The following is a 121896-nucleotide window of genomic DNA, read 5'->3' on the forward strand; positions in this document are numbered from 1 at the left end:
AGGTCCGACGTAATCCAGAGGTCCCGCAACACATCCAGCTCTGCTACATGAAGCTGACAGGAGCGGCAGTAGAACGCCGCGCCTGTGAGTTCCACGCAGCAGCTGAAGTGAATGGCGCTGTCAGCGGGGACGTCACTGAGGTAATGCCGGTGTGTGTGTGCGGTGATGATGGGTGCGGTAGTGTCAGGATGTGTGCAGGAATGATGAGGGCTGTAGTGTCGGGCTGTGTGCGGGGATGTCGGGCTGTGTGCGGTGATGTGTGCGGGGGTGTCGGGCTGTGTGCGGGGATGTCGGGCTGTGTGCGGGGATGTGTGCGGGGGTGTCGGGCTGTGTGCGGGGATGTCGGGCTGTGTGCGGGGATGTCGGGCTGTGTGCGGGGATGTCGGGCTGTGTGCGGGGATGTCAGGCTGTGTGCGGGGATGTGTGCGGGGGTGTCGGGCTGTGTGCGGTGATGTCGGGCTGTGTGCGGGGATGTCGGGCTGTGCGCGGGGATGATGGGTGCTCTCTCTCTCTCGGCCCAAAGAAAACTTAACGCAATGCGTTATTTCACTGGAATCCGTGGCCTTTATTATCACACTTTTTCAAAGGCATCCGTCACATGCGTTACACAACGCAATGTGACGGATGCCGTTCAATACAAGTGTGAAACTAGCCTAATTGTATTATTACAGCAGATTCTCTATGATGTTACATTGTCTTCTTCTCCCCATTCAGGTCCCTACAATATCGGATCCTCTCAGTGGAGATCTTCTATAGAAGAGAATTCTCCTGATTGCCCCGTGAAGGATGGATATGGACAGGGACAAGATGGTGGAGAGGATATTACACCTCACCCTAGAGATCCTCTTCCGACTTACTGGAGAGGTGAGAGATTCTGATGATGTCACATTACACCATTCTTATCTATGGGAATAACAGATGGACAGAACTGGAGAGGTGAGGACTCTGGAAATGTCTGGAGTGAGATTTCTTACTGTGTCTCTCCATAACCAGGATTACACAGTAGTGAAGAAGACCTCTAGTGAGCGCTGTCAGGCCCCTGTGTCTGAGGGATGGGGAAGACCCCTGAGCCCAATCACGGGGCCTCCACCTCACCCCCTGATACATGAGGACATCAATAACCAGAAGATCCTAGAACTCACCTACAAGATGATTGAGCTGCTGACTGGGGAGGTGGCACTGCTGGGAATGCTGGGACATTATACAGTAACGCTATGAAGGGATCGGGGTGACGGTATCATTGTATGTGTCAGGTTCCTATAAGGTGTCAGGACGTCACCGTCTATTTCTCCATGGAGGAGTGGGAGTATTTAGAAGGACACAAAGATCTGTACAAGGTCGTCATGATGGAGGTTCCCCAGCCCCTCACACCACCAGGTAATAAACAGGACAAAATACACACGGCCTATAATTATCTGTATGTAAGGAATGAAATCAGTCCCTGTATGTGTCTCCTCCAGTTCTATCCAGTAAGAGGACAACACCAGAGAGATGTCCCCGTCCTCTTCTTCCACAGGACTGTAAACAAGAAGATCCTGATGTTCCTCAGGATCATCAGGTAGATGGAGAGAAGGTGCCATGAAATCTCCCTATGATGTGTATGTAACGGGGTGCCAGGGGTGCCTCGGGGATTGTAGTCGTGGCCCCTTCTGCTAGGCTTACCCCTGGCTCCGTCGTCACTTTTGGGACGGGAGGTGACTTGGTGGGGCAGAGTGTGGTGGTGCATATGTCGCTGTCAGTTGCACAAAGACTCTGTAGACGTGGATCAATTGAACCAACAGGCTTATTTATTGAGCACTTCTCCATCACAAAGGCAAAACACGGCAGATGACTTCACACTTCCTTCGCTGGGGGGAAAAACCTGTTCCTGACGTCTCCTCCAGTGGGGATGTGCCCGGCTAATCCACTTCACCTGGCTCCCACTACGGCTACCACAGACCGGACCCACACCAGTACTGCTTCACACTTGAGGCTACACCTTCTCCTCTTCTCTCCGGCTTTCCTATTCACCCAGCTCCCACACTCTGCCCCTTCTGCTTCTTCTCTCCCGTCCCGGATTCGACTCCTCCTGGTTCTAACTTTTTCTAACCACTCTCCTTCTCCCTCCCCTTTCTGCTGCCGGCTCCTCCTTTCCTCTACCCTGTTCCTATGGGGACAGCCGTCCCACCCGGCCACCAGGGGATCCCACTAAAACAGTGTAATAACAATAAAACATTTTTATTAAATAACATCAACATTTCGGGGAAACTGTACCTCATTGTAAGGGGTCTGCCCACCCCTTACATACCTCCCCTCTTTAAGCCTAAGCCTCCCGGCAAGGCACAAACCTAAAAACCACATTTATGTAATAAAGTCGTTGTAAAAAACTATAAATATGTCCACCTTAGGGCACACGCAAGGGGCGCACCAGTCCGGTACCCGGAGTCCCTCCTGGGAGGTCTTGTGCTCAGTCTTGTTTTATCCACCAGTATTATATGTTTTATACTTGTGTAATGAGAACGGTGGAGATGGCAGGATTAGAGCTGATCATAGATGTGACTTCTCCATCTGTCTGTGACTTTTACAATATTTGTTTCAGGGTGAAGATCTGACCCATATTAATACTACAGAGACATACAGTTAGGTCCAGAAGTATTTGGACAGTGACACAATTTTCGCGAGTTGGGCTCTGCATGCCACCACATTGGATTTGAAATGAAACCTCTACAACAGAATTCAAGTGCAGATTGTAACGTTTAATTTGAAGGTTTGAACAAAAATATCTGATAGAAATTGTAGGAATTGTACACATTTCTTTACAAACACTCCACATTTTAGGAGGTCAAAAGTAATTGGACAAATAAACCAAACCCAAACAAAATATTTTTATTTTCAATATTTTGTTGCGAATCCTTTGGAGGCAATCACTGCCTTAAGTCTGGAACCCATGGACATCACCAAACGCTGGGTTTCCTCCTTCTTAATGTTTTGCCAAGCCTTTACAGCCGCAGCCTTCAGGTCTTGCTTGTTTGTGGGTCTTTCCGTCTTAAGTCTGGATTTGAGCAAGTGAAATGCATGCTCAATTGGGTTAAGATCTGGTGATTGACTTGGCCATTGCAGAATGTTCCACTTTTTTGCACTCATGAACTCCTGGGTAGCTTTGGCTGTATGCTTGGGGTCATTGTCCATCTGTACTATGAAGCGCCGTCCGATCAACTTTGCGGCATTTGGCTGAATCTGGGCTGAAAGTATATCCCTGTACACTTCAGAATTCATCCGGCTACTCTTGTCTGCTGTTATGTCATCAATAAACACAAGTGACCCAGTGCCATTGAAAGCCATGCATGCCCATGCCATCACATTGCCTCCACCATGTTTTACAGAGGATGTGGTGTGTCTTGGATCATGTGCCGTTCGCTTTCTTCTCCAAACTTTTTTCTTCCCATCATTCTGGTACAGGTTGATCTTTGTCTCATCTGTCCATAGAATACTTTTCCAAAACTGAGCTGGCTTCATGAGGTGTTTTTCAGCAAATTTAACTCTGGCCTGTCTATTTTTGGAATTGATGAATGGTTTGCATTTAGATGTGAACCCTTTGTATTTACTTTCATGGAGTCTTCTCTTTACTGTTGACTGAGAGACAGATACACTTACTTCACTGAGAGTGTTCTGGACTTCAGTTGATGTTGTGAACGGGTTCTTCTTCACCAAAGAAAGTATGCGGCGATCATCCACCACTGTTGTCATCCGTGGACGCCCAGGCCTTTTTGAGTTCCCAAGCTCACCAGTCAATTCCTTTTTTCTCAGAATGTACCCGACTGTTGATTTTGCTACTCCAAGCATGTCTGCTATCTCTCTGATGGATTTTTTCTTTTTTTCAGCCTCAGGATGTTCTGCTTCACCTCAATTGAGAGTTCCTTAGACCGCATTTTGTCTGGTCACAGCAACAGCTTCCAAATGCAAAACCACACACCTGTAATCAACCCCAGACCTTTTAACTACTTCATTGATTACAGGTTAACGAGGGAGACGCCTTCAGAGTTAATTGCAGCCCTTAGAGTCCCTTGTCCAATTACTTTTAGTCCCTTGAAAAAGAGGAGGCTATGCATTACAGAGCTATGATTACAAAACCCTTTCTCCGATTTGGATGTGAAAACTCTCATATTGCAGCTGGGAGTGTGCACTTTCAGCCCATATTATATATATAATTGTATTTCTGAACATGTTTTTGTAAACAGCAAAAATAACAAAACTTGTGTCACTGTTCAAATATTTCTGGCCCTGACTGTATGTGAGGGGTGATGAGCGGAGTAAAGGGGAGATTCCTACAGATAACCGCCCAGGTAAGTAGTGATCACTAAATGCAGAGAAGTCACAGATTCTTCTCCGTCACCGGCTGTGGCTGCTTTATCAGGGTTGTAGTCCGGCAACATATCAAATGGTCACCATTCTGCTGCTAGACCACCACATGCTCCTCCACCCAATACTGTCCCCATTATTTTGGGCATTGGATGTCGTTAGCTGCCCAGATCTCTAATCTGCAAAGCCAAATGACAGCGTACGTAGAATGTGCAGACAACTTAGAAAATCATGGGGAGCATAATCTAATCTGTATGGTGGACCTCTAAGAGAAAGCGGAGGGTGATGATGCTGGTGACCGCCTAGATTCTTAGTTTGGTGCCGTGTTCACCAGGTGAATAAAGATTGATTGCTCTCAGTATGAGTAACAGAATAATAATCTTGTAGTTGATGAAAAGACCTTAGTAGTCTGGAAAGCTTGCTTTGTAACATTTTTTTTTTGTTAGCCATTGTTTACTGTATTTTCCAGATTATAATGTGGCGCCCTGGACAAGGCCAGGTCGTCACAGGTACTGCAACAACACACCCCCACCCCCAGCAGTTCACAGCAGACATCCCCAGTGAGACCTGATTTCCTCCCTCGGGTTCAGACAGACACACCAGGTGGGCGGAGTCAGGCAGATGGAGACGCCCACCCAGGAGTCTAGCTGGTCTGAGGCAGGAAACAAGGCAGTGAAGTCCAGGCAGAGGAAGAGAGAGGAGGTCTGCACAGAGGCAGACGCAGACTGGGGCCTAGGTTGTAGCCTAGGGCCCTCGTTTAGAGAGTCAGGCAGACGGTAGTGGCCGTCTGCGGGAGCCGGGAAGACAGTCTTGGTGGAACCGTAGGTAGCCGGGGCTGGGCGGTGGCCCACCGGTACTGAACCGGGGAGCCAGCTGGAAACCGGAGTGCAAGAGGAGCGTACACGAAGGTGAAGGAAAGGACTTACACTACCAACCTGGGGTCAGGGGAAAAACACCGCAGCCGTCTGTGGGACCCGTCCAGCCGTTTGTTTTACCGGAGATTTTGCATTCATCATTGGCTGAGTGAGTGCCCCCGCGACCCTGCACCTCACCAGGTCCTGTAACCCACCTGCCATCCCTACCCTCACCGGGCCCCGGGACAACCAACCCCCCTACCCACGGAGGGGAAAAACAACATCCAAGCTGCTCCCTGTCATCGCTCCCGGGATCCCCGTCCAGAGCAGCGGTGGTGTCACGACCTCACCACAACCGTGGGTGGCGTCACGGACAATAAATCCCCAAAACCATTACCCTTTTCACTCACGGGCGAGGAGCGCCGCTCGAGTCCCCGGGATCCGGCCCACCGCTCGAGCCACCGAGCAGCAGCAGCAGCGCCGGACCCAAGCATTAGCGAGAGCGCAGCAGCGACGGCGTCCTCCCCGCCCGCGACAATAAGATGCACTTTTTTACCCCAAAAAACTGGGGGGGAAATGGGGGTGCATCATATAATACGGATATGGCTTACTGGGGCAGCGGTGGTGGAGCGGGGTCACAGGAGGCAGGTTTGGTGACACTGAAGGCTTGGAGGAGGGGATGTCACTGCAGTGGAGCGGCTTAGGACAGTCAGTGAACGGAGGGGCAGCAATGCTGCGGGCTTCATCTGGCTGTGGGCTCCATTGAACTGCCAGCAGTTAACACGTTTTACTTCAAGAAAACCTCCACGTAGGCCAATCTGTGTACGTGCCGCCTCTGCGGCCATTTTCTTGAAGTCCATTGTGTCAACTGCCTGCAGTTCAATAGAGTCTAGAGCCCGCCGGCAGATTAGTGCCGCCCGCCACCGTGACACCCCCAAGCCTGAAGTATCGCCGACCCTCCATCCACTGACCATCCTGAGCCATGACACCCCCTCCTCCAAGCCTGTAGCATTGCCGACCTTGCCTCCTATGACCCTCCTGAGCCGCTACACCACCCCATTTCCTCTTGGTGATCTAAAATTAACACATACTAGAAATAAGACATACCCTCACTTTAACATTAAAAATTATTTTTTCCTATTTTCCTCCTCTAAATTTGGGGTGCATCTTATAAAACGAAAAATAAGGTAAGTATAACTACAAGATTCTTATTGTTTCTCCCACTGAGAGCAATGAATCCATCTTCCTAGAATCTCGGCATCTTATTGATGGATCTTCCTTCTCTCCCTTCTCCTGAATGTGCTGATAGGGGAGTTTATATCCAAAGTTCGGCACAGGGTAACTGTAACATATGAGGGAGGTTAGAATTATCCCACAGTGGGTACATGGAGGCCAGGAAGCCCACCCACATGATTTCTAAAATGTAATTAGAAAAATAAAGAATAGTAATTTACACATAAAGTTCTGATATTTTTATCTTCAAGAGCTGAAAGATATTTTCTCTGAATTGTACAAATGTCCATTATATAAGAACTTGTACTTATATCGTCCATTGTGGAGTCCGAGAGGCAGAAAATGATGTCTAATATTTCTTTAAGAAACTCATCTGACAGGAAATATTGGCCCCTACAATAGTTTGGATTGCCGAGAGCCCCCGAGCCATATACTGTAATTACTCCAGATGTGTCACCTCTAGTTACTAAATCACTGACGGTGAAGGCTGTCGGGGTGGAGGGCGATCATTTTAGTAGATGTGTTATTGTCTATAGTCACAGTTTTCTCTATAGTAGTTGGTACCAAACTCGCTCTTATTTCATGGCCTTCAACTGCAGCCAGTTTTCTGCTCCTATCCAGGCCCCATTTCTCCAATCTGACATCTGTCACTTTACATGATAACACCTTTGTAAAGCTTAATCTGAACCCAGTGTTTTTGAGATTTTTTTCTGTCATATTCTACTTTATCTTGGCTGTCATATTAGGTTCATTTGTTTTCCATTTATTTAAAATAAAAAAAAAAAGCCTGAAATTCGCCAAAAATGTAAAAGAATTAGAAAGGATAAAACATTGGATTTGGATAAAACAAATAGTGATACCACAACAGATAGTCAGTAAATAGCATTTACCGTATTCTGCTTTAGTCTAAATGACTATTCTGACTCTACAGAAGCCATATCTCTTTATAATCAAGAATCTTTCAGCTACAACCATTGTGGAAACCATCCATTTTCCCACTGAACCAGAAGCAGTTTGTTATAATTTTGTCCTACAAAATATTATTTGATGGCTTATTATTAGAGCTGGGCAAACTACCAGATAGCCGGGACCAGCAGGTGCCTGCTAATTTTTAAAAAAACAAACAAACCTGGATCAAGTCCGGAATCTGGTACCCTATATAAGTCTATGGGAACCAGAATCTAAAAATTAAAAATGTTGGTAGAAGGGATATGGGGGTAGGCGCGCGCACGGTGTACTCACCAAAGATCCGCCATTTCGGCACTCTCCTTCCCGGGCACACATTCCCGACAATTAACCCTCATTGAATATTCACTGCTTTCCCCACTCATTGGCGCGTGTAATTGGTTGCAGTTAGACGCGCCTCCACCCTGAGTGTCAGCGTGTCAGCTGACTGCAACTAATCACAAGTGCCAGGATGGCCGGTGGACGGAGAAAGCAGTGCAAATGTCTGCGGGTCAGTATCGTGATATAAAAATAAATGAGTAAATAAAACAATCAGCGCCGGGTCCCCATATTCTGTGTTTAGGACAGATAAATCCCACAGCTGCAGCCCCCAGCTGTCGGGCTTTATCTTGGCTGTGTATCAAAATAAGGGTGCGCTCACACGAGCCATAAGGCTATGTACCCACGGGGAAAGTGTCCTGCAGATATATCTGCAGGACATTCCGCAGGAGCTCCCAGAAAACCGCAGCACAACTTTGTCTGTTTCCATGCTGCGGTTTATTTGCGGAATGTCCTGCGGATATGCTGCGGTATTCTGCATTGAGCATACAGTACCATGGCTTCGGCACTGCATCCTCAATGCCAAACAAATGCTCAGTGATCGGGGAGTTCATACTTACCTCCATCACGCAGCACCTCAATTTCCAGCTGTGTCTGTCAGCGTCTCTACACTGTGCAGGAGAAGGTGGGCGGGCCTGAACTAGCTCTGGCTGTCACATGACCGGAGCTCGTGCAGGCCCCGCCCACCTCCTCCTTCCTGCTCCTGTGCACAGAGGGAAAGTGACTCAGGTGTCTGCTATCAAGACAGGTAAGTATGGGACCAAGGCAGATTTCCGCAGGTCAATCCGCAGGAATAATTGACATGCAGTTATGTGCAGCTGCGGGACATCCACAACATATTCCGCAACCGCACATACCGCAGCATGGACACAGCACTCCCCATGTCCCATAGGATAACATGGGGAGTGTCTGTACTTGCTGAAACCTGTAGATTTATCTTGAAAATCCAGATAAATCCGCAGGTTTTCCGCTGCAAAATCCGCAGAAGCAAGCTCCCGTGGGCACATAGCCTTAGACTCGCATTAGTATCGCATCACATCACCCAGCACAGCCGCCCGCTCTCCTGACAGGAGTGTGTCGACTGCATGTATTTCTATGTAGCTGCACACTCGTGTCCGGTAGTGTCGGGTGATGCTATCCAATAATCGTGCGAGTCATACGGCTCATGTGAGCGAACCCTAAGGCTGGAGTCACACATGCCAGTGACTCTCGTTAGTCTCGCATCACATTCCCTGGCATGGCCTGACGCTCTCCAGACATGAGCATGCAGCCAACCCGCTCCTGTCAGGAGAGTGTGTGATTGTGCTGGGTGATGCGATGCGAGACGCATGTGAGTCCCTCACAAGTGTGACTCTGGCCTAAGAGGAACCGCATGCGGTGCTTTTTTTTTAATTATTATCATTTTTTATTATTATTTAACTAATTAAAAAAAGATGTGCGGTCTTCCCAATTTTGATGCCCAGCAAAGATAAAGCCGAACAGCTGGGGCTGGTATTCTCTGGCATGGGGAAGGTACAGCCTTAAAATATAGCCGTCCGGAATTGTCGCATTCATTATATGCAACAATCCTAGCACTTTACCTAGCTCTTCCAGATTGCCCTGGTGCGGTGGCAGTCGGGGTAATGGGGAGTTAATAACAGCCCACAGCTGTCACTAAGCCCTAGGTTAGTGATGGAAGCGTCTATGACACCCCATCACTATTCTGTAAGTGAAAATAAACAGACACTGAAAAAATCCTTTATTTGAAATAAAAAAAATCCACCCTCTTTCATCACTTTATTAACCCCAACACACCCCTGCAGGTCTGACGTAATCCACGTGAAGTCCCACATTGATTCCAGCTCTGTCTGCTACATCTGTCACAGCGAGCAGCTATAGAGCATGACTGCTCGCTGTGACTGCAGAGAATGAATCACGATGACTGATTGCAATCACAGAGGCCACGCCAGCTGGTGGGCGGGGAATGTCGTGCATATGTATGAGCAATGATGAGCGGCTCAGGGAGTGTTACGGTTGCTGTGGCTCTGGAGACTATCTTCGGAGTTCTTGCTACTGCACATGTGCAAGCGCTGGAGACTAAGTCCTATCTTGGAGCCATTGCACATGTGCGGGTGACATCATCGCTGACACGAGGTCACATGTCTCTGACACCTTCTAAGCTGATTGGCCACTGGTCATGTGCTTGTGACACTTTGCTCGGTGATAGGCCAGCGTGATGTCATTCCTGTCGTTCTGGCAGCGGATTGGCTCTGGTGTCCTCCATTTTGGATGAGGCACAAAGTCTATATAAGACCCTGACGCACGCCGCCCGGTGCTCAGTCCTCTTGGTTCATGCATGAGGGTAGACGCCCTGTGCACGTCCCTCTAGGCATCTCTCTGTCTATGTTAGGTGAGCGCTACCGGTAGGGTAGCGTTCTTATACCTTACAGCTTCGGCTGGAGTCCGTATCCTTACCTTTTAGAGGAGCGGACATAGGCAGGTGCCTGAGGCACATGGTCCGGCTGGGCCTTGTGATTCTACTCGTAGGTGGACGTTGCCGCTAGGGTAACGTTCCTTTTACTGCGTCTGGCAGTTGTTCATATCCTCGCACACTAGGGGAGCGAACAGAGGTAGGAGCTTTGTGCGGCTTATGCTGCTGTCCGTCTCTTTTGCACCACTAGAAGAGCGGACCTAGGCAGGTGCCATATCTAGTGGTTCGTGTCCTCGCACACTAGTGGAGCAAACGCAGGTAGGAGCTTTGTGCGGCTTACGCTGCTGTCCGTCTCTTTTGCACCACTAGAAGAGCGGACCTAGGTAGGTGCCATTTCACACTCACTGCTTTTGTCTCTGTGATCATTAACAGAGATCATTCCACACACCCTCCAAGTAAGGGAGGAATTGCCTTATTTACTAATTATATTCCTCTGTGAGTTTAACAGAGGTATTGCACTCTGCCATAGTCTGCAGCAGAGTCTGTGCACGGTGGACCCTGACTGTCTGATATTCCTTTAGGTTTTAATATCAGACAGCTCCCCGTAACATTAGGACTGAGCCAAGGGTCTGGCAGTTATGGCAGAATATCAGCAGTTACACCGTTACATACAAGTACTTGAGTCGCGGCTCAAGAGTATAGAGGATAAACCTCAGACCATGGTGACATCTGCACATGATCCTCGACTTGCTCTGCCAAACAGATATTCTGGCGATGCCAGATCATGTCGTGGTTTCATTAGTCAGTGTCAGATACACCTAGAGGTCAACTCTTCTCGCTTCTCTACGGAGAGGTCCAGAGTAGGCTTTATCATCTCCTTACTTCAGGACAAAGCCTTAGAATGGGCGACTCCCCTATGGGAGCGCTCTGATGTGGTTACTCTGAGACATCAAGACTTTCTTGATGCTCTTAAGGCGGTATTCATGGGTCCGCAGGTTACCCATAATGCGGTCCTGAGACTGTTAGATCTATCTCAGGGTTCGTTATCCACTAGTTCTTATGCCATTGCTTTTAGAACTCTGGTGGCAGAACTAGATTGGCCAGAGAAAGTGTTGATTCCTATCTTCTGGAGAGGGTTGGCAGGCTATGTCAAGGATGCTCTTGCTACTCGTGAGGTCCCTGCTTCTCTGGAGGACTTGATCACAGTAGCAACGAGGATCGACGTACGCCATAGGGAACATAGACTCGAGGTCTCTTCCTCACGCCCTAAGCATCGGGCTATTCCAGTTGTTGAGGGTCAACTACCATCTTCCTCAGCATCTGAACCATCTCCCACTCCTATGGAGTTAGGTCATACGTCCCCCAGACTACGCAAGTCTGGTCCTCCTATATGTTACGTATGTCGTCAGGCTGGGCACTATGCTAACAAGTGTCCTAACCGTCAGGGAAACTCCCAGGCCTAGTAACCATTAGAGGGGGGTTACTAGAGACGCCTTCCGCACCCTCTAAGTGTAGTATCCCAGGTCAGCTCTCATTCTCTGAGAATACATGGCCTATTATGGCTTTTGTGGATTCCAGAGCTGACGGGACTTTTGTGTCTTCAGGATTTGTAAAGAGACATTCCCTCTATCATGTTAGAGGCGCCTATTCCTGTCCGTGTTGTTAATGGGACTATGTTGTCTGAATCCATTACATTGAGGACAGTTCCATTGCGCCTTTCCCTGTCTCAGGGTCACATAGAGGAGATTTCTTTTCTTGTTTTGCCTGAGGGTATAGACGACGTACTTCTGGGTCTCCCATGGCTTCGGACTCATGCTCCTCTAATTGACTGGGAGTCCGACAGCATTATTAGTTGGGGTTCGAAATGTCAATCCCGATGTCTTCCCTTACCACCTAAGGTCGTTGCGGTTGCATCAACTGATCTCTCTCCCATACCTACACCCTATTTGGATTTCGCTGACGTGTTCTCCAAACAGGGTGCTGAGGTTCTTCCACCCCATAGGCCATATGACTGCGCTATAGACCTTATCCCAGGTTCAGTTCCACCTAAGGGCAGGGTTTACCCCCTGTCAATACCTGAGTCAGAGGCCATGTCGACCTATATAAGAAAGAGTTTAGAGAAGGGGTTCATACGGAAGTCTGTCTCTCCCGCGGGAGCTGGGTTTTTCTTTGTTCGGAAGAAAGAGGGTGATTTGCGTCCCTGCATAGATTACAGGGGTCTCAACGCAATCACAATAAAGAACAAATACCCGTTAACTTTAATTTCGGAGCTCTTTCACAGACTGAGGGGAGTTCAGGTTTTTACGAAGTTAGATCTGCGGGGTGCATATAACTTGGTACGAATTCCAGAGGGTGACGAATGGAAGACCGCTTTTAACACCCGAGACGGTCACTATGAATACCTCGTCATGCCTTTTGGTTTATGTAATGCACCCGCAGTATTTCAGGACTTCGTAAACGATGTGTTCAGGGATTTACTGTTATCCTCTGTCGTAGTGTATCTGGACGACATCCTGATTTTTTCTCCTGATCTGGAGACTCATCGTCAGGATGTCGTTCGTGTCCTTTCCCGTTTAAGGGAGCACTCAGTGTTTGCTAAACTCGAAAAAATGTGTATTCAAGCAGTCATCCTTGCCTTTTTTGGGTTACATTATCTCACAAGAGGGTCTGGCTATGGATCCTGCGAAGCTCTCTGCTGTCCTGGAATGGTCCGAACCTCATTCCTTGAAGGCGGTGCAACGCTTCCAAGGATTCATAAATTATTACAGGCAGTTCATACCCCATTTCTCTACTTTGGTGGCACCTTTGGTGGCCTTGACTAAGAAAGGTGCTAATCCAAAAGTCTGGTCTACTGAGACATCCCAGGCTTTTGAGGCAGTAAAAAGACACTTTTCAACTGCTCCCGTTCTTCAAAGACCCGATGAGAATAAGTCCTTCCTCTTGGAGGTTGATGCCTCTTCAGTGGGTGCTGGTGCGGTCTTGTATCAAAAGAACGGTGCAGGTAGAAAAAGGCCGTGTTTCTTCTTTGCTAAAACCTTTTCAACGGCAGAGAGAAACTATACTATTGGGGATAGGGAACTGTTCGCCCTGAGATTAGCCTTGGAGGAGTGGCGTCACTTGCTGGAAGGAGCGAAACATCCTTTCCAGGTCTATACAGACCATAAGAATCTGACGTACTTACAAACCGCTCAGCGTCTGAATCCTCGCCAAGCCCGCTGGTCCTTGTTTTTCTCCCACTTTCACTTCTCCATCAACTATCTGTCTGGGAGTAAGAATAACAAGGCAGACGCTCTGTCTCGCTCTATGGTTTCTACCCAGGAAGAGATTAACGAACCTCGTCTTATTCTTCCCTCCAGGGTTTTTCATACGCTCTCCCCTGTGACGTTAGACCAAATCCCACCGGGCAAGACCTTTGTTCCGCCGGAGCGACAGAATGATATACTGTCGTGGGCCCACACCTCAAAGGTGGGTGGGCATTTTGGTATTGAACGGACACGTGAGTTACTCGAGAGGTGGTATTGGTGGCCACACTTAGCCAGCCACGTCAAGAGATATGTCAGTTCCTGCTACTCGTGTGCTCGCAACCGCCCGTTACGGCAGAGACCGGCTGGGCTGTTGCATCCTTTACCAGTGCCAGATAGACCATGGGAGGTGGTAGGCATGGACTTTGTGGGTGATCTTCCGTGTTCACAGGGACATAGATTTGTGTGGGTCATTACGGACCATTTCTCCCGCATGGTTCATCTCGTACCGTTATCGAGAATCCCATCTTCCAGGGTACTAGCCAAACTATTCCTCAAGCATGTCTTTAGGCTTCACGGGATGCCAGATCGTATCATTTGTGATAGAGGCCCGCAATTTGCTTCCCGTTTCTGGCGAGATCTTTGTAGCCTTCTGCAAACTGAGTTGAATCTCTCTTCGGCATACCATTCGGAGACCAATGGTTTGGTTGAGCGTACCAATCAATCGATGATTATATACCTTCGACACTTTGTTGCTGAGAACCACGACAACTGGTCCTCCCTCATACCCTGGGCAGAATTTGCCCTTAACAATTCGCTGGCTGAGGCCACTCGGCAGACACCGTTCGTACTCAATAATGGGCAACACCCTAGGGTACCGGTACCGTTTCCCGCTGCTGCACCTCCTCCTCTTGTGGCCGACTGGGCAACTAATGCCAGAGAGGTTTGGGATCGGACTCAAGAGTCGATCCAAGCAGCTAAGGATCGTATGAAGACGGTGTCCGATCGGTTTCGTCGCCCGGCTCCTGTCTTTTCTCCAGGGGACTTTGTGTGGCTCTCTGCAAAACACGTGAAACTTAGAGTGAGCTCTGTCAAATTTGCTCCTCGCTTCCTGGGTCCTTATGAGGTTCTTCGACAGGTAAATCCTGTAGTCTACCAATTGAAGTTACCCGTCCATCTTAGGATCCATGACAAATTCCATGTTTCACTGCTAAAGCCGGCTATTTTACCTCACGCTCGTGAAGTGCACTGTCCTGCCTCTGATTCCTCTCCCTCTAGCTATGAGGTACGAGCCATAGTTGGTTCTAAGATGGTTAGAGGGCGCAGGTTCTTCTTGATAGATTGGGAGGGCTACGGCCCGGAACATCGCTCTTGGGAGCCTGAGGAGGCTGTCCATGCTCCCGACTTAGTTGCCGATTACCTGCGTCGCCGGGAGGGGGGCCCTTGAGGGGGAGGTACTGTTACGGTTGCTGTGGCTCTGGAGACTATCTTCGGATTTCTTGCTACTGCACATGTGCAAGCGCTGGAGACTAAGTCCTATCTTGGAGCCATTGCACATGTGCGGGTGACATCATCGCTGACACGAGGTCACATGTCTCTGACACCTTCTAAGCTTATTGGCCGCTGGTCATGTGCTTGTGACACGTGGTCACATGTCTCTGACACCTTTTATGCCGATTGGTCGCTGGTCATGTGCTTGTGACGCTTTGCTCGGTGATAGGCCAGCGTCATGTCATTCCTGTCGTTCTGGCAGCGGATTGGCTCTGGTGTCCTCCATCTTGGATGAGGCACAAAGTCTATATAAGACCCTGACGCACGCCGCCCGGTGCTCAGTCCTCTTGGTTCATGCATGAGGGTAGACGCCCTGTGCAGGTCCCTCTAGGCATCTCTCTGTCTATGTTAGGTGAGCGCTACCGGCAGGGTAGCGTTCTTATACCTTACAGCTTCGGCTGGAGTCTGTATCCTTACCTTTTAGTGGAGCGGACATAGGCAGGTGCCTGAGGCACATGGTCCGGCTGGGCCTTGTGATTCTACTCGTAGGTGGACGTTGCCGCTAGGGTAACGTTCCTTTTACTGTGTCTGGCAGTTGTTCGTATCCTCACACACTAGGGGAGCGAACAGAGGTAGGAGCTTTGTGCGGCTTATGCTGCTGTCCGTCTCTTTTGCCCCACTAGAAGAGCGGACCTAGGCAGGTGCCATATCTAGTGGTTCGTGTCCTCGCACACTAGTGGAGCGAACGCAGGTAGGAGCTTTGTGCGGCTTACGCTGCTGTCCATCTCTTTTGCACCACTAGAAGAGCGGACCTAGGTAGGTGCCATTTCACACTCACTGCTTTTGTCTCTGTGATCATTAACAGAGATCATTCCACACACCCTCCAAGTAAGGGAGGAATTGCCTTATTTACTAATTATATTCCTCTGTGAGTTTAACAGAGGTATTGCACTCTGCTATAGTCTGCAGCAGAGTCTGTGCACGGTGGACCCTGACTGTCTGATATTCCTTTAGGTTTTAATATCAGACAGCCCCCCGTAACAGGGAGGCTGCAGGAGCATTGTACAGATGCGACAGAGCCTTAGTAAGTATGAAGAGCTTGCTTCATTTTTATTTTCTTTATTTTTCCTATTCATTTACCTTATTTTTCGGATTATAAAATGCACTTTTCCTCCCAAAAATTTGGGAGGAAAATGAGGGGTGCGTCTTAAAATCCGAATATAGCTTACTGGGGGGATGTCTGTGCGCGCAAGTGCGTGCGGGCGGCCAGGTGCCTGTGGCTGTGTGCAGGCAGCCTGGTGCCTGTGGCTGCGTGCGGGTAGCCAGATGCCTGCCGGTGCCGGCTGCCTCTCTGTGCGGGCGGTCAGCCTGCTCGCTGTCACTCTGTGCGTGCGTGCTTCGGGCGGGTGGCTGTGCGGCAGGTGTCCCAGTGTGTCCGCGGTTCCAGTTTCAATTGATGGAGCCGGGAGTCAGTGTGTGCGCAGATGGAGCTCTTGGATGAGAGCCCCATCTGCGCATGTGCCGCTCCAGGCGCCATCATTTGAACCAGACCGCGGACACACTGAGGCACTCACTGCACCGGCTTGCTCCACCACTCACCTGCCGCCACGGTCGCCGCCGTACCTGCCGCCATGGACGCCGCCGCGCCTGCCGCCACTGACTGCCGCTGCCACCACGGACCCACCGTAGCTGCCAGCACAACCTCTGCCTCCTGTGACACCGCTTCACCACCACTGCTGCCCCCCTCGGGTAAGACAACACCCGATTATAAGATGGACCCCATTTTTATTTTTTTTACCTTTTTTTTTTAGCTCTAAATTTGGGATGCATTTTATAATCCGCTGCGTCTTATAAAACGAAAAATACGGTATTTATTTTTTTTAATTTCTCAAGTGCCAGATCCAGGTCAAATAGGCAGAATTCCGGGCCTGACACCCAGGAAACTTCTAAACCGCGTGGATCCGAACTTTTACAGTCCAAGCCCACCCATGTCTTCTTATTATTCAAATATACGGGAGGCAAAATTAACTAAGAGGGTTGAACATCATGGTGTACTGGGTCCTGTTCTGAGGTCTACTGTTAGATTGTAAATATTTTCTGTAGTAGTATTAAATTACAATTTATATAACTTAAGTTAACAAAATGTACCCTTTCATACCAATATAGGGGGTCATAAACTAATTCATATCAAACAACAAAAAAACCCCAAAAGTATAACAACTAAAATAATTAATTTTTATTTAGATACAATTAAAATGTAAGATAAGGTAAAAAAACGTATACTATGGTGATATACCGTGTGTTTCCAAAAATAAGACACTGTCTTATATTTTTTTTGCTTCCCAAAAAAGCACTAGGGCTTATTTTTGGAGGAGGTCTTATTCTTGGAGAAACACGGTTGGGGGGTAAGTTTACCCCCCAGAAAAGCATAACCCACCCCCCCCACTTCCCAGGAGACTCATACTCACCAGACCCAGACGTCTGCGTGGCTCCCAGGTCCATCCTGTGATCTCCGGTGGGTGCTGCACACCGTCCTCTATTGCTGCTAGCTGACATACTGACACATACAGCGGATCGCAGACGCACACAGCGGATGGCAGGCGCACACAGCGGATGGCAGATGCACACAACGAATGACGCGCGCACACAGCCGATGGCGCGCGCACAGCCGATGACGCTCGCGCACAGCCGATGGCACGCGCACACAGCCGATCGCATGCGCACACATCACATCCAGCGCTTCTGGCCGCAGGGAATGATGAGAGCAAGTCACGTGTCCCGCCACATGTCCTGTTCTGCAGGTCGTTGCACTCCACCACACTGCCTCTCAGGATTCTGCCGGCGAGAAGAGATCGGTGTAGCTGGATGTGGTGAGTATGTATGCGATCCGATGTTTGTGTGTGTGATTTGATGTTTGCATGTGATCCGATGTTTGTGTGTGCGATCCGATGTGTGTGTGTGTGTGAGATCTGATGTGTGCGGGTGTGCGATAGCTACAGTTTCTGCCGCTCAGCGTCGGGTGAGTGTAATTGCGGGGTGCCGCTGTCTATAATGAAGTGTCCTGCAGTATCTGTAACCTTTTTAGCTGCACGGACACTTCCCGGAGCAGCGCTTGCGCAGATGGAGCTCTCATCCAAGAGCTCCATCTGCGCACGGCGCCATCATTTGAAAGTGGGACCGCGGACAAACTGGGTAACCGCCCGCACACAGCACCCGGCTGCCGCCCGCACACAGCCACAGGCACCCGGCCGCCCAATCGCCGCACAGACAGGACACCCAGGTACCGCTATATTCGGATTATAAGACGTACCCCCCATTTTCCTCCCAAATTTTTGGGAGAAAAAGTGCGTCTTATAAAGCGAAAAATACGGTATATAGGAATGGTTAAACAGAAAAAATGGACTGTTTTAAAATTGCCAGCCATGAGTCCTGACCTCAATCCCATTAAAAATCTTTGGAGTGAGCTGAAAATTGCCATTGCGATAAAGATCCCTGCAAATGTTCAAGTGTTTAACCAAAATACAAAGGGAGATTGGGAGAAAATACCAGAGAAGTGCAAGAAGCTTATAGATGGCGACAAGAAACGCTTGGAGGCTCATCAATGACAAATGGTGTGCAACCAAGTGTTAATTTATTAATTAGGGGGGCAACTAAGTATTAATTAGAGGTTCAACCAAGTATTAATTAGAGCTGCAACCTAGTATTAGGCGTTCAACCAAGTATTAATTAGAGGGGCCTTTATTGCTGCATATGTTTATTCTGTTTTTTCTTTGAAATTACAACATGTAAGTGACAATGTTTTATTGTTAGTCACAAAAAAAGGGGAAAAACTGGACCTCATTATTTATTCATCGGGTCACTCCCCAATAAACACTGAAAACCTGAAACAGAAACCTCTGGGAGTTTTTCTGACCCATACATATACATAGAACAATTATCAAAAGTGCTCCAACCGTTTTATAAATAAATTTATTTTATTGTCACAATAGTACAAAAACAGTTTATAGCATTATAATTAATCCTGAACAAAAATTCAGCAAAACATATTAAGGTAAAAATCCAAAAGAGAAACCAGGGCAAGAAGTGTGGACACGAATAAAAAGCCCAGGAATGGGAGAGGACACGGGACGATAGAGCAATCACTGACCCAATCAAATAATGGGCAGGAAAATATCCACGTATAATATCGTTGCTGGAGTGCAAACTAAGGTGACTATGTGCATATAAAGAGAAAATCAGAGCTATTCAGCGAGTGGACACTAGATGGCGCTCAAGCATAAATAACACGTTAATGTGTCCGGCGCTGAATATTTTATTGCAGCAAAGTACTCCAGGCTTACCCATGTCAGTATGTTGTGAGGCTCACGTACCGGGTCCCCTCCCTCGCCCAACGTAACGTCCGTTTCGAGATGAATCTTCTTCGGGGGCCATGAAGAAGATTATTTCTGAAGATATTGTTCAGTCTATGAAAAAATAAAGGGGTGTCAATAATGGTGAGTAGCACTGTATATGGCAAACTGAAGAAGAAAACACAAAAGAGACAAAGTAAAGGCAAGAAAGTAAAGAAGAAAAGGAAAGTACATTAGAAGTTACATAAGAATTATAATATATACAGTAACTAATAGACGTCTGTTTTGTAAAAATCAAATAAAAAGCAATATTCCATGTGCATTGAGCATTTCACATTGTTATATATTCACTATATGGAGAAGAGTATTGCAACCCTCCTCCCCAAAATACCCCAAATATCTCCTCCCTCTTCTTCCTAACTCCCAATCTCAGCGATCTGCCATTCATTACAGTTAGGCGGGCTTTGCACACTATGACATCGCAGGTGCGATGTCGGTGGGGTCAAATTGAAAGTGACGCACATCCGGCATCGTATGCGACATTGTAGTGTGTAAAGCCTAGATGATGCGATTAACAAGCGCAAAATCGTCGTAACCGTAACATCGGTGTAGCATCGGCGTAATCCATAATTACGGTGACGCAACGGTCCGATGTTGTTCCTCGCTCCTGCGGCAGCACACATCGCTGTGTGTGAAGTCGCAGGAGCGAGGAACATCTCCTACCGGCGTCACCGCGGCTTCCGTAGGATATGCGGAAGGGAGGTGGGCGGGATGTTTACATACTGGTCATCTCCGCCCCTCCGCCGCTATTGGCCGCCTGCCGTGTGACGTCGCTATGACGCCGCACGACCCGCCCCCTTAGGAAGGAGGCGGGTCGCCGGCCAGAGCGACGGTCGCAGGGCAGGTGAGTGCATGTGAAGCTGGCGTAGCAATAATTTTCGCTACGCCAGCTATCACATGATATCGTACCTGCGACGGGGGCGGGGACTATCGCGTGCGACATCGCAGCATCGGCTTGCGATGTCGCAACGTGCAAAGCCCGCCTTACTTTCAGCGCACAATCTCCATGTCTAAGCAATGTCTGTAACTTCTCTATACTAGAATAATAAACATGTTCATATTACAAATTACTATTTCCATCTATGATCCATTCCTTCTTTGTGGAAATATCTGGTGTGATCGAGGTTTTATAATCACTTTCCGCAAAGTTTTTTTTCATCATCATTGGGAACTAACTCCATTCTCTATTCTCCAATCCACAGATTATAGGTTCTAAAGCCTGTTTTACACCTTTCAATTACGATATCGTATGCGATGTAACATGCCCCCATCGTATGTGCGGCACGTTCAATTTGTTGACCGTGTCGCACAATCGATTAAAAGCTGTCACACGTACTTACCCTTCCATACGACCTCGACGTGGGCGGCAAACATCCACTTCCTGGAGTGGGAGGGACGTTCGGCGTCACAGCGACATCACGCGGCAGCCGGCCAATAGAAGCGGAGGGGCGGAGATGAGCGGGACGCAGGTAAGGCTGCTTTCACACTACGTTTTTTTTAGCATGCGTCATGAACGTTTTTTTAACGCAAAAACGGATCCAGTGCAAATGCGTTTTCATTTCAATGCATTTGCAATGGACTCGCGTCAACATGCGTTCACCTGCGTTTGCGTGTGTTATAGTAAGGATCCAGCGAGTTGCAGTTTTTTAACTTTTTTCAAAAATGCTACTTGAAGCGTTTTTGAGCTGCGTCCAAATACTGCAAATTGCTGGATCCTGACTATACTGCACGCAAACGCATGTGAACGCTGGCATGCTGATAGACAGGATCCTGCTTGCTCTACTGAGCATGCACAGAAACCAGCCTAGCATGATCAGTCTTTCTCTCCCCCTCCCTCTCTCTCCACCTCCCTCTCTCCACCTCCCTCCCTCCTTCTCTCTCCACCTCCCTCCCGCACCCTCTCTCTCCACCTCCCTCCCGCTCCCTCTCTCTCCACCTCCCTCTCTCTCCACCTCCCTCCCTCCCCCTACCTCTCTCTCCAGTCTCCCCCGCCTGAGGGCGGAGGACGCTCGTAACCAAGGTAAACATCGGGTAACCGCGGTCTTAGTTACCCGATGTTTATCTTGGTTACGTGTGCAGGGAGCTCCTAGCAGCTGCAGACGCTCGCAACCAATGTAATTATCGGGTATCCAAGCAGGTTACCCGATGTTTACCTTGGTTACGAGCCTCCACAGCTGTCAGATGCCGGCTCCCAGTCTCTCACGTTCAGTTCCACTGACTCCCGATCACATGACTCCAATGCCCGCCCATAAACTTAAAGTGACAGGATCCTGCAAAATAACACATGTGTTTGCATGCGTTTTTTTGCTGTAAAAGCAGAATCCGCTTTTACAGCAAAAAAATGTTCATGATGCATGTTAAAAAAACGTAGTGTGAAAGCAGCCTAAGATCTGTTCATCGTTCTCGGGGTGTCACACACTGCGATGTGTGCTGCCTCAGGAACATTGAACAACCCGACTTGACTAGGAAATGAACGACATGTATGCGATGAAAGGTTTTATGTTCAATCGCAATCGCACGTAGCTGTCACACGCTACAACACCACTAACGATACCGGATGTGCGTCACTTACGACGTGACCCCGCCGACACATCGTTAGATATGTTGTAGTGTGTAAAGCGGCCTTAAGAGTACTTTGCTTGTAAATACTTACTAAATTGTCCCAATAACCTGACAACCAAAACATTTTTTTCTAATAGAGTCTGAGTATCTAAACTAATGTTCTTCATTTCTTCTTCCTCCATTTCCTTTTTGCTGGAGCAGAGGTTTAAGCCTATACTCTTGGCCTTTTTTTTTTATGAACTTCTAGTCCTTTTCCTTTCTTTAACCGGCTGTTTACTTCTCCACATGAGGAGCTTGATTCAACCTTATATAATGTTACATTTTTAATCCAAATTTATGTTTGAGTGCCCATACAAAATGGTGGGAAGACATATGATATATTTTTTTCAATTAGATAATTCTATTATTTCTTTTTTTTTAAAGCGAAATGGCAATAAAATGCCTCCCCCTTCTCTTCCCCCTTCCACTTTCACCTTTTCCCTATCCGGAATGCTGGGATAAAATTATACAGAGATGTTGTGTACAGAAATAGAAGGATTTTTGTGTACTCACCGTAAAATCTCTTTCTCTGAGTCTTCATTGGGGGACACAGGACCATGGGTTATGCTGCTGTCACTAGGAGGCTGACACTAAGTAAACAGAAAAAGTTAGCTCCTCCCCAGCAGTATAACCCCTGAGCCGGAGGCGGGCTCAATCAGTTTAGTGCACAAGCAGTAGGAGGAGAATCAAACAATCCTGGATAAAACAAGATAAAAACTATGAACAGTAGTCGTGTGACCAGTGGTCTGGGGAAATGGCCACTGGGGCAACCGACAGGTAATATATAACAAATAACACAAGCAGGGTGGGTGCTGTGTCCCCCAATGAAGACTCAGAGAAAGAGATTTTACGGTGAGTACACAAAAATCCTTCTTTCTCTATCGTTTCATTGGGGGACACAGGACCATGGGACGTCCAAAAGCAGTCCCTGGGTGGGAAGAAAAACCATCACCGGAGATAGGAAGGCAACCGCTTCCCCCTGTCAGGCTTGCGCCAGACCTACAAGCACCTACGTTGTTACAGGTGTGCCACTGCCACCCGCAAACCTTACTCCAAGACTGGCCGCTGCCGAAGCTTGGGTGTGACCCTGGTAGAAACTAGTAAAGGTATGCCGACTAGATCGGGTGGCGGCCCAGGGAACCTGGACGGTCGACGTCTGGAGTCCAATCGTCCAAAGGGTACCCCTTGCTCGGTAGACCGCGGCAGAAGTCCGCCCTTCATGCGATAGTCTTCACATATGGAGTAATGGATCCATGCGAAAATTCTGGCCCCTGGCGCCGGCATGCGCCCCTTGGGGCGTTCCCTAAAGTCGGAAGGGAAGTCAGTGACCTCCTAGATGTCGAATCTGCGTTCCTGATCCCGAGTCAGAGGTCTCGACGGGTGGACACACTGATGGTAGAGGCTCAGGCCGAGCAGCAGGCAGGCCCCAGGTATGTGAAGAGAGGGTACTCACTGAAGATGATAACCAGTCCTGGGACGGCATAGGTGTAACTTGGTCCGCTGCGTATGGTGTTCGCTGATTCTCTGAGGGACGCCACGTTCGGGACGAGAAAACCAGAGGAACACAGGCGGGTCGACTACAGGGTGGGGTGCCCCTTCCTTTCGGAGCCCCTTTCTAGAAGGGGTAATGACAATAAAAGGACTTACCACTGGTAAAAATCGAGGCCTGGGATTATCCGTGATAACACAGTCACACGGCGAACTGGATTCCACTGAAACCGCAGGGGCCTGCCCTCTTCGTCTCTGCAAGGTGAACTGCCCCCTCTCTCTAGAGCCCTTCGGGGGAATGATAATGACAAAAACACACGACTTACCGCTGGTAAACGCCGTGTCTGGTAGATGTCTGTGATCAATCAAACAATAACGAATAACGTTTGGAACACCATTCTAAGTCTGAACTGGGTGCAAAAAACCTAAAAACCTGGCCATTCTCTCCGAAAACCCCTTTGGAGAAGGGAATAATGACAATGACATGGCTTACCGCTGGTAAACGTCGTGTCTGGTGGTTGTCTGTGAACACGCGGTAACTCGGCGAACTCTGGATGTCCCCCGAGCACATCAAGAGTTTGCTCCAAACGCCCTAAAGGAGACCTGGGTGCACGGAGAGAAGAGGGGCTGTCCGTAGCCTTACGGCTTGACTCACCGTTTCTAGCATGCTATTCGTCCTGCGCCCAAACATCCAGGTCCTGCTCGGAGTCCAGCGGAGATGGAAAGCCTGGGCCAACACCCGAGAGGTCGTAAGACTACCATAGGAAGGGCAGTCTGGACCTGGGGAATAAGGTGGAAAACTGGGGGGCCACGAAAGACGAGACCTGGCGGGTCCGCTTCTAGCCTAGGAAAAAGGTCCCTGGAACGGGACTTGTCTCCCCGAGGGAATGGCGCCGTTCTGTGGATGGTATGACCAAGCGTCGGCGGGGGACGCAGCGCATGCGCACGAACCCGAGGGACGTCAGCGAGGGAATATATGGCCTGAGACAGGGCGTTAACCAGCCGGCAGGGGCGAGATACAGGGGAGTGCGGTGCCAGGGGCTGCGGTAGCTGTCAACACTAATCTGCCATTATGTGTGGGAAATTACCATTAAGGGAACCGCAAACTTGAGCTACCGGTCCCAAATAACTAAAAAACTCAGCTCTGAGAGCTCTATAGACTAACCCTATTGGGATGTGCCCTGATGCAAAGCCCGAAAAAAGTACCTGAAGGGGTTAATATATAATGTACAAAACGCAAGCCCTGATAAAAAACCCCACTGTATTTAATAATCATGGAAGACTTGGGTCTATTTTCCCCTGATAGACGGGCTGCTGCAGCGTCAGCAAACCGCATACCGGGAGTCTGCCATAATCCCTTTTTTTTTTTTTTTTTTTTTTTTTTTTATAATGAACGCTGAGGAGGCTGGAGGCGGGCCCAGGAGAGCGGGAAAAGGCATCCACCGCCCCCACTGTGATGCCTGGGGCTGAGGGAAGGGCGGGGACGGAGCGGCCGGCGGCCAATAGCGATGCGGCGGGGGGCGGGCCTGGGACGCCGGAGACAGGGCCGAAGCCGGGGCCTAAATTTTGAAGCAGCCGGCGCAGGGGCAGATAGAGACCGGCGGTTCTACCTGCGGGAGCGGCGGCGCGGCAGCGATGTCCGGGTACCGACCGAGCACTGCAGGTGTGGTGAAGGACTCCAGCGCCGGATGGGGACGTGGCCGGGGTGCCCGGTGAGTAGGCCCGGACCGGGGCCTAAATTTGAAGCAGCCGGCGCAAGGGAAGGTAGAGACCGGCAGTCCTACCTGTGGGAGCGGCGGCGCGTGTGTGGACTCCAGCGCCGGATGGGGGCGAGGCCGGGGCGCTCGGTGAGTAGGCCCGGACCGGGGCCTATATTTTGTAACCGCCCGGGAGAAGGTAGGGGGAGTGTCCTACCTGGTCGGCGGCGTCGCATTGGCAGTGTGCAGGCGTGGAGCTCTGCACCAGTGTCCGTGTGCTCCGCACACCGGAGGACTGGCTGCGGGCCGCAGGAGAAGAATGAGGCAGGCAGGCAGGCAGGCAGGGAGGTGGACGCTGGTGAGGGCAGGTAGCCCCTCTGTAGTGAAGCAGCGCTGCGGGCCCCATCATCAATCCGGACGCGCTGCGAGGTCCAGTCCCTGCTGTATGCCCCTTGCACCCTTTGGGGTGATACCGCAGGGTGAATAGTGGGTGCCCAGGAAGGATTAGCCCCGCGTGCCAACCCGGGAGTGGTACCGTGGAATTGGACGGGGGAGAGGGCCCGACGACTCAAGCTTCTGCGACCCAGGGGAGTGGTACCCACACGGGCTGCGAGAGCTGAGGTAGAGAAAACGATACCTGCAGAAAAAAAGAATTACCACAGATGAGAGCGGCGAGCGGCGCCGAGAAAAAAATGAAAAAATATACGCAAAAAATCAAGTGGCTGAAGGGGGCCCAGTCAGCCCACATCAGCCTCCTACGACACTAAGCAAAAAACTGATTGAGCCCGCCTCCGGCTCAGGGGGTTATACTGCTGGGGAGGAGCTAACTTTTTCTGTTTACTTAGTGTCAGCCTCCTAGTGACAGCAGCATAACCCATGGTCCTGTGTCCCCCAATGAAACGATAGAGAAATTAGGGCTACAGCAACATCACATATTTTATACAGAAGAATAGCGCTATCTCCATAGTTCTTTATACAATGATTTATAGATCAGACAAGCTCCTCATATTTAGGCAGTTTCTATGTTACTCAGACACTTTTTATATGAATAAGATCAGTGAGTCTCATTATACCGAGTAGAGAAGCTCCAGGGACAAAGACCCCGTCTCTTACTGACACGCTGGAAGCCCGAAGTCTCCAGCCCCGGGGCCCAGATCCTCTCATTTTTTTGCTCCAGCGTTTCTTTTAGAATAAATCCGCCTCGCATACTGTCCTGTCGTAATGACTTTGTTAATCACGTTTTGTCGATGGTCGTCTGTATCATCTAAATGTTATCAATTTATGTGTAAGAAACAATAAACACCCTACCGCAGATTTCCCACGTGTGTCCAGTGTCAGTTCTTCTATATTCCCTTATGTAAAACCTTGATGTCTCCGACCAAACCTGCTGATTTATGATTTTACAATTGTAATAACTTTACTCCAAAAAGTATTTATAATCCGCAGCCTGTGTATAAGATGAGCAGCTTCCGCTAAGCACTTTCCACCTTTGGCCTCTGTACGTATGCCGACCTTGTGGAGAGACAGAGGGTCATATATCACCTATGGATGATTTATAGTTCTGACAATCTACAATGTCCACTAGGGATATACACTGAAGATCAAAATTAGAGAACAACACACAATTTCCTAAATGTTACGGTCATTGTGTCGTCCTATGTGATTATATACTAACATGAGGAAACTCGCAGTATTTTAAGCTCATTTCATAATTTGAATTTATTCCAAAGCACATAATAAAAATGTAAATAAGATAAATGAAAAAGAACACTTCAAAATTAGAGAACACTTTCAGATACCTGCAAGTTATTAAATATCAATTGAATGACATGATCCATATTTCGTTAAAAAGCTGACAGAAGTCCGTCAAATTGCATATGAACCTAAAAATGACTTGAGTCTATCCATAATGCTGAATAAAGTCTAAATGCACAATTGTATTCAAACCTTGTGTATACTTTTATTGTAGACTCTAAGGCTGGGTTCACACATAGCGACAATGACGCCGCTGTTACGTCACCATTTTCTGTGACGTAACAGCGACCTTGTATGTCGCTGTTATGATCGCTGCTTAGCTGTCAAACACAGCAACGCAGCAGCGATCATAACGTCGTTACATGTGCAGAGAGCAGGGAGCCGCGCACACTGCTTAGCGCTGGCTCCCTGCTCTCCTAGCTACAGTACACATCGGGTTAATTAACCCGATGTGTCCTGCAGCTATATGTGCAGAGAGCAGGAGCCGGCAGCACAGGCAGCGTGAGAGCGGCGGAGGCTGGTAACGAAGGTAAATATCGGGTAACCACCTTGGTTACCCGATGTTTACCCTGGTTACAGCTTTCCGCAGCTGCCAGATGCCGGCTCCTGCTCCCTGCTCACTTCATTTCGTCGCTCTCTCGCTGTCACACACAGCGATCTGTGCGTCACAGCGGGAGAGCAACAATAAAAAAAGCGAACCAGGGCTGTGTGTAACGAGCAGAGATCTCACAGCAGGGGCCAGATCGCTGCTCAGTATCACACACAGCGAGATCGCTAATGACGTCACTGCTGCGTCACAAAAACCGTGACTCAGCAGCGATCTCAGCAGCGATCTCGCTGTGTGTGAAGCTCCTAAAACACACAGAATGAAGGGATATTTTATATATGTATATACATATATGAGAAAAACGGGTTTAAGCCGCGCTAAAGAAACGATATTTCCAAGATGTTAAATTTAAGATCTCTTTTTTATTACAGTTCCAACGCGTTTCAGAGACATAAACCGTCTCCTTCTTCAGGGAAAAGAGAAAATGTACACCCAGTATGCAGACCAGTTGGTTATATAGGAGTCCATTAAAAGCCACGTTGATCACAGTGACGTCAATGCTCTCATGGTAACAGAATGACTCATGAGCACGTGAAGACTACAACGAAATCGTGTTAGTTTTTTTTAAAAAATATATATATATACATGTATACAAGCATCTGACTTTTTCACATCATAAAAATGACTGCAAAATAAAAGATAATGATGAATAAAAGTGTAAAAATAAAAATTATTGAAACTATTTGGTTTTTTTCTAAGCGCGTAAATGTGATGGTAGACATAAAAGACCACTGTTAAATGTGGTACTAGAACCCCAAAGAAGGAGTATTTCCCTGAGTCCTAACTCCAAATAGCTCGTAACTATCCATTACTCTATGGCTGACTGCTTGTTGAAGGGGAAAGAAACAAACAACTATTGAATAACCCCGTAGTAAGGGGTTAAAGGTGTAACAGCATAACGTGCAAATACGCTGTGTATATGGATGTCAAAAACACCAAAACTACAGGTGTTAATGTGTAGTATAAATGTGTCGGTTTGAAAAAGAAATGTGCATTTGGAATTTGTGCAAAAAATGACTATTTGTGTCAGTTTAATAAAAAGAATGGGCATTTGAATATCATAAACTAATGATTTAGAAAGAACGTGTGTATATAGATACTGATAAATCAGAAACAAAACTTCCGAGGGATTCCTAGAAAGCAAAGGCTATGAACTTATAAAAAAGAGATCTTAAATTTAACATCTTGGAAATATCGTTTCTTTAGCGCGGCTTAAACCCGTTTTTCTCATATATGTATATACATATATAAAATATCCCTTCAGCATGATCATTACGGGGCCGCTGCTTGGAACCACGCTTACACTCACATGCTTTACAAGGAGTTGTGACTGGCACAACTTCATCAGGTGAGTGTTTCATCTTTACTTTCTAAACGGTTATTGCCGGGTAAGACCCTATTTGCGCCTTTTGTCTCCTCATTTCTAGCAAAACACACAGAATAGCACACAGAGTGCTATAAAAACACAAAGGAAAAAAAACAGGGCAATGTGGTAACAATGGGGTCAGAGAAACTTGATACAGGTGCATCTCAATAAATCAGAATATTATCAAAAAGTTATTTTATTTCAGTAATTCAATACAAAAAGTGAAACGCACATATTATATAGAGTCATTACACACAGAGTGATCTAGTTTAAATGTTTATTTCTGTTAATGTTGATGATTATGGCTTACAGCCAATGAAAACCCATATTTCATTATCTCAGAAAATTAGAGTAATTACCACAAAACACGTGCAAAGGCTTCCTAAGCGTTTAAAATGGTCCCTTAGGGGTGCTTCACACATAGCGAGATCGCTACTGAAATCGCTGCTACGTCACGGTTTTGGTGACGCAACAGTGACCTCATTAGCGATCTCGCTGTGTGTGACACTGAGCAGCGATCTGGCCCCTGCTGTGAGATCGCTGCTCGTTACACACAGCCCTGGTTCGTTTTCTTCAAAGGCGCTCTCCCGCTGTGACGCACAGATCACTGTGTGTGACAGCGAGAGAGCGATGAAATGAAGCGAGCATGGAGCAGGAGCTGGCATCTGGCAGCTGCGGTAAGCTGTAACCAGGGTAAACATCGGGTAACCAAGGTGGTTACTCGATATTTACCTTCGTTACTAGCCTCCGCCGCTCTCACGCTGACTGTGCTGCCGGCTCCTGCTCTCTGCACATGTAGCTGCAGTACACATCGGGTTAATTAACCCGATGTGTACTGTAGCTAGGAGAGTAGGGAGCCAGCGCTAAGCAGTGTGCGTAGCTCCCTGCTCTCAGCACATGTAGCGACGTTATGATCGCTGCTGCGTCGCTGTGTTTGACAGCTAAGCAGCGATCATAACAGCGACTTACTAGGTCGCTGTTACGTCACAGAAAATGGTGACGTAACAGCGACGTCGTTATTGCTATTGCTATGTGTGAACCCAGCCTTAGTCTGGTTTAGTAGGTTACACAATCATGGGAAGACTGCTGACTAAACAGATGTCCAAAAATCAGTCACTGACACGCTCCACAAGGAGGGTAAGCCACAAAAGGTCATTGCTAAAGAAGCTGGCTGTTCACAGACTGCTGTGTTGTGAATGTCGTCTGTGTGGGTGCTGTGGATTTTGGAGCTCCCTCTGGTGGCCAGGAATGGTAGTAAAGCTGAGTCTGTGACTCAGACAGGTGTCGGCGTTAATTGGGAATTAAGGAAGTCCTATTGCAGACAAGCCTGGTGTATATAGGAGATCACTTTTTGCCTTGCTAGTCCCGGTAATAGTTGAATTTTCTTCAGTCTCTGAACCTGGCTTGGAGTTTTTCCTTCCCTGTTTTCTTGTGCAAGACCTCAGCAGATAAGTTTGCAAGCTTTTGCTTTGCTTCCTGGTTTACACCTTAGAGTGTTTTTTTTTCTTTTTGTTTTGTTTGGAATCTGTTTTCCTGCAGGTGAAGATTTGCTTTTCTAGTCTGGTGTGCATGAGGGGGTTCCCCCTTTGCTAGCTCTTCTGCAAGAAAAGGGAGATTCTCCCTGTCGAACTTGATTATTTGCACTTTTGTATTTTTGTGTTCTTTTTAGTATTTTGTTCTCCCATTATTTACAAGAGTACCTGATATAGTGGGGGTGAGGTCGTTCGACCTCCAGGCCCATTTTTACTATCAGGAGATTGGTATTTTTCTGCAGGTGTTGTACTGACCGCAATCAGTTTCTTTTTCTGCCCCTTTGTTTCTAGGTAGTCGGGCCTCGCCTTTGCTAAATGTATTTTTCTTGTGTATCGTGTTTTCCTACATCACTGTAATCTTTATATGTCGAAGGCTGGCTATTCCTTTGGGGACGTTTCTGAGGCAAGTAAGATTTCCTCATTTCTATCTGTGAGGTGTAGTTAGTTTCTCCGGCTGTGACGTGGCATCTAGGTGTTTAGGAACGCTCCATGGCTACTTCTAGTGTGGTCTGATAGGGGATTGCGGTCAGCTCAGGTTTTTCTTGGTGTTTTTCTACTAATGGATTTTTTTTGTAATTTTTCATGGCTGCCGGATCACTACAGTGCTGTATCCAAGCAAATCAATGGAAAGTTGAGTGGAAGGAAAAAAAGTGTGGTAGAAAAAGGTGTACAAGTACCCGGGATAAAAGCAGCCTTGATTGGATTGTTAAAAAAGGCCACTCAAATATTTGGGGGAGATTCACAAGGACTGGACTGCTACTGGAGTCAGTGCTTCAAGAGTCACCACACAGACGTATCCAAGACCTGGGCTACAACTGTCACATTTCTTGTGTCAAGCTACTCATGACAAATAGACAACGCCAGAACGGTCTTACCTTTGTCAAGGAGGAAAAGAACTGGACTGTTGCTCAGTGGTCCAAGGTGTTCTTTTCAGATGAAAGTAAATTTTGGATTTCATTTAGAAATCAAGGTCCCAGAGTCTGGAGAGGCCACAATCCAAGCTGCTTGAGATCTATTGTGAAGTTTTCACGATCGGTGATGGTTTGGGGAGCCATGTCATTTGTTGGTATAGATCCACTGTGTTTTATCAAGACCAAAGTCAGAGCAGCCGTCTGCCGACAAGCTTTTTGGAGATGTAAATTTCATTTTCCAGGAGGCCTGGCACCTGTCAACACTTTAAAAGTACCAATACCTGGTTTAATAACCACAGTATCACTCTGCTTGATTGGCCAGTAAACTCGCCTGACCTAAACCCTATAGAGAATCTATGGAGTATTGTCAAGAGGAAGATGATAGACATCAGATCCAACAATGCAGATGAGCTGAAGACTGCTATCAAAGCAACCTGGGCTTCCACAACACCTCAGCAGTGCCACAGGCTGATCACCACTGTGCCACACTGCATTGATGCAATAATTCAAGCAAAAGGAGCCCGACCAAGTATTGAGTGCATTTACTATACAGACTTTTCAGCAGACGCCAACATTTCTGAGTTTAAAATGATTTTTTCAGTTGGTCTTATATAATATTCTAATTTTTTGAGATAATGACTTTTGGCATGTCACTTGGCAAGTCATCACGGAGCAAACCCAGCTTTTCCCCTGTAGATAATGGATAGGCCGAGTTAGGCTGGAGTCACACTTGCGAATGACATAATACGTGCGACTCTCGCATCACAGCATCTGGCACGGGCGCACACTCTCCAACAGGAGCATCTCAGCTGCTTATAAATACATGCAGCCGACCCGCTTCTATCAGGAGAGTGTCAGGCCATGCCAAGTGATGCGATACGAGAGTCGCATGAGTCACTCATAAGTGTGACTCCGGCCTTTGTGTGTAGTTGTTTCTCCTTCGATCACCTGGACAGGTGGCTTGCAGATGGCCTGGCTGACCACATCCATAATGCGGAACTGGTTCCTGTAAGTGTCTAAGGTTATCGCATTATGTTCCAAAATGGTTTGTTTAATGTCCTCATAGTCACGGTTCCACCAAGGGTCCATAACTTGATACGCCTCTGCAGCTCCACCCTCTAAGAGCCCCACCATATGGCAGACCCGCTCCATTTCTAGAACTTCCATTAATTGAAATTAATGTTCAACGTCTTGGAAGAATCCCTCAATGTCTCCTGTGGCTTCACCCTGTAAACGACGTACACACGCAGCTCCTCTCTGTACACATCATACACACAAGGCTCCGCTCCATACATGTTGTACACACACGGGTTCGCTCCGTGAAGGACATACATATGCAGCTCTGCTCTGTACACATGCAGCTCCACTCTATACATGTTGTACATACACGGCTCAGCTTTGTACACGTCGTACACATGGGGCTCCGCTCCGTACACATCGTACACATGTGGCTCCGCTATGTACATGTCATACACACACAGCTCCGCTACATACACGTTGTACACACGCAGCTACGCTCCGTACATGTCGTACACATGCAGCTCTGCTCCGTACACGTCGTACACACTGTCGTGGAAACCCCTTTCTTGGGAGAGCTAATTTAGGGTGAGATGCAAGGGATCTCCAGATCTGCCAATGTTGGTCCAATTAATAGCGATGCATCGGAGACAAACACAAGAACACAGTCAATGAACGTGTACCAGGCTTTGTCTGAAACTCAGATGCCCAAACAGTAGTTTATTACAACCACAAAAGAAAAGGGGACGGCTTAGTACATGACCAAAAATGGAATGAAAGTTGGAAATAACAAAATCGTAAATTATGGATCCTGCTGAATTCCTTAAAACCAGATCTGTCCAGTTTTCTGGACCTTCAGTAACAAAGAAACTTTAGACAAAGGCCTCTTTAAAGCAACTACGCTCAGTGCTATTGCTTTTATGAATAACACTTATAAAGCTAATACAAAAATACAAAATTATTAAACATATATAAATTGCTTAAATGATAATCAAAACTTAATATAAAATATTAACCATAACAATTCCTCCCTTTTTATTATTTACAGACAATTTATCCATCAGCTATATCCCCATGCTACGACAGCATGGAGGGGCCAACCCCGTTCACCGATAGATATCTTGTTTGTAAATTTCATCATATATATTTACTAAGGGAGCACTGAGGTATTTTTCCCATGTTGTAACTGACGGCCTGTGATACTTGATCTTACATGTCTCTTTTCATAGTGTTGTCATTACAAATATACCAATTCTAGCAGCTACATACACTAATAGTACCAACATTCCCATCTGTAGAATGCCCATCAGCCACCCAGTGATACCTGAGAACCAAATTGTCGGAGACATTTGTCTGCAGCTCGGTTATATAGGGAACGTTTGGGTAAAGCACTTATATCTAGAACACCATGAGGAAATATAAAGGTAGCGGCATAAGGCGTGCAGAGGTGTCGATCCCCTCTGCGCCCCGGGGAAGTCATTTATAGGCCTGGTGACCACACACTAGATATAAATCCTTAGGAATTGTGCAGTGTATTATGTCAGTGGTTCTCCCAACACAACACATATCAGTCAAACGTCCTTTGCTTCAAAGGTTTGGTACACAAATTTCAGCAGTTTTTGAGACAGACCTCATTCCTTCAGGATGTCTTAGACTCAAAATGTTAGTTAAATTGGTAAAGTTGTTCACAAGTCTACACAGAATGTGTAAACCACAGTTCACTATTGCTCAAAACATCCATGGTCACTTTTCTGGAAACAACTATCATTACAAATAATCACGAGTAATTGAAGTACTCTCACAGTTTTTCCAGTCCTAAGAGTGTGAGCATCACAGGCGTAACTTATAGTCCTCATATAGGATCAGGGGATCTGCAAGATATGGCATAGAATTAGAAGATATTGGGCTCGGAGTGCATATCCAACAGTTCTTAGTGCTTTAGAGTCCATATCTTGGAACAGAACTTGGTGATGCTTTATCAGTTTGTTATCACAGTCCTCTTTTAGTGCCTCATTGATAGGACAAGAGGTACAGTTGCCATCAGCATAATCCAAAAGGCAGAGTGGTTATCTTTGTATCTTTGCCTTGGATCTTGACAGAAGTGGCAGTGGTTAGCATCACTTAGAATGGCTCCCTGGATCTAGGCTCCAATGGTCTCCTTATGTGTCTCTTGACCACGACCCAGTCACCTGGTGCCGGTGTGTGTGTGCCGCTTATAAACTTGGGGTCTGGGATGGAGGAAAGAACACAGTTATGAGTACCAGTCAGATGTTTGTGCAACTCAGCGACATATTCAGTGAGAAAAGCATACGAGGCCTGCAATTGCTGTGGGAAATATAATTCTGTCTAAGGAACACTACCAAACATTAATTCATATGGGGACAGCTTCTTTATACCTCTTCGGGCAGTTCTCACTGAAAGCAATGCGATGGGCAAGCAATCTACCCAGGACAAGTGTGTTTCCTCCATGCACTTTAATTTAAGAGTACCGTTAAAGCGTTCCACCTTCCCACTACTTTGTGGGTCAAAGGGAACGTGGAAAGCATGTTCTAATCCCAAAGTAGCCATGATCTGTTTCATTTAATTCTCCATTGAAGTAAGCACCTCTGTTACTTTCTATAGTTTTGGGAAACCCATATCTGCAAACCACCTTACTTATTACTTTCTTGATGGTAATTGTGGTCTTTGTGTTATCTTTCATCACGGTCTAAGCTTCAGACATACCAGGACATATTCATAAGTACCCACCTTAGGTAGCAGTATGTAGTCCACCTGCAGTCTCTGAAATGAGTAATCTGGTTTTGGTGCTGAATTTCTGCGGAAGTCAAATAGGCCTACCGGGGCTGTGTTTTGCACAAACAAGACATACTTTGCAGCCATATTTGGGAACCCTGGGGCACATCAGTTTTGCAGTACTACCGCACACGTCACACCTTTGCACCGGGGAATGTGCCAGGGCAGCCATCATGGGGAACAGGCAGCGAGGGAGGCAAATCCGGGTGTTTACCTGCCATACCACTGACTCTGACCGTACAGCGCATTGCATTCTGTTCGTTTGAGGGGGCCTGGGTCTGGAAGACCTGAAACAGTTCACGATCAACGGCCACTGGGGCCGGTACGGTGCCAGCCTCCTTTGCTGAAAGGTGGCGCCCCGCACTCTCGGTCACTAAGCTCCCTTAGAGGGCTATGTCTGTTATGGCCAGTATTCCTGTCAGAGGTAGTCTTGCTGCTTCTTTAGCCGGCTTATCGGCCAGTGCATTCCCTACTGCAAGGGGAGTTTGTTCCCGTGCGTGTGCCGATACTTTGACTATGGCTGCCCTTTGGGAAATGGTGAGTGCTGCGAGTAACTGCTCTACCGCCTGCGCATACTTCAGGAAATTACGGCTCCGCCAAATGACGCCAAAGTCGTGTGCTACCCCAAAAGCGTATTGTGAGTCAGAAAATACATTACTCTTCTTACCGTTTCCCAGACTGCACATTACAGCGAATGCCTTCAGCTCAACCTCTTGCGCTGAGTAGCTCGAAGGGAATGGTTCTTACTGCCTTACCATTGTGGACTACTGCATACCCGGTGATGAACAGTCCTTGATCATTGTCCAAAGCTATGGAACCATCTATAAAATACTCAGCAGAGGGGTTAGTGAGTGGTACATCAGTGATATTTGTCAAGTCCTCTGTTTCTGCCGCCACCAATGCCTGACAGTCATGTGTCATATCAAACTGAACTTCATCTGCTAGTTTGAAAAACAGGGGCAAGTCTTGTCTCACGGTCTCTCCCACAGGGACATGTCTTGTCTCATGGTCCCTCCCTCAGGGGCAGGTCTTGGCTCACGGTCCCTCCCACTTCCCCATCCAAATATTCTCCTCCCTTTTCTACAATCCACTGTTAATCATGCAGCTGGATTTAGACCATTACAGTTTGAGAGCATTATGGGGGAATGTAAAGAGGGAAAAGCTTAATATTTGTCCGGCCTTTATACTGAAAGATGGTGGGTCTGAGCCTGTTGGAGTCTTTCAGATACAGCATGAGGAGCTTGGAGTGAGGGGGCAGCTTAACACTATGTCCTCTGTCTTTCTAATAGAGTCCTGAAACAGCTGCCCAGCTCTTACACAAGCAGGGGTCACTGTAATAACTGAATGTAGTATCCCAGAGTAATACTCTGGAGGGTGCTGTCTGCCACCGTGTTCTTGGGTGAGGACGCCGGCTATATATCCAACCTGCTTGTGGCGGTAAAAGGGTTAAAGGTTTTTCCCACGTCTATTTTGCTTATGTGACCACAACTGTCTGGGTTTATTCTCGAGTCAAACAACTAGCTTTGGGAATTGTCAGTCAGGATTCGGAGACTACACAGGGCGCCTTCTTTTAAGGGGGGTGGTCACCTTGGGCCCAATTAGGGTAAATTCTATGCAGGTCCCAATTTTCTGCAACACGTCTGTCCTTAAATTAATAAGTGAATATGAGAAAACTAAAACCTGGGTCACAAAATAGGAACAGTGAATGTAGTCCCCGGGGGATGACAATGGGGTTGTGGGAGACATCTGAATTGTCAGTTTCCTATGGTGGTGGGGGTCACGATAGTAGTTGTTGCATTTTTGGGACATTTGTCCCCTCAAAAAAACAAAAAAAAAAAAACCTTTTTGTCCACAAGCCCAACCTTTTACATTGCTGTAGTCTAAGCCTTTAAAGCCTCTAGGGCTGCGACAACCCCACACCCTGATGAAGGTGACACTAATCACAAAACCACACATTGGTTCTGGACATCACACATCAACAAGATGTCCGTAGCGAGGCACCATCCTCTCACACATTGTGTTATCTTCCTATGCAGCATGGCTGACATACCTTCAGTCTTTTTAGCTGACACATTTACCATTGCTACTGCTTGCACATTTTCTCTTTTTTTTTTTAGCACCTTACATTTACACCATGTACTTTTGTATGGTTCTTCATACATTGCTGCTGTAATATACTTCACCATCATTCCATTCTGTTCTATAAACTCATTGCCTTACATACACACGCAGCATGTTACTTTTTATAACGCATACTGTTTTTTTGTATCATTATAGGTCAATACGGGTCTATTCACATTGCTGCTTGTGGTCATCATTATAAACATTCCTTTATAATACAACATTATAAATATTCCTTTTACATATTTTGATTGTTGTGATGCTGCCCTTTCTCGGTTGTACCCACTGCACCATTTTACTTGTTATCAATAAACATTATTGTGTTATTTCTCCTCTATAATGGTTACATATAGGCTATTTTTTTTTCCCTCCTCACTCTTTTGTGTATTCCTGTAGTTTAGTCTCTTATCTCCTTCTTGTGGTGGATTCCCCCTCTACCCCTCCCTTTTCTTCTACTTGGCTGCAGGGGGGCCAAATTAACGCTTTCCTTTCTAGTTCAGCTCCCCAGGAGATATTTCCCTCAAATACATCCATTTCATATTGCTCCACTTTGGGAGACTGGTACAGCGCCCTGGACTGTAGGTCTATGGGCATTTAGAACACACCGCAGCAATAGTCCATGATTCTTATCATTATGTTCATACCCAAAACTGAGTATGGTCCTATGCTACAATCTGCAACAGATCTTGTCGCTTATTCTGCCTAAAACCAGTGTCTAATCCTCTGTTAAACTCCATTCTCTGGAAAGTTACCAAGATTAGGTTTTCCTATGTGGCCAGATATACCTCCTGAATACCCTGGAGATATGTTCTAAATGTAAGGGTAATTTTACAGGAGATTCAGGATCTAGGTAGCAAGGGCAATATGCCTGGGCATGGGGAAACACAGGACACGCAATATTAGCTCCAGAGGGACTGTGTTGGCCACAGTGTCTGCAGGTCTATCCCAATGATCCTGCATATGGCAGGGGTGCTGAAGGGGGGAGGCAGCGCAGGTTTTACATCAGTTATAGAGACTGCAGCGTTCCCTGGGCCTTTATACTATCATAGATTACATATACACCACCATGAATGGTTTAATCTGATTTATGGTCACTCAGTGAGAGACGCTTGGATACTTTACCACATTCTAACCTGTTTGTTTTATCTTTCAAACAGTCTTCACATTTGCAGAAAAACGTCTCCCAAAACAAAAAAAAATTCCAATAACATGTTGCATCAATCCAATCCAATGCTTCATTCCCTTTTCGTCTTTCTTCTATATCCTTTGTAGGGACATGGGTGGTACCTCTGAGGCTGATTACGTCCTATATCTGCCAGTCCTCTGACTGCAACTTCAATGCCCGCAGTTAACCGTAGAACTGAAATGGGCCATAGAGTCTTAACCGCAGAAGACTCTACTCTTCTCCCAGCACCAATTTGCTCGCAAGAGAAGGATTTCTACTCCCAGAACCACTGTTCTCGCAAGAGAAGAATTTCTAGGAAGCATCAGGTTACCAGCCCTTTGTACCCGTACAATTCTGAGACAGAACCAAACAAATAACAATTCATAAACTCTACTACCAACAGTTATTGGGATTACTTCTACTTCTCAATATAATATATCATGGGAGACTAAGCTAATTTCCTACAAAATCTCCATCTACCTCTGACTCAAACAGATTACATCAAACACAAAAGAGACAGCGTATCCAGACCAGAGCATATCAGATTTCAACTACTCAAACAAGTTCCCTTTTTTGTCCTGTAGAGGGCGCAGCTCCAAAAATAAAATCTACAATAAGTTTTCCCTCTCTGGCTATATGTTTCTTTGTCTGGATAAACTGGATGATTACAAACTACAACTCCTATTAAGCCAATTCCTATCTTAAATGCAAATGCAAGAGAACATAAACGCCAGCACAATGGTTTATCAGATTTTTACAATACATCCGTCACTCAAAGATCAATCAGTCCCACATTAAAGGATCCTCATAGCTTAAAATATAATTCCAGACATAACAGTCATATAGAAAACACAGGACAACATATAATCTTTCAACTGCTGAGATGATATACTCTTCATTCAATTTCCTTCAACAATCATTCGCACATTTAAAAACACATTGATACATATAACAGATCACAGATGGCATATCTCCATTATTTCAATCATACACACAAAATCCAAACACTGGCAGAGGTTTGATAAGAATGGTCTTGTTAGACCACTACGTACCCGTCTCGGACCTCCAGAAAGCACTGAAACATTTGTAACACAATGGGTTACTCACCGCGGATTTTGTTCAGTGGTTCCTGGGAAGGTCTTTGTAGTCGGGTCACAGAGAGGTCCAATTAACCATCCCGGGTTTCAGGCACCATGTTCTGTCGTGGAAACCCTTTTCCTGGGAGAGCTAATTTAGGGTGAGATGCAAAGTGATCTCCAGATCTGCCAATGTTGGTCCAATTAATAGCGATGCATCGGAGACAAACACAAGAACACACAGTCAATGTCCGTGTACCAGGCTTTGTCTGAATCTCAGATGCCCAAACAGTAGTTTATTAAAACCACAAAAGATAAGGGGACGGCTTAGTACATGACCAAAAATGGAATGAAAGTTGAAAATAACAAAATCGTAAATTATGGATCCTGCTGAATTCCTTAAAACCAGATCTGTCCAGTTTTCTGGACCTTCAGTAACAAAGAAACTTTAGACAAAGACCTTTTTAAAGAGACTACACCCAGTGCTATTGCTTTTATGAATAACACTTATAAAGCTAATACAAAAATACAAAATTATTAAACCTAAATAAATTGCTTAAATGATAATCAAAACTTAATATAAAATATTAACCATAACACGTTGTACACAAGCGGCTCTGCTCCATACATGTCATACATATGCAGCTCCACTTCACACACGCGGCTCTGCACCGCAAAAGTCGTACACTCATTGCTCTGCTTCATACACACGTGGCTCCACAAACATCGTACACAAGCGGCTCCGCTCCATACACGTCATACACACGGCTCCACTTCGTACATAAGCAGCTCCGCATTGTACACTTCATACACCCTGTTCTGCATTGTACAAGTTGTACACACACGGCTCCGCTTCATACACGTCGTGCAGACATGGTTCAGCTCCGCACACGTTGTACACACACGGCTCAGCTCCGTACACCTCATACACACGTGGCTCTGCTTAGTACATGTCATACACACGGCTCTGCATTGTACACGTTAATCACACAGAGCTCCACTCTGTACATGTCATACACAAGCGGCACCACGTTGTAGACGTACACACACGGCTCCGCTCCGTAGACACGAGGCTCAGCTCCGTACACGTTGTACACACGCAGCTCAGCTCCACATACATTGTACACACGCGGCTCAGCTCCGTAAACCTTGTACACATGCGCCTGTGCTCCATACGCCTCATACACACGCGCCTGCACTCCGTACACCTTGTACACACGCGGCTCCACTTAGTACAGATCATACACATGCAGCTTCGCTCCACACACATGGCTCTGCATAGTAAATGTTGTACACATATGCCTTTGCGCCGTACAAGTTGTGCACACGCGACTCCGCTCCGTGCATGAGCGGCTCCGCTCTATATACGCACACGTCATACACACGGCTCCGCATTGTACTCGTTAAACACACAGTGCTCCACTCCGCACACGTCATACACACGCGGCTCAGCTCTGTACTTGTCGTGCATACGCAGCTCTGCTCTACACACACTGCTCCACATTGTAAACATCATACACGCGCGGCTCTGTATTGTACACATTAAACACACAGAGCTCCACTTCGTACATGTCATACACAAGCGGCTCAGCTCTGTACACGTTGTACACACGTGGCTCAGTTCCACATATGTTGTATACACGCGGCTCAGCTCTGCACACGATGTACACAAGCGGTTCAGCTCCTTACACCTCGTACACATGCGAGTGCGCTTCGTACACACGTGGCTTTGCTTAGTACACATCGCACAAATACGGCTCCGCTCCATACATGTCGTACACATGCAGCTCTGCTCCGTACACATCATACAGATGCGGCTGCGCTCTACACACTTGGCTCCGCATTGTAAACGTCGTACACTCACAGTTACACTCTGTAACCATCGTACACACATGGCTCAGCTCCGTACATGTCGTACACACGCAGCTCTGCTCTACACACATTGCTCCGCATTGTAAACGTCATACACGTGCTGCTCTGTATTGTACATGTTAAACACACAGAGCTCCACTTCGTACATGTCATACACAAGCGGCTCAGCTCTGTACACGTACAAACCACACGCGGCTCAGTTTCACATATGTTGTATACACGCGGCTCAGCTTTGCACATGATGTACACAAGCGGCTCAGCTCCTTACACCTCGTACACATGCGCCTGCACTTTGTACACACGTGGCTTTGCTTAGTACACGTCGCACACATACGGCTCCGCTCCATACATGTCATACACCTCGTACACACACGACTCCGCTCCGTACACCTCGTACACACACGGCTCCGCTCCGTACACCTCGTACACACGCGGCTCCGCTCCGTACACCTCGTACACACACGGCTCTGCTCCGTACATCTCGTACACACACGGCTCCGCTCCGTACACCTCGTACACACACGGCTCTGCTCCGTACATCTCGTACACACACGGCTCCGCTCCGTACACCTCGTACACACACGGCTCCGCTCCGTACACCTCGTACACACACGGCTCCGCTCCGTACACCTCGTACACACACGGCTCCGCTCCGTACACCTCGTACACACACGGCTCCGCTCCGTACACCTCGTACACACACGGCTCCGCTCCGTACACCTCGTACACACACGGCTCCGCTCCGTATACCTCGTACACACACGGCTCCGCTCCGTACACCTCGTACACACACGGCTCCGCTCCGTACACCTCGTACACACACGGCTCTGCTACATCCACTCTGTAAACCCCTCCTGACCCCACACATAAACTCCCCCTCATCCAGCACCATGACACCCAGCACAGCAGAGTCCTGCATACGCTGAGGAGCTGATCATGTGACCCCTGACTCCTCCCCTCCATGTGACATCATCACAGGTCCTGGAAGCACAGAGCAGCCATATAGTCAAACGGTAAATGCTAGAATGTACGGACTCCTGACAGGTATGACGTAACTGGTCATGTGATGGGGCGTGCTCAAAATGGAGCCCGACCTTTCCAGACAGGAAAAACAATGTTTATTCGACTTCGTCCATAGAGGTGATTCTAATAGAAGTGGGGAGAGGGGGATCAGAGCTCCAGATGGGGGGATGCGAAGCCCCCCCCCTTGTATGATTATAGCGGACAGGAAGAAACATCACCAGCCCCCAACCAAGCCGGCCACTTACTATGACCAAGAAGGGGTCTGACTTTTACGGTGGTCAATTGAGGCTGTTGATGCCTTTGTGGCTCTCAAGACAGCTTTAGCTCCATTCCTCAATGAAGCACATGTTGCTCTTCCTTTTGTGGTTAAGGCAGCTGCCTCTTCTGTGGGGATGGGTGCCGTTCTTTCACAGAAGAGAGAAGGCTACTTTCATCCTTATGGGTTTTCACAAGCGGAGCCAATTATGATATAGGCCATCGAGAACTCTTGGCTGTCAAGGCTATGTGCGCACGTTGCGTTTTTTCCCGTGGAAACGCTGCGTTTTGAACTGCAGCGTAACTGCATGCGTTCAGCTTCCCCAGCAAAGTCTATGAGAAAGCCGAAAAATCAATGCACACGCTGCGTTTGTAAACGCAGCGTTTTGGATGCCCAAAATCGCTGCGGAAAAAAAAGCAGCATGTCACTTCTTCTGTGCGTTGTAGCTGCGTTCTCTACCCATTGAAATCAATGATGTGGGTCAGAACGCAACCAAAATGCACTTGGACTGCATTTTTGTTGCTTTCCGCATGCTTTAAACACAAGTCTTTCATTCTCTCTGTCAATGTCAGTTAATCTCCCTCTGTCAGTTGGTCGCTCTGTCTGTCTCACTGTCGGTCGGTCGGTCGGCCAGTCTCCCCCCCCCCCCCCTCTCATACTCACCGGTCTCTCTCTCTGGCTGTCCCTCTCTCTGTCCGTCGGTCAGTCCCCCCCCCTCATACTCACCGTTCCCCAATCACCGGTGCGGCGCTGCACGGCGTTCACGCTGCTCCCCTTTTGAAAATGCTGGTTGCTCATTATTCAATCTCGTATTCCCTGCTTTCCCCGCGCACCGGTGCCTATGATTGGTTGCAGTCAGACACGCCCCCACGCTGAGTGACAGCTGTCTCACTGCAACCAATCACAGCCACAGGTGGGCAGGTTTATATCGTGCAGTAAAATAAATAAATAAAACAAAAACGACGTGCTGTCCCCCCCAATTTTGATACCAGTCAAGATAAAGCCACACGGCTGAAGGCTGGTATGGGGAGAGCCACGTTATGGGGAGCCCCCCAGCCTAACAATATCAGCCAGGAGCCGCCCGGAATTGCCGCATCCATTACATGCGACAGTCCCGGGACTTTACCCGGCTCATCCCGAATTGCCCTGGTGCGGTGGCAATCGGGGTAATAAGGGGTAAATGGCAGCAGCCCATAGCTGCCACTAAGTCCTAGGTTAATCATGACAGGCGTCTCCCCGAGATACCTTCCATAATTAACCTGTAAGTGAAAGTAAATAAACACATACACCCGAAAAAATAATTTATTTGGAATAAAAGACAAAAAAACACCCTCTTTCACCACTTTATTAAAATCCCCAAATACCCCTCCAGGTCCGGCGTAATCCAGAGGTCCCGTGACGCATCCAGCTCTGCTACATGAAGCTGACAGGAGCGGCAGTAGAACACCGCCGCCCCTGTGAGCTCCACGCAGCAACTGAAGGGAGTCGCGCTGTCAGTGGGAACGTCACTGAGGTAATGCTGGTGTGTGTGCGGTGATGATGAGGGCTGTAGTGTCGGGATGTGTGTGGGGATGATGAGGGCGGTAATGTCGGGATGTGTGTGTGGGGATGATGAGGGCTGTAGTGTCGGGATGTCGGCGGTAATGTTGGGACGTGTGCGGGGATGTCGGGATGTGTGCGGGGATGTCGGCGGTAATGTCAGGATGTATGCGGGGATGTCGGGTTGTGTGCGGGGATGTCGGCGGTAATGTCAGGATGTGTGCGGGGATGTCGGGTTTGTGTGCGGGGATGTCGGCGGTAATGTCAGGATGTGTGCGGGGATGTCGGCGGTAATGTCGGGATGTGTGCGGGGATGGGCGGTAATGTCGAGATGTGTGCGGGAATGTCGGGTTGTGTGCGGGGATGTCGGCGGTAATGTCGGGATGTGTGCGGGAATGTCGGCGGGAATGTCGGGATGTGTGCGGGGATGTCGGCGGTAATGTCGGGATGTGTGCGGGAATGTCGGCGGGAATGTTGGGATGTGTGCGGGGATGTCGGGATGTGTGGGTGAAGATGCTAATCGGGACGCCACACACAGACAGAGCTGCGGTATGACAATGAAGTCGGGTGCAGTTCACCCGAGTTCATTCTCATCGCGTGACTCTGTCTGTGTCGGCTGTCAGCTGGCATGTAGCAGAGCTGAATTGCTGAGGGAACGCACTGTCAAAAATGCATCCAAAACGCATGCAAAACGCATGGAAAAAGCATCGAAAATGCATGCGTTGTGGATGCATTTTATTTTATAAACGCAGTGTCCAGTCTGCCAGAGGGTGCGTTCTTTTCCGCACTGCAGAGAACGCAACGTGCGCACATAGCCTAAGAGAGCTTTTGAGGAATGGAGGCATTGGTTTGAAAGGGCTAGGCATAAAGTAACAGTCTTTACTGATCGGTATTACTTACTGGTAATTAGATTTTCCAGAGCCAAGACAGCACACCCCGAAGGACAGGAAACCTACATCTTTTAAAAGGTGGATCCTCTCTATACGCTTCCGTGGTTACAGAGCATGAGAGGACTCCGTTTAGTTAGGATGACACATATTAGTACACATATTTAAGAGATGACAACATTACTTCCGACATATGCATAGCTGACATATGCCACTCCCATATCCAATTTTTATTTTTTTTTGCGACACTCATGGACAAAAGAAAAAACCTCCACTCTAGTGACAAAAAGGCCCAACAGCAAGAGTAGGTAAGAAAAGAAATAAGGCAGGGTAAATAGAGGGTGCTCTCGTGGCTCTGGAAAATGTAATTACCGGTAAGTAATACCGATTTTTCCTTTCTCCATGACAGCACCCAGGAGGGATTAGCAAGGAATCCTCTAGGGAGGGACCATCGCTTGTAACACCTTTCTCCCAAAGGAAAGATCATTAGCACCAAGATCCAAGTGATAGTACTTAAAAAAGGTAGATGGGGAAGCTTTAGGGCTCGTGCGCACGTTGCGTAATTACATGCATTTACGATGTGTATTGCACTGCAGCGTAAATGCATGCGTCTTGCGTACCCTGCACAATCTATGAAGATTGTGCATGAGACGTGCGCACGATGCTTTTATGAACGCTGCGATTTGGGTGCTAAAATTTTGACCCAAATCCGTGCTTTCATAAAACCAGCATGTCAATTATTCCGTGCGCTATGGATGCAGCTCCCACTCTGTCTATGGTGGGGGCAGCAGCCATAGCGCATGAAATCAGCTTTTTTCTACAAATAAAACCTGCATCCATTATGCAGTGTTTCTGCAGCGATTTGAAGTGCACAGGTGCTGTCAAATCACTGCAGAATATTCAGCAGTTACGTGCGCATGAGCCCTTACAGATTTGCTCCAGAGAGGCATTAGCTTACCTAAGTCCAAGAGGTGGAAACGGCCCTGGTGGAGTGAGCCCTTAAGCCCAAAAGACGATCTTGATCCCATGCTCTATATGCCAGAGAGATCCCTGCTTTGACCCATCTGACTAAAGACCCCTTTGACGCCGTCTGGCCTCTACCGGGACCTTGAAAAAGAACAAAAATGATCCTAGCTTTTCTGAACTCTTTGGTCACTTCTACTTATCGTAACAGCCATCTTCTAACGTCTAGTCTGTGAAACTCTCCTTTTCATTCCTGGGGTTATCACAAAAGGAAGAGAGCACTATCTCTTGGAACTAGTGAAACCTTGAAACTACCTTTGGTAAAAAGACTGAATCTGGTCTAAGGATTATCTTATCCAAAAGGATTTCTGTAAATGGCTGGTTTATTGAAATAGCCTGTAGCTCTACCTATCCTTCTAGCCAATGTAAGAGCTACCAAAAGTGCGGTCTTGAGAGTGAGAGTCTTAACCGTGCACTCTGCCAGGGATTTAAAGGGGGACCTGGTTAAAGCTCTCTAAACAAAATTTAGATCCCATGGAGGTAAACAGCCAGGGCTGAGATATTGATAAAGATCGACCCACTGCCTTTACGAACCTTACTAACCAGGGATGATCTGCAACCTTACATCCCCAACGCAGAGATGTGGAGTGTACTCAAATTCAACCCTATTTCTCGCCCCTTCTGAAGGAACTCCAGGATAGCCGGCCAAGGTACTTGCTGTCTTTCTAACGGATTAATTCCTGAGAAGTCTAAAAACTTCCTCCAGACCCTACCATAAATGTTAGTAGTGATTTTCTTTCTACTCCCCATTAACTTGGTTATTAGGCTATCTGAAAAGCCCCTAGACCTTAAAAGCTGCTGCTCAAATGCCACACTGTCAAATGAAGGCTCTTCAGGTTGGGATGATGGACAGGACCCTGGGATAGTAAGCCTGGGACCTCCAGAAGGACTCATGGGTCCTGTATTGACATCAGACGAAGCCCGGTGAACCATGACCTTCTGGGTCAAAAGGGAGCTAAGAGAACTGTTTCCGCTCGGTCCGTCTGAATCTTCCTTAGGACAACCGGAGTTAGCGAGATGGGTGGAAAGGCATAGAATAGACCCCCCAACCAGTCCTGGAGTAGGGCATCTATCCTGTGAGAGGAGTCCACGGGGTTTAGAGGAAAAATATCTTGTTTTTTCTTTTTGTCCAATTGGCAAACAGCTCTATACATAGCCTGCCCCGCCTGAGAGCGATCCTGTTGAATATTTCTGGAGCTAGAGACCAATTGTCCTGACTCAGCTGGTGACAGCTAAGGAAGTCTGCCCTCGAGTTTTCTCTGCGTTTTAGAAAACTTGCGGACAATGACTGAAAGTTTGATTCGGCCAGGACAAATATCATGGCTGCTGCCATGAGCCTCCTGGACCTTGTCCCCCTGTTTGTTTATGTAGGCTACTGCTGTCATGTTGTCCGACAAGGCCTTTACATGGCATCCCACTAAGTCCCGCAACGCTCTCTTGAGCACCATGTCTATGGCTGACAGCTCTCTTAGATTGGAAGATGCTTTCTTCAATTCTCCTGACCATTCGCCCTAAAGAGCCTTCCTTCCAGTGTGAGACCTCTACCCCCAGAGGCTTTTGTCTGTTGTTATAGTTATAATGACTGGGTTCCTTATCTCCCATGGCACGCCTCTGCAAAGGTTGCCTCTTTCCAGCCACCAATGTAGCGACTCCCTGGTGGACTGGGAGATGGAAATCTTTCTGTCCAGCCTGTTGCTGACCTCTATTTCCCTTAAGATTTCCCACTGGAGATTGCAAAAATAGCTTCTGGCCCAGATAACCGTAGGGATACAGGATGTTAGGGTTCCAAGGGCTAACATTGCTCTCCTGAGAGTGGTAGCTACTAATTCCCCTAGCCTTCCTATTTTTTCTTCTGGAAGGAATGCCCTCTGATGTCTGGAATCCAGGAGAATGCCTAGGAAGATGTGTGTCTGTTTGGGGTTGAGTCTTGATTTTTCTATATTTATAAAACAGCCAAGCTCTGCTAAAATATCCGAGACCAGACTTATCGCCTCCCTGCAGCTTGATTGTGATCTCCCTACCACTAAGAAGTTGTCTAGGCAGGGTATGAAAAGAATATCCTTCTCCCTGATGTGTGCTGATATTTCTGCCACTAGCTTTGTAAACACTCTACTGGACATTGAGAAACCAAAGGGTAGGGCTCAAAACTGCAGATGATATGCTGACCCTGAAGATACACTGCTACTCTGAGAAACCTCTGATGTCCCTGAAAATTAGGCACATGATAATAGGCATCCTTGAGGTCTATAGTTGCCATGAAACAATCTGTATATAGTAGCCTTACTGCCATGGTGACTGTCTCCATCCTGAAGTGCTTCTGTATTATGAATTGATTTAGGCTCTGAAAAATTGATGTTGGTTCTGAAGGAGGCATCTGACTTTTTTACTAAGAGTGGGCTGTAAAAACCCTCTGCCTTCTCCTTGCGAAACCGGGATGAGCACGGATTTCTGCAACAAGGACCACACTTAGTCTGCTAATGCCTGCTGGCCCCCACCTCAGGCTCTGGGTATTCGTGATCATGAATATGTCTGGGGGAAGCACGGTAAACTTGAGTTTCAATCCCTCAGCTACCGTGCCCAGAATCTAACGGCTCACCGAAATCTTCTCCCAGGCAGGAAGGGACCTCAACAGCCTCCCACCTACCTGGGTCCTGGCGCCATTGTCTTCTGGGTTTTCTGAAGGCCTTGGAAAAAACACCCTCGACTTGGAGTGGAAGTCTCCCTACCAGTTCTTCAACTATAAGGCTCTCCTGGCAGAGTTTGAGAGGCAAAAAGTCTGTGCAGTGAGCCTCACAGCATCTGCCAATGTATCAGCCAGAAAATAGCAACTGATCTCTTGGGCACTTGTCCTTCATCTGTGTTTCCAGCTGACCCAGCCACACGCTTAGTGATCTAGCAGTGCACGTGGCTGCGATGTTGGGTTTGAAAGCCACTGCCACCGATTCCCAGGCCCTCTTCAGGAAACTGTCCACTTTCTTGTCTAAGGGATATTTAAGTAATCATGCGTCGTTGAATGGGAGAGCCATAGGCTTGGATACCTTGAAGACGGCAGCATCTATTTTCGGAATTTTGTCTCATACTTCTGAGTCTTGTGAATCGAATAGATATTTTCTTTTAATTTCCTTCAGAATGAAGACCTGTTTATCCAGTCTCTTCGATTCCCACTTTATTAAAGCAGTGATGTTTTTATGGACTGGAAAGCATTTATTCTTACGCGCCTCCTGCCCCCCAAACATTATATCCTGAACGGATCTGGGCTCTCTGACGTCTTCAATTCTCATGGTAGCCCTCACTGCCTTTATTAGCCTTCCTGTATCCTCTATCGGGAAGCATGGCTGCCCTCCTTCAGTGTCTGAGGATGATGAGGAATGATCTGAATACATTTTATTGATCTCCCCTTCTTCTCCATCATCTTCTGGGCTGTAGTCTCCCATGGTCATCTGTCTCCCTGAAGACGTGCCCGGCATAACCTCACTCAAAGATTGCTCACCTTATCCTTGATTAGAGATTTCAAACTCTCTATGAGGGATGGAGATTCCTCCAACAGTGTCTTGTCTATGCAGGCCTGATACAACTTCTTATTATAGGTAGTGGCCAGTTTAGATCGAGATAGATTTAGACATAGGGCACATTCTCTATATTTTGTCTTGGGGAGAGATTTCTTAAGCTTGTCCTAAACAAAACAGAATAGAACAAACATGCAGACAATCAGTCAACACTGCATCAGGAACCCCCTGGACTCATCCACCAAGGAGCCAGACTACCGGGGCTAGAGGTGCAGTCACTTCGATAGTCTCTGCAGGCTGCTCTATCTTGGCAAAGCACCATTCCTACTGCAGCAAATTTGAATCCGTGATGTCACTGGAAGCGCTCCACTTCCAGCCCAGGTCACCGGCTGCTTGCAGATACCGCCAGACTCCTAAGCTCAGCACTCCACTGGATGCCTCATCAGCCGCCGACCGCGCCGGCCCTCATGTTCCCAGGAGACACTGATGCCAAACCAGGCCATGCTCCTCTTTCCGGGTGTTGCCAGCGGTCTGCGCAGGGAATGCACTGACGCCGAACCAGGCTGTGCTCCCACCCCTCCCCGGAGATAGCTATCAGGTTAGTCTTGATTCTTCTCCCGGCATTGCTGGGTGCTGTAGGCTCCTGTTAAAAAATATACTCTTAAATATATTTTTCGTCAAATACGTAAAAGCGCATGAAAGAAAGAAACTTCAAAAATGTAAAAAATAAATATATTTTATCTATTTAAAAATGGTTGCCAGGGTTCAGTTACAGAAAGGAAAAATAATATACTTTGATAGCTTATGTAAAAAGAGTTCATTTAGTCCATACTGAACAATGGGAAGTCTTTACCCATCTCTCTTTGGCTCCTGAATGGCAAGGCAGGGGATGTCATCTCTTAGCGTGTCTTCATCTTTGCAGCCTCGAGTCTTCTCACAGCAGGCAATGTGGAGCAGCCCCCCCAATAGCCCCCTCCATCGTGTATTATATACCAGCTGCTTAGTCCATATAGGGTGTTCTAGTGGAACATAGTTGAATATAGTTCCACATTACGTAACCTTCTGGAAGCTTCGGGAAGCTTCGGGAAGAATATATAAATATCCTTCCATGTCAGTACACAAGTATACTCATTATAGATATTTTAATGCTTATCCCTTATAAAACTTAATTAATAAACTATGCCCTCCAACATAAACAGAACTGTGAATTTATATGTCTTACTATAACATATTTGATAACTAGATGTATTAATTTTAATGCTTTTTAACAAACCCCCCTTGAAGCGGGTGGAGTAACCCCGAAAATTAATTAATACATCATTAAAATAACAAATCTTATTTCCTTATTTGGTGATAATGGATTAATATCAATAATAATGATGAATAATAATTAATTTGCATTATTCATGTTGTAAGTTCAATAATATAATAATGTGGATTCATGTTATGATAGGCCATGACTGATCAATCATATAAAAAAATATATATAACTATACTTCGCTAAACCTAAAAAGAAATGCAAAAACCAAATCCGGTCACCATATGATGTCCTCTGAGTTGATGTCTTCTTATTTCCGATGTAATCCGGCATAAACACAGTCTCTTAGAAATAAATCCTTTGATAAAAATGGATGGTTACCAATTTATACAGTCCCATATTGCGTTTATCATTGTTAGATCAAAGTCCATAAACTTTATGTTTTATTGCAAAGTCCATAGCCAATGTTGATAAACCACAGTTCATGAGTGTAGAAGAAGAATAGCAAAAGTCTTTGATGTCTGTGCAGTGTGATTTACACTAGTCACCTTTCATGCTGCCTGTTGTCAAATAACCCAGGAACAGATGTTAAGACGTTCTTGGTCAGCACGACAGGGGTTAACTTTAACACGTCCTTGCTCTTCTTAGTAACTTGAGGGAGGTCTTAATGCACAGACCATGTGTCATTGTCCATCTTGGAACCATAGGACCACTATGTTTGAGGTGCAAACACGGTAAGTGTATTTTGTATGTTTCACAGTCTTATTTGAGACGTTACCTTTTGGACCTTTTTGCAGAATCCCTTTTAACTTTAGGAAAATTATAAAATCTTTTTATCTTTTGTAATCTTGATTGAAGACTTCATCCCTAATCTAAATACCAAATATGGCAATAACTATCACTAATAAATGTCACAGCGTATCATAACTCTAATACTATAATACCATGTCATTATTAGTTATCGTAAAAGTATTAATGTAATTGATACTCAGAATGATAAAATACTGCATAATGGTATAGACGATAGTATTTTCTTGTAATGATCTTTTTGTCGTTGGTGCATTACCCTTCCAAACCCATAGGTGGCAATGTGTTGAATGTAACCAAAATATAATATAAAGTATGAAATAATATAATATGTACCTATAACATGTATCATATTATAAATATGAAAGCAACAATGTGGCTTTTAGTTAGATCATTTGTAAAATTATAAACCAAAGCAAATAACCTTTTAGAAAAGACTGGATGATACCATCCAAACACAATAATACCCATTATAAATTATTATTGATTAAAAATATAATATATATTATTTGTAAATATAGGTAGGTAAACCTAGATGTACCTCGATCTTCCATCTTTATTACTCTAATTTAATTTATTTGATTTGTCTATTATTTATTAAATAACCTACTATAAGAAAATGTGTAACTATAAGTGATATTTCACCCTTATTGTGTTAACATACTAATATAAAAATAATGTATTACCAGGAAGTAAACAATTGTATATATTGATGAAGGAAGTATCTTTTCTTCCAAAAAAAAATGGAACTTTTCCCTTTTAATATGATTCATATTTAATAAAGTAATATTCTTATATTAGATATTACTGAACTAAATATTGAAGTGTTTTCTCAATTGAGATATTTAAAATCTGAAGAAAAAATAAAATTGTAGAATTAAGGTTTTGATTAAAAATGTGAATATTAAATAATAATTAATATAAAAAATAGGAATAAAAAGAAAAATGAAAATCGGAATAAAAATAAAACTTGAAATAAAAATAAGGCCTTCTATGTATATAACACCTTATGTCTTTAATAATACATAACCTTAATGTTACCAGATAACCTTATAAAATTACCAAACCTATCAGTAACCAATAAAAATAATTAAGTCATGTAACCTTGCAAATAATACACTTCTCTTAGTATATAAATGCATTCTGATATACTTTATATAAATGCATTATGATATACTTCAAATATACTTTTTTATTCCCAATTCTTCCTTTGTACTTGAAATATTAATTATTAAAGTATCCTGTAAACACATATTTATCAAATATAAATGTGTGTGATTGAGACCAAACCTCTCCCTTTCAATATCATGAAATATGATATTATAAAAATTAATATGTTTAGATTAAATTAAATTCAAATTTGTGTTGTAAATCTTCAAGACCATTTATAAATATCACTTCCATTTTTGAAAAGAAAAATGATTTCCAATCTATGTACCAATAAAAGAAGTGACTTACACAAAAGATATATATAAAAAAAAAATCAAAACGTTATAACCTTATTCTAGAATGTAACTCTTCAGAATAAACCCTTAATAAAAAATCCTAATATCTCTATACTAAAGAAATATGTCTAAGAATTTAAAATATATATCTTGTATAACTTCCTTCATTATTGATACTTATGTACTATAACTTATTTATTCTAGATAATATACATATATATCTTATAACTTCTAAGTTAAAACAAAAATTCCCCTTTTTTTTTTTTTCTCTCTCTCTGGATCCAAGTACTTAACATTGACATTAGCAGCTGCTCAAACAATCAATCATTCTTAGACACATCTATGCACACAAGACTGTCATGTTTTTTCCAACATACACTTCTACATAGAAACTGACAAACACATATCCCTTTTTTTCCAATTATTCTATGCGCATTTCAAAAATTATGTTACTAATTTGAAGTACTTCTTGAAAAATACAAATTCCAATGTATTACATATTGTACATTTGACCATGGAACCGACAGACATTTATTATTAGCTTTAGTACATCAAGTCACATGCTCTAGTACGTGCAAGGAACACCATTCCAAAACAGCAAGCAGTTTTACTACACTTCAGAGCTCAGATTACATTTCTAATAACTCTAAAGAAGATGTATGTATATTCATAAAAGAAACGTTAAAGTAATAGTTCTCTGGCAATTGGTACCTGAGAAAATAAAATTATTAATCGTTCTTTCGCGATTATCCTTACCCAATAAAATATATGTTACCTGATTGAGGACAAGAACAAATGTATAAATAAAAATTAATACTTCATCAATCTGCTTTACTGATAAATTCTGAGGGAAATAAAAGAATAAAATTATTATCATATTTATGATAAAAATGAAACACTTGAAATCTGTTACTTTCTCTTATTGTTTTATTTTAAATATTATTATTCATATACAGAGATCAAATTATATATTTATAACATTAAACTATCATTTGACTAAATGAAAATATGACCTTGATTTACTATCACTACTTTTAATATATATATATATATATATATATGTATATATATATATATATATGTATTGATTCACTGTATATGAATAAGCACATTTGTCAAACAATAAAATTAATTTACCCAGAAATCAACTTTATTTAACTGAAGACCATACCTAATTTTTTCTTCAAAGATTCGATTTATTAGATTCCCTTTGAACTTATAGGAATCTCGGAACTTATGTAATTCAAGGCTTTCTCTTATATGAGAGAGAATGTCTCTCTCTGAAAGACCCCCCAGCTGTTGCTGGCTATCAAATCCTATCCCAGGGAGAGGATCTCCACAAGACACCTGTTTCTGGTTTTCAAAGCTTTTACTCATCATTTGTCTGGGATCCTCAATCCCAGTGATCGATCCCGTCACTGGTGACAAGGGTTTTTCCTGTGGAAAAAGACTTTTAGATGACAGAAATTGGGGTGGATTGTATGGTTTGTAACACGTATGCATCTTCCTCCGAACTGCATACACCCTGTCACAGAAATATCTGGATCTGGGAGACACTGTTGGTTTTTCACAAAAACTCTCCCTTTTTTGTATTTGTTTTTCATAATTAATTAATTTCTGTTTTGATTGACTTTGGCGACTTCTAACAAAATCGATAAATGTCGTACATTCGAATAGGGACTTTTTATTTAATGCCACCGCACTGGCTGCATTGTCAAGGAAATGAAATTTCTTGATGAATAAACGTATCATTCCATCCAATCTGACATTTGGAATGACCGCCCTATACAAACGTTCAAAAACGGACATAAATGAGAACGTACTCTCATTCTGTTCAATTTGTAATTCCTTCAACATCTCATAGTTTGGATCAGATTCATTCCTTGTACAGAAGATTAGATTTTTCAGCCTTATGATATCATTATCATTTGAACAATCCAATGTCTCATTGTCAGAAGACTTTTTTAATGCCAATTGTCTAAAAAAATGCTGAGGTATCCACATACGGAATAACTGATTCGTCTCACTATTGGTTAAATTTAACTTCTCGATGGAACTTTCAAATATCTCTGAATTTCTGCAAACATGTATTTTAGGATTATATGCGGGAATTAATTTGCATATGTCCAATAAATTTTTTCTAAGTGTAATCCCTAACTTAGCCTGTTCTATTTTTAGAAACTGATCGTCGCCATTTTCTCTCTCCACGTGTCCTTCTCTGACAGCTTTCTGCCTGTGTCCCATTCTGGCTCCTCCCCCTTCTGGCTTCTCTACGTCATTTCCTGCTTCTTTCCCAGTGTCCTGAAAATGACCTTGATTACTTAACACATGTCTGCCGCCATTATCAAAATTCTGATTTACAAAATTACAGCCAACATTACAGTCAGAATTCACAATATCACTGACTGACATTCCAAGTTCTAAGCAGTCTTTGGATTTCTCTGTCACTAACTCTCCTGACAATTCAGGTTGTCTATTTCCACCATTTTTACACTTTCCTACGATTAACTTGTGAAAATCATAGACTAAATGACAGACATTTCTGATTTTCTGTTTCTCTCTATTAAAAGACCTTGCACATTCTATACGTGAATTCTCAAGTTCACACTCCTCATAAAAGCGTAACCAAATCTCTTCTACATTAGAAATATCTGGATAAGTGAACTGAAGTTTACTTTGCTTAACATATGAAGAGATAAAATCCATTTTCTTACCTGAAATGATCAGATGATCTGATGGATGATCCTGTAAGACTTGATTCACCTTGTTCAACCCGTCCAATACTTCTTATGGACTGACTCTATCTTTCTTGCTCAAAAATACGTCAAAAGTTAACTTATGTGGCTTTATAAAGTCTTTAAAGTTCATTTAAAAAAAAAACATTCATGCAACTTGACTTATACGTATTTCCTAGGTTCTGCGTGATTTTTATAAATTGTCGATTCCTGATCTTTTGCAGGAGATATATGTCTCTGTCTCTCCCCCCGTATGCAAAGTGAAGGAAGAAGCACAAAAAATGTAGAAAAAACACGAATGACCTGGCTCGCCAAAATGTTAAAAAATATACTCTTAAATATATTTTTCGTCAAATACGTAAAAGCGCATGAAAGAAAGAAACTTCAAAAATGTAAAAAATAAATATATTTTATCTATTTAAAAATGGTTGCCAGGGTTCAGTTACAGAAAGGAAAAATAATATACTTTGATAGCTTATGTAAAAAGAGTTCATTTAGTCCATACTGAACAATGGGAAGTCTTTACCCATCTCTCTTTGGCTCCTGAATGGCAAGGCAGGGGATGTCATCTCTTAGCGTGTCTTCATCTTTGCAGCCTCGAGTCTTCTCACAGCAGGCAATGTGGAGCAGCCCCCCCCAATAGCCCCCTCCATCGTGTATTATATACCAGCTGCTTAGTCCATATAGGGTGTTCTAGTGGAACATAGTTGAATATAGTTCCACATTACGTAACCTTCTGGAAGCTTCGGGAAGCTTCGGGAAGAATATATAAATATCCTTCCATGTCAGTACACAAGTATACTCATTATAGATATTTTAATGCTTATCCCTTATAAAACTTAATTAATAAACTATGCCCTCCAACATAAACAGAACTGTGAATTTATATGTCTTACTATAACATATTTGATAACTAGATGTATTAATTTTAATGCTTTTTAACAGCTCCCCCCCCAAAAGACAGGAAACATTTAAGCATATAGAGAGGCTCCACCTTTTAGAAGCTGTAGGTTTCCTGTCCTTAGGTGTGGATGAACCCTCTTTCCTGGGTGCTATTATGGAAAAGGGAAAAAATTGCTACATGTCAACGTCAATAAATGCTTGAATAATAGACCGGCTCGGTCTGCCCCTTTTTTTTTTTTTTAAGCTTGTGTAATGCAGTCACTACTTGTGGGTTGCACAAACAGAAGAGTAATCAGGAAAGCCGGGGTCTGGTAACAGGAGGACATGTATGGATTTAGTGCGTAAACAGAGGCAAAGTCAGATCACAATCCAGGGGTCAGAATTCCAGGAAGGCATGTAATAGATTCAGTAAGTAAACTGAGACATGGTCAGGTGACGGTCCAAGATCTAAAGCCAGGAGGTCATGACAGGAACAGGGAGTGGGCAGAGAAAAGTCAAAACAACAGTCCAGGGTCAAGAAACAATAGATCAGAACACTAGCAGGAACACATGCCAACAGCACAACTAATGAACCAGAATGTACGACTGGCAAGGTTCTGGGAGAGCATACTCCGTGAAGAAGCAGAGCAATTACCAGGATTACCATTATAATTACCGTTACAATGGAACAAAATGAGCTTGTTTGCTAAATCAGTCAACTACTACCCAAATAACAATCTTCCCACCAGACATGGGTAAGTCGGTAATTAAATCCATGGACAAATGGGTCCACTGTCTTCCAGGAATTGGTAATTGAGCCAATTTCCCGACCAGCCGGCTATGACTTACTTTAGCACGTGCGCAAGTTTCACAAGTGTATACAAAATCCTTAACATTGGTATGTATGGATGATCACCAGAAGAGCCTAGAAATAGCCTTCTGGGTGACCACTTAACACTAAGTTGTGAAATTCCTGCAATAAATGTAACCTCAGGTGTACAGGAACAAATGGCTCCTCTCACTACTCCAGAGTCCAAGCTAACGACTAAGCATCACAAATTTCTGCTTCCAACTCTGAGGACATCTTGGCAATAACAATACCTTGTGAAAGAATGGAGATTCTGGAGGAGATACAGAATCCAGACTACGTGACAAAGAGTCAGCTTTCACGTTCTTAGACCTGGCCTGAACGTGATGGTAAAATTAACTCTACAGAAAAATAATGACCACCTGGCCTGTCAAGGTGTCAACCGTTTGGCTGATTCAATATGAGCTACATTTTTATGGTCAGTAACAACTGTGATTTTATGAACAGCACCATCCAAAAAATGCCTCCATTCCTCATATGCAAGTTTGACAGCAAGCAACTCACAATTCCCAACATCATAATTTCTCTCTGCAGACGAGAATGTTTTTTCGAGAAATAGGCATATGGCCGCAAGCAAGTTGGTTAATGTTTTAGAGCCATGAGACAATACAGCTCCTACCCCAGCTTCAGAAGCATCCACCTCCACGATGAACGGCCTCATGAGTTCCGGCTGTAGAAGAACTGGAGCGGACATAAAACATCTTTTAAACTTATGAAAGTACCCAACAGCCTCAGATGACCAAACCTTCAGATCCGCCCCCTTACATGTGAGATCAGTCAGAGGTTTAACGATCTGAGAAAACACCTTAATACATTTTCTGTACTAATTGGCAAAACCCAGAAAACATTTCAATGCTTTAATGTTGCTAGGTTGGACCCAATCAATTATGGCTTGCACCTTCCCAGGGTCCATCTTAAAGCCAATTGCTGACTCAATGAAGCCTAGGAATGACATTTCTTATGTACATTTTTCTAACCTGGCGAACATGGAATTTTCTCTAAGCCTTTGTAAAACAGAATGGATATGTCCATAATGAGAATCCAAATCAAGAAAGAAAATTAAAATATCATCCAGATAAACCACAGTAAAACTTCCAATGCAATCAGAAACAATATCGTTCATAAAGTTTTGAAATACAGCAGGTGCATTGGTTAGTCCAAAAGGCATAACAAAATTCTCAAACAGACCCTCAGAGGTTAAAAATTCCATCTTCCACTTATCACCATTGTGGATGCATATTAAATTATAAGCCCCCCTAAGATCAAGTTTAGAAAATTATTTTGCCCCAGTTAGTTGGTTATATGGGTCGGGGATAAGTGGAAGCAGATAGGTATTTTTAATCATAATTTTATTCAATTCACAGAAAATCGAGACAGGGACAGAGTCCTCCATCCTTCTTTTTGACAATGAAAAATCCAGCAGCTATAGGAGAGGAGGATGGATATGCCCCTTCTGTAAACTTTCGCTTACATATGCCTTCATGGTAGCCCACTCTGGGCCAGACAAATTATACAGGTGAGTTTTAGGTAATTTGGCATTAAAGACAAGGTTGATAGCACAATCATAAGGGCGATGGGGCGGTAAGATCTCTGCCTCTTTTTCCAAGAAAGGATCTCTGAAATCCTTCAGGTACTCCAGAAGACTGTCTGGATTAGCAGAAAAAACCTGAATAGAATTAAGACATTTTTTATGACAATAAGAACCCCATTTGATAATAGCCCTTTGACACCAATCAATTCCAGGATTATGCAAATGTATCCAAGGGATTCAGAATACCAACCCCGCAGGTAAATTATCGATCACATAACAGAAGATGGCCTCAGTATGAAGAGATCCCACTTTGAGCATGAATTTCACCATTACAAACTGGACCAGGTTCTGGAGTAACGGCATCTTGTCAATGGCAACAATCTGAATTTGGCCTTCCAATCTAACTGTCCCTAAACGTAGTTTCATAACCAGTCCAGAATTCACAAAATTAGCTGCAGACCCACAGTCAATGAAAGCAAATGTTGATACAGAACAGTTCTCAAAAAGTAATTCCACATTCAATAAGACTTTATCTAAGAAGTTAAGAGGTACCTGGAAGTCTGGGTGACCTCCTCGAAAGTTACCCAGACTTAAGCATTTCCCGACGACTTGTCTGCGAGGGGGCGTGTCAGGCAGTCCTTCCAAAAATCTCCAGTGTGACCACAATAGAAGCAAAGACCCAGATAACTACGTTGTTTCTTCTGATTGTCTCTAGGGCTGGATGCACCAACTTCCATGGGCTCTGCTTCAGGTAGATGACCAAGACTGGGAGAACTGAAGGGAACCTTCTGTTGCATCTCATGTCTCTAGTGAATCCTGCAGTCCATTCGGATAGCCTGAGTCATGGCCTTCGCCAATGATCCAGGTGGAAACTGTAGAGCCAGAGCATCCTTTATTGTATTAGAAAGGCCTATGTGAAACTGACACCTGAGGGCTGCGTCATTCTACAGAACTTAAGAAGACCATTGTCTGAACTCAACTATAATGCTCAGTGGTGCTGCCTCCCTGTGTCAAGTTCATGATCTTTTCCTCAGTCACCTGAACTCTGTCAGGTTCATCATATATCAGCCCCAAAGTGTCAAAAAAGGCATCAACACACGACCGTTCTGTGGCTATTGGAGTCAAAGAAAATGCCCAGATTTGAGAACCCCCCTTTAACAGGGACATAACTATTCCCACCCACTAGGACTCATTCCCTGATGATCAAGGTCGTAAGGTAAAATATAATTTACAGCTCTCCCTGAAAATTCTGAAATGGTCTTTCTCCCCCGAAACGTTATCAGGGAGCACCACCACTGGTTCAGGGGAGCTCAAATGTATGTCAGCCAGTCCTGGAGTTTTGACTACAGTTGGTAGTGAGGGGTTCTGAGAAGTACCCATAGTATTAGAAAACTGCCCCTGTAACTGAATCTGAGAAGATTCCAACTTCTGATGTTCCATGGCTAGATCCCGGACTAAGTCACTCAGGTTCGCCACCTGATAACAGAGAGTATGGACTGGATCCATGGGTGGCAAGGGAAAAAAATCTGGCCAGTTGTAATGTAATGTAGTCACTACTTATGGGTTGTACAAACAAAAGAGTAGCCAGGAAAGCCGGGGTCTGGTAATAGGACAACACATAGATTCAGTGAGTACAAAGAGGTGAAGTCAGGTCACAATCCAGGGGTCAGAATTCCAGGAAGGCATGTAATAGATTCAGGGAGTAAACTGAGACATGGTCAGGTATCGGTCCGAGATCTAAAGCCAGGCGGTCAGAACAGGAACAGGGAGCGGGCAGAGAGGAGTTAAAACAACAGTCCGGTGTCAAGAAACAATAGATCAGAACACTAGCAGGAACACAGGCCAACAGCACAACAACTGAACTAGCATCTACATAACCAATTTACAAAATTGAACCAAACACAAAAGAGTAAAATATATATCTTTATTGTGAGACAAAAAATTAAAAAATGGGGTGAAGTACCAAAAGTAGTGCACTAGGTTGGCATACCTATACAGCAGGAGAAGGGAAACCAGTTAGGATATATTAAATACAATGGCAGTAGTATATAGAATGAGTCCAGTTCAAATGATACTGGTATCAAACAGAACTAGATAACAAAGATATATCATAAGTGCATACATAAAGATAAAAGGAGGAACACACATATCTTTTCATATCCATATCCATAGAACCATGAAAAAATATGTACATTCCTCCTTTTATCTTTATATATGCATTTATGAAATATCTCTGTTATCTAGTTCTGTTTGAGAGCATTTCATTATCATTTGAACCGGAAGTCTTATTGCATTTCATTGATATTTCCTGCTTTGATCAAGTCTTAAGTACATCTCTGAGCCCTTTGGTTGGTGCACATGTGCTGTCTCCTAGCAGTGTGCTGACAGGGCGTATCTTTATTGTCCAGGTTCCCGGTGTCTCCCCTCCCTGCGTCACGTGCTCTTTATCATGTGCGGCTGTGACTCACGGGGGTGTGACTCTGGGCTTTCCTTGAACAATGACACGCTTCCCTGTCAGCGTGCTGTGCTGTATTGTACAGCGCAAGCGCCGCTGACACGACCAATTACAGTGGCCGGGGCTCTGTATTTAAAGACACTCCCTGCCGGCATGATGCCACGCCCAACCGACGAAGGCTATCGTCGAAACGTACTTAGGGATTTGGCGCCATTCCAGCGGGAGTCAGTGTTTCCAGGTTAGTTGAACTTCTGTTTACTTTAATGCCTATACTTTGATGTGCGTTTATCACAGTGATCTTATTGCATCTGCTATGGACTTTATACTGGGACGTTGACTCATTCTATTTACTACTGGCATTTGGTATTTAATATATCCTAACCAATTTCCCTTCTCCTGCTGTAATGGTATGCCACCTAGAGCACTTCTTTTGGTACTACACCACATTTTTTAATTTTTAGTCTCACAATAAAGATTATATACTGCTTAAAAAATAAAGGGAACATTTAGAACTAGGTTGTGGTATTTTAGTGTTCCCTTTATTTTTTTTGAGCAGTATATACATTTTACTCTTTTGTGTTTGGTTCAATTTTGTAAATTGGTTATGTAGATTATGGTTTGAACCAATATATCCATGGCTATTTATGAGTAGTAGTGTCAAGGTTGGGAATTTTGGGGAAACCACAAATGGGGTTTCTCAGGGTCACAGAGATGGATTTCAAATCAATCTGCGCAGATATAAATGATTCTGACAAAAATTATCATGCCGAGACGTATTCACTGTTTGAGCAGAAGCAATCTTCTTTTGGCTCATGTATTAAAAATCTCATGATTATACAGTCCAACATTTGACCTTGAAACGGGAACAAGGAGTAAAGATAAAGCCCCATTTTTACATCCCAGCTAGTGAGAACCAACATGTTATGAATACAATCAGTGTGTTATGAATACTTCTTTGTTCATTGTACATTTTAATTATACACTTACACAGATTATCTTATTACATCTGGACAAACGGCCTACAGCCCAGGTCTTACCCCCACAGTAAGTGGTGGGATTTAACATTTAAATTAGAGACCGCTATATATACATACAGCTCTGGCAAAAATTAAGAGACCACTGCAAAATTGCCAGTTTTTCTGATTTTTCTCTTTATAGGTATAATTTTGAGTAAAATGTAAATTGTTTTCTTATTCTATAAACTACTTACAACGTCTCCGAATATCCAAGCAATACATTTTGTATTTATTGTTTGAAAATGAGAAATGGTCAAAATAACAAAAAAATGCATTGCTTTCAGACCTCAAATAACGCAAAGAAAACAAGTTCATAATCATTTAGAAGCAACAATACTAATAAAGTTTTAACTCAGGAAGAGTTCAGATATCAATATTTTGTGGAATAACCATGATTTTTAATCACAGCTTTCATGCGTCTTGGCATGCTTTCCACCAGTCTTTCACACTGCTTTTGGGTGACCTTATGCCACTCCTGATGCAAAAATGTAAGCAGTTCTTCTTTGTTTGATGGCTTGTGACTATCCATATTCCTCTTGATTACATTCCAGAAGTTTTCAATGGGGTTCAGGTCTAGAGATTGGGCTGGTCATGACAGGGTTTTGATGTGGTGGTTCTTCATCCACACATTGACTGACCTAGCTGTGTGGCATGGTGCATTGTCCTGCTGGAAAAAAACAGTCCTCAGAGTTTGAGAACATTACCTGAGCAGAAGGAAGCAACTGTTTTTTTCAGGATAACCTTGTATGTGGCTTGATTCATACGTCCTTCGCAAAGTTTAATCTGCACAATTCCTGCCCAATTTTTAGAGTAAGGTAATCTTCTCTGATGAGTCTGATTTTCAGCTTTCCCCAACACCTGTTCGTCTAATGGTTAGATGGAGACCTGGATAGGCGTACAAGCCACAGTGTCTTGCACCCACTGTGAAATTTGGTGGAGGATTGGTGATGATTTGGGGATGCTTCAGCAAGGCTGGAATTGGGCAGCATTGAAAACCCCTGGAATGTAATCAAGAGGAAGATGGATAGTCACAAGAAAATGTTCACTCACCACAAGATAGATGATAATTAAAAATATTGCTTTATTGAAACAATGAAAAAAAGCTCAAAGGCATTTTTAAAAACAATTAAAAACATGAGACAAGAAATAGGCGGGTAATGAATAAACATTAATAATTGCTTTGACCACATCCCACAATTTATTTGCATTTGTTGGATTTGCCACAGAAACAGCATTTTTTATGTCACTCCAAAAGTGTTCTATCGGATTAAGGTCCGAGGATTGGGATGGCATGACTCCATAACTTTAATTTTGTTCGACTGGAACCAAGATTTTGCTCATTTACTGATGTCTTTAGGGTCATTTTCTTGTTGAAACTCCCATTTCAAGGGCATTTCCTCTTCACTGTAAAGCAACAAAGCCTCTTCAAGTATTTTAATATATGCAAACTGGTCTATGATCCCTAGTATGCGGTAAATAAGCCGGCACCATAGTAAGGGTACTTTCACACTTGCGTTGTTTTTCTTCTGTCACAATCCGCCCTTTTGGAAAACAGCGGAATCTGTTAATGGATTCCGTTGTTTCCCATAGACTTGTATGGAGGACGGATTGTGCCAAACGTACCTGCGTTGCTTCCGCTGGCCGACGCTCCGTTGCTTCCGCCGGGCGGAAGCAACGCAGCATGTAACCTTTTTTTGAGCAGCGGAATCCTTAGGATTTCACTGCACATGCTCTCTCTGGCTCCCTGCACCCATAACCAGGATACACATCGGGTAACCAAGCAAAGTGCTTTGCCTAGTTACCCGATATTTACCCTGGCTACGCATGCAGGGAGCCTGACACTTCCCCGCTTGGCTCCGCCCCCTCCCGCATTTCACTCCGCATGTACACACACGCGCACCCACATACACACACACTCACCTGTCCTTAGCGCCATTGACCCGCTCGGCTCCACCCACCCCGCACTCCGCCCCCGCACACATTCTCGGCGGCTGAACAATCAGCTGATCACCCGGCGACCGGTTGCTGTGAGCGATCAGCTGAGCGCCCGGCCGCTGGGTGATCAGCTGATCGTTCACAATAGTCTGCCGCCGGTGAAACTGTAAAAAAAAAATAAAAATAGGCTGATTCCGTTGTTTTGTACGATCCGTTGCATCCGTTGTGCCACTATATGCAATGCATCCGTTGCATCCGTCACACAACGCAATGCAACGGATGCCGTCCAACGCAAGTGTGAAACTAGCCTAAGGGAAATATGCCTATATCCTGATGCTTGCATCACCAGGTTTCACGGTCTTCAGAGTATACCATGGCTTGAATTCAGAGTTTGGGGGTCGTCTGTCGAACTGTCTGTGGCCCTTGGACCCAAAAAGTACAATTTTGCTTTCATCGGTCCACAAAATGTTTCTTTATTTCTCTTTAGGCCAATTGACGTGTTCTTTGGCAAATTGTATCCACTTCAGTATATGTCTTTTTTTAACAGTGGGAGTGGGACTTTGCGGGGACTACTTGCTAATAGCTTAGCTTTTCACAGGCATCTTCTAACAGTCATAGTCCTCACAGGTAATTTGAGACGTCTTTGATCATCCTGGAGCTAATAATTGGCTGAGCCTTTGCCATTCTGGCTATTCTTCCATCCATTTGAATGGTCATCTTCCGTTTTCTTCCACGTCTCTCTGTTTTTACTTTCCATTTTAAAGCATTGGAGATCATTTTAGCTGAACAGCCAATCATTGTGTGCACTTCTTTATATGTTTTACCTTCTCCAATGAACTTTTTAATGAAAGTACGTTGTTCTTCTGAACAATGTCTCGAACAACCCATATTTCTTAGGCTTTCAAGGAGAAATGCAAGTACAACATGGGCTGGCATCACCCTTAAATAAGGACCACCTGATTCACATTGGTTTCTTCACAGAATGAAGCATGCATTTCACTTGCTCAAATCCAGACTTAAGACGGAAAGACCCACAAACAAGCAAGCAAGACCTGAAGGCTGCGGCTGTAAAGGCCTGGCAAAGCATTAAGAAGGAGGAAACCCAGCGTTTGGTGATGTCCATGGGTTCCAGACTTAAGGCAGTGATTGGCTCCAAAGGATTCACAACAAAATATTGAAAATAAAAATATTTTGTTTGGGTTTGGTTTATTTGTCCAATTACTTTTGACCTCCTAAAATGTGGAGTGTTTGTAAAGAAATGTGTACAATTCCTACAATTTCTATCAGATATTTTTGTTCAAACCTTCAAATTAAACGTTACAATCTGCACTTGAATTCTGTTGTAGAGGTTTCATTTCAAATCCAATGTGGTGGCATGCAGAGCCCACCTCGCGAAAATTGTGTCACTGTCCAAATATTTCTGGACCTAACTGTATGTTACCTTTGTTGTGTGTTACTATGTACACACTTGCCCATGTGGAAGCCGCTGCTGTGGCGATACGCGTGGGTCTCCCCACGGTATTCGTGTCCCCCGTGTACTTCCCCTGGCCTTGCTTTATCTAATCCTTGCTGTTACTCTGCCTCTTCAGGCTATTTCTTCTATGAAGCTCCTGTGCCTATGCCCATGGCACACACACTGCCTATGACCTATGCATTCCCGTAGGTGTTGCTGCTTTCTCCATATATATTATTATTGTTGTTGACATTTGTGGAGGAGGTGACATCGCTTTTTATGGCGATTTCTTTGGTGCCGTTGTTTATACACACCTGTTTCATGGACGTTATCGCTTGGATAATAGTGAGTCGGCCGGTTATTTGCACTTTGCATGGTATTTGTTAATAGCTGTTATTTATTATTGCATGTCTCTATTGTTGCCTGTGCTTTGTATATGATGGGTGTTTCGGGGGATACTAGGCCGTGTCATCTTGTGTGTCATGTTTTTAGTGTTTTTATTCTTTTTTTACAATAAAGGTTTGCCTTTTATACATATTATTGTGAGGGTGCTCCCTGATCATATGTAGTTCTTTTTCTCTATATATTGCAACAATAGTCTGCAAGCATTGAAGGGTTCCAATAAACCTGATATCTTTTTTCCATAGTTGCTATTTCCTGGTAAAATCGCTCACCATTCTCGTCACTCACTGCTCCACAGTTTGTGTGAAGCCTAGATGCAAATGCAAGAGATGAATCTTTAATGCCATTTTGCAGCCAAGAAGATGATATGCCTGAAGATTTTCCACAAGCTCTTTTTAGTTGGTGTTTCCAAGGAAATTTGTTACCACTAACTGGAATGCTACCCATTCAACCTTTTCCTTGCCACGCAGTAAACGTTGAAACTCCTCATCTTGCAGAAGCACACGAATCTGAGGACCAATGAAGACTCCTTCCTTTATCTTTGCTTCACTCAATTGAAAATTTACAAATGAGATATTTGAATTCTTCTGCATTTTTGTCCATTCCCTTTACGAAGTTCTTCAACCCAACTTGAAATGCAATGGAGGTAACCGAATTTTCTGTGGTTCGACAAGTGCTGGATGAAAAACATTTTTAGTCCCTGGCTGCAATGCATTTCTGAGGGGCCAGTCTCTTTTTTTTTTTTTTTTGTAGTGTTGTTGTCTTGCTCGAATGTCCCATTCACGCAGGAAAAAAGAGTACTTTGTGTAACCAAACTGGAGACCAAGCAAGAGGGCAAACACCTTTCAGTCACCACAGAGGCACTGATCCTGACCCTTGTCCTGATCTCTTATTTTGCAACCAATATACAGGTTGTAGGCTCTCTTAACCATATGAGTCAAGTTTCGCTTTTGTGGCTCAAAAGTCACCTCACCACAAATATAGCAGAAATGATCTGCTTTATTAATGCAAGCCACTGAATAGCTGAACGATGATATCAGTTGACCGCTGAAAATGCTGTGTGACTGATAGAGGGAGAACATGCTCCTTTTATAGAGATGTGTGATGCAAGTTTAATTAGGATTGCAACATCTTTCTTTGGCATCTACCATTGGTCATTTAGATATGATAAAATACTGATGACTCAATTCATAGGTCATTTGGAGATGATTAGTGTTGAGCGGACCCGGATCGTCAAAATCCGTATCGGCACGGTTTGAGCGGCAGATCCGAGTCCGACCCGGACGCAGGATTCCGGGTGCACGATCCGGATCCTTTTTTTTTGCTCTCTCTCTCTCTCTCTCTCCTCCCCATTGACATATATGGTGCCGTATTCCGGATCGGATCCGGACTTCTTTAGCAGCCCGCCGCGGATCCGCCGGACCCGGATTATTCCTAGTCTGCTCAACTCTAGAGATGATGCAATATTGATGAAGCAATCCAATAGTCAGTTGGATGGTGCAAAACGGATGACGCAAGGTTGATGATGTATTCCTTGCCTAACGTTGTATCAAAAGCTGTGTGAAATATCGACGCACCCCTGTATCATAAAAACTAGAGCCATCTTCAAAATTTAAGCATTATTTTCGTTTTCAGCACCCCAAAATTAGTTGGGTCCAACTGTTTTCATGTCTGAACCAATTTTGCTGTTGACTAATAATTATTGAAATACAATTTTCTAAGAATCTACAGCACCAATTGGTAAATTGTTTGACATGTGGTAATATAATTTATACCAAAAACAGGGAATAATCTGGTTAGTTATATTGGACTGATATTATTTTGAATACTACTGTATAGACAAAAAATGAAATTATACAATTTTAGTTACAATGCATAATATGAAATATGAAACATAATGAACAATAGCGGGGATCAGTTTCTGGCTAGCTTTTGCTCCAGGTTAGGAATTAAGCTTTCGTTTTCTTCAGGTTATCATCCTGAGACTAATGGTCAAAGACAATGGTCGGAGAGAATGGTCGGAGAGAATGAACCAAGAACTACAACAATATCTAAGATGGGGTTTTTTTGTAATCAAGAGGACTTGGTAGTTTTTCTTCCTCTGGCTGAGTTTGTTCTCAATAAACGCACCTCTACTGCTACTAGCACCTCGCCTTTTTTTTGTTGTGAGGGTTTTCATCCAGTTTTTGGTAACTTTTAAGGTTTGCAGTTGGCGGTCTCAGGGGAGGAAAGATAGTCTTCTTGTCTGATTAAGGTCTGGAGAAGAGTTAAAAAGGTCTTTTGATAACTTGCGATAGGGCCAAGAGAACCGCAGACATGGGCATAGGTAGGAGATCTTGTGTGGCTATCGTCAAAAAATCTCCATCTAAAAGTTCCATCAAAGAAATTTGCTCTTAAATATGTCGGTCCATATAAAGTAATTAAAATCACTAATCTTGTGACGGTCAAGCTCCAACTCCGGCTTGCGTCGAGGATTAATAATTCCTTCCATTCCTCTCTTAACAATTTTGATGCTATGCCAAGTCCTCAGGATATCTTTGAGGTTGACTTGGAGAAGGACAAGTACTATGAGGTGGAACGAGTTTTGTGTTCCAAATATACTCCACCCTGCACATGTCGTACAACCGCGGCTCCACACACATCATACAAACACCGCATCTGCGGCTCCGCTCGGTACAGTTAGTATACACAGCTTCGCATCGTACACATCGTACATAGGCAGCTCCCCTCCATACACATCATATACACGTCTCCGCTCCCTACACGTCGTACATACGCGGCTCCACTCGGTAAACCTCGTACACACACTGCTCCCTCCTGACCGCACACATAACTTTCACCTCAGCCACTCAGCCAGCACAGCAGAGTCCTGCATGCACTGAGGAGTTGATCATGTGACCCCTGACTCCTCCCCTCCATGTGACATCATCACAGGTCCTGTAAGCACGGAGTGGCCATACATCTATTGTGCGGCTCTGCAGGTGGAGGTGTGTGGAGATTCCCCATTACTGGACACAGGCCTTATTAACCCCTTCAGCTCTGAGACTATTTGGGGCGGGGGAGGTTCCTCTCTCTGCTCCTCAGATATAATGGCGGCGGCTCTATCTGTCTCGGTCACATACATTCTGCTGATATTCCGGCCTCTGTACTGGGAAATATCGTCTCCATTTTGTTATATTCTCAGTGTTTTCCCTCTAGTGAAGGGGATTTCTTGTTGATAAAATTGTGATATTTTTTGTCATTTAAAACCTTTTTCAACAACCTTCATTAGTGATCACACAACATCCGGCTGTGATTGCTCCAGTGACATTCTGTACCACTGGGATTGGGAACATGGAGGCGACGTCTTAGTCAGCAATGCAATTTATGTTCCAGTCCATATGAAACACGAGCGTACAATTTCTACATGTTCTGTTTCATCATCTAATTATAGAATGGTAAAGTTAGAAGGGACCTCAAGGGCCATCAGGTCCAACTGCCTGCGAGTGCAGGTTTTCCTAAATCATCCCAGGTATATGTTTATCCAGCTTTTGTTTGAAGATTTCCATTGAAATCTAACTCACTGCCTCCCGTGATCGCTTGTTCCCCTCTCTTACTGACTCCCATATGTTTTCCCTTATTATCTCCAGTAATTGTATTATTACAGCAGATTTTTTATGATGTTACATCGTCATCTTCTCCCCATTCAGGTCCCTACAATATCGGATCCTCTCAGTGGAGATCTTCTATAGAAGAGAATTCTCCTGATTGCCCCGTGAAGGATGGATATGGACAGGGACAAGATGGCGGAGAGGATATTACACCTCACCCTAGAGATCCTCTTCCGGCTTACTGGAGAGGTGAGAGATTCTGATGACGTCACATTACATCATTCTTATCTATGGGAATAACAGATGGACAGAACTGGAGAGGTGAGGACTCTGGAAATGTCTGTAGTGAGATTTATTACTGTGTCTCTTCATAACCAGGATTACACAGTAGTGAAGAAGACCTCTAGTGAGCGCTGTCAGACCCCTGTGTCTGAGGGTTGGGGAAGACCCCTGAGCCCAATCACGGGGCCTCCACCTCACCACCCGATACATGAGGACATCAATGACCAGAAGATCCTAGAACTCACCTACAAGATGATTGAGCTGCTGACTGGAGAGGTGACACTGCTGGGAATGCTGGGACATTATACAGTAACGTTATGAAGGGTTCGGGGGTGATGGTATCATTGTATGTGTCAGGTTCCTATAAGGTATCAGGACGTCACCGTCTATTTCTCCATGGAGGAGTGGGAGTATTTAGAAGGACACAAAGATCGGTACAAGGAAGTCATGATGTGTGTTCCCCAGCCCCTCACATCACCAGGTAATAGACAGGACTAAATACAGACGGCCTATAATTATCTGTATGTAAGGAATTAATTCAGTCCTTGTATGTGTTTCCTCCAGTTCTATCCAGTAAGAGGACAACACCAGAGAGATGTCCCCGTCCTCTTCTACCACAGGACTGTAAACAAGAAGATCCAAATGTTCCTCAGGATCATCAGGTAGATGGAGAGAAGGTGCCATGAAATCTCCCTATGATGTGTAGACGGCTGTGAAGGTCTTGTGCTCAGTCTTGTTTTATCCACCAGTATTATATGTTTTATACTTGTGTAATGAGAACGGTGGAGATGGCAGGATTAGAGCTGATCATAGATGTGACTTCTCCATCTGTCTGTGACTTTTACAATATTTGTTTCAGGGGGAAGATCTGACCCATACTACATATGTAAAGGGTGATGAGCAGTGTAAAGAGGAGATTCCTACATATGACAACCCAGGTGAGTAGTGACCACTAAATGCAGAGAAGTCACAAATTTTTCTCAGTCACCAGCTGTGGCTGCTTTATCAGGGTTGTAGTATAACAAATGGTCACCATTCTGCTGCTAGACCACCACATGGTCCTCCACCCAATACTGTACCCATTATTTTGGGCATTGGACGCCCTTCTCTTAGAGTGAGATCTATTTCAGCCAGATCATACAAGTAGCATCCATCCCAACCCCTGAAATTAGAAGATGTTGACCCTTATGTGGGCGTCACACGATACGATCTATCGTGCGATCGCACGAGCGATCGTACCCGACCCCGTCGTTTGTTCGTCTTGGGCAATTAGTTGTCTGTGGCGCACAAAGTCGTTAAACCCCCGTCACACGCACTTACCTGCTGAGCGACGTCGCTGTGGGCGGCAAACATCCACATCCTGAAGGGGTGGGACGTTCGGCATCACAGCGACGTCACACAGCCGCCGGCCAATAGAAGCGGAGGGGCGGAGATGAGCGGGACGTAAACATCCCGCCCACCTCCTTCCTTCAGCATTGCCGGCGGCCGCAGGTAAGCTGCAGTTCATCGTTCCCGGGGTGTCACACGGAGCGATATGTGCTATCCCGGGTACGATGAACAACCGGCGCAGAGAAGAATAAACGATTTTTTAAAAATAAACGACGTGTAAACGATACACGATTTGTAACCGATTTGTGATCGCTCTGAGACGCTCGTAGTTGTCACACGAAACGACGTTGCAAACGATTTCGGATGTGCGTCACGAAAACCGTGACCCCGATGACATATCGCACGATGGATCGTCTTGTGAGACGCCCGCATTAGCTGCCCAGATTTCTAATCTTCAAAGCCAAAAGATAGCGTATGTAGAATGTGCAGACAACTTAGAAAATCATGGAAAGAAAAATATAATTTGCATAGTGGACCTCTAAGAGAAAGCGGAGAGTAATGATGCTGTTGACCTAGAACCTTGGTCTCTTATTGATGAATCTACCTCTCAGCTATAGGCTGAGAGGCACTTCCGGGTTAGTGCATGATGCCCTTTAAGAATAGGTGTCCATGTACCCACGCCCAAAGCGCCCTCCCAGGAGATCTGCATTGTGTCTGCACAGGCCCTGGGAATACGGCAGAGACTGCTGACATGGGATTCACCACTGGGCGGTAAGGAGAATAAGAGTGCCGGGAAAAAGGGGCAGGACAGTGCGGGGATTCCAATAACCGCACAGTACTACCACTCCCCTTAGGCCCTCCCACTTTTCCAGGTTTGAAAGGAATCTCTTTAGGAGAAGAGGGAAATTAATATTCTCCTTGGGCTCCTATGACCTTTCCTCAGGACTAACCCCATCAAATCAACCAAAAAAAACCCTTTACCCTGCACCTTTTTCATTGCGTGGATGCTTTTTGCCTCAAAGATGTCTACCACGCCGACTGGTGAAGGCAGAGTACCAGGATTCTTGAAGTAGCGGTTCAGGACAACAGGCTTGTGGCGAGACACATTGAAAGAGTTGGGGATCCTTAAAGAGGCCGGATGCTTCTGCTTATAGGACACAGCATTTATCTTTTAATGCACCTTCAAGGGACCAATAAAGCAAGGACCCAGCTTGTACGAATGCATCTTGAGGTGGACATATCTATAAGAGAGCCACACCTTGTCTCTGGGATGGAACGTAGGAGGAGCCAGGCATCTCTTATCCGCATCTTTTCATACTGATGGAGGAGTGCTCCATGGAGGCCATGGTATCCGCCAAGATTTCGGAGAACCCCTTGACAAGAACACCGGCCACAGGGTTGCCGGAGGTGATAACCATAGGAAGAGGGATTTTTGGGCTGCTGTCATATACTATTAGAAATAGAGTTAGCCAAGGACTCGTGTGATTATTATAGGAGAACTCCGTCCATGGCAGAATCTTTGATCCAATCATTGTGGTGTTTGTTGATGAAGTGCAACAGGAAATTTGTCAGGACCTGGTTGACCCACTCCAGTTGGCCGATAGGCTGCAGATGGTAGGCCGATGAGAAGTCCAAAGTGACATCCAGCAGCTTACAGGTACTATTCCAGAACAGAGATGTGAATTGGATGCTTCTGACACAATATGGAAAGTAAGGCCATGCAGGCAGAAGATGTGTTGGATGAAGCGCTCAGCGACCACAGGAGCAGAAGAAAGACCGGACAATGGAGAGAAGTGCGCCATTTTAGAGAACTTGTCTACTACTGCCCAGATGATAGAGTAACCAGATGACACCGGCAGGTCAGTGATTAAGACCATAGATATGTGTTGCCAAATGCTGGATGACAAAGGTGTAGGTAAAGAATAAAGGTATCCAGCAATCCCAAACAATAAATTTGACGCTTTATTTCACACATTTAAAATTCCATAGACAAATCTTGTTAAAAGCAGAGCAGATGACGTGTTTCGGATCAAACAGGATCCTTACTCATATTTTAATTCATATAACCAAACTAGTGTCTTAAATATACTTCACAAATAGATACCCACCCACATCCTGGTGTAATCAATTGGGTGTGCCGCGAGAGAACTCGTCTATAGCTTGACATGCATTTCAGGTTTAAATAGTGGTGTTACCCAGCAATCCCTGCTGAAAATACAAATTAATTTGGTCTGTGGCCGCCTTGGAGGAAGGTTCTGCTGTGGAGTTTTCCTGTACTCAGTCTTTATCCTTTTTTTTGTTGCTTTTTCTCCCTGTTTGTCTTTACAGTACTTACCTTGTGTCGTGTTAGTGCAGTGGTGAGGTCTAGTGAACCCCACCTGCCCGTCACTAGTCAGGTCATCTGTAGGGTCTTCTGATGGTCTCAGGTACCTGCTCGGCGACAGTTGCGGAGACTGGCTAGGAGAGGAGGGACAGCTGCAGATGAGGATAGGAAGTGTCCCACCAACCTCTATCACTAGTTCCAGGGCCTCCCACTGTTATTCTGTCCCCAGTGCCCCCTTTTGTTGTGCATCAGACACATGTAGGTCTGAATGCCCCCTGCCATGCTTGCTACACCCGGCAAGCATTACAGGAACGCACAGCTGTCAGCACCATAAAAGACCAATATATAAACCCCTGCTAGAGGAAAAGAATTGCCGCAATATGAACAGTACTGGCATGTAATAATATACAATTCATTACATTTAATATAGGTGGAGCTCAAATATGTAATTGCAAATAACTTGTAGATTATGCATATAGAAAAAGAGGGTTAGAGGGGAAGTGAAGGGAACGGGATTGGAAAAAACATGTTATGAAGCAATCTAAGCCAGGACGGTTCCATGCATTGGCTGTGACATCCTCCGCCAAGGGGGGTGGGCTGATCTTCTATGCCTTCATATCGCATGTTATTAATCATGTACAGATTAATTAGTACTTGTGGAAACCGTCATAAAGATTGGCAAATCCACTAAATCCCTGTTCACACTCTATAAAGGTGAACTAGATTACAAAGTGGAATAAATGTAGAAAAATGTAAAAAAAAATCCCACAATGTAAATGCGTTGCCCAAAGTAGTACAGATATTCAATAAATGTAAAACAGGTCTGTCCTCAGATTTAGTCTGCTTGGGTTCGTGTGTCAACATCTAATATGTATATTCCACGAGCTGTATTCCTTTCTACTACATGATCTGTCCATACAATTGATTGAACTGAACACCTTTGTAAATATTTTGCATATTTTAGTGATTTAGTGCTGTACATTTTGGATGTTGCAATTTTTTTTCCTACGTAATAATTTTTTTGTGTTCAACAGGACTTTTTATTTTCAAGTGGAGGGCCGCCCAATGGGGGCCAAATTCTCTCCCTCATTAGCCAACTTCTTTATGTGGTGGTGGGAGGAAATACATCTACAAGTGCATCTGAACAAATTAGAATATCATCAAAAAGTTAATTTATTTCAGTAATGCAATACAAAAAGGGAAACATACCGTATTTTTCGCTTTATAAGACGCACTTTTGTTCCCCCAAATTTTGGGGGAAAGTAGGGGGTGCGTTTTATAAGCCGAATATACGGGGGGGGGGGGTGTATATATATATGTACACCGCAGCGTCCAGGGGAGGTGGGGGCAGCAGCTCTGGAGCACAGGGGAACGCTGCGGGCTGCAGCCTTTGATCTCCTGCACCCGCTCATATAATATGCACAGCCGCTGTCCATCTCCAATGGTGCTGAAATCGCACGCAGTGAGGGGCTGGGGCAGCGGTGCATATTCTATGAGCCTGCGTCCCAGTGTGATCGCACATGCCCACACCTGTGTTAGATTTGGCCCCCAGGCTGCTGCTCATTCTAAAATAAAAAATCTTTACTTACCCCTGCAGCGTTTCTCCCCGTGTCCCTGCTTCCACTGTAATCAGGCAGGCAGAGAGCTCAGGCTCCTGTGCCGATCACATGACCGCACTGAGAACCAGGAAGTGGAAGAACAGAAGCACGGAGCCAGACAGGAGGGAGCTCAGCGCTGGAGGAGATAAGGAAAGAGGGTTTTATTTTACTATGGGCAGCAGCCTAGGGGCCATATCTGACACAGGGGGACTTGTGCGATCTATAGGGGCCATGGGCAGCACTATGGGGGCGATATCTGACACAGGGGGACTTGTGCGATCTATATAGGGGCCATGGGCAGCACTATGGGGGCGATATCTAACACAGGGGGACTTGTGCGATCTATATAGGGGCCATGGGCAGCACTATGGGGGCGATATCTAACACAGGGGGACTTGTGCGATCTATAGGGGCCATAGGCAGCACTATGGGGGCGATATCTAACACAGGGGGACTTGTGCGATCTATAGGGACCATGGGCAGCACTATGGGGGCGATATCTAACACAGGGGGACTTGTGCGATCTATATAGGGGCCATGGGCAGCACTATGGGGGCGATATCTAACACAGGGGGACTTGTGCGATCTATAGGGACCATGGGCAGCACTATGGGGGCGATATCTAACACAGGGGGACTTGTGCGATCTATATAGGGGCCATGGGCAGCACTATGGGGGCGATATCTAACACAGGGGGACTTGTGCGATCTATAGGGGCCATGGGCAGCAGCATGGGGGCGTTATGTAACACGGGAACGTGTGCAATCCATAGGGGACCATAGGCAGCAGAGGGGAACGTGTGCCATCACAAGGGGGCTATATTCAATATAAGGGGGCCATATCCAGATTAAGGGGGCTAATTTTAGGATGGGGGGGCTATGAGGGACATATACCCTATATGATTTGTTAGAGGGACACTGGCATTATAAGATGGACCCCATTTTACATAAAAAAAAAAAATTCTCTTTTCCTTCACCAAATTTGGGGGTGCGTCTTATAATCAGGTGCGTCTTATAAAGCGAAAAATACGGTATATATTATATAGAGTCATTACACACAAAGGGATCTCTTCCTATATATTATATATTCATTACACACAGAGGCATCTATTTCAAATGTTTATTTCTGTTATTGTTGATGATTATGGCTTACAGATGATGAAAACCCCAAATTTATTATTTCAGAAAATTAGAATATTATATAAGACCAACTGAAAAATGATTTTACACTCAGAAATGTTGGCACCTACTGAAAAGTCTGTACAGTAAATGCCTCAATACTTGGTCGGGCTTTTTTTGCATGAATTACTGCATCAATGCAGCGTGGCATGGAGGCGATCAGCCTGTGGCACTGCTGAGGTGTTATGGAAGCCCATGTTGCTTTGATAGCAGCCTTCAGCTCATTTTTAAAGTGCATCAATAAAAGAATGAATTTTATTTTTAAGAAGGAATTCGTGCTGGATCCTTTTTCTCTTTGCTGTTGTCCATTATACGCTGGCCGGGACATACCAGCGGATCCCAGGCACCCTGGAGACTTGGCGGTTCAGGTGACAGGTGAGCTGAACTTTTTTCTATATTTTCAGCTCATCTGCATTGTTAGGTCTGGTGACTCATTTTCCTCTTGACAATACTCTATAGATTCTCTATAGGGTTTATGTCACGCGAGTTTGCTGGCCAATCAAGCACAGTGATACTGTGGTTAGTAAACCAGGTATTGGTACTGTTGGCAGTGTGGACAGGTGCCAAGTCCTGCTGGAAAATGAAATTTCCTTCTCCAAAAAGCTTGTCGGCAGAGGGAAGCTTGAAGTGCTCTAAAATTTCCTGGTAGACGGTTGCGCTGACTTTGGTCTTGATAAAACACAGTAGACCTACGCCAGCAGATGACATGGCTCCCCAAACCATCATTGATTGTGGAAACTTCAGACTAGACCTCAAAAAGCTTGGATTGTGGCCTCTCTACTCTTCAGGCCCCGTCACACACAGAGATAAATCTTTGGCAGATCTGTGGTTGCAGTGAAATCATGGACATCTTGTTCCATTTGTACACAGCCACAAACCTAGCACTGATTGTCCACAATTTCACTGCAACCACAGATCTGCTGCAGATTTATCTCTGTGTGTGACAGGGCCTTTCCTTCAGACTCTGGGACCGCGATTTCCAAATGAAATGCAAAACTTATTTTCATCTGAAAACACCTTGGACCACTGAGCAACAGTCCAGTTCTTTTTCTCCTTGGCCCAGGTAAGACCCTTCTGGCGTTGTTTATTGGTCATGAGTGGCTTGACACAAGGAATGTGACACTTGTTGCCCATGTCCTTGATACGTCTGTGTGTGGTGGCTCTTGAAGCACTCATTCCAGCAGCAGTCCGCTTTTGTCAATCTCCCCCCATTGCAGGTGTTTTGTGGTAATTATTCTAATTTCCTGAAATAATGACTTTTGAGTTTTCATTGGCTGTAAGCCGTAATCATCAACATTAACAGAAATAAACACTTGAAATAGATTCCTCTGCAGGTAATAACTTTATATAATATATGTGGTTCCATTTTTGTATGGAATTATTGAAATAAATTAACTTTTTGATGATATTCTAATTTATTGAGCTGTACCTGTATATAGCTTATTTATGGTTCCCAACCCCAGAACAATTTGACCCTGTCGGATGTCTCCAGACATTTCTCTGTGGTTGACTCTGTGGATCTCACCCATTTTCGATGTATGGGTGTTAATGCCGGCCATATATTTACTGTGATGCAATCTAATAATCGTGCATCTACCTTAAACTGTCTGCAGTCCAAATTATGAGTCAATTGTGGTAGCATGCATACTACTCTCTTTCATACACACCAGAGACGTACTCGGATATGAATAGAAAGTAAGACTGATTTAATACGGAAGTGGAAAATACATTTAAAGGGAATTATTGGCTAGCAGCCAATAATACGTAACACGTCTCCTATTGGATAAAGTAGAACAGCTTATTCTGTGATATACAATATACTGTAATGTGCTTGCTTCCTCATTTATATTAAGCAATGTCAGCATGATTCACTCATCACATGAAAAGTCCAGACTGTCTGAGTCTTCTGTCTGAATGCAGAACTAGGTGGGGTACACAGTCTCAAACAGCATCTTAAATCCTGGTTTTTGGATATCTTCATATACACTCCTAATAGTTCATAATCTGGTCCTTAACAGTCCCTCCTTTGGAGATAGCCAAAAGTCTTTCCTTACTTTCCCAAGTCTATTGATCTGTCCTAATACCGATGGTTACCTCACTCACATACGAGATACCCCATCCAATATGGATGAATCTTCCCACCCAACAAACTATGCATAGGAAGCCAGATCCTGACCATATTCTCTAGACTGTCCTCATGGCTATGTTCCGCTGGCACAAATTATTCAGGAAGGGGAACGTGGACGTAGTCCTCTAATTAGCTCATATTTATCAGGGTTGGTCTCACTCAAAGTCTCATGCTCCTCGGTCCTCAGGCGGTAATGGTGGGACATCATCAAAGGTGGGATGCACAGTCATCTTCTGGTCCACAGGCTTAGATATCATCGTCCTGGCACAAAGTATCGGGTAGAAGAGGGAAGACAGCCATCTCCTGGTCCCAGGTCCGCCATCTTTTGTAGTGGGATGCATGGATCTTCGTAAGAAAGAAAAAGAGAGAGAGAGAGAGAAAAGAGAGAGAGAGAAAGAGAGATTGAGAAGAGAGAAAGAGAACGAGAGAGAGAAAAGAAGAGAGAGAAAGAGAGAAAATAGAAATCTAGATCTGGTTGGATTTGGAGGAGAAAACTCAAAAACATATATTAGGCAAATGTTTAGTTAAACAAACAACAAGCTTAGTTGAAGTATCTGGGGGTACTTCTAAACAGGATTTCATAGGGTCTCAACCTAGTGGTCCCTGCTGGGGTGTGTCTAACACTGAACAGGGGGGAATGCAAGGGGGAGACTCTCATGCCCTTGCTTTCTACACTGCCCCATCCTCCCAACCTTCCCTCTATTCTGTGGCTGGTCTGGGGTGTGTAGAGTCAGTTCTGTGTCTAAGGCCTGCCATATCTCTTTGGCTGGCAGTAAAAGCAGGTCACTAGCCACCTTCCATGGTCTCCGGGAGCCCACAGCTGCACCCTATCTCAGTCCCCTTCTTCTTCTGAGACTTGCTCTTGTAGGGTCAGGACAACGTTTTCTCAAGACTTTCCATCTTTCCTTTCTTCTTCACATCGGGGTCATTCAAAGAGCACAGATTGACTGACTGTTTCTTTGGTAAGTAGTCTTGGGGCTTCTTTGGATGTTCTGTCAGTGAGGGCACTTCTTACTGCTTCCCTTGACTCCTCCAATGTGGGCCTCAACCCTGCTCACCGCGACTCTGTCTGGCAATAGCAAAGCTTCCATCAGTTCTTCTATGGCCTCACGGCGGCGTACTGTTCCATTGGCGGTGATCAAGTCTCTTGTCTTCCATACAGAGTAGATGTTGGCTGTCATCTTGCAGGCTTCAGCGAGGGCACATACATCTGCTTCTTCACAGACAGGCATGCGGGTAGCGACTGCTCTATCAGCACAGCGTCTTCTGCTACCACCACCATACCCATGTGGAACCGTCTTCTTGATGCACATCTTGATCCATCCGCAAAGGGGTTAAGTCAGGGTCCAAAGGTATATCCGTCACTGTATTGAATCCAGAGTTTCCTCAGCTAAGCCAGAGTCGACTACCTCTTCCACCAAGGTGTCAGAGGTGGGACACTCCCCCCTTGGAAGAGGGAGAAGGTTAGCAGGATTAAGGACCGCACACCGGGAGATGGTGACTTTGTCAGGGAGCAGTGATGTCATACGGGCATTGATCTTCAACTGGTGCTTTAGGTAGGTGTTCAGTCTGGCTGAGTACTATTCACAGGGCTACTGTCTTCCTCCATGGCTAACAGGTGGAATGACTTCTGGGCTGGAGATGACGTGATGATACTCTTCAGGTGACTGTGAATGCAGCACATCTGTATGTGGGGTGATCTTGTAAGCTGCTAGATTCATCTCCAGACATCTTGCCACTTGAAGGAGGGTGTCTTGGTCCTTACCAGCTGTAGTTTGCATGTGGGCTCTCGGAGACCTGATACAAAGGACTATACCCAGGTTTGTAAGAAAGGGCAATGGGTGTAACTTGGGGTCAGGGGAACACTCAAATTCTAAAAACTAAGATCCCCTAAAACCCCAGGGAAAAAGAAAAGAGCACAAGAGTGTTTGGAAACTAGCAAGCAGCACCCCCTGACTACATATACACAACTAGAAATAGCAGTGAAGCGTATCTACTCTACCTCTCCTGTGCTGACCCTGTAACTGGGGGCCCTGCACTCTCCCTCATCCCGACGGTAGACCTGATGGTGGTCAGGGTCGAGCCTCCAGCGTATCCCTATCTCCTGTCAGACCCTGTAAACTAAGACACAAAGGATTACTGGGTGCCGCCAATAAAAACCCTAACATATGCCAACTCCTGATGATCAAAGTCCCCTTAGGACCACATGATCCTCCACTCTCTATACCAGGGAACTCTTGTACAATATACCAGGCAGGATAACATACAAGCGAGAATATCTCAAAATTAGGCTAAGCAGCAACTGCCATAGGCAGAAAAATATTCACTGTCCACCAGGACTAATAGTGAGCAGTCTATATGGTCTAATAAATTGTATACTAGGTACAGCAAAAACAAACATGCAAAAGTGAAGGGAAAAGGTTTCCACAGGACTCTCAGCAATATCCTCTGCTAAGGTTCATTAGTGGGAACACAATGGGGCACAACTACATATATGACCAAAAACGGAGTGTGTGTTTCAGGTCCCTCTGTCCCCACTCTGCAGCCTCTGCTGCATCAGCAATAAACAGAGCAGTGGCTTTGGCTGCTGAAACAAAAATAGGGAACTGGGTGTCGGCTGGACTAAAATGGAGTCAAAAGAGGAAGTAGATGTTGGCTGCCATCTTGCAGGCTGCCATCTTGCAGGTGCCATCTACATTCAGGAGGTATTCAATCTGTCACTGGGAATATGGATTATATAGGGACCCCTGGGCTGACCCTGTAACTAGGGACCCTGTGCTTGCCCTCATCTCGACGGTAGACCTAATGGTGGTCAGGGCCGAACCTCCAGCGTGTCCCTATCTCCTGTCAGCCCCTGACATAATATCCCCATACCATACCCCACCCAGGGCTGGGCAAAACACAGAGTGACAGACAGAAATCTACATTCAGGACAGGAAATAATGGGGTGGGCTTATGTGGACACAGTGCTCCACAGACAGCACACAAGTCCACCCTATATATCAGCTTATATCATCTTATTTTCACAGACAGGTAAAATACACATTGTGTAGTTACTAGATTCAGAATTACATCTCTTCAAATCATCTCAATACTTTCACTATATTGACATTCAATATAACATCCTGTACCTTCAATCAATTCTCATCTAATCTCCCCCCTTGGGAGACTTTTCCATTTCCCTTTTCAACATACGTGTGTCACTTACAATTAAACTTCACAGAACTTGAAATAGAAACTAACTGCTCTTTTTTTTCCCAATTTCAACCCTACGGTGTTTCACACCAAAAACTGCGTACATTATACATACAAACATCTTCCAGGAAAAACTAGAGCACCAGTGTCACTTGGGTGATAATAAGGTACACTCACCCTCACTGTAAACCTGCAAACCTGGTTTCATTACTGGCCAGAAAGAATCCCCAGCTTTAATTTGGGTGAGCCCATACAAATCAGCATATGTGGCAGAGTGGGTTTTCTGGATTTGGCACATCTTCCTATAGAAAGGCATGGGATGCAAATCAGGATCAGGGAGAGAATTCACAATACATACACCTCCATGAGGACGGTCCACCCAATACTCAATAATTCTGATTAAGGCCAAAGTTTAGGGTTCTTCCCCAATGTATTCAATTCTAGGTAAGAATACATAGACATCGACTAAACCAAGACCAGTGAGTACGCATACAACGTTCAACTCACTGCTTAGCAGGAAAACCGTACCAGGTAACAGTCAGGGCTTCTCCACCCTCCTTTTCCATAACACTGCACCTGTACATAGAAACCCCCCCCCCCTTTCAAATCTTCTATCCACAAAGACCAGGTCCAAGGCCTTATCAAACATCAATTATTGATCACACATCACTCATCGGAGTATATATCTCAGTGTTCCTTCACAAGGACTGCAGCCTCCTGAGGCTTCCATGTCACATTTTACGGCGTTCTTGTCCGGGACTATAGGAATAATGGTGCGATGCCATGTGTTGGCTGACGTCCTCAAATAAGGACAGCACCTGTGGTTTATCTCTATAGCTGGAGATTGTGTGTTTGGTCTCTGCTGGGGACAGTTTTGATGGTGGGGTGGATCATTGTTAAATCATTGTCCTCTTCCTGCCCCCCCTCGGTGGCTTCGGGTTCTCCAGCCACAAATAGGCCAGTGGCCTTAGGACTTAAGATGGCTGGAAAAGGGAACTAGGTGCGGCCCGACCTGAAATGGAATCTAGGGAGGCTAGGGAGGGCGTTAGACAAACTACACAAGTCCAACCCTCTGGGGACGACTTATAAGGAGGGGGCGTTGCTTCCTAATGGGCTTGGCCACTTACTGAGGTGCCATTTTCTGAGCTGGTGCAATATAGAAATATCTGCCATCTCCATCACATTCCTTTCTCCATGCCAATTTTCTAACATCTTTTGACGTTCGATACCATGCCTCAGCATCCATAAGGAGATCTTTTTCCTTCAAAACCCCTCGCTTATTTAACAAGACATCTTTCTATTCCTGCTCCTCTAATCTCCCTCTCTTGGCAGTGATCCCTGCCACCTTGAGAAGCGACTTCATATTTTTAACATTTTTAACATCCACAGAATACACAGATTTCTATCTCAGTCCACACCACCACAACACAAACGGGTTGTCCTACCGCTAGACCAGGAAGAAGTGTCACGTGGGTGATAGAAACTAAATTCACTCTCACTATACGTTACTTCAAGTACTAGTAACCTCTGTTCACATTACATTACATACACATAAGGACGGTCCATCCATAACTCAATAATTCTGATTAAGACCAAAGTCAAGGGATTCTGCCAATGTTCCTCCTACCTAGGATCACGGAGAACACATCAAATTCCACCAGATACAGTCAGGGTTCTTACCATAACTCTGTACTGGCCAAAACCAAAGTCAACCCCCCTTATCGTCTCCTCTCTGTGGGAGACGTACCAGGATACAGTCAGGGCTCTTACCATAACTCTGTACCTGGCCCTCAGCCTTATCAACTACTGACTATCGATCGGACACGTCACATACCAGTGTATACGGCACTGTACCTTCTTGTACCGTCTGCCTCACAACAAACAGTTAACTAGTTACAAGTTTCAATTTTCTCTTTCACTCAAAGAAAAACAGCTTCAAAGTACATTATCGTGACACTTCCTCTTTTCTGCCGTACGAACAAAGCACAGAACTTCCCGTTTCTCGTAAGCCAGCAAGTACGCAGCCTGCTGCAGATAAACAGACATTTCAACAGGTAGACACCGGTAAACACAATGACATAACAATAAGGACACTATATATACCATCCAGGTGGCTGATCTCACCTGCATCACACATACATATAACCATATATATATATATATATATATATATAATCGGCGTATATAACAACTTCCTCATTTTCCTCTACTGTGAACTCAGAGAAAAACGAAACTTGGAACTTCTGATTTCTCCCAGAGCAGGCAAAAACCCAAAACCACATTACATTTCATGTGATTTAGAATTACATTTATACAGACAGCTTAAGGTGAACCTGACCACCTTGGTGTGGGATCTCTTAGGACGGCTTATCTCATGCGAGATGGCGGTCATTAGGTGTCTAGACTGGGACAGCCCAACCCCCCTTTCGAAATGCAAGTACACGCATGAGGTTTGCAAGGTGAGATTAGACAAATTTTCTCACTTGCATTTGGAGTGCGCGTCTCCATCCCCTCTCGCGTAGTTGCCTTTCGAATCAAGGTGTCAACATGGCCGTCCGTCATCCAGACTCCGTCCTAAGGTTCGTTGGGCGCCACTGTTAATGCCGGCCATAAATTTACTGTGATGCAATCTAATAATCGTGCATCTACCTTAAACTGTCTGCAGTCCAAATTATGAGTCAATTGTGGTAGCATGCATACCACTCTCTTTCATACACACCAGAGACGTACTCGGATATGAATAGAAAGTAAGACTGATTTAATACGGAAGTGGAAAATACATTTAAAGGGAATTATTGGCTAGCAGCCAATAATACGTAACACGTCTCCTATTGGATAAAGTAGAACAGCTTATTCTGTGATATACAATATACTGTAATGTGCTTGCTTCTTCATTTATATTAAGCAATGTCAGCATGATTCACTCATCACATGAAAAGTCCAGACTATCTGAGTCTTCTGTCTGAATGCAGAACTAGGTGGGGTACACAGTCTCAAACAGTATCTTAAATCCTGGTTTTTGGATATCTTCATATACACTCCTAATAGTTCATAATCTTGTCCTTAACATGGGTATAGAGGAAATTGATAAGCGAAAGCCTAGTTCTAATACAGAAGGCTAAGTAGATATTAGATGTTTCCGCAAGTACTAACTTATCTGCACATGATTAACCCCTTCACGACCGCGGGCAGTAAAGTTACGTCCTATTTTAACGTGACTTAACGACCAGGGACGTAACTTTACTGACTAAAGTTAATTTGATTGCCAAGGCCATAGCAACGGCTTTCAAATGATGCCCCCTGCTGTTTCTTACAGCAGGGAACCTTTGCTTGACCCCAGGGGGGGTGGCATCGCCACCCCCCCATCGCCGATCGATGTGATTGGCTGTTCAAATCTGAACCGCCAACCACATAGTTCCCACTGATTTCGACAAAAATAATGCCTGAATTAGTGCGATACTGTGAGATCCGGCTATGAGGTGCTGCAGCAGATCATAGCTGGACCTCAATCATGTCGCCCCCCAGCCTCTGCAGCACTGATTGGAGCGATCAAGCTATGACGCGCAATCGGGCCAATCAGTGTGCAGTAGGGCGGTCTGATCTGCAGGTGGCCGCCCTCCCCAGGCCTGTGCTGGTCTGGGGAGTCCTCCCCCAACATGTCTGCAGCGTGCACTGGCTGGTACTTGTAGTACCACGCCACCGCTGCTGCCGCTGATGTCACTGCTCCTGCTCCAATTGTAAGTATTGTGCTCACCTTGCAGCCCCTGCGCGCTCCCGCGATGGCCCCTGCCGGTGCCCCCCCCGCGATCTGCCTCCCCACACCCCGATCTGCCCCCCCGACATCCCGATCTGCTCCCACCGCGATCTGCCTGCCTCCCCCGTTATCTCTATTCTGCTTCCTTCCTTCTGCCTCTGCTTCTCTGGTATCCCCCTCCCCACCTGCTATCCCCCTCCCCCTCTGCTCTCCCCCCGACGTCCTCTTACCTGCCTTCACCGGGTCGTCCAAGGTCTTCACTAGCCCGATCTCATCTGCCTCCATCGCTGGGTCCTTCCTGGGTCTTCTGCTGATCTGTCCAACGTCCTGCCTGCTGCTCCTGTAAAGCTGTCTATCTCGGTTGCCTTCTGTTCCTCCTGCAGTTCCTCTGGTCAGTGATCCTCCTGCTAATCCTCTGGGTACTGTGAGTATAACTTTTTTTTTTTTTCTGTATCCCCTGTCCATTTTTACACCTCATCCGTCCGTGCGTCCCGCCGAGCGCTGATCAGGCATGCAGATAACGGATCTGCATCCGTGGTCAGTTTTTGGCGTGCCTTTTTTTTCCGTATCCCCGACGCTTTTTGTATCGCCTCTGTCCGTGCGTCCCGCCGAGTGCTGATCAGGGATGCACATAACGTATCTGCATCCGTAGTCAGTTTTCGGCGGGACTTTTTTTTCCCGTATCCCCGACGCTATTTGTATCGCATCTGTCCGTGCGTCCTGCCGAGTGCTGATCAGGGATGCACATAACGGATCGGCATCCCTGCTCAATTTTTGACGTTTTTTTTTTTTTTTTTTTTTTTCCCATACACCCAACGCATTTTGTATCTCATTCGACCATGCGTCCTGCAGCGGCCGATCAGTGCACCGCGTCTGTGCGTTTGAAAAGTCAAATGGCATTCCTTCTCTTCTGAGCCCCGCCATGCACCCAAACAATTACTTTCCACCACATATGAGGTATCGTTGTACTGAGGAAAAATTGCACAATACGTTTTATGGTGCAGTTTTTTCTGGTACCGTTGTAAAAAAAAAAGCTACCTGGTTGATGCAAAAATTTTGTGGTAAAAAAAAAATAATAATTTTCACGGTTCAAGATAATCAACTTCTGTGGAGCCCCTGGGGGTACAAGGGGTTCACCAAACATCTAGATAAATTCCTTGAGTGGTCTAGTTCCAAAATGGGGTAATTTGTGGGGGAGCTCCACTGTTTAGGCACCATAGGGGGTCTCCAAACGTGACATGGCGTCCACTAATGATTCCAACCAATTTTGCTGTCAAATGGTGCCCCTTCTCTTCTGAGCCCCGCCATGCGCCCAAACAATTACTTTCCACCACATATTAGGTATCGTCGTACTCAGGAAAAAATGCACTATAAATTTCATGGTGCATTTTTTTCCTGATACCCTTGTGACAAAAAAAAGCTACCTAGTTGAAGCAACAGTTTTTGGTAAAAATAAAATTTCTTTTCACGGCTCAACATTATAAACTTCTGTGAAGCCCCCAGGTGTTCAAAGTGCTCACCACACATCTAGAAAAATTATTTGAGGGCTCTAGTTTCCAAAATGAGGTCACTTGTGGGGGAGCTCCATTGTTTAGGTACCTCAGGGGGTCTTCAAACCCGACATGGCGTCTGCTAATGAGTGCAGCTAATTTTGCACTCAAAAATTCAAATGGCGCTCCTTGCCTTCCGAGCCCTGCCGTGTGCCCAAACATTTGATTTCCACCACATATGAGGTATCTGCGTACTCAGGAGAAAATGCACAATACATTTTATGATGCATTTTTTCCTGATACCCTTGTGGAAAAAAAAGCTACCTAGTTGAAGCAACAGTTTTGTGGTTAAAAAACAAAATGTTTTTCTTTTCATGGCTCAACGTTATAAACTTCTGTGAAGCTCCCAGGGGTTCAAAGTGCTCACCAAACATCTAGAAAAATTATTTGAGGGCTCTAGTTTCCAAAATGGGGTCACTTGTGGGGGAGCTCCATTGTTTAGGCACCTCAGGGGGTCTTCAAACCCGACATGGCGTCCGCTAATGAGTGCGGCTAATTTTGCGTTCAAAAATTCAAATGGTGCTCCTTCCCTTTCGACCTCTGCCGTGCGCCCAAAGGGCGAGGGGTGCAGTTTTTAGCATGGGGTCTCTTTTGGGTATTTTTGGTCACCTAGGCCTCTCAAAGTCACTTCAAATGTGACGTGGTCCCTAAAAAATATTATTTTGTAAATTTTGTTGGAAAAATTAGAAATTGCTGATGAACTTTGACCCCTTCTAACTTCCTAATGAAAAAAAATTTTTGATAGAAAATTATGTTGATGTAAAGTAGACATATGGGAAATTTTATTTAGTAACTATTTTGTGTGACATATTTCTCAGATTTATGGGCATAAATTTTCAAAATTTGAAAATTGCGAAATTTTCAAAATGTTCGCAAAATTTCCTAAATTTTCACCAATAAACGCAAAAAATATCGGCCTAAATTTACCACTGACATGAAGTACAATATGTCACGAAAAAACAATCTCAGAATCGCCAGGATCCATTGAAGCATTCCAGAGTTATAAACTGTCAAAGTGACACTGGTCAGAATTGCAAAAAATGGCCCGGTCATTAGGGTGTTTTAGTGGCCAGGGGTGAAGGGGTTAATAACATAGTTTTTCCAATTCCGTCCTCCTCCCATACAACCCTCTTTTTCTATATGCATTATTTACAAGTTACAGTATTTGCAATTGGATATATGAGCTTCACCAATATTAAATGTAATGAATTGTGCATTATTACATGCCGTTACAGACACAAGTTAGCCGTTCATATTGTGACAATAATTTTCCTCTATCAGGGGTTTATATATTGGTGTATTATGGTCCTGACGGCTATATGTTCCTTAATTTGTGATGATTTATCCATCCTATTGACCGGTTAACATTACTGTATGTGTCATTGATGTGAATGGGCTATCGATATTAAAATAATGTGCCCATTCTACCAAAAGGCCCCGCTTTATTTCTGGAAAGTAATGGATTTTATTCAAGTGAGCCATTCACATAGTGGCGGTTGTTGGATATATTGTTTTATTTATGAATATAGTGGTATTATCTATTTGCGTTACATTCACATTTCTATTGTCTGCAGTAACATTGTCTATGATATGTGATGCGGTATATGTTGAGTGTATTGCTATGTGAGCGATATTTTGTATGAATGTATACATATCATTTCTTATACTTTATTTTGCTTTTGCATGCATGTCATGCTATAGCCCAGTTCTCTCGAGGCACAGCGAATTGATTAAATCGGGATGTGGGCGAGTACCTATTTGGCAAAGTATATTTAAGATGTTAGTTTGGTTACATGAATTAAGATATGAGTAAGGATCCTGTTTGATCCAAAATGCGTCATCTGCTCTGATTTTAACAAAATTTGTTCTATGGAATTTTAAATATATGAAAAAAAGTATAAATTCTATTGTTTGAGATTGCTGGATACCTTTATTCATTACATGGACTGTGCCTCCGATGATCAGTCGGATGTCATTTCCGTGCACCCCTCTTCTCCTACCAGGATTTGGATTGTCGGTGGAGTGGCTTTATCATTTTCCTCACAGGTAGAGGTAGTAGTCAACCAGCTGGAAGCTTCTTAAAGGTCTTATTGCGGGCACACAAGGGACAGGCTGAGACAAATTCCACAACGTCTTTTTCGTAGCTTTGGCCACCAGTGCCGCAAGATGAGCAGAGATGTCTTCTTCTGACCGACCAGCATAGAGGAGTGACCCCACTCCAACACACTTCCTGTCCGCCTCTGCCACGATCGTCTTTCCGGGTGGTACCTGAGGCACGCTTACTGGAGATACTGTGAGCATCTTGAAGGGCTTAATAATGTTTGAAGCTCTTCCTCCTGGTCAGCCAACAGAAAGGTTCTATAGAGTGCATCTGCCTTGATGTTCTTTTTGGCCTGCCAGAAATGTAGAACGAATTCAAAGCTGGCGAAAAACAGTGAGCATCGGGCTTGGTGTATATTCAGCCTCTGACCCGACTGCAGATACGGAAAGTTTTCTTGGTCAGTGTAGATCACAATGGAATGCACCGCTCATGGCCAGAAGGTATCACAACACCTCTAGTGCTAGCTTGAGCTACAAAAATTCTAGGCCACCAATCAATTAGTTGCACTAGGGACCAGAGAAGGCCTCGGAGAAGAAACAGCAGGTTACTCTCTTACTAGAAGCAGACTTCTGCATGAGGATTACACTGGCCCCGGAGGACAAATCATCCATTTCCAAGACAAACTGTCTGTTAATCTCTGGCCTTTATAGCACCGCAGCCGACAAGAAGGCCTGCTTGAGGTCAATAAATGCACTCTCTGCTTCAAAAGTCCACATCTTGGGATTCGCCCTCAGAGCCATGATAGGGAGATTCCAGGACAAGAATTGCGGATTGGATTAGTAGTAATAATTGGCGAAACCCAGGAACTGCTGAATCGCCTTCACTGTCAGGACAAGGCAACTTCAAAACTGCCAAAACCTTTTCTGAATCCATCTTCAAACTGGTGTTAGAGATTATGTGGCCCAGGAAGGGAAGGGAAGTCAGTTCAAAATGGCACTTCTCAAATTTGACGTATATACATTTATCCCTCCGCCTCTGTAGAACCTAGCGAACATTCCTCTTGTGCGTTGGCAAATCGGGAGAGAATACAAGAATGTCGGTCAGGTACACCCCTATGTATGAGTAGAGCAGATCTTGGAAGATATTTTCCACAATTTCCTGGAAAACTGATGGAGCATTGCTGAGCTTGAATGGCATTACCAGATACTCATAGTAGCTGTCACAGGTATTAAAGGCAGTCTTCCATTCATCATCCAACCGTATATGGGCAATGTTGTATGTATCACAGAGTTCGAGCTTGGAGAAGATCCTGAACCTCGGAGACGGTTCTAGTATAATCGGCAGTGGATACTTATTCTTTACCGTGATTTGGTTGAGACCTTTATAATCTATATAGTGGTGCAGGGAACTATCCTTTTTCTTTACAAAGAAAAACCCGGCTACGTCCGGTATATAGAACTTCAGAATAAATCCCCTTGCCAGATTTTCCTTGATTTATTCAAACATGGCTTGGGTCTCTGCCTGGGACAGAGGGTAGACTGGGAGGTGAAGAATCAGGAAGTAGGTCGATAGGGCACTAATATGGCCTACGTGGAGGTAGAATCTCAACTTCCTTCTTGTGAAGACTTTCACATAGGACCATTAGGCGGATTTCAGACCCAGAAGATTTAAGGGTATCTCTTAAGGTTGGGCATGACTGACTAGAACGAGACATTTTTTGCGACAGGACTGACCCCACCTGAGCACATTTCTGGATCTCCAGTACAAGACATGCTTGTTAATCTGAAGCCGCGGCAGACCCAGTAGCAGTGGGTGCAACACTCCTGCAAGCACATAGAAGGCAATTTTCTCTGATTGCAGCAATTCTCACCTAGCGTTCAACTTGCTCAGTGATGAACAGGATAGCCTTGGACAGAGGTTTTCTCTTCAAGGACGACAATGCTATGGGAGCTTGAAGTTGTTGGATGGGAATCTGTTAGGGCCGCTTTACACGCTGCGACATCGCTAGCATTTGCTGGTGATATCGAGCTCGATTGCACCCGCCCCCGTCGCATGGCCGATATGTGTTGATCGCTGGCGTAGCAAACATGATCGCTACAGCAGCGTCACACGCACATACCTGCTCTGTGACGTCGCTGTGACCGGCGAACCACCTCCTTTCTAAGGGGGCGGTTCGTTCAGCGTCAAGACGATGTCATAGCAGCGTCACTGAACCGCCGCCCAATAGAAAAGGAGGGGAGGAGATGAGCGCTCGGAATATGCCACCCACCTCCTTCCTTCCTCCTTTTCCGGTGGACGCAGGTAAGGAGATGTTTGTTGTTCCAGCGGCGTCACACATAGCGATGTGTGCTGCTGCAGGAACGACAAACAACATCGTACCTGCAGCAGCACCGATATTATGAAAATGAACGACGTGTCAACGAGTAATGATTTTGCACATTTTTGCGCTCGTTGATCGTCGCTCATTTGTGTCACGCTGCGATGTCGCTACCGGCGCCGGATGTGCGTCACTAACGACGTGACCTGGATGATTTATGAGCAGTGATGTCGCAGCGTGTAAAGCACCCCTTACTGATCCACAATGGCCTGACTTAGTGAATTGGGTGCTGCCACAGGATACAGAGATGGATATGGGTAAGGATGTAGAGGACTTGCTCTTACCTAAGGTAGCCTCTCCTACTGACCCTAGGCTTGGAAGTTTCCCGTCTTCAAAGGACAGAAATGGATAAGGTGAGTAGGATCTCTGCAGTAGGAGCATCCCTCTGTATTGCGACGGTCCACCGGATGAGGCTTTGCCAGGTTCACACAATCTTCCTCCATTCACTCAGGGGAAGCAGCAGGAACCGCAGATCATGGCATGATTGGTCTCTGGAATGTAGGAGCCAGGTGCAACAATCTCCTCTCACTGGTTGCCTCTGTTGAGTGTTCTTGGAACCTGAGATCAGTTTGAATAGCCAGAGATACCAGGTTGTTCAGGTAAGAAGTTACATCACGGTCGGCCAGTTCGTCCTTGATTTATCCAGACAGATGCTTCCAGAATACAGCCACCAGCGCCTCATTATTCTAGCCCAGATTGGAGGAGAAGGTGTGGAACCAGATGGCATAGTGGCCTAAGGTGAGAGTTGCCTGGCAAAATATAAGGAGTTAAGATGCTGGAGAGAAAAATTGAATACCTTGCGGAATACCACCAAAAAGGGTTGAAGTTCCAAGAAAACAGGATCACTTCTCTCCCATAATGGATTGATCTATGCAAGGGACTCGCCGGTAACGTGTGACATCATGGAGGCCACTTTGGCCCAGTCCGCAACTAACTGATAAGACAAAACTTCAAATTCCCTGCATTGCTTGGGATCGCTGTCAAACCGCAGAAGAAATGACAGATGAGGACCGAAGATTGGAGCTGGATGTGCTGCCGGGGTGGCGACTACAGCCGAGACAGGATCAGGTGGAGATGTTGGTGTCAAGGCTTGCAAGCAGCTGTCCACTGAATGCAGGTATAGTGCCTTGCAAAAGTATTCACTCCCTTGAATTTTTCAAACTTTTCCCACATTTCAGGCTTCAAACATAAAGACACAAATTTTAATGTTATGGTGAAGAATCAACAACAAGTGGGACACAATTGTGAACTTGAACGAAATTTATTGCTTATTTTAAACTTTTTAAAAAAATAAATAACTGAAAAGTGGGGTGTGCAATATTATTCATCCCCTTTAAGTCAATACTTTGTACCGCCACGTTTTGCTGTGATTACAGCTGCAAGTCACTTGGGGTTATGTCTCTATCAGTTTTGCACATCGACAGACTGAAATTCTTGCCAATTCTTCCTTTGCAAATAGTTCGAGCTGAGTGAGGTTGGAGGGCGAGTGTTTGTGAACAGCAGTTTTCAGCTCTTTCCACAGATTCTCGATTGGATTCAGGTCTGGAGTTTGACTTGGCCATTCTAACACCTGGAAACGTTTTTTTGTGAACCATTCCATTGTAGATTTTGCTTTATGTTTGGGATCATTGTCTTGTTGGAAGACAAATCTCCATCCCAGTCTCAGGTCTTTTGCAGACTCCAACAGGTTTTCTTCAAGAATCGTCCTGTATTTGGCTCCATCCATCTTCCCATCAACCTTAACCCCTTCACGACCATGGATGGATATATCCGTCATGGAGCGTGTCCCGTTAAGCCCCGCCCCCTGCCGCGGGCAGGCGGCGGCGGTCGGCACACATATCAGCTGTTTTCAACAGCTGACATGTGTGCCTGCTAGCCGCGGGTGGAATCGCTTCCACCCGCTGCTATTAATCCCTTAAATATCGCTGCCAAAGTCTGGCAGCAAGATCTAAATGCTCGCGGCCATGTTTTTTACTTACCGCCGCCCCCACCGGAAGTCACGTGCGTGATCACGTGACTTTCGGTGGTTGCCATCGTAGCACAGGGTCATGTGATGACGCCTGCAGCTATGAAGTTTCACTTTCGTTTTCCCTCGGCCGCGAGCAGAGAGAAACAGAAAGTGACTGAATCTGCTGTTTACAGCTGTATAGCTGTGATCAGCAGATAGGTAAGAGCGATCGGATTGCTGATCGCTATAGCCCCCTAGGGGGACTAGTAAAAAAAAAAAAGTAGAAAAAAAAGTAAAAAAAATAAAAACAAAAAACCTAAAAGTTCAAATCACCCCCCTTTCGCCCCATTGAAAATTAAAGGGTTAAAAAATAAATAAATATACACATATTTGGTATCTCCGCGTTCAGAAATGCCCGATCTATCAAAATATAAAATCAATTAATCTGATTGGTAAACGGCGTAGTGGCAAAAAAATTCCAAACGCCAAAATTACGTTTTTTGGTCGCCGCAAGTTTTACGCAAAATGCAATAACAGGCGATCAAAACGTAGCATCTGCGCAAAAATGGTACCATTATAAACGTCAGCTCGAGACGCAAAAAATAAGCCATCACTGAGCAATAGATCCCAAAAAATGAAAACGCTACGTGTTTCGGAAAATGGCGCAAAACATGCGCCACTTTTATTAGACAAACTTGTGATTTTTAACCCCTTAGATACAAGTAAACCTATACATGTTTGGTGTCTACACACTCGCACCGACCTTAGGCATCATACCCACACATCAGTTTTACCATATAGTGAACACCGTGAATAAAACATCCCAAAAACTATTGTGCCATCACACTTTTTATGCAGTTTTTCCACACTTGGATTTTTTTTCCTGTTTTCCAGTACACCATATGGTAAAACTTATGGTTTAATTTAAAAGTACAACTTGTCCCGCAAAAAAACAAGCCCTCATATGGCAAGATTGACGGAAAAATAAAAAAGTTACGGCTCTCGGAAGAAGGGGAGCAAAAAACAAAAACGAAAAGTGCCCCGGGGCTGAAGGGGTTAACCATCTTCCCTGTCCCTGCTGAAGAAAAGCAGGCCAAAACCATTATGCTGCCACCACCATGTTTGACAGTGGGGATGGTGTATTCAGGTTGATGCTGTGTTGCTTTTACGCCAAACATATCGTTTGACATTGTGCCCAAATAGTTCTATTTTGATTTCATCTGACCAGAGCACCTTCTTCCACATGTTTGGTGTGTCTCCCAGGTGCCTTGTGGCAAACTTTAAACGACACTTTTTATGGGTATCTTTGAGAAATGGCTTTCTTCCTACCTCTTTTCCATAAAGGCCAGATTTGTGCAGTGTACGACTGATTGTTGTCTTCATGGTGCTATCTGTGCTTTAAACAAAACACTGAGACTATCACAGAGCAGGTGCATTTATACGGAGACTTGATTACACACAGGTGGATTATATTTATCATCATCAGTCATTTAAGACAACATTGGATCATTCAGAGATCCTCAATGAACTTTGGGAGTGAGTTTGCTGCACTGAAAGTAAGGGGACGAATAATATTGTACGCCACACTTTTCAGTTATTTATTTTTTAAAAAAGTTTAAAATAAGCAATAAATTTCGTTCAACTTCACAATTGCGTCCCACTTGTTGTTGATTCTTCACCATAACACTAAAATTTTTATCTTTATGATTGAAGCCTGAAATGTGGGAAAAGGTTGAAAAATTCAAGGGAGCCGAATACTTTCGCAAGGTACTGTAGGTTAGGATCCGGTCTTATTTTTTCCATTGACGGACCATCTCTTGCTGAATACCTGCAAGCTCAGGAGTTCTGGAGCCAATGGGATACATGGTCTTGGCAAACCTATGGTTATGCTCGCATATGCAAGCAGTAGTAGGCCCACTAGCTCAACCAGGAGGGGCTTAAGTAAACGACTACCTCAGCTTCACCAGAGCAGCCTCTGATGGTGTGGATAGGTTTGTGGTGGAAGGTAGCTGCCAGGTGCTATTACAGGAAGTCCTGGTATTGCGGCAGCTGACCCCAAGGGTCGGGAATTGGATACTACAATCACTGAAGTAGTCGGGTGCACATCGAATGGCTTGTCTAAGCAGATGTAGCGGAGACGGCTGATAAGACAGGTGCAGCAGATATGGCAGGCACAGCTGGTATAGATAGATGCAGCAGGTACGGTAGGCACAGCTTCTATAGATAGATGCAGCAGGTACAGTGAGCACAGCGGATACTTGGATACAAGACACGTGATAGCACACACAGCATAAGACTCAGCAAATACAATGGGACATGACAACTACCAACATGTCTAAGGATAAACCACGTTGCCCAGGCACATCCCATAGGGGAGGATGCCTTTAACACCTAGTGCCTCTCTGTCATGAGTTGAGAGGCACTTCCATGTTATAGCACGCTGACCCTTTTAGAATAGGGACAGTAAGTGTGCTGGCGTCCCCGCCGGGAAACGTTTGCAGGACAGTGAGGCAAAATCAGTAACAGCGTTACAAGCTATTTTAAAAGTTATATCCTTAAATTTTAATATATTATTAATAATTTGTATGCTTCACAGATGACTGTACCAGGAAATTAGAAGCACAACTAACATCTTCAATTTTTAAAACAGATGACCTTGATATTACACAAGATACAACTGAAGTGAATGCCAGTATTCAAGATATACCATCATCCATTCACAGCAAAGATGTATCATCTGATCCTTTTAAACAAGTCTTATCCTCTGATTCATCACAGATTAAGAAAAATAAATGCTACAACAGAGGCATTAAAAATCAAAGTGCTTTTACAGCACACAAACCATTTTCAACATCAGAATATCGAAGAATCCCTACAAAAATTCACATGGGGGAGAAAAGCTTTTCATCGGAGTCTGTTAGTTACCAGAGAACTCACACAGGGGAGAAGACATTTTCATGTTCAGTATGTGGGAGATGTTTTGCACGTAAATCAAATTTTGTCAGACATCAGAGAACTCACACGGGGGAGAAGCCATATTCATGTTCAGAATGTGATAAATGTTTTAACCAAAAATCATATCTTATTACACATCAGAGAACTCACACGGGGGAGAAGCTATATTCATGTTCAGAATGTGGAAAATGTTTTAACCAAAAATCCAATCTTATTACACATCAGAGAACTCACACAGGGGAGAAGCCTTTTTCATGTTCAGAATGTGGGACATGTTTTGCACATATATCACATTTTGTTAAACATCAGAGAACTCACACGGGGGAAAAGCCATATTCATGTTCAGAATGTGGGAAATGTTTTAAACAAAAATTAGATCTTGTTATTCACCAAAGAAATCACACAGGGGAGAAGCCTTTTTCATGTTCAGAATGCGGGAAACATTTTAACCGGAAATCATATCTTATTACACACCAGAGAACTCACACAGGGGAGAAGCCATATTCATGTTCAGAATGTGGGAAATGTTTTAACCAAAAATCACATCGTGTTACCCACCAGAGAATTCACACAGGGGAGAAGCCTTTTTCATGTCTAGATTGTGGGATAAATTTTGCACATAAATCACATCTTGTTGCACACCAGAGAACTCACACAGGGGAGAAACCATTTTTATGTTCAGAATGCGGGAAATATTTTGCAGATAAATCAAGTCTTGTTATACATCAGAGAAGTCACACAGGTGAGAAGCCATATTTATGTTCAGAATGTGGGAGATGTTTTGCAGATCAATCAAGTCTTGTTATACATCGGAGAATTCACACAGGGAAGATGCCTTATTCATGTTCAGAATGCGGGAAAAATTTTAACGGAAAATCACATCTTGTTACACACAAGAGAACTCACACAGGGGAGAAGCCTTTTTCATGTGCAGAATGCGGGAAACAGTTTAACCGGAAATCAAATCTAGTTACACACCAGAGAACTCACACAGGGGAGAAGCCTTTTTCATGTTCAGAATGCGGGAAATGTTTTGCACATCAATCAAGTCTTGCTATACACCAAAGAATTCACTCAAGAGAAAAACCCTTGACATGTTCAGAATGAGGGAAATATTTTACACACAAATGAATTCTTTTTAAACATAACAAAACTCACAAGGGTAGAATCTATTATCATACCTAGAAGGTGAGAAATGTTTTACTTGAAAATTATAATTTTTTGACCACCAAGAAACATTCAAATGGGGAAAAAACATATATTTGACAAACTGAACAAGAAAACACAAAAGAGACAATAAAAGTAAAGGCAAGTAAATAAACAAGAAAGGGAAAATACATTAGTAGTTACTGTACATTAGAAAATATATACAGTTACTAATAGACGTATGTTTCTGAAAATCAAATAAAAAACAATATTCAATGTGCATTGAACATTTCATTGTTATATATTTATATATTCACTATATGGACAAGAATATTGCAACCCTCCCCCCAAAAAATATCCAACATTCCTCCTCCCTCTTCTTCCTAACTCCCAATCTCAGCGATCTGCCATTCATTACAGTTAAGGGGGCTTTACACGTTAGCGATATCGCTAGCAATTGCTAGCGATATCGAACGTGTAAGTACCCGCCCCCGTCGCGCATGCGATTGTTTGTGATCGCTGCCCTAGCGAACATTATCGCTACGCAGCGTCACACATACTTACCTGGTCGGCGGCGGCGCTGTGACTGCTGAACAATCCCTCCTTCAAGGGGGAGGGACGTTCGGCATCACAGCGACGCCACCGCAACGTCACACAGTGGCCAGCCAATCAATGCAGAGGGGCGGAGATGAGCAGGACATAACATCCTGCCCACTTCCTTCCTTCCGCATTGTGGCCGGCGGCAGGTAAGGAGACGTTCCTCGCTCATGCGGTGTCACACATAGCGATGTGTGCTGCCGCATGAGTGATGAACCACAACGCTAAACAACCCTTACTGATTTTTGACTTTGGGACGACCTCTCCATGGTGAACGATTTTCACCATTTTTGAGGTCGCCTAAGGTCGCTGGTAAGTATTACACGCTGCGATATCGTTGATGACGCCGGATGTGCGTCACTAACAACTTGACCCCGGCGACCAAACATTAATGATATCGTAGCGTGTAAAGCCCCCTTTACTTTCAGTGCACAATCTCCATGTCTGAACAATGTCTGTAACTTTTCTATACTACAATAATAAACATGTTCATATTACAAATGACTAATTCCATCTACGATCCATTCCTTCTTTGTGGGAACATCTGATGTGTTTGAGTTTTTAAAATCACTTTCCGCAAAGTTTAGTCGTTTTTTCATCATCATTGGGAACTGACTCCCTTCTCTATTCCCCAGTACACATATTATACATTCTAAGTAACATAGTAACATAGTTTCTAAGGCTGAAGGAAGACCTTATGTCCATCTAGTTCAGCCTATTTTAGTGCCGCTGTTGTCCAGTGTTGAACCTGTGGAAGGCAAAAACCCACAGAGTAGAAGCCAGTTTTCTACATAGGGAAAAAAAAATATTTCCCGACTCGTAAGCTGGGTCAACTATCTACCTGTAATATTATGCTATTTATAACCTTCTATACTTTTGCTATCAAGAAAAGCATCCATTCCTCTCTTAAATTCATTCAGTGAGTTGGTCATCACAACTTCCTCAGGAAGAGAGTTCCAGAGCCTCACTGCTCTTACCATGAAGAACCCTCTTCTATGCTGGTGCAGAAATTTTCTTTCCTCCAAACGAAGAATATGCCCCCTTGTTCTTGTCATAGTCCTTGGTACAAACAGATCATGGGAGAGATCTCTGTATTGCCCTCTGATATACTTGTACATATTTATTAGGTGTCCCCTAAGTTTTCTCTTTTCTAGAGTAAATAGACCTAATTTTTATAACCTTTCTGGGTATTGTAATGCTCCCACTCCATTTATTATTTTAGTTTTCCGCCTCTGGACCCTTTCAAGTTCAGTAATGTCTTTCTTGAGCACCGGCGCCCAAAATTGCACACAATACTCCAAGTGTGGTCTGATGAGTGATCCATCACCTTATTTGCTTTGGTGGCAGCTGCCTGACACTGGGCACTCCAGTTTAGCTTCTTATTGACTAAGATGCCTAAATCTTTTTCCATGTCTGATTTCCCCAGCAGTTTTCCATTTAGTAAGCATCTGTTTCTCCTTCCCATGTGCAGAACCTTACACTTATCTGTGTTAAACCTCATTTGCCATTTTTCAGCCCAATTCTCCAATTTACTCAAATCCATCTGTAGTTGCAAACTGGCCTCCTTTGTGTTAACTGCGTTACATAGTTTTGTATCATCTGCAAATACTGATATTTTACTCTGTAAGCCATCCACCAGATCATTAATAAATATATTAAAAAGTAGGGGGCCCAATACAGACCTTTGTGGTACCCCACTAGTAACCCTCGCCCAATCTGAGTATGCACCATTAATAACCACTCTTTGTCTTCTATCACGAAGCCAGCTACCTACCTATCTACACACATTTTCCCCGAGCCCAAGCTTTCTCATTTTACTTATCAATCTTTTATGTGGGACAGTGTCAAATGCTTTACCGAAGTCGAGATAAATGACATCCAATGATTTTCCTCGGTCCATCTGAGAGCTTACATCCTCGTAGAAGCTGATCAGGTTAGTTTGACAGGAGTGATCTTTCATAAATCCATGCTGATATAGAGTTAAACATTTATTAACATTGAGATATTCCATAATAGTATCCCTTTAAAACCCTTCAAACATTTTAGCCACAACAGATGTTAAGCTTACCGGCCTATAGTTTCCAGGTTTCCTTTTAGACCCCTTTTTGAATATTGGTACCACATTTGCTTGCCGCCAATCCAGTGGAACAGACCCAGTTTCTATAGAGTCTTTAAATATAAGGAATAGAGAGGCCTGTCTATCACATTACTTAACTCCCTTAATACCCGAGGGTGAATGCTATCAGGGCCTGGTGATTTGTCAATTTTAATGTTACTAAGTCGGTTCTGCACTTCTTCCTGGGTTAGGCAGGTCATACTTAATGGCGCATTTACATGATCACTCTGCATTTCACCTGGCATATCCTTTTCCTGTGTGAACACAGTTGAGAAAAAAGTGTTTAAAACATTTGCTTTTCCCACATATCTCTATAATTTTACCCTCATTGTTCTTAATAATTTTACTGTTTATATAATTAAAGAATAGTTTGGGATTTGGTTTGCTTTCCTTAGCAATGAGTCTCTCAGTTTCCACTTTTGCTAAATGTATTTGTTTTTTACACATTTTATTTTTTCTCTATAACTTTTTCTTTTTTTTAACAATAATAAAAATGCTTTTTAATGTACTTTAAAAAAAACCCCAAATAATAAACATCACAAATCATCAAATAACAGACATATTTGTTTTCCCTATAATAGTAATGACCCACACAACACAGTGATCAGAATATTTACCGTGATCGGAAAATGGTGTAAAAAAAAATTTCTCCATTAAACCCATAAAAAATGGAAGAAAATTGTCAATCTGAGGTCATGTTCACATATAGCATAAATGCTACATTTTTTTCTGTTGCTTTTTTTGCACAGAATATCTGCTTTGTTTGTTCAAATCAAAGTTTATTAGAATAGAAGAAGATAATCAAACAATTGCACAGCGCGCAGGCTGAGGGTATATATCCCAAGCTAGCTGCTAAAAACATCACAGTTCTTTGACTACACCTGCGCCACTGGCGACTAAAAATAACAAGTACAATTCGTATGTGTGTGAGATAGGAAGAACAAGTTGAGAAATAAAGAGATAAAGAAGAGGAGGTGGAAGAAGAATTTAGAGACAGTAAAGACAACAGAAACGTGGGAAAGTAAGATGAAAGGGGAAGGGTACAAAGGGTTCCCACCCGAATGGACGCGCCCTCCTACATCAAAACCACATTTTCAAGGCTAACCTTCCAGGTACAGAAATAAGAGAATGGAAAATTACCTACATACATGCCCCCCGTGAATCCATAGACCCATATCCGGTGAGTCCCTGAACATGATCCACGGGGCCCACGTAGCATCAACTTTGTCCTTGTTGCCGAGTGTCTGACCTATCAAGGCCTCCATCCTGAGGATCTCGTTGCACTCTGCTATGAATTCATCCCGTGATGGGATTCTAGTTTGCTTCCAATATCTTGGAATTAGGTTTCTGGCAGCTGTTAAAAAATGTCTTAATAAACCTTTCCTAAACCCTGAAGCAGAAAAATTCCCGAGGGACAGGAGAGCTAACTCTTTTGTGGGCTGGATCTGCTTCAAGGATAGTTTATTGAGTAACTGGAAAATGCTCTCCCAGAATGATCTCACCGGGGGACATGACCACCAGATATGAGTGAGGGTTCCCCTCTCCTTTTGGCATCTCCAGCACACATCAGAGGCTGATGGAAAGGCAGCATGGATACTCACAGGACACCTATACCACCTAGATAGGATCTTGAAGTTTTACCAATAAAGAGAAGGATTTTGGTCCGCTCCTCAGCCGAGAATGACCTCCCCCACTCTCTCTCCCATTTCCCAAAGTACCCAGGCAAGCCGTCCCTCGCACCTCTGCATCTGAGAAACAATACAAGGTCGAAATGGTATGGCCTGGAGGATCCTTCTCTAGGCAAAGGGTCTGAAAGGGTGTGAGTGCCCTATAGATGTCTACCCTCCTAGTCATAGACACTATAAAACTTTTCAGCTGTTCGAAGAAGAACCACATATCTTGAGATTTGTTGATATCTGAAGAGTAATTATGTAGGGGTTTAATACCTGTCTCTGAGATAAATTCACGAATAATAGGATGGTCACTCTTCCTTTTATGGAGGAATGTTGATCTATGGAAACCCGCCTGAAAATCTGAATTACTATGGACCAGTGTCAATGGACCTGGAATGGAGGACAAGTCAAGATATTTATTACCTCGGGACATAAAATTCCGCAATTGCTTAGTGATAAAGGGTACTGTGATAGAGCTGGAGCTGGGTGGTGCTCTGGTCCAAATAACTACCTTCGGATCAACATCAGATTGCGCGCTTTTGGCTTCCACCCATCTTTTCGTTTCCCCTGAGTTAAATAGATCCAGAACGCACGTCCCTAAAGAGGCGTAGCTTTACAAAAGGAGATTAGGGAGTCCAGTTCCTCCCATATCCCTTGATCTACTCAATATTTTGTGGGAAATACGTGGGCGTTTATGTGACCAGACAAATTTGGTTAGGCTAGATTTCAGACGTGAGAAAAAAAGAGGCCGGCAATACTAAGGGGATGGTTTGGAAGTAATAAAGCAGCTTCTGTAACAGGTCCATTTTAATCGCATTTATCCTCCCAAACCATGAAAGCTGGAGTTTGCTCTAGTTATTGAGGTCTAATTCTAATTTCCTGGAAATGTGGTGGTGATTTCATTTAAAGAGGCCAAGGGGATCTGCCGTCAGTTTAATTTCTAGGTATGTCAATGAATCCACCTGCCATTTGAAGGGGAGAGAGGCTTTGAGCTGAGTCACCAGTATTGGAGGAAAAGATATATTCAGTATTTCGGATTTATGAGTATTTATTTTAAAATTACTCAGAGATCCGAACCTCCGCAATTCAGCCATTATGTTGGGTAGACTAATGAGTGGAGAGGTAATGTACAGGAGCAGATCATCTGCAAATAAAGCTAATTTATGGTCCTGTTTGTGAAATGTAACCCCTTTAATTGATATATTGCTCCTCAATGCCACCGCCAGATGTTCCATGGTCAGAATATATAATAATGGGGAAAGCGGGCACCCTTGTCTTCTTCATTACATATTGTAAAGGAATCTGAGAGGGAGCCATTTATTTTGATTCGTGCTGTGGGCGAAGAGTAGAGTGCTGTAACTCTGTTCATCTTGTGCTCTCCCAACCCTATGTTTTTAAGGAGCTGAAACATGAAACCCCAGTGCACCCTGTCAAACGCCTTCTCTGCATCTACCGACAGAATGCACATGGGGATCCTGTGACGTCTTGTGCCGTCAATCAGGGAGATGGTCCTCAGGGTGTTGTCCCTGGCTTCTCTTCTGGGCACGAAACCCACCTGGTCTGGATTTACCAGTCTGGGAAGAAGGTCTCGTAACCTATTTGATATCATTTTAGAATAAAGCTTGATATCTAGATTTATGAGCAAGATCGGTCTATAGTTGCAACAAAGAGATGCGTCCTTCCCTGGTTTGGGTATAACTGTGATGTAGGCCATCAACGCCTGGGGAGGGAACGCACCCCCTGTAGATATATATCTACAGACCGATAGGAACAGTGGATTTAGAAGTTCTGAAAATTGTTTATAGAAACCCGCTGAGAACCCGTCTGGACCTGGGCTTTTCCCTGACTTCAAATCTGAGACTACCGTGTTGATCTCCTCCAGGGAGAAGTCGTCTTCCAGCTCCAGTAAGGTATCATTTGAGATGGAAGGGAGATTATGGGATTTCAGGTAAGCTTTAACATCATCTTGAGTCCCATATGTCGCTATGTGTCCCGATTGTCCTCTAATATCATAAAGCGCCTTGTAGTATGTGCGGAAGCCTGCTAAAATGTCCTGGTTGCTATGCAAATGACCACCACTTCCTGGGTCTTTTATGAAAGGGATGTACAGTTAGGTCCAGAAATATTTGGACAGTGACACAATTTTTGCGAGTTGGGCTCTGCATGCCACCACATTGGATTTGAAATGAAACCTCTACAACAGAATTCAAGTGCAGATTATAACGTTTAATTTGAAGGTTTGAACAAAAATATCTGATAGAAATTGTAGGAATTGTACACATTTCTTTACAAACACTCCACATTTTAGGAGGTCAAAAGTAATTGGACAAATAAACCAAACCCAAACAAAATATTTTTATTTTCAATATTTTGTTGCGAATCCTTTGGAGGCAATCACTGCCTTAAGTCTGGAACCCATGGACATCACCAAGCGCTGGGTTTCCTCCTTAATGCTTTGCCAGGCCTTTACAGCCGCAGCCTTCAGGTCTTGCTTGTTTGTGGGTCTTTCCGTCTTAAGTCTGGATTTGAGCAAGTGAAATGCATGCTCAATTGGGTTAAGATCTGGTGATTGACTTGGCCATTGCAGAATGTTCCACTTTTTTGCACTCATGAACTCCTGGGTAGCTTTGGCTGTATGGTTGGGGTCATTGTCCATCTGTACTATGAAGCGCCGTCCGATCAACTTTGCGGCATTTGGCTGAATCTGGGCTGAAAGTATATCCCTGTACACTTCAGAATTCATCCGGCTACTCTTGTCTGCTGTTATGTCATCAATAAACACAAGTGACCCAGTGCCATTGTAAGCCATGCATGCCCATGCCATCACGTTGCCTCCACCACGTTTTACAGAGGATGTGGTGTGCCTTGGATCATGTGCCGTTCCCTTTCTTCTCCAAACCTTTTTCTTCCCATCATTCTGGTACAGGTTGATCTTGGTCTCATCTGTCCATAGAATACTTTTCCAGAACTGAGCTGGCTTCATGAGGTGTTTTTCAGCAAATTTAACTCTGGCCTGTCTATTTTTGGAATTGATGAATGGTTTGCATCTAGATGTGAACCCTTTGTATTTACTTTCATGGAGTCTTCTCTTTACTGTTGACTTAGAGACAGATACACCTACTTCACTGAGAGTGTTCTGGACTTCAGTTGATGTTGTGAATGGGTTCTTCTTCACCAAAAAAAGTATGCGGCGATCATCCACCACTGTTGTCATCCGTGGACGCCCAGGCCTTTTTGAGTTCCCAAGCTCACCAGTCAATTCATTTTTTCTCAGAATGTACCCGACTGTTGATTTTGCTACTCCAAGCATGTCTGCTATCTCTCTGATGGATTTTTTCTTTTTTTTCAGCCTCAGGATGTTCTGCTTCACCTCAATTGAGAGTTCCTTAGACCGCATGTTGTCTGGTCACAGCAACAGCTTCCAAATGCAAAACCACACACCTGTAATCAACCCCAGACCTTTTAACTACTTCATTGATTACAGGTTAATGAGGGAGACACCTTCAGAGTTAATTGCAGCCCTTAGAGTCCCTTGTCCAATTACTTTTGGTCCCTTGAAAAAGAGGAGGCTATGCATTACAGAGCTATAATTCCTAAACCCTTTCTCCGATTTGGATGTGAAAACTCTCATATTGCAGCTGGGAGTGTGCACTTTCAGCCCATATTATATATATAATTGTATTTCTGAACATGTTTTTGTAAACAGCTAAAATAACAAAACTTGTGTCACTGTCCAAATATTTCTAGCCCTGACTGTAAGTATTCATGGAGCGAGGATGGAGGGCCCTTGCAAGAAGCTTCCCACTTCTATTGCCCAGTTGATAAAAGCGGCTTTTGAGACGTTCTCTTAAGCCCCTGGATTTCTGGTCTAATACCTCTAGTAATTTATGTCTGGTTGTAGAGAGTTGTGCGTAGGTTCTGGGAGATGAGTCCCATTTGTGTTTGGTTTCTAGTGAGGCAATCTGGTTAGATAACTGCGTTATTTCAATGGCTCTTTCTTTTTTCAGGCGGGTACCATGCGAGATCAAAATGCCCCTTAATACACATTTCAGTGATTCCCACTGGATTGCAGGAGAAGTGGTATCACATTCATGATCTTTAATAAAGTTATGAATTGACTGGGTAAGGTCCGCTTTGCATAACTGATCCTGTGATAGGTTTTCATTCAGTCGCCAGGTGAAATTTGATTTGACACGAGGCCCTAACTGAATCGATAAGTAAATGGGAGCGTGGTCTGACCATAGTATATTACCTATGGTCACTTCTACTGTCATTTCTAGGAGGGCATGAGAAATGTGGAAGGAGTCAATTCTGCTATAGATAGAATGGACCGAGGAATAGAAGCTGTAATCTTTGGTGTCCGGATGAAGAATCCTCCATATATCCACCAATCTCAGACCATGCATGTGCTTTTTGACCCTTTGTATGACTGAGGCCGGATAGGACGACTTACCCGAGGACACATCGAGGGCTGGGTTAATTGGCAGATTAAAATCGCCTCCTAATATCACCAGAGAGGAGTCCGCAAAATCTTCCAGAATTTTCCTCCCGTCTGCACAGAATCTGTCCTGCCCCTGGTTAGGAAAGTACATGTTAGCAATAACAAAGATATTGGTTTTCCAAGAAGACTTTAAGAAAATATATATTCCCTTGGAGTCGATACAGGAGTCTAACACCTCTGGTATGAAGGACCTATGAAACGCCACGGAAACCCCCTTAGACTTAGCATCAGGATTCGAGCTATGGTGCCAAATCGGGTAGTAAGCCGAGACACACTTAGGAATTGCATCTGACCTAAAGTGAGTTTCCTGAAGCATCAAGATGGCCACCCGTTGCTTATAACAGGAATATGTTATCTGTTTTCTTTTTTCAGGGACATTCAAACCTTTAACGTTGAAGGAGCAAAACTTGACACTATCCATAATGCAGGTCAGCTGGAAGCATGATGTGGTATCTGGGGGCTGGTCCAGTCAGGTGAGAGGGAAGGATAGAGAAGAAAGAAAGACAGAGAAAAGAAAGAGCAAGGTTTAGGTCAAGGGACCCAAAAGGTGGGTAAGGAACCCTAGTATTAAGTGGTGCAAAATTTCCATGGCAATGGATTGCCATTTGCACTAAGGGGAATTAGAGGAAGCCAAGAACGGCAGCGAGTCCGTCCCTTACCCCCCGCCTGTAATACAATATGATATATCATTATAAAGCGCACTAACTATATGCTCCCGCTAAAACTTTATCATCTAAAGAAAAGTAAACATCATAACAGGCTACTACTCTAGGCATTGACCCCGGTAGGTGAGCAAACTGTTCAGATCAGGGACAAGATTCTAGTAATTGTAAAAAACAAGAAAATCACATGGGTCTCCCGGGCTTATTTCTCAAAAGGCCCAGATCTTCGCCTCTAGACGGTGCAGCCCCACACACAAACAGTTTACTGCTTCCTCCTATGAGTTTTAAGTAGTACATGACCTAATGTCAGAACCTCTGATAACACCTGTGAAATAACACAATGCTAGTCTGGAGAGAAGCAATATTAGGTGACAGGAGAAAGACTTTCAACAAATCACAGTAACTTGCAACGATGCCTTTGGCGCAGTTTCATGGAAAGGCCCTCCCCTGTGGCTCCAGGGATAATTGGATATCATGCCGGAAGGGCCCATGAAGGTTATCTCCAGTAGGAAACAGGGGTGCTACACAGGACCGCTACCCTGTCTGATTGTTCTTGCCAGGACCTCTTTGTCTCCCATGGCGACGGACTGGCTGCCATACTGGGGGTTCCACAGGGAGTTGGGGGCCTGAGGGCCAATCCGGCAGTGCCACCATAGGAAGTTCGAAAGTCCCCAAGAACTTAGCCAGATCTCCGAGTTTGCGGAAGATTGCTGATTTCCCATCCTTATGCGCTGTCAGCTGGAAGGGGAAACCCCATCTATATGGAATGTTTCTGTCCTGAAGGTGTTGGAGCAGGGGTTTTAATGCTCTTCGCAGCTGCAGAGTGCGTCTAGCCAGATCCGGTAATATCTGGACCTGGGACCCCTGGAAGTTGATGGATCCTGCCTGCCGCACCGCGGACATGATGGAGTCCTTCACCTTATAAAAGTGGACTCTACATATTATGTCCCTTAGACGTGAATCTGGAGGGGATTTGGGACCAAGGGCCCTATGTATGCGGTCTAACTCAATCGGCCCAGAGCTTTGTTCTCCCAGAATTTGAGCAAAGAGCTTCTGTGCCATGGCCTCCAGTTCAGGCGTGCCAATACTTTCAGGGATGTCACGGATACAGACATTATTTCGCCGATTGCGGTTCTCTAAAGCTGGGATTACACACTGCAACATTGCAAAGGACATCGCTGTAACGTCACCGGTTTTGTGACGTAACAGCGACCTCCCTAAGTCTCTGCTAAGTCGCTGGTGAGCTGTCAAACAGGCAAACCTGGCCAACAACTCAACAGCGATCCGGACCTGCAGAGCAACCTAGCTGGTTGTTGGGGACGTTGATAAGCAGCCTTTTGAAAGGGAAGTTGCTAACAAAGTCTCTGCAAAGTCTTTCACACACTGAAACTTTCCAGGGATGCATGCTGCACAGCGGGAAACAAAGGACCTAGGAATGGTCCTGAACGATTTGTAACGATTACAACTTCACAGCAGGGGCTGGGTCGCTGATAGGTTTCACACACTGCAACATCGCAAACAACATCGCTATTGCGTCACAAAACCGGTGACGTTACAGCGATGTCGTTTGAGATGTTTTAGTGTGTAAACCCAGCTTAAGTCCTCTTGCCCTGAAGTGAGCTCATCAATCTTTGCCGAGTGGCTAAGTAATATTTTCCTTTGTAGGGACAACTCAGCAGTGATGGCTTCCTGGGACTTCTCCACCTCCTCGACCCTGTATGTGAATTCAGATTTCAGTTCCTGCAGATCTTTCTTATAAGTATTCTCATGCCTGCTAGCAAATCTGTCCAAATCTTTTTTTGGGCAAAGCCTTAATAGATTTACTTATCTCATGTAGATTAGGGAGATCTCCCTCATTGTCCTCCTTGCTGGAGAAGTCCTGCTGTGATTTCCCCGGGTCCTGCTGTGTCTGTGTTTGAGTTTCCCTGGGCTGTGAGCTTTCCATGAGGGAGGCCGATGCCATCATTGATCGAGTGTTCCTGATGGCTGCTGAGGTACTCTGGATGAGGAAACGATCCATGCTGCTCACGGTCTCCTTTATCTCACCTCAGTGTCTGGTGACTTTCCTGGATCTGTCCATAAGCAGGGAGATGTTAATGTGCTCTAATAGAGGCTAAGGGGGGAAGTTCAGGACAGAGCTCCCAGCATGAGCGACTCACTCAGCCATCAGCAAGCCACGCCCCCCTCTATAACTTTTTAATGCTTCTTCCCTGCCTTCTTGTTTTAGCTTCTTAAATGCCTTGTTCTTATTCTTTATTCCCCCTTTTACATCCTTATTTAGCCACATTGGTTTTCTCCTGTTTCTAGCCCTTTTATTTCCGTATGGTATGGCTAGCTCGCAGTGGGTGTTTAATACCGATTTAAGGGGACTTTGATTTTAAATACTTACTAAATTGTCCCAATAACCTCACTAGAGATCAGCGATCTTGATCGGTAAAGGATTGCCATTTTCTAAATTGTATGGTCTTTGGCCGGTTTGGATTGGGCAGGGAAATCCGAACATTTAATTAATTTAACACATGAAGAAGTACGCCTACGTCTGAGTAAATTAAACATTGATAAATGCCACGGGCCAAATGGCATTCATCCACGAATATTGAGGGAATTGAGCTCCGTAATCGACAGACCACTGTATCTCATCTTTTTAGACTTGCTTGTAACAGGGTTGGTGCCTCAGGATTGGAGAATTGCTGATGTCGTACCGATATTTAAGAAAGGTAAGAGGGTAGATCCAGGCAACTACCGTCCAGTAAGCCTGACATCAGTAGTATGCAAAGTTTTTGAGGGCATTTTAAGGGATGACATGCAAAAATATATTGCAGAAAATAATATAATAACTGACAGACAGCATGGATTCATGAAAGATAAGTCGTGTCTAACCAACCTGTTGGGGTTCTATGAGGGGGTAAGTGCAAATCTGGATATTGGTAATGCAGATGACGTGAGTTATTTGGAATTTGCAAAGGCATTTGATGCAGTACCACATAATAGCCTTATACTAAAGCTCCAGAAGCAAGGACTAGGGGAAACTATATGCAACTGGGTAAGGAATTGTCTAAAAGATAGGAAACAAAGAGTAGTCATAAATGGTCCATTTCCTAAATGGGCTATTGTCAGCAGTGGGGACCGCAGGGATCTGTGCTAGGACCTATTCTTTTTAATCTCCTTATTAATGACCTTGTGGATGGGATTGATAGTAAAGTGTCAGTCTTTGCTGATGACACCAAACTATGTAGGATATTAAAAACTGACTTTGATAGTACAATATTACAAAAAGATCTGGATAAGATGTCAGAATGGGCAGATACTTAGCAAATGAGATTTAATGTTGATAAATGTAAAGCAATCCACCTAGGACGGAGTAATCCTATAGCTGTGTATACATTAAATGGAAATAAACTAGGGACTACAGAACAGGAGAAGGACTTGGGTATTCTCATTACAAATAAGCTGAGCAGCAGTACTCAATGTCAAGCAGCAGCTGCTAAAGCAAACAAGATTTTAGGGTATATAATAAGGGATATTAGATCTTGGCATCCCAATGTATTGTTACCCCTCTATAAATCACTTGTAAGGCCACATCTGGAATATGGGATCTAGTTTTGGGCTCCGCATTTTAAGAAGGACATACAGAACTTAGAATAAGTTCAAAGGCGGCTAACTAGACTACTACAAGAAATGGAAGGCCTCCCACATGATGACAGGTTGAAAAAGTTAGATATCTTTAGCTAAGAAAAAAGACGTCTTAGAGGAGATCTTATTTATATGTATAAATACATGTGTGGTCAATATAAAGGACTGGCACATGACTTATTTCTTCCGAAGACAGTACTAAGGACCAGGGGGCATATACTGCAAATGGAAGAAAAGCGATTCCGTCAGCTAAATAGGAAAGGGTTCTCTACAGTTAGAGCGGTCAGACTGTGGAATGCCCTACCACAAGGGTTAGTAATAGCAGATACTATAACAGCTTTTATAAAAGGGCTGGATGATTTCCTCAGTACACACAACATTGTTGGTTATAAGTGACTTAGGGACAAAATGTAGAATTGGTGGAGGAAGATTGAACTGGATGGACTTAGTTTTTTTTTTAACCTATGTAACTATGTAACTATTTGTCCCAATAGGCTGCAATGTTCGGTTTTGTTTGGTATCTGTGGCTTTTCTAATACTTTACTATTATTTTGGCTACTGTAGTGTTGCTGTATGATGAGTTGGGGGACATGTTTGATGATGGGAGGGAGTGGGGAAAGGTCAGAGGAGTGGTGAATTTTTTATATTTTTTTTCTTCTTAACACTGTGTGGATGTTACTGCAAAAAAATTAGGTGGCAGAAAACATCCACATCTTTCAGACACAAGGGCTTGTGTCTTTGGCTGCCTAAGTAACATGTCCTTCTGCATATAAAATGCGGTGTCTGCGCCATTTTGTGATTGCTAAAGCTCAGGAAACGTGCTGCCACCGCTGCTGCTGGACGGCTTAGCTAGTAGTTTATCGATGCATGATGGTAGTTGAGCTAATTAGTATCTAGGGTGATAGATTACAATAGGGATGTGCAGTGTAGGGAACACTGTATGCCACAAAACGGCATTTCATCATCTAGTGATAGTTACAGTAATTGTGTACTCCAGCTGAAAAGTGCAATTTGTGCATCTAAATAGGGCCACATCTATGTTCCAACTCCAAATTGTGATTTGTGTATCTAAATAGGGCCACATCTGTGTTCCAGCTCCATATTGCTATTTCTGCATTTAAATAGGGTACTGTCTGGGTTCCAGCGCCAAAGTGCTATTTCTACATTTAAATAGGGCTAAATCTGTGCTCCAGCTTCAAATTGCTAGTTCTGCATCTAAATAGTGCCACATCTGTGTTGCAGCTCCAAATTTAGATTTTTCCAACACAAATACAGCAAAATCTGTGCACCAGGTCAAAATTGTCATTTAATTACCTAAATAAGTGATTGTTAATTTAGTGATAGGTGACTAACAGGAATTGGACTAGAGCTGTAACAGCTGGTGAAAACAGGGAAAGGCCACATCAACACAAGTGGGAAATCCCAAGGTCATGATGGAAGGAGAAATAACCATGGTGTTCGAAGTGTACGTGAGGTAGGTGCTAAAGTTCCTGAAAGCTCTATGGAAGAAACACCGGCTCGTCCTAGCTAAAAACAACTGACAACTTGTTACTGGACAGGCTACTCCCCTCTTTCATTGTCATCTTCACAGATGTACGACTTGGAGATGAGGGCCAGAATGAGCATGTGGTACAGTATTTCAAAAGCGCTTTATCAAGTGTCCTCTCCTCCTCAACTTCACACACAGTATAGTCCTCAGCAATGGCACCTCAATTACCCTTGTTTCTTCCTGTATCACAACCCTCCAACTGCCTAACTAACTGTGGGGAACCACAGATGATCAAGTCTGCAGAGCTTTTCACCCATTCTATTCCATGGGCATCATAGTTCTGCTCTAAAGATTCCCAGAGTCAAGAGGAGGAAAGCCTCTTCACCAATGCTCAAAATCTTTGTTAGTTGGATCCGGGGTCGGACAAAGTAGGGTCAGAGCAGAATCCAGACCTTCATCACCAAATGTTAAACCCCGGGGTGGAGGTGATGATGATGAGACTCAGATACCTGAGGTGTACGCGTACTGTAATGTGGTGTCAGGGCAGGAAGAGGAGAGTGATGAATGGGAAGACAGAGAGAATGACTATGAGGTTGGAGATCTTAGTTGCTGTGAATCCAGAGGCATGCAGCTGAGTAGATCAGCAGAGGAGGATGAGGAGGTTACGATGGTGATTCCCACACAATCGCGTACTGATGTAACCACAGCAAGCACTACATCCTCAGCCACTACTCTGGCTGTGGCCAGCAGCGTTTGTGAGTCTGCAGTTCGCAGGAAGGGTTGCCTAGTCTGGGCCTTTTTGAGACCGCAAATGATGACTCAACTTTCGTTATCTACGAAGTTTGTAAACAACAACAAAAATGTCAATAATTTGACTACTAAATGCATGAACAGGCACGTGGTCTACCAACATACATTGGTTAGGGAATCTTACTGTGCTAAAACGCGGCATAGTGGGCACCTCCAAACACCGACTGCCCCATCAACCACGACTGCTGCTTCCTCCTCCTGTCAAAAATATTCTCACACAGGTCTCCTGCCACAGAACCTCCACTTGTTTACCCAATAGAGTGGGGGTGACTGATAGCTCGTCAGCTATTACGGGAGTGGACATGCCTGGCGCTTTTGACCCATCTCAAACATAAAAGATCATTTTCTCCTACACATGCCAAAGCTAAAAGCTTGAACTTCACCATATCTAAACTGTGGGCCACAGAAATGCTACCTTTCCACCTGGTGGATACAGATGCTTTCCGAAACCAGATGGCTATGGCAGTCCCCCAGTACCAGTTGCCCAGTCACCATTACTTCTCTGTGATAAAGTTGTGCCTCTGCTACAGCAGCATGTTGCAGACAACATCACTCGTTCCTTCAAAAACTCTGTGTCTGGCAGGGTACATTTCATCACTGACACCTGGACAAGCAAGCATGGCTAGGGGTGTTACATGTCACTCACTGGGCGCTGGGTGACTGGTGGTTGTGGGGGCAGGCGGGCAAGGTGCTGCTCTCAAGTCTCGGAATCCCCAAGGCTTGCAGGACAAACCTTTGTATGTACCACTTCCTGTCCTGCTTTTGCATCCTCCACCTCCCCTAGAGCCTCCACCTGCACCCTCAACTAGTGTTGAGCCACCCCCCTAGCATTCGAGTTCGGTTTGGTTCGTAGAACGGCGGACGTTCGACGAACCCCATTGAAAACAATGGCAGACAAACACATAAAAACACATTATACATATACACATAGTTAATAAACATTGACATTACACTTACAGGTGCCCGCGACGCGTCCTGCACTCGGTCTCCCGCCGCTTTTCCTTCCGATAATTGCTGCGTCCTCCCGGTAACCAGCACTGAAGATAGGACCTTCCGTGACGTCGTCATAGCATGTGACCAGTCACGTGTCTATTATCTCATTGTCTACAGACTGGTCACATGGCTACACGTCATGCTAGGTCCTGTCAGTGCATCTCTCCGGTACGCGATGCTCGTTTGAGCATCTCCGTGTACTGGCAAGATGCTTGGGCACATGGTTGGCTGCCCCGTTCCTGCATGTCGGCGCGCTTTAGAGTCAGCCCACATGCAGGGACTATATGGAGAGAAGGTATGCACACCAGTGACTATGTAAGGGGAATATATGAAAAGCAGAAACTGCTGTGTGAATACTGACATGAAAAATCCAATAGCTATATGTAAGAATGAAGGTATGAAAAATGGAATCTGTATTACTGCCATGAACATATGAATAAAGAGAAATTTAGCTATTGAATTGATCAATGCAACAGAGCCCCAACACTACGCCAAAGTATTTCTCTACATTGGGGTCCCTAGCTTGTGTGTGTCCTTTCATGCAGTTAGAAAACTTACCGTGTATGGGAAGCTGAGACCCAGGCTATATATGCGTATAATGTGGACTGGCTTGGGTGGGGCCGGGTTTACAAACGAAAGACTACAAATTAATCAAAAATAACGTCTGGAACACCATACTGAGTCTGAACTGGGTGCAAAAAACCTAAAAAATCTACACTATATGGAGAGAAGGTATGCACACCAGTGACTATGTAAGGGGAATATATGAAAAGCAGAAACTGCTGTGTGAATACTGACATGAAAAATCCAATAGCTATATGTAAGAATGAAGGTATGAAAAATGGAATCTGCATTACTGCCTTTATTCATATGTTCATGGCAGTACATGGCTCAGGTCCGCACCTTCATGCAAGGTGTGTCTCACATCATTCCGCCTTATCGGCGGCCCTTAGATCCCTGGGACCTTAACTTGGTCCTCACGGTATTGCAGAAACCCCCTTTCGAGCCCCTTAGGGAGGTTTCTTTGTATCGTCTTTCTCAAAAGGTGGCCTTTCTAGTTGCCATAACTTCTCTCAGGAGAGTCTCTGATTTGGCTGCGCTCTCCTCGGAGTCACCTTTTTTGTTTTTTCACCAAGACAAGGTAGTTCTCCGTCCGACCCCGGACTTTCTTCCTAAGGTGGTCTCTCCCTTCCACCTTAACCAGGATATTTCCTTGCCTTCCTTCTGTCCGGCCCCTGTTCATCGCTTTGAGAAAGCGCTGCATACTCTAGATCTGGTGCGTGCTCTCCGGATCTATGGTCTCGCACCGCTGCGCTTAGGCGGTGCACCTCTCTTTTTGTGCTAACCACAGGGCGGCGCAAGGGTCTCTCTGCTTCTAAGCCGACCTTGGCCCGTTGGATTAGATCGATCATTTCGGACACCTACCAGAGTACTCAGGTGCCCCCCCCCGCCGGGGATCAAAGCACACTCGACCAGAGCTGTCGGTGCCTCTTGGGCTTTTAGGCACCAGGCTACGGCTCAACAAGTCTGTCAGGCTGCCACTTGGACTAGCCTGCATACCTTTTCGAAGCACTACCAAGTGCATGCTCATGCTTCGGCAGATGCGAGCTTGGGCAGACGCATCCTTCAGGCGGCTGTCGCCCACTTGTGAAGTTAGGCTCCGCCTACTTCTTAGTTTTTTCTGTTTACTCCCACCCAGGGACAGCTTTGGAACGTCCCATGGTCTGGGTCTCCCAAAGGAACGATAAAGAAAAAGAGAATTTTGTTACTTACCGTAAATTCTTTTTCTTATAGTTCCGTATTGGGAGACCCAGCTCCCTCCCTGTTGCCTGTTGGCAATTTTCTTGTTCCGTGTGTTATCACCGGCTGTTGTCGTGGACAGAGTCTCCGGTTGTTGGGTTCTTACTCGGTTCTACTTGTGGGTGGCTATTCTCCTTCAGCTTTTGCACTAAACTGGCTAGGACTGGCTACCAGGGGGTGTATAAGCTCAGAGGGAGGAGCTACACTTTTAAGTGTAGTACTTTGTGTGTCCTCTGGAGGCAGAAGCTAAACACCCATGGTCTGGGTCTCCCAATACGGAACTATAAGAAGAAGAATTTACGGTAACAAAATTCTCTTTATTGCCAGTATAAGGAGGCTTATAAGCCATGAAATGTTTCTCTGGTAAATTAAAGGGAACCTGTTACAAATAAAAATGCTATTTCCTGTAGATATGGGGTTAATCTGCTGGTGGTAAATGAGGTCAGAGGTCTGGCAGGAAAAGATCAACCCATAGTGCACAGATAACTGAGGCCAAAACACCACTGTACAGAATGCTAAGACTGCCAGTGATCTGGCACCTTCAGCTTAATAGTTTTGAAAGATAACCAAACCTTCCTTCCTACTATGAAGATGGGACCTGCCAAATGCTTTTTATCGGTTTTCCGCTATTTACAAAGTGTAGCCAACCCAATATTCTTTTGAACCTCCCTGCAAACATCTCCGAGTTTCTGTATGGCAACCTCTACTTCAGGACACCCAGAACTCATCCTAGAAAATTTACCAAAATGAGGATGAAAACCATAATTACAAAAGAAAAGCAAGGTACCAGTAGACTGACCCAGCAGTTAAGGGTGAACTCAGCAAGAGGTAAATATAAGGACCAGTCCTCCTGCAGCAATCCTCCTGCAGCAATGATTAGCAGGACACCCTGAATATGGACTTCCATGAGCTAAGTAAATTTTTTTAAAAACTTACCTAATGAAAAATACTTGGAGGGGTTTGCTTGTAGGCTGGAGAGTTCATATAAAAAGGAGTTGTGTCTCATGACGTGGTCTACGTTCAACATGGAGGCGTCCAGACTGGACATTATGCAATAAAATGAACAGTGTCATTTAAAACTAGTGTCGAGACTTCTGGCTCCTGCGCTGAGGATGTAAGACGTGCAGTGAAGAGCTCCAGCATCAGCCAGAGATCAAACTGAAAGCCATGGCAAGATCTGTCCCCATCCAGCGTCCTAAGGCAGACCTGTCACCGGGTATTAGCCATCCCTGCATATAACCCCCACCACTCGAGCATCTGCTAGATCTGAGACCGGAGAACTTTCTGACCGTGGAGGAGAGCGGGGGAGCAGACACTGCAATCACCTCTCTGTCTGAAGCAACATGGAGGAGTTAGGAGAGTTGTTCTGCAGCAGTGTGCCATTATAGATCGTGCAGTGAGGGAAGCTGGAGACCTGAGCCCTGCATATACCCCTACCCCCCCTCTGGGATTGTTAAAAATATACTCTTAAATATATTTTTCTTCAAATACGTGATAAGACGCATGAAAAATGGACTACAAAATGTGTAAAAAATAAATGTAGTTTATATCTGATAAAAATGATTGCCAGAATCAGTTACAGAAAGGAAAAATCATATTCTTCATTAGCTTACGTAAATTGATCAATGAGTCCATACAAATCAATAGAAATCTTCATCCATGTCACCTTGGTTCCCAATTAATCATGTTGCAGGCCTGACAGGCATGTCTTGCTTCTTGGATCGGGTGGCCGGATGCTGCAGCCTCGACATGTGTGAATTGACTCTCGGAGCAGGAGTGAGAGAGAGCCCCCTCCATCATGTCATGTTATATGACAACTGTCCAAACCATATAGGGTATTTCAGCTGAACGCAGTTACATATGATGTAATCACTAGAAGCTTCCAGATGGATAAATATACCATACTATGTCAGCACTTATGGATATCGTAATATTTATTCCTTATAAGAACTTTATCGATAAGCTATGCCCTCCAACATAAATAGAACTGTGAACATATATAACATGTCCTATTTTAATAACTAGATGTATAAAGTTTAATGTTTTAACAATTCCCCCTTGAGGCGGGTAAATTATTAATTATTATTATTAATGAAACCCTGAAAATTTATTAATACATCATTAAAATAACAGATCTTCTTTCCTATTTTTTCCAGTAATGGATTAATATCAATAATAATGATGAATAATACTCAATCTGCATTATTTATGTTGTATGTTCAATAATATCAAGTTTAAATACCTCTAGGGTCCCGGGGATAATAGTAGTCTAATTTACACGTATAATGATCCCCAATCATATGAAATTTTTATTTTTATTCAAGTAAAAAAATTTTTACACCACACCATTATGTGCACATAACCATTACACTGATCAATTGTCTTAAGCCAACTATATGGCAACCCCTGATCTTGAATATCAAGAACAGGGTTTACAATGAAAATAGAAGACAAATTGATACAATTTAAACATACATAACCAAATGCTGGTTCACAACAGGACACTGAATGTATAAGCCAAACTTAACTTGGTAGCTCCCAATGTGACTATGCTGGCACATTAGTGCTGATTCTGTGGTCACAGTCAATTATATTCATCCAGGAGTATCCACACAAGGCGTTTGGAAGATCAGTCCTTTAATCAGTATAGTGAACCGCCAACCATTTCATATTAATTTAAGACGTCTCCACCTCGACGCATTTCCCCACACAGGCATGTGGTTCATCAGGAGGTTGTCAGATAATATAATTTGGGGTATGCAGGTCCATGGCGCCAGACAAACAGATCAGCAGCACTGCAGTAAATACTGTCTTGATGACATGCTCCCGTCCTCCAGGCGTCCAACGACTGATCTGTTTGTCTGGCGCCATGGACCTGCATACCCCAAATTATATTATCTGACAACCTCCTGATGAACCACATGCCTGTGTGGGGAAACGCGTCGAGGTGGAGACGTCTTAAATTAATATGAAATGGTTGGCGGTTCACTATACTGATTAAAGGACTGATCTTCCAAACGCCTTGTGTGGATACTCCTGGATGAATATAATTGACTGTGACCACAGAATCAGCACTAATGTGCCAGCATAGTCACATTGGGAGCTACCAAGTTAAGTTTGGCTTATACATTCAGTGTCCTGTTGTGAACCATCATTTGGTTATGTATGTTTAAATTGTATCAATTTGTCTTCTATTTTCATTGTAAACCCTGTTCTTGATATTCAAGATCAGGGGTTGCCATATAGTTGGCTTAAGACAATTGATCAGTGTAATGGTTATGTGCACATAATGGTGTGGTGTAAAAATTTTTTTACTTGAATAAAAATAAAAATTTCATATGATTGGGGATCATTATACGTGTAAGTATGTTCAATAATATAATAATGTGGATTCATGTTATGGTAGGCCGTGACTGATAATCATATAAAATATATAATTATACTTCCCTAAACCAAAAAAGATGCAAAACAAATCCGGTCACCATATGATGTCCTCTGGGTTGATGTCTTCTTATCTCCGATGTAATCTGGCATAAACACAGTCTCTTAGAAATAAATCCTTTGATAAAAGATGAATGGTTATCAATTTAATACAGTTTCGTATTACATTTATCATTGTTAGATCAAGTCCATAAACTTTATTCTTTATTGCAAAGTCCACAGCCAATGTTGATAAACCACAGTTCATAAGTGTAGAAGAATAGCATAAGTCTTTGATGTCTGTGCAGCGTAATTTACATTAGTCACCTTTATCCTCCGCGCTGCCTGATGTCATTCCTGGAACAGATGTTGAGACGTTCTTGGTCAGCACGACAGGGGTTAACTTTAACACGTTATTGCTCTCCTTGGCAACTGTGGTGAGGTCTTAATGCACAGACCATGTGTTATAACATTGTCCATCCTGAAACCATAAGATCACTGTCTTTCTGAGGTCCCGCAGTGGTAAGTGTATTGTATGTAACACAGTCTTATTTGACACGTTACCTTTTGGACCGTTGAGTTTCAGCCTTTTAAACCTTTTTTGTAGAATCCCTTTTAACTTTAGAAAAATTAATAAAAGTCTTTTTATCTTTCTATATTCTTGATTGAAGACTGATCCATTCCCTAAACTAGATACCAAATGTGGCAATGATACTATCACTACTAAATGTCACAGCGTATCATAACTAGAGTTGAGCGCGGTTCGTGGTTCGAGGTTCTCCAGTTCTAAGCTCGAGTGATTTTTGGGGCTGTTCGAGATCGAACTAGAACTCGAGCTTTTTGCAAAAGCTCGATAGTTCTAGATACGTTCGAGAACGGTTCTAGCAGCAAAAAGCAGGGCTTTTTACAGCTACAGTGTGCAGGAGCCATCGCTGGCAGCCTGCCACAAGCTGGTAACCAAGATAAACATCGGGTATCCAAGCAAAGCGCTTTGGTTAGTAACCCGATGTTTATCTTAGTTACGTGCAGGAAGCCCACACTTCCCGCTCAGCTCACTCCGCCCCCTCCTGCCCGCGGCATGTATACATACATATACACACACGCACACACACACACACTCTCACACACCCCCCCCCCGCTCGGCTTACCTGCGGTGATGAAGTCCCGCCATCCCGACCTCAGCGCTGTCACTGTCCTCCATGGCCGCCGCTTGTCACATCACCTATCGCTTCCGACCCGAGACTGACACTGGCGGTGACGTCACGGACCTCTCGCGATACTTGATGTGAAGGCGCCGGTCATTGACCTCAGTGACAGGGGCTGTCAGTGTGCTGGAGATCAGCGCAGGTAATGTACCTCGCTGACAGCAGCACTTGTCATCCCCTGCAGTGACCTGGGCTGACCCATTGATGTTAGCTCAGGTCACTGCATTGCTCTCCCAGCCAATGGGGAACATCCTGCTCTTCATTGACTGGGACAGTGTGGATCGTCATGGCAACCCCTTGGATTACAGCAGACCTGGATTTGTTTTTCTTTCTAATAAATTGGTTAAAGAGGGAATGTTTTGGGGAGTGTTTTTTCAAATAAAAATGTGTTTGTCGTCTATTTTTTTTTATTACTGACTGGGTTGGTGATGTCGGGTATCTGATAGACGTCTGACCTCACCAACCCCAGGGCTTGATGCCAGGTGACATTACACATCTGGTATTAACCCCATATATTACCCTGTTTGCCACCGCACCAGGGCGCGGGATGAGCTGGGGCGAAGCACCAGGATTGGCGCATCTAATGGATGCGCCACTTCTGGGGCGGCTGCGGCCTGCTATTTTTAGGCTTGGGAAAGTCCAATAACCATGGACCTCCCTAGTCTGAGAATATCAGGCCCCAGCTGTCTGCTTTACCTTGGCTGGTGATCCAATTTTGGGGGACCCCTACGTGTTTTTTTTTTTTAAATTATTTATTTAATTTAAAATAACAGCGTGGGGTGCCCTCAGTTTTGGATTACCAGCCAAGGTGAGGTTGCCAGCTGTGGTCTGCAGGCTGCAGCCGTCTGCTTTACCCTAGCTGGCTACAAAACTAGGGGGAACCCTACGTCATTTTTTTTTTTCATTTTTTTGGCTAAATACAAAGCTAAGCACCCCTTAGTGCCACATGAAAGGCACCAAAGGGTGCTCCACTTTTTCTCCATTTTTTCTCCACTTTTTCTCCACTTTTTCTCCACTTTTTCTCCATTTATTCTCCACTTTTTCTCCACTTTTTCTCCATTTTTTTCTCCACTTTTTCTCCACTTTTTCTCCACTTATTCTCCACTTTTTCTCCACTTTTTCTCCATTTTTTTCTCCACTTTTTCTCCAGTTTTTCTCCATTTATTCTCCACTTTTTCTCCACTTTTTCTCCATTTTTCTCTCCACTTTTTCTCCACTTTTTCTCCATTTTTTTCTCCATTTTTTTCTCCACTTTTTCTCCACTTTTTCTCCATTTATTCTCCACTTTTTCTCCACTTTTTCTCCATTTTTTTCTCCACT

The 121896-nt window shown here is 44.5% G+C and overlaps 1 protein-coding gene across 2 annotated transcripts; it reads left to right on the top strand.

Annotated features, from left to right (window-relative positions):
• Window positions 1–42351: 42351 nt before the first annotated feature.
• LOC142312296 (uncharacterized) lies at window positions 42352–99570 on the top strand. 2 transcript variants are annotated; one of them, XM_075351228.1, is made up of 7 exons: window positions 42352–42402; window positions 69973–70122; window positions 70252–70431; window positions 70513–70636; window positions 70720–70817; window positions 71015–71093; window positions 96227–99570. In XM_075351228.1, exons 2-7 carry the CDS (start codon window positions 70045–70047, stop codon window positions 97636–97638), a joined length of 1971 nt encoding a protein of 656 aa, XP_075207343.1. In that variant the 5' UTR covers window positions 42352–42402; window positions 69973–70044; the 3' UTR covers window positions 97639–99570. The 2 variants fall into 2 exon arrangements, with proteins under 2 accessions (XP_075207343.1, XP_075207342.1); XM_075351227.1 differs by lacking the exon at window positions 42352–42402 and adding an exon at window positions 69213–69270.
• The last annotated feature ends 22326 nt before the right edge of the window (window positions 99571–121896 follow it).

The sequence above is a fragment of the Anomaloglossus baeobatrachus genome, chromosome 5 (assembly GCF_048569485.1).
Source record: "Anomaloglossus baeobatrachus isolate aAnoBae1 chromosome 5, aAnoBae1.hap1, whole genome shotgun sequence".
NCBI lineage: Eukaryota > Metazoa > Chordata > Amphibia > Anura > Aromobatidae > Anomaloglossus > Anomaloglossus baeobatrachus.

Bases quoted from the DNA above. Each gene is read 5' to 3' on its own strand.
- LOC142312296 (XM_075351228.1), top strand. From the start codon at position 70,045: ATGGATATGGACAGGGACAAGATGGCGGAGAGGATATTACACCTCACC. The intron at 70,123-70,251 runs GTGAGAGATTCT...CTTCATAACCAG, and splicing joins TCTTCCGGCTTACTGGAGAG to GATTACACAGTAGTGAAGAA. The intron at 70,432-70,512 runs GTGACACTGCTG...TGTATGTGTCAG, and splicing joins TTGAGCTGCTGACTGGAGAG to GTTCCTATAAGGTATCAGGA.